This window comes from Phodopus roborovskii, unplaced genomic scaffold (genome assembly GCF_943737965.1).
Source record: "Phodopus roborovskii unplaced genomic scaffold, PHOROB, whole genome shotgun sequence".
In the NCBI taxonomy this organism is placed as follows: domain Eukaryota; kingdom Metazoa; phylum Chordata; class Mammalia; order Rodentia; family Cricetidae; genus Phodopus; species Phodopus roborovskii.
The window spans coordinates 1,730-145,908 of record NW_026125518.1 but is presented as its reverse complement, the minus strand read 5'-3'; the positions used below and the strand labels follow the sequence as shown (position 1 = coordinate 145,908).

The following is a 144,179-nucleotide window of genomic DNA, read 5'->3' as shown; positions in this document are numbered from 1 at the left end:
AAAACAACTTTGAGATACCATCTTACCCCTGCCAGAATGGCTAAAATTAGAAACACCAGTGATGACTTATGTTGGAGAGGATGTGGAGAAAGTGGAACACTCCTCCACTGCTGGTGGGGAGTGCAAACTCATACAGCCACTTTGGAGATCAGTATGGCGGTTCCTCAGGAAAATGGGAATTAGTTTACCACAGGACCCGGCAATCCCCCTCTTAGGCATATACCCAAAGGATTCACATCAATGCAACAAAGACATCTGTTCAACTATGTTCATAGCAGCACTATTTGTAATAGCAAGAACCTGGAAGCAACCTAGATGCCCTTCAATTGAAGAATGGTTAATGAAGATGTGGCACATCTACACAATGGAATACTACTCTGCAGAAAAAAATAATGGTATCTTGAAATTCGCAGGCAAGTGGATGGCACTTGAAGAAACCATCCTGAATGAGGTAACCCAGTCACAAAAAGAGGAACACAGTATGTACTCACTCATATATGGATTTTAGACCTAGATCAAATGATCACCAGCCTATAATTCACATCACCAGAGGAACTAGGATACAAGTTGTATTCTAAGAGATTCATATAAAGTCCCTCACAGAACTGGGAAGGGACAAGTCCCCCAGACCTCAGGTATAGTGGGGGAGGACAGCTAATGGAGAGAGAAGTAGGAGAAAATGAGAGGGAGGAGAGGAAGGCATGTGTGACTAGGAGGATTGAGCCTGGTTAGGAATGGAAAATAGGAAAGAGAGAGAGAGACAGAGACAGAGAGAGAGAACATAAAAGAGGGAGCCAATATTGGTTTGAAGATAAAGTTGAACACAAAGAAAGTTCGAGGGAACTACAAGACTGCTCCCAACTAACAATCTCAGCTTCCGTGGAAAGGCTATCATAAATGCCCTTCCCGGAGAGTGAGATCAACAACTAACTTCTCCATGGAGTCCTCAACTAATGCTTGTTGAAAACAGGAGCAAACACCCATACATAAACACTGAGTCAAACTAGAACCCAGAAGCAGATGGAGAGGACAAGACCATGCGGTAGAAGTACATAGAGACAGCTTACCTGAACAAGGAGGAGCTAAGGGCCACTAGACTGATAGCTGGGAAGCCAACAGGGGTCTGACTCGGACTCCCCCTGAATATGGGTCTCAGCCAGAAGGTCTGAGCAGTCTAAGAGACCTCAGACAGTGGAGCCAGGATGTATCCCTGGTGCACAAAAGGACTTTGCAAACATATCCCCCATGGAGGGATAACTGCCTTATTCTAGAGATAGGAGAGAAGCCCTAGTCCCTACTTCACAGGACCTGTCAGATCTACATGACCCCAACTGGATGGCATTCCCCTACATATTGTATTGTGGTGGGGGGGTTGGGAGGGGAGGGTGTTTAGAGTGCATGGGAGAGGGTAGAGAGGGCAAAAGGGAGGGAAGGAGGGAGGGAAGGCTTGGGGGGAGGGAGGGAGGGAGGGAGAGGGAACTGGGATCGACATGTAAAATAATAATAAAAAAAATAAATAAATAAAAAACGCTTTGACTCCAAAATTTAAGTTGAAGGACAAGTTACTGGGGAAAAGTATTTCTATTTTTGTTTCCACAGAAAATGAAAAGATGTGGATTCCTTCCAGACTAATGTGGTTTGATCACACCAGACCGCCTGAAACAGAGTACAAGCTGATCCTACATTCCAAACAGCTGGACAAAACAGCCCTACAGACTACAGCTAGGATATCTGAATCTTCTTCGAATCCCCCAAGACAGCGCCCCTTACCAGCAGGAAGTAGTTTGGAAAGAACGACGCCCAAATTCCCAAATATTGTGTATAAATGTTTGTTTTCATTTAATTGGACTTTGTTATATAAAATTAAATAAAAAATACTCTATATGCAAAAAAAAAAAAAAAAAAAAAAAAAGCATCTTTGATGGGGAAGGGTAAAGGCTGCACTTGAAAGAACAAGTATCTAGAAAAATGTAAGAAATTATATTGATCTATAAGCTATCTAGCCATGTGTAGTTGGCTAAGTTCTCAGTATTAGACTTTTCCTCCATCCTATTAAGCAGGCCCTAAGTTTAGTTGGTAGCTGGCTAAACCCAAAGATGAAAGTACTATTGTTGCATCACTGGGTATTGGGGTGCCATCTAAGAGTGGTCATTGTGTTACATAGGCTTTACAGGCGATTGATGATTGCTAAAGAATATATATATATATATATATATATGTATATACATATATATATATATATATATATAGAGAGAGAGAGAGAGAGAGAGAGAGAAAAGAATTTGGATGGGTAATAGGGAAAGTAGAAATTATGTAAATATAATTCTCATGTGAAGGGAACTGATTGTCATTCCCATGAAGCCTTTTCATTGTATGTGATTTCAGTATCTCTTGAAAATATGCTATGTAATGGAATCACAAGGACGAACAGAAATGACTTGGCCCCTCCTCTGCTCTGCTCCAGAGGTGTTCAGAACTGTGGCCTGTTTCTTTTCTAGATCTGAGATTCCATGTTCCTCTTTGGATTCTTTTGGACCTTCTCTCTATCTCTCATACTTTCTTTGTAGTCCTGCTCAAATAGAAATCTATTTCAAGCTGACACCTTTTAAAGTGAGGATCTGATTTAGAGGGAATTTGGAAGTGGTTAGTTTGAAAGCCCTGATATCCTGACAGCTTAAGACACTTAGTACAACAGTTACTTTTATAGTTTTTTTTTAAGTTTTTGTGTTTTCTAGTTTTAATGTATAGAACTGACAAAAATGTATGGCTATGAAAACATTTTTATAATTTCCTAGGTGCCTATACTGTGAAATGCTTCCACACAGTGACTGTGTGATGGGTCTTGTAGCAAGCATTCAAAAACTGCTGAGAATAGATCTTAGCTGTCTTCACTTTGCAGCAATTCTTGCCCTGGAGATTTAGCTGGGATTTTCAGCCCAATATTGTACATATTCTAAATACCTAGTGCCTGTTGGTAGGGTTGTCTACTCTCTCCATGCTTTTCTCTGGTTCTTCCTGCATAGTGGTAGCTGTCACACAGGTCCTTTAGAAAACATGGATACCACACAGGTCTTTTAAAAGTCATGGTTTGTTCACACCTGCTCATATTTGAAATTGTGGTGTCACAGATGCTATTTCACTTCTTTCTCATTGATAGTGTCTATAGGTTTTATTTTCTATTCTAGTTGCTTTCTGTCTTTCCATGGGGGACTTGGGGAGAGTCAAGAACTCTGTCACCACTGTCATCATCTCAGAATTTAAAACATGTATTTTTGAACTTGTCTGGACAAGTACTGAATCTCTTGGAAAGGAGTAAAGCTAAGATTTATATACATGCCAGAAGTTATGACTAACCGCACAGCTGGTGTGCACATAGGACTGGAAACTGTGAGCCTGGCAGTTGTTTATCACTATCAGGGTGTTTCCGGATGTTTTTATTCTTGAAAAGCTTTCTTTCAGGCTGTTAAATCTATATTCACATACACTCCATGAAAGCACACACAGATAACACACACACACACACACACACACACAACTCACACTTAATGAATACACACACACACACATACACACAGAGAGAGAGAGAGGGAGAGAGAGAAAGAGAGAGAGAGAGAGAAAATTTTGAATTTTGGAACTTAGAATAAAAAAGAATGGCTGCATTCATTACCATTTTTATCTAGTTAAATATTTATGATAATTTAGCATAATTAAAAATTAATCAACCAATTAGCATAGACTAAGACTTTCTATGTGAGTTGTATACTTCAATGTTTTCTTATTGAATATTTGTACTTTAATTTGATGTTAACAATATAATAAATATGAATAATGAAGGTTCAATATTCACGTTTTAGTATCATTTTCAACTGCATTATTTTGAAGAAAAAGAGAATCAACCATTTACAAAGAAAACACCAAGCTATACACTCCAATATATTGAGTCACATACATTCAATACTAGCTTCAATTGCTTTTTGAGATCTGAAACAATGTGTTGCTTACTTGATAAGTCTGTTATGGAAGTAGGAGTCAGGGTTCACATCTCTTTTAAAGGCCTACCCCATATATTAGGAAGTACTTGTTATTTTTATGGTTATCATTTCCTCCCAGTTTCTTTGCCATCATGCCGGCAACAAATCTATCAAAATAGTTACATACAATAGTATGACTCTAAGCTCTAGGTTTGGCAGTTCAAATCAAATTTACCTAACCTGGAGATATCCTACAGAGGTATGGAATCAGGTGTTAGTTATTTATTATTTATTTTAATCACTATAACTTCATAAATATAGCAGGATATGATCTATAATATAGACCTACAGTGAAGAAAATTATTCTACTATGAATTATAATTGTGACCAAGTCTTGAGAAATGGCAGATATGAGACATGAGGATATACTCTCTGACTCTCTTCTGCTTGCCTTCTATTTCTGAGTCCTCAGGCCTTTATAACACATGTCTAGATTTAAACATGTTTCTCCTTCCCTGACATTATCTAATTTAGTGAGTCTTGTTGTTTGTAATCAACATAGAACTCAAGGAAGCACTAATAATAAGCTATTAAATAAATATCTGACCACACCTCTTAGGCATCTATACTCTTGTGACTTTCAGTTGATGACCTTTGTAGCCATGGGGATATAAGAAGAAGGTGCATGGTCATAAATATCACTTCATAATGTTGTACGTGAACCATTTAGCCAAATCTTCAGAATATTCCAGATGCATCACCTTCTTCAGTGTAAGCCACCTTCTTTAGTGTAATGCAACAACTGCAGCCCAGCTGAAACAATCATATTAATGTTATTGGAACTACTGAAACAGTCTCTCAATAATGATTATAGCTCTATTACTTTCATGACTTAGAGATGGATGTATCATGAAAGAATTGGGACTGAATATCAAACACTTGCACCTGCATCTGGCCATAGGAACTAACTGGGTCAAGAGATAAACAAAACTACAACTCCAAGGAAGTCTTTTTTCTCTTGCTGTTTTCATAGAAGCCTCCCTGTGGATATTTTCTCAAGTCAAGATCATTGATACAAAAGTTGAGGCTGTCTGTGCTGTTGAATCAATGCCCTCAAATTTGCTAAGGCTAGTTTTCTTACACCATGCCTGGAACCTAATAAATCTTAGGCAAAAATAGGACAATCAGCAAACCAAAGTGTGCTATATGAAACTGAGGAATTATTTTCCCTAGTGGTTCACTTTCAGTGAAATCAGGGTGAGAAATAAAGACAAAGTTAGTGTCTTCATAGGTTGTATCTCCTAAGGCAACTGAGAACAGACCAATGGGGTGGTAGATAATTCTGCTTTTTAAAGTGAGGAAAAAGGTATGAAGGAAACAGGTATTTTTTAAATGTAATTTGCACCTATCTTTTTGTGCTGATCCAAGTCAATTCGCAAATTCCCAGAACCGATTTAACACTTTCAACTTGACTTGCTTGATTCCATTGCATATCTGTGTTACTATGACATCAATACTAAATGGAATAAAGACAATACTTTGGCTTAAAGCTCATTAACTGACTAGTTTTAAAAAATGACTAGAGATTCCTATATTGACCCACTCCTGATTTTCAAAGCTTTGGGTTTGAATGTTCAAATGTATGAAATAGTAAATGCCATTAAACTAGTATGTCAATTGCTTGAAATAATTTTTATTTTTACATTGTACACATTTTATATGTTGTATATGTTCTGTACTTTTCTGGTTCTATTTAGAGTTACTGAGATATTATCCAGTTTCATCCCAATTTCCTATTACCATGGCTATCAGTGCCATGGAAACAACAATCATACAGTAAAGAAAAAACTAGAAATTTTACCAGAATAGAACAGCTTAAAATAGGGCTAAAAGACTCATGTAAAATAAGTTCATCCTCCTCCCTAACCCTGGAGATAAAATTTCCCCATGAAGACATTGTTGGTTTGTGACTTTCTCCATTAGATCATAATTGGTATTGCCTGGCTTTCAGCATATTCTGGGAGCATTTGGTGACTTTCCCATAATGAAATAACATCTCATCCTATAAGACTTTATCTGAGCTTGGAAATAATGAAGCTGAAATCATCATACTCTCCCCTGCTCCAGAAATTAAATGTTTTTATTGATTTTTGCAAAGAATAAAGTCAGCACTTTATTATAATTTCTTATGGATTTTTCTCTATTTGTGGAAATAAAGCTATTAACTCTTGTTTTGAGATTTAGCATATGCTTTGACTTGGATGAATTAGTATTATACTTAGGGTATAATTGCTGTTGTCTCAATTGTTCTAGTCACCAACTTTAAGTCTGTTTAAATACTTCAGGACTCTTACTAATTTAGGTTAACTCCTCTAAGGGTAAGATTAGAATTGTCATGAAATGTGCAGAATTTAAAAGCTTTATTTTAGAGAGCTTTGTTTTAGTGTGAGGCTGGGGAAAACATTATAACTATGCTGTTTAGCACATGGAATGTAGTTTTATATTATAAAATCTGTTTCTTCAGCTCACCTTGTTGTAAACATTTGAGTATAAAAGAGTAACTCTTTTGGACTTCTGCTTATCAATGTAGGCTCTTTATGTAATAAAAATCCCTGGAAACACCTATTTCTCAAAGGATATGATGAGAAAGTAGAATGTTTCATACTTTATTAGTTATATAAAATTAAACAGAAGTCAGTGACTATTACCATTTTAAAATAATCAACGATGAAATATTACCTGCTTGCTTAACTTCAATTTTATAAATCCCTCTCTCGCTCCCTCCCCTCTTTTCCCCTCCCTCCCTCCTTCCTGTCCTCCTACCTTCTCTCCCTTCCTCTTTCTCTTCAGTACAAGTGGTTTATCACTCTATTCATATGAAAGTACCAATTTAGAACTATAACTCAGGCTTCACAGAAATGAGAGTTTCCAAAATACATGGTTCTTATGGTTACTTAAGGAATAAAGACATTTCACAGCGAGTTGGGTTTCTCTCTCTCTCTCTCTCTCTCTCTCTCTCTGTGTGTGTGTGTGTGAGAGAGAGAGAGAGAGAGAGAGAGAGAGAGAGAGAGAGAGAGAGAGTATATGTACATGCTGATGTGGGTGTGTGCATACAAGTACTCAAGTACTTGTGGACATTTTCCATACCTATAGAGGCTAGAGGCAGACATAGGGTGTCATCTGCTTTCCACCAAATTTTTCAAGACAGGGTTCTCATTATACCTGGAACTCACTAGATATAATTGGCTAGATTAGCTGACTATCATGTCTCAGGAATCCTTTTGTCTCTGCATCTTTAGCACTGGAATTACTGGAATTACACAACCAAGCCCAACATTTTACATGGGTGCTAGGCAGGAACTCAGGTTCCTATGCTTGCCTGCATAACACTTAACCATATGATACCTCTCCCCACCTACAAAGGTGACCATTTTAGATGTTGTGGGATATTTGTACACTGTTTGAAGATGTATTTGCTGTGATTGGTATAAAAAAAAAAAAAAAAAAAAAAAAAAAACCTGAATGGCCAATATCTTGGCAGGTGGTATAGGCTGGATTTCTGGGGAAAGAAAGGAAGAAAAGAAGAAGTCTAGCTGTGTGTGAGGTGCCGGGGGACAAGGAGAGGAAGCAGTACATACAAGACAGAGGAAAGGTAATGCCACATGATAGAATTTAGATTAATACAAACTGGTTGATATAAGTTATAAGTGCAAGTTGGAAAGAAGCCTAAGTTATAGGATGAGCTTTGGTAAATAAAAAGTCTTGTGTAGTTATTTGGGAGCTGGCTAGTAGGACAGAAAACCACTCACTAAACGTGTATAACAATTTGTTACTAGCCTTGGAAATAATGACTACTCAAGGTTATAACATTGTTATAGAAACAGTTTAAATACTTCAATAGCATTAGTAAAGATAAAACAGTAATAAAAAAGCAGTTCTTATAAATAAATCATAATAAGTAGTCATATGTTCTCCCATTCAAAACTTTGAATTTCTGTAATTCTATAATATAAACTAACAAACAATGGTTTGTAACCAATAAAGTTGGTAAGACCAGAATTTGTATTATCTAGCAACTCACTTTGTTAAACTATAAGGCCCCATGTAGATCCACATTATATGCTGAAATAAAGCTGCCTGAAATTTTGCTGTTTTACAGGTGACTTCGTATTTCTCATCTGATTCTAAAAATATAATGTCTAAGTCCAAGTTATAGTTCAAGCACATGTATCTGGTACATGAAACCTTTTGAACAAGATGTATTCAATCCTTTGGATGTCATGATGTTAAATAGAAGACAAAGACAGACTTTATTGTTTTTCTAGAGATATAGATTAAAGCTGTGTACATAGATAGGAGCAGTTTCCTGGTAAATAACAGTAATTCCATTGGGTTTTATCTTTGTGTGTGTGTGTGTTTTTTTGTTTTTGTTTTCTAATTTAATTTTAACAGATCTTGATAACTTTTGCATCAGTGCAGTTTTCCTTTGAGAAACAACACATCTTAGGCTGAATACTTTGTAAATATAAGAGGATTAATTGTTCTACAATTCTAGGCTTTCAAAGGCATAGCATGGGCATCTGCTCTATTTTGTTGAAGGCTCCTTTGCCTGTGCCGTTGATAAACGGAATCATGGCAGGAAAAGATGTATAAGTGAAAGGTGACTTGACAAGACAGAAAGCTAGAGGAAAAGATGGGCCCGCTTACACTTTGATAACATCTCATTCACTTAAAACTTAACTCTGGATCACACACATAAGATCAAGTGCCGTGAAACTCCAGGAACCTACCTCTAGATGAGTTCATGAAAGTCCTTCAACACTGTCATGTGGGCACCAAGCTTTCTACACTTTAAGCTTTGGGGAAAAGACCACATACAAGCCATTCAGCCATAAAAATAAAAAACTCTAATCATGATGATATTGAACACAGTCAATGATACTGTGAAATACTTTTTTAAAAGGAATTTCTCTGCCATCCAAAAGTTTATATCAATGCTTACAATGGTGTCTAAATAAAGACATAAATTTATGTCAGTATTTGGGTACATTTTGTATATGAGTCTTTGGAATGGAAATTCTGTTATTTCTCAGCCATCAGTGAATATGTTTTAATCCTGCATGTAATAGTACTGGTTATATGTATTCTGACCTTAGAAGCACAGCACATTTTAGGATACCATATAGCTGTGTTTGATAATTTAAACTTCATTGAACACTTAAATAAACTCTTTTATTTATCTATCTATCTATCTATCTATCTATCTATCTATCTATCTATCTATCTATCTATTTATTTATTTGGATTTATGTATTACGTGCACAGTATTCTGCTCCCATCTATGTCTGCAGGCCAGATGAGGGTGGCAGATCTCATTCTAGATGGTTGTAAACCACCATGTGATTGCTGGAATTGAACTCTGGACTTCTTGAAGAGCAATAAGTGTTATAAATGTTCTTAACCTCTGAGCCTTCTCTCCAACCCCAGCGTGAAGTTTTAAAAAAATTATTTTTGTTCTTTTGTTTTATGTATATGAGTTCTTTGTGCTCTGGTGTCCATGGAAACATGAAGAGGGCACATGATCCTCTGAACTGTTGTGAGCTGCCATTTGTGTGATGAAAATTGTATCTGGGTTCTCTGAAAGAGTAGCCATTTTCTTATACCAACCCATTGCTCAAAAACTTAGTTGAGATTTTTGTTTCTAAATACTGTTTATTAACTACGTACACAGAAAAAGGTTCTCTTGCAATCTGACCTAATTTCTAGATAGAATTCTTAATTTTGTTTAATATATATATATATATATATATATATATATATATATTCTTTTTATTTTACATAATGATCCTGGTTCCCTCTTACTCCTTCCCTCCCCTAACTCAATCTTCCTATTCCCACGTTCTTTCCTCTCCTTCCATACTCTTTCTCCTAGTTCCCTCTCCACTCTCTCACTCCCATCCCCGATATGCTCAGTAGATCTTGTCCCTTTTCCCTTCTGTGAGGGACCTTATATGAAACTCTTAGAATCCTCTTTGTATCCTAGTTTCTCTGGTGGTGTGAATTACAGGTTGGCAATTCTTTCCTCTATGTCTAAAATCCATATATGAGTGAGTACATACCATGTTCCTCTTTTTGTGACTGTGTTAACTCATTCGGGATGGTTTCTTCAAGTTCCATCCATTTCCCTGTGAAATTCAGGATTCCATTTTTTTTTTTTTTCTGCAGAGTAGTATTCCATTGTGTAAATGTGCCACATCTTCTTTATCCATTCTTCAGTTGAGGAGCATCTTGGTTGCTTCCAGGTTCTTGCTATTACAAATAATGCTGCTATGAACATAGTTGAGCATATGTCTTTGTTGCACGAATACGGATTATTTGGGTATATGTCTAAGAATGGGTTGCCGGGTCCTGTGGTAGACTGATTCCTATTTTCCTGAGGGACCACCATACTGATCTCCAAAATGGCTGTACAAGTTTGCACTCCCACCAGCAGTGGAGGAGTGTTCCCCTTTTCCACATCCTCTCCAGCATAAGTTGTCATTGGTGTTTCTAATTATAGCCATTCTGGCAGGAGTAAGATGATATCTCAAAGTAGTTTTGATTTGTGTTTCCCTGATAGCTAAGGATGTTGAGCACTTTCTTAAGTGTCTTTCAGCCTTCTTGATTTCCTCTATTGAGAGCTCTCTATTCAGTTCTGCCTCCCCACCCCATTTTTTAATAGGGTTATTTGGTGTTTTGTTGACTAGTTTCTTGAGTTCTTTGTATATTTTGGAGATCAGTCCTCTGTCAAATGTAAGATTGGTGAAGATCTTTTCCCAATCTGTAGTCTGCCAATCGGTCTCATCAACTGTGTCCTTTGCCTTACAGAAGCTTCTCAGTTTGAGGAGGTCCCATTTATTAATTATGGATTTCAGTGTCTGTGCTACTGGAATAATGTTCAGGAAGCAGTCTTCTATACCATTTTTTCAAGGGCACCTCCAACTTTCTCTTCTAAGAGGTTCAGTGTGGCTGGATTTATGTTGAGGTCTTTTATCGTTTTGGACTTGAGTTTTGTGCATGGCGATAGACATGGGTCTGTGTGCAGTCTTCACACACCATCATCCAGTTGTGCCAGCACGATTTGTTGAAGATGCTGTCCTTGCCCCATTGTATACTTTTAGCTGTTTTGTCAAAAATCAGGTGTTTGTAGGTGTGTGGGTTAAAGTCAGTATTTTCGATTCAATCCCATTGGTCTACCTGTCTGTTTTTGTACCAATACCAGGCTGTTTTCAGGACTATAGTTCTGTAGTAGAGCTTTAAGTCAGGGATGGTGATGCCTCCTGATGTTCCTTTATTGTCCAGTGTTGTCTTGGCTATCCTGGGTCTTTTGTTTTTCCATATAAAGGTCAGTGAAAGTTTTTCCTTTCAAGGTTAGTGAAGAATTGTGCTAGGATTTTAATGGGGATTGCATTGAAACTGCAGATTGCTTTTGGCAAGATTGCCAGTTTTATTATGTTTATCCTACCTATTGAAGAGCATGGGAAATCTTTCCATTTTCTGGTATCATCTTTAATTTCTTTCTTTAAAAACACAAAGTTCTTCTTGCTCTATAGTTCTTTCACTTGTTTGGTAAGTGTTACCCTAAGATATTTTATGTTGTTTGTGGCTATGTGGCTATGTGGCTATTGTAAAGGGTAATGTTTCTCTGCTTTTTTCTCAGTCCCTTTGTGGTCTATCTATAGTAGGGCTACTGATTTTTTTTTTTTTTTTTTGCATTTATCTTGTATCCTGCTAGTTTGCTGAAGGTGTTTATCAGCTGTGGTTGTTCCCTGGTAGAGTTTTTTTTTTTTTTTGTTTGTTTGTTTTGTCATATCATATGCAAATAGAGAAAGCTTGACTTCTTACTTTCCTATTTGTATCCCTTTGATCTCCTTTTGTTGTCTTACTGCTTTAGCTAGAACTTCAAGTGCAATATTGAAGAGATATGGAGAGAGAGGGAAGCCTTGTTTTTTTTTCCCTGATTTTAGAGTAATTTCCTTAAGCTTCTTTTCATTCAGTTTGATGTTGGCTGTTGGTTTATTGTATATTGCTTATGTATCAGCATGCCAAGAGTGTTCTTGCTGGGGACAGGGCACAGTGGGGAGTGAGATTCAGGGCCAATCCAGGTAGTTCCCAGGGGAGGGTGTTGGGGGTGATTCAACCCAAACTGGTCCCAGACTCACCTTCAGCAGAAGCCTGGTGATGGGGGTCAAAGATCCTGCATGCAGGTAGTCAAGATTGTCCAGCAGGTATAGGCAGATCTTTGGCTGGAGCTCCTGCAGAGGACTGGTGTTGGGGTCAATGATCAGGCCAACCCTTACTATTTATTTTAGTGGAAGAAAATACTAGCAATAATAAAACAAGGGATGGTAATGGCTCTAGAAGTTCCTTTATTATACAGGGTTCTTTTGGCTATATTGGATCTTTTGTTTTTCCATATGAAGTTCAGTACAGATCTTTCAATGTATGTGAAGAATTTTACTGAAATTTAGATGGGGATTGCATTGAATCTGTATGTTGCTTTTGATAAGATTGCTGGTTTTGCTATGCTGATCCACCTATCCAAGAGCATGGGAGATATTTATATTTTCTTGTATCTTTAATATCTTTCTTTAAAGACTCAAAGTTCTTATTATATTGGTCTTTCACTTCTTTGGTTGGTATTACACAAGGATATTTTATGTATTTTATGTTGTTCGTGGTTTTTATAAAAGGTGATGTTTCTTTGATTTCTTTCTCAGGCCCTTTATAATCAATATATAGAAGGGCTACTGATTTTTTTGAGTTAATCTTGTATCCTGCCAATTTGCTGAAGGTGTTTTTTAGCTGTATGAGTTTCCTGGTAGAGTTTTTCAGCTCACTTGTTTAATCTGTCATGTCATCTGCAAATAGTGAAAGTTTGACTTCTTCCTTTCCAATTTGTATTCCCTTGATCTCCCTTTGTTTTCTTAATGCTCTAGCTAGAACTTCAAGTACAATATTGAAGAGATATGAAGAGAGTTGAAAGCCTTGTCTTGTTCCTGATTTTAGAGGAATCTCATTGAACTCCTCTCCATTTAGTTTGATGTTGGCTGTTGGTATGCTGTATATTGCTTTTTTTTATATTTAGGTTTGTTCCTGTTATCCCTGATCTCTCCACTACCTTAGTCATGAAGGGGGTGTTGGATTTTGCCAAATGCTTTTCCTCCTGTGATGAGTTAGAAATGACATTCTCCATCAAGTTTGTTTGATTTTAGTTTAAAGTCTAATTTTTTAGATATTAGGTTTGCAAATGGGTCCATTTGATTGGAAAATCTTTTCCCAACTCCTAAATGTGTGATAACATCTATCTTTAAATTTGAGTTTCTAATATGCAGCAGAAAGATGGATTCAGGCTTTGTATCCATTCTGTTAGCCTGTGTCTTTTTGTAGGCAAGTTAAGTCCAATAAATTGAGGTATATTAATGACTATTTATTGTTAATTCTTTGTTTTGTATTATGTGGATTTCTTCCCATTTGTGTGTGTGTGGGGGGTGGGGGAGACTGTTGGTAAAGTTGGATGATCGATTGCCCATGGTTTTGTGGGCGTAGTTGACTTCCTTGGGTTGTAGTTTTCCTTCCAGAACTTTCTGTAGGGCTGGATTAGTTAAATTTGGTTTGTCATGGTATTCTTGGTTTCTCCATTTATAGTAATTGAAAGCATTGCTGGGTATAGTTGTCTGGGCTGGTATCTATGGTCTCAGTGTTGGTAGAATATCTATTCAGGACCTTCTGGCCTTCAATGTTCCCACGGAGAAGTCAGGTGTAATTCTGATAGGTTTGCCTTTATATGTTACTTGGCCTTTTTCCTTTGCTGCTCTTAATATTTTTCCTTCATTCTTTACATGTGGTGTTTTGATTATTATGTGGCTAGGGGCCATTTTTTGTGGCCCACTCTATTTGGTGTTCTGTAAGCTTATTGTACTTTCATTGTCATGACTTTCTTTAGGTTGGGAAACTTCTTTAATTTTGTAAAATATATTTTCTGCATCTTTGAGTTGGGTTTCTCCTCCCTCTTCTATACATACTATTATTCTTAGGTTTGGCCTTTTCAGAATGTCCAATATTTCCTGCATATTTTGTGATAAGGATTTGTTAGACTTAAGATTTTCTTCAGTGCCTGGGATTCTTTCTCCCATCTCTTGTATTCTGTTGTATTCTGTTGGGTATGCTTGCATCTATAGTTCCTGATTGTTTATGCAGCTTTTCTATTTCCAGAATTCCCTCAGTTTGTCTTTACTTTATTGTCTCTATTATTATTTTTTTTTTCTGGTCATGGACTCATGGACTGTTTGAATTGTTTCCTCCATTTGTTGTTTGATTGTCCCCCACCCAGGCTTCCCTAGATTTTTCCTTGATTTCTTTAAAGAGATTTATTTCCTGTATTTTTGGTGTTTTTTCTTCCATTTCTTTAAAGGATTTTCTCATTTCCTCATTTAGGGTTTCTATCATCTTCATGAAGTTGTTTTTAGGGTTATTCTCTTCTGCTTCATCTGTATTAGAATGTTGAAGTTTTTCTGATGTGGAGTACCTAGGATCTGGGAGTGCCATATTGATCTTTCTGTTTTTGACTATGTTCTTATATTTTTGTCTACCCATCTCTTCGTCAGTGCATGTATGTGAGGTCTCTCCCTCTCCTGGTAAGTAGAGGACCGAGGTGCAAGCAGGTCCAAAACTCCCATGGCTCTCCTAACGTAGTGGATAGAGGTGGGACTAGGTAATGGCAAACTCTTGATAGCCAGGTCTGCAGGGTCAGGTTACCCTGTGCATAGTCACCAGTCCTCAGGAGGCTCTGAGCAGGTCACTGGAAGCCAGGTTCCCTTCCTGGATGGAAGCAGGACCAGGACTCTGGGGGACTTTGGGAAAGCCAGTCCGTTTGGACAGGTTCCCCCTTGAGCATGCAGCCCCCAGGCATCAGGAGGCTCAGAGTAGGGCCTGGAACGCAGGCGGGATACATGCCCAAGTTTATCTCCTACCGTGGGTGGAGGTGGTACCATGACACTGGCAAACAGTGGGCAAGCAGGTCTGCCTGGATGTTCTCCCTGTGTGTGTGTGCTGACAATGGTAACTCTTACAAAGGAAAACATTTAATTGGGCTGGTTTACTGTTTCAGAGGTTTAGTTCATTGTCATCATCGCAGGAAGAATGATGGCATATAGGCAGATGTGATGTTGGAGAGGTTATATTTTGATATGCAAGCAGCAGGAAGGTAAAGTCTCACTGGTCCTGGATTGAGTATCTGAGACCTCAAAGCTCACCCCTGGTGACACACTACCTCCAAAAAAGGCCACTTCTATTCCGACAAGGCCCTACCTCCTAATAGTGTCATTTCCTATGAGTCTATGGGAGCCATTTTCTTTCAAACCAATATACCATGAGTCTGTTTACTGTTGCTCATATTTATGTGTGTGTAGGGCTGACCACCTGTGATTGAGTAACCTATCAGCAACCTCAGCCCTGGAGAATACTGATTCTTATTCAGCCATTAATTACTAACAGTTCTCGATCTAGGAGTGGGGCCTTGTGAGTTTTCCTCCATTTGTGCTAGTATGCCCACTAGTTTTGTCATTGTGCAAGTCTGATTTAGGCAACAATACTGTTGAGATTTCATTGGTGCAGATTCCATGTCATGTCAAGAAAATATTGCCTCATAGCAGGTATCCTAGTGCTATGTCTCTTACAATCCATCTGCCCCCTCTTCCAAGATATCATCTGAACCTTGTGTGTAAAGATTGTCCTGTAGATTTATCAGCTGGGGTTCAGCACCTATGGTCAAAGATCCTTTTCAGTTTTACCCATTGTGGATTTCTGTGATGGTCTCTAGCAACTCTGCAAAACGAAGCTTCCTTGATGATGTTGACAGCTATACATATATGTGGTATTTGAAATGCAGGTAAGAATTACACTGGCTTAGGAAATTGGCAGTAGCCCTCCCTTTAGGGTTCTTGGCTTCACCAGTCACAGGTAGTTGGCATGGTTTACAGTGCCAGGCATGGATTTGCTTCAGTTGACCAGACTTTAAGTGTAATTATTTGAAGTTACTTCTCCCCCCCCCCCCAAAAAAAAAAAAACGTCACTATTGAATGTGTAGATATCTTGCCATGATGCCATGCTTGTCATTGTGATTCCTAGGCTTTCCATCTGGGTACAACTGTTGACTGCTTTTCTTCTTTAGTAGTTTCCATGATACTTTTGGATACAGTGAGAACTAGTTCTCAAGTCGGGGATTTCCAGGCAATTTTTACCTCAATTCCTCTAAGTTCATGGTTAGTGTGTAGTTTCTTCAATACTAGGCACTTACCTTCAACTTCAGGGAGGCAACCACAGTTTATGGTAACAGCCTATATTTGGGGTGATTCTCTTAGACTTCTCTAATAAATAAGTCAAAGGACTACAAATGGATTAAAGATCTCAATATAAACCTAAAATGCTGAAATGACTGGGAGAAAAACACAGACATTACCCTACATGATTACAGTGTAGGGAAGGACTTTCTGGATAAGACTCTATGCCCTTATGAATTAAGGCTAGCAATTGACAAATGAAATCTCATAAACTGAAGTTAGCTTCTTTATAGAAAACAAAACAATCAAGTAAAATAAAATCTCAAAAAGTTTGAGAGAATCTTGGCCAATTACCAAGGAACCATTATTCACTGTTGATGGTCCATTCCATCATTCCATTGTGTGTGTGTGTGTGTGTGTGTGTGTGTGTGTTTGTGTGTGTGTGTGTTTGTGTGTGTGTGTGTGTGTGTTTGTGTGTGTGTGTGTGTGTGTGTGTGTGTGTGTTTGGAGACAAGGTTTCTCTGTATTGCTTTTCCTGATTTCTGCAATTACATACAAATACAATGACACAGTACTATAGTGCACAAACATGAAAGAGCAGGCTGTGTTTGTCCTGCTGAGTCTGGGTTACTTCTCTCAGTGTAGTATGTTCCACTTTTATCCATTTATGTGCAAATTTGTTGTTTTCATCTTCTTTACGGTTTCATAAAATCCAATTTTGTATATGGGCCAAATTTCCATAGTAATTATATTAACTGAAGGTTATATATGTTGTTTCCATTCCATAGCCACTGCAAATAAGTTGGCAATGAACACAGCTGAACACATGTATGGAGTAGGAGGTGGTGTCCTTTGTTTATAGGCCCATGAGTGGTATAGGTGAGTAATATGGCAAATCTACCTTTTGTTTTGTTTTGTTTTAAATAATTTTTTTACACTAGTTGCCGAGAGGGAGGAGTGATAAGAAAAGGGGTCAAGACAAGACTGGAGAAACCCACAGAGACAGCTGACCTGAAGAAGGGGGAGCTCATGGACCCCTGAACAGATAGCTGGGAAACTAGCATTCTACCCACCCAGAACCCTTGAACATGGCTCTCAGTTAGAAGACCTGGGCAGTCTAAGGGACCTCTGACAGTGGAACCAGGGTGTATCCCTGGTGCATGAAAGGACTTTGGGAGCACATTCCCCATGGAGGAATACTCCCTTAGCCTAGAGGCAGGAGGGAGGGCCTAGACCCTACTCCAAATGACCTGACAGATTTTGAGGGGCCATCCTGGTAGGCATCACTCTCCCTGTGAAGTGGGGGGGGTGGATGAGAGGAGGAGGTCAGGAGGCATGGGAGGGAGATAGGGAGAGGGAACTTGGATTGATATGTAAAATAATAAAAAATAATAAATATATAAAAATAAAAAATAAAACACAAATGCTCTCTCTCTCAAGTAAGTTATACCACTTGGGATGATAATGTTCTTTCCAATAGCCTTACACTTTAATTTCATTGATTAGCTTACATTGTAACAGGCTTCCTTATGTCTTTAAAATAGTTATTTAGTTTTAGTTGACTTTCCAGCACTCCATGTTCTCTCCTATTCTCCTGTTTAAATCTCTTTATGTCCATAATCAGCAACTCATTTTCATACAACATGTGTGTTATTAATTTCCTGCCTTTCCTTTAAAACCTAATTTTATCTCCTCTCTTGGTTACTTTCTAGTTACCTGGCCTCCATAGGCATTTACTCCTACACACACACACACACACACACACACACACACACACACACACATATATATATATATATATATATTAGAAGCTATGATGTACATATAACAAATAGATATTCATGTTTCTGAGCTTACGATTTTTCAAGAAATACATTTTTTCTAGTTCTATCAAATTTTCTCCTGAAACTTTCATAAGTTATTTGCTTTTATGAATAAGTAAAATTCCATTGTGTACATGTACCAACCCACCCACACACACATATAAAATCATCAACTGATGTATATCTTGGCTGATTATATTTCATTGCTGCTGTGAATAGAGAAATAATTAAAAAGGCTGTTGATATGGTGAATTTGTCAACTTGAAACAAGTATGAGTCACCTTGAAAGGTGACTCAATTGATGTACTGCTTCCATTTGTATGTGGACATGTTACATTGATCAGGTATTTTATTGCTTATGATTTATATGGTAGAGGTCAGCCTTCACCTGGTGCTTCCACTGTGAGACAGTTGGTCTTGAATTGTATGAAAAAGCAAGATGAACAAGCCACGGAGAAAACAAGCCATTTATCAGCATTCCTCTCTGGTCTTTTGATCAGTCCTGTCTTTAGATTTTTGCTTTGAGTTCTTGCCTTGGCTTCTCTTTATGATGAACTGTGATCTTCAAGTTGCTTCTGTCAGTGTTGTATTATAGCAAGAAAAACTAAACTAGCAGAGGTGTTCAAGTATCAGTGTGGCAGGATGTATTCTTTTGGGTATATGGCAAGGAGTCAAAAGATAATTCTACTTTTCAGGGAAAGCTCCAACCTAGCATCCATTGTGGTTACAGTGGTTGATTTCACAACTAGCAGTAAATAGTCTTCTTTCCCTGATCCTTTACAGCACTTGTTGTTGTTATTTATATATTTATTTTTGATAGAAGTCATTCTACTAAGGTGAGAATGAAAATAAAATTAGTTTGTATTCCCCTTATGCTTAGTGGTGGTAAACACTTTTAGAAATGTTTCTTAGCCTTTTGTATTCATTAGGTGAAGAACTTTATATTCAGTTCCTACTCCTACATTTTTTTAAAAATATATTCTTTGTTTTCTTGTGTACCCTTGGTATTATATATTAATTCTCTGCCAGATGTGTATCAGTTGAAGGTTTTCTCCTATTTTGCAGACTGTCTGTTTATTCCATTTAGTATTTCTGTTCATATACAAATACTTTTTAATTTCTTGTAGTCTAGTGTGCTACTGGCTTTTGGCCTCATTTTCTGAGTAGCTAGATCCCTATTTGGAAAGTTCTTACTTTTATACAGATTTGGAAATATTTTCTCTAGTTTTTATTTTAACAGTTTCAGAATTTGAGAGTTTACACTAAGATCTTTGATCCATTGGAGTTGAATTTTGCTTAGGGTAAGAGATAAGCATCTGGTTAATTCTATATATAGCTATCCAGTTTTTTCCAGGCTTGAGAACATGTGTTTTTCTGTAATAGGAATGTTCTAGATATTTGCTTCAAAAATTAGAAGACTGGATATATGGTCATCTTTCTGTGTACTCTGTTCTACCCCACAGATATACATGTCTATTTTGTCCTACTTCGGTGATATATATATATATATATATATATATATATATATATATATATATTTTTTTTTTTTTTTTACTATGTCATTGTAGTATAGCTTGAATTGGATCTAGTGACACTGTTTTATTAGATTTTGGGGGGCATGTATTTTGCTCTCTATTTTTGTTTGTTTGCTTGTTTTTCTCTTCCATATGATTTTTTGGAAGAGATTGATTTTATCTACTCCTGTGAAGAAAGGCATTGAAATTTTCATAGGAATTACACTAGATCTATAAATTGCTTTGTGTAAAACAGTTATTTCAATAACATTGCTTCTTCCAATTCATGAGCTTGTGAGGTATTAGAATTCTCACATGTCTTCTTTATGTTCTCTCATGAGGAGCTTAATGTTTTTGTTACAGAGAACTTTCACTTTCATTTCTTTGTTATTATTACTCCAAGATTTTTTTTTTTGTGGCAGTTGTGAGTGTCGAGATATGTTTTTCTATTCATGGTGCCTTTTGTATTTTTATTATTAAAGGATGTTAGATTTTGTCATATATCTTTTTCATATCTATTGAGATGATTATGTAATTTCTAAAGAAGGTATACCTTTGTTTTCAAACCAATCAACAATTTAATTTTAGCTTAAAATTTGAATTTCACATATCTTTATTGATACATGCAAATTTTGTACTATTTTAGTTGCTGTATGTTCTCTGTTTTGTAAATACATGCATAAGTTGTTTCTGGGTGATTTGATCTTAATATTGCATTATACCTTATTATTAATGATGCCTCCATGAACTGTCTAGAACTTTTGCAGCAATTTAGCTTTGGCATATTGATGGATCTTCCTGGTGTTCTGAGTATATACTGCTACATTTAAAAGCACCTCTTGGAGTAAAGCCAAAACTTGATATAGATTTAGGGAAAAAAATGATGTTTAGTGGCTCTTGGGGATCACTAACATCCTGGTTACTAGAATCAGCAAGAAGCATCTTCACTACTCACATCATGGCAACTGACCTGTAATGACTTGGTAGGACTACTTGAGTAGGACTGCTATCAAGTGCTTCCATACATCCTTTGAACACTGTGCCTTGGGTGTTTTACATTCTGGCCTATGGGTCTCTGAAAAGGACTAGTTTACTGGGGATTTCTAAGTGTCTAAGATTATCAAGGGGATCTAAAAAGAATTGGATGGGGTCAGGGATTTATTTGGAATTAGCAGCTTTGACTTCTCATGAGGAAGAGTGCAGAGATGCCAGTATTGTCTTTCCCCACCCAGTAGAGCTAGATAAGTCTCAGGCCAATTACACTTTATCTCAACCCTTCTCTTTATGGGGGGAGGGGGGAGGAAAGCATGGCCATATTGCAGAAGACTAGATAGGTAATAACTATTATAGAGTTTGTCTTTGTAAAATCCAAACTGACATGTTGGAGTATAATTTCTGGTAGAAAAAGATTTAGGCATATGTGTTATTTACCTCAGTGAACTCTGGGAATGAAACCAATGTTGCTACCCAGAGAAATAAATGGCTTCAATTCTGCTTTATAAGAGAAACAGGCAGGAACTTCATCAGTGCTTACTATTCTAATGTCAGGTGTTTGTGATTTACATTTCTTGTATTTAACCTGGATCCAGACCCCTACTCAATCCAAAGTTCCTGTTTCTCTAATTGTAAAAGCAAATATGCCATGAGGCCGAAGCCTATCATATGCTTTTCTCTCTGAATACTGATAGAATAATATAAATTCCCGATTTACTTGATTAAGTAAGCAATCTCTTTAGTTATTTTCTCTCACATTTGTGCACAGATGCCTATGTCTATTATTTTATCAAACTGTTTATTAGCGTGTTGTTTCTTTTGATAAGTAAATATATTATGAATAAAGGTAAAATTCCTACCATCATAAGGCTTAATGGATTGTGGAGATGAGCAGAGATATCAAAACTGTGAATAACACCATCTATAGTGTGATCAGTACTGTGAAAATCAAATGCAGAGTGATGTGTGGAGAATGACAAGGAACAAGGCAGAAGAAGTGAACCATGTGAGATTGAGGAGACAGCATTTGAAGAGGAAATTTGTGGCTTTTGAATGGAATAAGGGCAGTCTTTGCCTGTACACTAAGAGAAGAAAGCCCTGTAGGATATTATGATTCCATTTCCTGCATAAAGTGAAATTAGTAAATGATCTCAAGAAAGAAGGAACATAATTTACCTTACAATTCAAGAAGAATTTTTGTTTATAGAACAGCCTGAGAGGAGTCAATGGGATTCCATCAGGATCAACTAGAAAACAATTTAGCAATTCCAGTAAGAGACAATTGTGACTATCAGGTCTGCTAAAGAAAATGACTAAGATCTAAAACACAAAACTTTAAGGAAATAACACGTAAATTGTGAGGATTGTATGGAAAAAGAACAGACAGCAATTCCATACTTATTGGCTATGAATTACAAGCAAAGCCATAGAGTGATTAGGGGCACTCTGTGTCAGTCAGGAGGCAGGTGACAAGAAGTGGATTATGAGTTGGCTGCAGTATCTGGAGGAAAGGCTGGTATCTAAATACCTCATTCTTCCAGTTAATTAAGTCTTGCCCAGGCAACAAGGCCATTGCGGTTATAGGAAATCAAGTGTGCGTGGACAGGGAAAGTGGGAAAGTAGATATGAAGAGGCAATGGATACACTTTTAGAAGTTATATTTCACAAGATGGTTTACTATTTCATCATGAATAAGGTGGGGAACATTGGGATTTGGTACAGTAAACAATGTCTTATAAGTACTGATAGAACTTTTAAAAATTCAAATTGCTGGGGGACAGATTAGATACAGGGATATAGATTAAGAGATGAAAGGCAGTAATCACACACTACTAACTTGTGCTGAAATGTTGTAATGTTTGTATTGGAGGCAGGAAGCAGGGCACCATTTCTCTACAATATTTGTAAATAATTTTTTAAAAAAGAAATTGGTCTATAATTGTAATCTCTTCTATTCCTGAAGAAAACAAATTAAAATGAAATTTTGTGTTTTGTTAACATAGATAACATTGGAATTAAAAGGAGCTGTCATACTTTGGGTAACATGAAAAGGAATGGCCTTGAGTTGTAATTGAGAGTACTGAGTTAAGTCCAAGCTTTCCTGTGCCAGTGTTTTGTCTCCTCTGGGTAAATAAATTACTTAAATGGCTTTCATATGGTCCCACAAGGAAACTTACCAAAGGTCATCTTACAGTGAGATAATCATGTGTGATCATCTCAGCATAGGTAGGGGACACATGAAGAAATTCATTATTCTAAAAACTTGGTATTAGTTAAACTCACATAACAATAAATATTAAAAATATCAGGATATTAGCTTAAAATATAGGCCATTTTTATGGTAGTTAAATTTCTTGAATACACCTTTTATGTACATATTACATAGAATCAAGATAGAAGGGTACAGATGTAAAGAGAAGAGAGAAGAGAGGGTACAGCATGTTGCTTTAGGTTTTACCATCTATATTATAATGAGACATGTTCCTTCTCTACTCCTCAGTGAAGGGCTCCATTTCTTGTCTTGGAAGGCTAATCTTCCTCTCCAAAACTGGATTGTGCTGACATATACTAAGGGTCAAGTTGCAAAGACAGTTTTAGTTATATTCTATATTTAAATTATTTGCATAGGCTTGATGCTGGTGGTACATATCCTTAATGCCAACACCTAGGTTGCAATGGCAGGTGAATCTCTGTGGTTCTAGGCTAGCTGGTCCACAAAGCAAGCTTGAGGATAGTAGGACAGCCAGAATGGTTTCAGGCATTTGGGTTGGTTAGAAAGTTTCCTCCCTGAGTTATAGTTTAAGAGTTCCATAACCTTGTGAAGGATTTTTGTTCATCTTGTTAGTTCTAGGAATTTCCTGAGACTTGTGAATTTTGTCTACTTCTAAGTCTTTAGATTTTTCTCTCCTTCCATGGGGAATGTTTATATTCAGAAGTTGCAACACAATATGTAGTTCTCATGCTTTCTATTCATACTCTGCTCTTGTCTAAGAAGACAGATAATGTTTTGCTTGGTAGATCATTTAAAATACTACTGGGAAGAGTATTTAGTTATATTTCTGTTTCTTGCTATGAAAAACTTTCTGCTTTTAAATCTGCTTATATAACTAGATAAGATCCATAAATTCCTTTCTTTAGTCCAGATCAGTTCCCTTATAAATAAATAAATATGTACATATATACATACATACATACATACACACATAGCAATATCAGCACTATTTAAATTTTGTTTTAAATACTAATCTTTTCATTAATTCATTTTTATAAGTTGGAATATTAGCTGTGTGGGATTTTTTTTTCCTGTGGTCACCACTCCCACTATTTCATTTAACATCTAGAGTTTTTAAAATCTGTTTATCTCCTTGAACATGTTACTTAGCTTCATTCTCTTTTCTGGTACCCCTTTCTCCTCAAATTGTACATTTCACAATTTTCCTTTCTTAGATTTCTCCTTATCATTATAGATTTGTATAAGCATGGCCACTAATAACCACAGTTCACAGTTCATACTAGGTGATTTTGAAATCCCTTCTGCAGATGATATTAACCCAAAACTCTTGAATTTAGACCCAGGAAGGTTTTTTGGACACAGTTAGACAGCAGCCTCAATCTTTGTCAAATATCACAAGGACAATCTCTAGGCCACACACTAATATTCTCCTTCTCTGACACCTCTTGATCCAGGCTCCTACAGTTTAAATCATGATCAACACTACTGTTTTTCAAGTTCCTATTAAGATGGCCCATTTATCTCCCGTTAAAGTGGTTAATAGCTAATCCAAAGTCCTCATTTCTCCAGTATTTTCACAGCAATACTCCAGGCCCTGTTACCAATTACTCTCTTAAAGTTTTATTACTGTGAAAAGACACCATGACCATGACAATTCTTATAAAGGAAAATATTTAATTAGTGATGGGTTACAGTTCAAAGGGTTAGTCCATTATCATAATTGTAGGAAGCATGGTGGTATGCAGGCAGACATGGTGCTAGAGAGTTTGACACCTGAATTGGCAGGCATCAGGAAGAACAAGTGAGCTGCTAGGCCAACTGATCTTGAGCTTCTGAGACCCACCCCCAAGCCTATCATGTAGTAACACACCACCTCCAATAAGGCCATGTCTACTCCAACAAGGCCATCCCTCCTAATAGTACCACTCCCTATGGATCTATAGGAGTTATGTCTATTCAAACCACTATAGTAATATACACTTTTCATAAATATTATATAAATGGTTTCCAGAAATAGCAAATCCCATAACTCATAACCAGTGATAACTATTATTAAAATTTTACATGAATTTCTCTGAATGTTTTCCTGTGTACATATTTGTATATTTTAAAACAAGACAGCTTTGGTTTATTTATTGAAATGAATTAATCATCTTAAGAAGAACAATTCAGTGGTACTTAGTTCGTTCACAATTCTGTGAAGGTAGCATTTTTACCTAGTTCCTAAACATTTCTTTCATTCCAAAATAAAATCCCATATGCACCATGCATTAACTCTCTGGTTTTTTTCTTTTACAAGTTACTTGCTGTCACAAAACAGCATTCCATCAGTAAAAAGCTATTATTTCTACATACATAATATAAATGAAATCCTACAATGTTTGATCCTGTGAGTTTAGCTTCCTTCTCTTAGAAAAGCAACTGAAAAAAAAAAGAGAAAAACTGTGAGAACATTATGCTAAAATGTCCATAAATATGAGTCTACTTAAGTAAATTTTGGTCACCCCTGAAAAACATTTGATAAATTTCTGCTTATTAAAGTTCTCCCCTAAATGCAAGGTCCTTTTATTTGAAAATAGGATAAATGTGTTGTACTATTGTCCCAGCTTATACTAAGCCTAACTCTCAGTATCTGAAGGCAGTGTCACCGCTCACCATTTAAGTTGGAGAACTTGCTAATCAAATGGACCAATTTCATTTTATGGCATATTTTGGTTTCCTGAGGGATTGCGCTCTGGTCACCATTTTAAAGAGTTAATTGAGTTGAAACTGTCTTTAGGAATCTGTGCATTTCACTGAGGTCTTTTTGTTGTTGTTGTTGTTCAGCAATATGCTTTCAGCCTTGAGCTATTCAGATATTTTTCTCAGCATTATATAATTTTACTTTTGCATGAATTTTCTAAGAGAACAAGTCAAATTTGAATATATTCAAGAGCTAATAGTGAATTTGACAGTTGGATAACTGATAAGATAAATTAATATTTTACATCCTGAAATACACACCTCATCTGGGCTCTCATAGAAAGTTTTACACCTTATTTTCTCCATTATAACACATTTTCATCATTGTCTTATAAAAGGTCCTTGTCACAGCTTAGACAGTTCATTCTCTTGATTTACTGAGAACTGATGATGTGTACAATGTCTGCCTTTCGCAGAGAAAGTGACACATTTCTCTTGAATGACAGATGCATCTTGTCTGGCAATGCTTCATTTTTTGATCCTTGTTGTGACAGTAAGAGGGAATGTTTATGGAGCCGCTGCTGTTGAATCTTTCTGTTGAACCACCAATTGCATTTCGTCATTTATCTTCTTTACTAGATTATCTTTGCCTCTAGTATGGTTAAGCTTGGTGATTGAGTTGTGTAACTACTACTTAGGTATAAATATGTGGTTCACATTCTAGGCTAGGGGACCTTTTATATGTGTTTTATATCCTCAATGTTTTATGAGATAGAGATTGTATCACATATTTATATTTTCCTTATGACCACAATAATCTTTCATATAAGGAGGAATCATTAATACTTACTTGTTGACAATTTTTGCCTGTAATATACATTATGTACCATGATTCAAGCCTTCTAGAGTGATATGTTATATAGAGAGTTCATCGCTGTATGACTAACTCACAAAACAGTGCAAAGCTATGCTAAGACATGATCATTTTAAAAACTGGACTCTTGGTAAAGGTTAAGCCTGTGAGACTAGGAATGCCAGTAAAGCTAACACATGATGAAGAAATTTAATACCTCAGGTCATCCACTCTGTCCTGTTGCCCATTCCAAGATTAGATAGCAGGCTTTCAACTTCAGTGCTCTGTATTTCTTCTGTTTCAGTCATTTATACCTGGTGACCTTAGAAACATCATTTAACTTATCAGTGCCATGATTTCATCAATAAAATAAAAATATTAAATTGACAAGTTTAAAGATGAAATGAAGTTGTCTGTGTGAAGTATAAGCACAGTACATAATATCTGTCAAACATGCAGTAAATGAGAGTGCCTCCCATCTAAAATACCTGAGTTTCTGTGTTTATTTGGCTTTGTCTCATTAATCCTCAGCACTAACATACATATTTTGGTTCTGAAGTATTCATAAATCTGCACCAGATGATATATATGTTTTGTTTCTTGTATGTGTTATTTCAGAGTGATGAGATTTAGAGAGACATGGACACAAAATAAAGATGATTAAATGTTCTATGGAAATATTTTCAATTGCATGAAGATCTTGTGGAACAGGTATTCTGTATGTAGCAATAGATTTTCACAATATTGTGGTAGCCACATAGATTTTGAATTATTTTTCCTTATGTAAAAATATTTGTTAGGACACTAGAATAACTGCATATGTTATAATAGCTTCATATTTACTTTGTTTTATCTTTTCTATGTCTATGTGGTACAAGATGAATAGCTTCACCAAGTTAGGCTGGGAGTGTTGGCTTTGGGGTTTTATATGGAAGAATGTTCAAGTGTGTATCTATACATTCATAAACTGAAGTTATAGTGTTTAAATTTGAACTCAGTTGTAGATAAATATATTTTACAAATCATGAAATATATAGCACATTCAGTAAAGCATTAAATGAGGGAAACTGAATATTAAATAGGTTTCTTTAAGGCAGAGGGGACTTATGAAAGCTGTAAAAAGTTATTAGATAAACTGACTTTTATACATTTTCATAGCCCATAAGTCATTTTATGCTTTCAAGGATTTCATACATATTCAATGATTATCTGGGCTAAGGAAATGTTATTTTTATTGCTTATTAGTTCAGTTATTATTATTATAAATTTTATTTATAGTGTAAAATATTCAAGAATGTTAGGCATTAAGATATAACATATTTTCAAAATTAAAAATATAGTGAATTAAATAATCAGTTCTGTATTCTGCACATTATATTCTCACATAAAGGATTATAGATGACAAAATCTATGATGTCAACATTTTAAAGTAAGCAATGTATTCTAGAGGACCTAATAATATATCCTGAGACACTCTTGATTTTTATAATTTATTTAATTTTTAAGGTTAATGTAACTGAAGATCTTCTGGAAAAATCACCATATTCTTAGCATATCCACCTCTGTCTTACTGCCTCATTGATTTGTATATGAACTCCAATCAACTTACCACTATTAAACTTTATGTTTACAAGAACATCAGCATGATTATTGGTCTATGACAGTCTCATTATGACCCAAAACTGCCCGTTATCCTATAATAAAATACAAGCCTACTCAATTATTGGTTAATAATGGGGAGGAAATAGCTGAACAGGTTTGGCTTTGCTTTGGATCCTACAGGCAGCTCCAACCACCTGGACTTGATTTTTCTGAGATGGATTCAACTCAGTGACTCATTCCTGCAGGCTGTATCAATATCTGTCATATAGAGCATTATTCTAAGTACATCAAGAAGAAGACAAACACTAAGAAACATGGATCTGAAAAACATCATTGCTTGCACTTGATTTTGTTTTTATCCTATTGGTTAAATCAAGACATATGGCCAAGACTACTAATCATTATGGTAAGAAATCAGTCAAAACTGAGGAATCAGATGTTTGCCATGCATAAGTTTAAAATTATAATAATATACTGACGTGGTTTTATGAGGTTATTTCCTTTATTTTATTAAGAAGAAAAGTAGAAATATCTGCTTACACTTGAATTTTGTTTTATTTATGTCATAGTATTTATTTGCTTGGTAACTATCCCCTGTAGCAATAGGCACTTCCTACTGACAAGTGTGTCACAGTATTGTTTGAAAACTGTTCTGATGATGCTATCCTAGCCTTTGAAAACCATATCCAGTGTGTTTTTCACCAGAAAAAATGAACTTTGTGAAATTACATAAATCTAGATCAGCTTTTCTACATTATCCATTCTACCAATTCTTCATTCATTCACTGAATTCTGATTATTTATTTACCAGATTAATATGATAAACTACACAATTGAAAAGAAAAGAGAAGAACAATACTTAATAATCCAGGAGTAAAACACAGACTCTCATAAAAATAGATTCCATAAACTAAGTACATTTTTAGATCAAATGAATGGGTCAATTACTGTGCAACAAAAGCTCATTCAAAAATTGTCATCCTTAAAACATATATATGCAACATTATGTTGTATCTAAGCATTTAAAAACATTCATATGCTTAAATAAGAGAAGCAGCAAAGCTGCAGTGATTTCAGGCTGGAGAATAAGATTGTTACAGGAAAAATATGTTCCCAGTTCCATGCAGAATACCCAAGAATCTTATGATCTGATTCTTTTACTTTTTATTTTATATTACATCATTTACTTTTGTCCTCCCTTCATACCATCAAACTCCTCCTTGCTCTCTTTCAAATTTATGTCCTATTTTTCATTCATTGCTGTTATACACATATACATATACAATTTATGCATGAATATTTAAGTGGAAGACTAACCCATAAATCTAGTCTAATGACTATAAGAGAACCTTAAAGTATCACATTTTGTTCTTAAAAAATGTATGAACTTTAATCATGAAAATATAGAGAAAAAAAATCAAGAGAAGGGATATTGATTTGGCAAATCAGCTAAGGTGTTATGAAGTGGAATTGTCTGAAGACTCTACATTCTTACTGAGGACCTTCCAAAGTGGTTGCCTAATTATAACTGTGCTTATGAAGAAATGGAATATTACAGTCAGAGAACCAAGTACTCACTGCTACCCGCTGCATTGGACCTATCAGCATTATGACTGTTAGATAAAAGTTTGGTGTATATTCTATACTAGAACACAGCCTTGGCTAACTCTAAAACTAAGAATGTTTGGAGAAAATGTTTAAAATTTATGGATGAAATTTTTCTTACTGTGCTATAACCTAACTACTAAATATTCTCAGTAATGTACTTGATAAATGCATTGACTTATGTTTCTTTTTATTTTTGTGTGACTATAAGTTTAGCATAATTTATCCACAGAAGTGGAGGATTAGGTGTAACCTGACCACATGTTTCTAGGCCATAATTGTTCATAATTAATTTATAGATAATTATTATTCATTCTTAAGCAGGAGCTGTGTTTTCCATTGAGAATATGCAAATAAATTTTGGTACAAAGACATGTGCTGAACTATGTTCATAGCAGCATTATTTGTATTAGCAAGAACCTGGAATCAAATAAATTTTGAATACTGATAATTTTTCCCCAACTGATTTGATTTACTACTCTTTTCATGAACAATGGTACTCATCTCTTTCTCTGAACTACTGAATTAACCCCAACCAAGTTTCCTAATATAAAACCCAGTGTTTCTTACTGATCATAAGAGTAGACTCTACCTTAGTGAACCATTTTGACAATCAGAATCATGTTTGGTCTTGTTATTAGCAATTCTGCATGGAGACTTAGTCTTTGGATACTCTAAATACAAGGGTATAAACAGAAAGAGTTATAACTAAAATTACCTTGGTTTTGGATTTTTACTCAACAGTACAGATAACTAGAAAATACTTGTGAAAAAGAAAAAAGAAAAATAAAATAAATTATTTAAAAATTTCTACTAATCAATTTTCAAACTACAGATTTTACATTATCCAGTTTCCAGTTTCCATACTTCATTTAACCCTGTTTCTATTGATGTTTTCAACATACATACATATATATATATATATATATATATATATATATATATTTAACTAAATTTCATTATTTGTATTGAATTGACCATTTTGCTGTGAAATACACCAAATATATTTGCACGATCATGTTAATTAAATGAAGCACTAATCTTCATCTCTAATAACAACCTCAATAGAACTTACCATTAACCTAGCTCTATTTAATGGCATCTATTTTATTTTAGTTCAAAGATACTGTACTGCTATCACTTAAGTTTTAGGCTTGCACATTAAATACCAAATTTTAATTTCTTTTGACAAATCATTGACCTGGATTACAAGACTTACATATGAGACCCATCTGACATACTTGATAATTCAAAATTAAAAGTTGATATTATTAAGTTATGAAAAATTCTGATGACTTTAACATTTCTTCACTCTTAAAAAGATTTTACATGTATGTATGTATGTATGTATGTATGTATGTATGTATGTATGTATTGTGAGCCTGGCCTTTTAACATTTGAGTCAGATCTTTAGCCCTCAAATAGTTATTTTTAAATATTTGTATTGAATAGAATTGTCAAATAAATTCTAATTATTATTATTTACATTAGTTTCCTCTATCTAGTGTTGTCCTGTCATATCATCCAGTATTTGTGAGGGAGTGCAAATTATGGTTAGGAACATTAACTATGGGATAAACAATTTAGATTTGAGATGTGTTAACTTGGATTAAAATTTATTGCCTGTGCTTATATAATTTATATACCTATGTGTACCAATAATTCCACCATTCTATTATATGTGTGTTGTCCATATACCTGCATTAATATCATCTATCTTTTTCAATATGATTTCTTTATATATTTATCTATGGAGTTCGTGTATCAGTACCTGTCTTATCTAAATAAGTTGATAAAATGACTATGTCAGGTAAGACACAGAAAATACATATTTTTCAGAATTTCACATTATCACATAATTTTTAAAGAATTAAATCCAAGCCCATTTCCTCTCCTTAAAATCCTCCCCTATCCCTAACAACACTTCTCACTTGCAACTCTATGTGCCCTTTTCATTTCTTTTGTTGTTTTATTGCTTTATGATTTTTGGTATTTTGAGATAGTGTTTCTCTGTATAATGGTCCTGATCATCCTGGAACTAACTTTGTAAAACAGGTTGGCCTCAAACTCACCTGCCTCGGCCTCCTGAGTACTGAGATTAAAGGCATGCACCACCACTGTGACTCCTTTTTATTTTTAAAACATACTGAGATGAGATAGTATTGCCTATGTGATGGAAGATGTCACTCTGTAAATATTTTTTTCTTATTTATTAATGAATAAAGCACTGTTGGCCAATAGAAAAACAAGATAGGCAGCACTAGAAGGCAAAGAGGTTTCAGGAAGAGAATAGGGAGAGATTCAACATGTAGGACTTAATAGGACAGAGGTCCAGATCCTCTCTCCAGTAAGATAAGACCACATGGAAATACTTAATATTTAAGACAGAGCTAGCCAAAAAAAACAAAACAAAACAAAACAAAACAAAACAAAACAAAAAAAAAAAAACACACACACACACACACACATTAATAGCAGGTCAACAGCTTTATATCAAAAAAAGAGGGGGTGGAAAAACTGCTTATAACATAATGGTTCCCAATGTGGGTAATAAAAATAATAAAAATTTTCACTTAAAACTTAACAGAAGCTTAAGAAAGGGTTTTAGAAACAAAAGAACGGAGACATTCAAGGCTTCTTAGTAACAACATTTTCTTTGTGGGACTCTGTTTTGCTAGAGAAAAGCAGAAATTTGCATTGCTCCTTTAATGGAGGTTTCCTGACTCAGCATGGCTTTTAAGAAGCACTGCTAACAATTCAGTGGTATATATGAGCAGCAGGAGAGAGTAGGTAGATACACATACCTTTAATTCCAGCACTGGGGAGGCAGAGGCAAACAGATCTCTGTGATTTCAAAGCGAACCTGGTATACATACAGAGTTAATTCCAGAACAGGCAAAAGTTACACAGAAAAACCCTGTCTAAACAAATAAAAAAATGAAAAAATAGAGTAATAAAAAAGCCACGTAAATATGGAAAACTCAAAAAGGGTGTGTATACTGTATGATATTACATTATCTTTAAATTATTTTACTGCTAAGGAGATAGTAACAACTGTTAAAAACAAATGCTGCTAGATTATTCCAATTTATATATTTTAAAAATGCTTTGACTTTCAAAACTTAAGTCTAGGGACAGGTTACTGAGTTCTATTTTTGTTTCCCAAGAAAATGAAAAGCTGCAGATTCCTTCCAGACTAACATGGTTTGATCAAGCAAGACCCCCTGAAGCTTTGTCCCTGGGACAAGGCATCTTTGCAAACAACTACAGCCAGGATTCTCCCAGCTACCAGCAGGAAGTAGTTTGGAAAGACCAATGCACAAATTCCAAAAATATCATTTATGAATGTTTGTTTTAATTTATATTGGGTTGGTTATAAATGGTTAATGACCACAACCAATCTTTTTAAAGTTAAAAAGGGGGTTGTGATATAGTTTGAATACTTTGTTTTGTAATGGATTTTCATTTATGATACCAATTTAAGGTCAATTTTGTGGTATGTATATTTCTCCTCTTGTTTAGTTATTGTGTTTCTGTAGCTCATTTAGAAATGTAGTGTATAATTTAGTACAGACTTTAGATAGTTACCTATAATAGTCAAAACTTTAGTTAGGTTTTACCTATGATAGTCAAGCTTATAGTTAGAGTGGTTATGTTTCCTCGATACACAGAAATATATTTCAATTGGATAGACATACTTCAAACCTTTCAAAGATCCACAGAATATTGCATTTAAAATGGCTTATGGTTTTTCTTGACAGTGAGACATAAATGCTCCTGGCAACACCACCTTCTTCAGAAAGGAAGGTGGACATAGAAGAAACTTGTTATGGAGTTTACTTCCAATATGGCAAAACTAGCCATTTGTGCAAGATATTGCTGTTGTCTGGACTGTTTGACTTTATGCTGTATAAACTGGACATGCAGAACCCACAGGAAAGTGACTGCTGATACAAGATGGACTTTGCTACAGGATTCCTGCCAGACATTCTGCAGGACACAGAGAAAACTGAAAGACTGAAAACCTGCCAATACAGGAGGACAGTTTAAAGTTTCCTGATTTGCTAAGGAGTCTGCCAGACATACTATGGCCTATAGGCTGAAGATGGAACATTACAGAAGAACTTCATATGACTGACAAGGCCAGTTGTCTCTGTCATTTCTAGAGTTTATAAACTATCCTCCTGCGGTCTTTGATGGAGTTGAACACAGATAGTTATGGTTATAATTTTCCTTAGTTAGGATTAAAGATGAGTTACATATAAAACTTTATACTCACAAAGATAGGATAGATGATGGACTATTTTCTTTAAATCTTGCTAAATGTTAATGGACTAAATGTTGTTAACTGTGGTTCTTATTTGATAGCTGTTTTGTTATATTTTTTTACTATGTTAGATTTAAAACCCTTCTTTTTATTTTAGACAGAAAAGAGGAGATGATGGGAGATGCCATTCTATAAATATGTTTTTCTTATTGGTTAATGAATAAAGCACTGTTGGACAATAGGAAAGCAAGATAGGTGGGACTAGGAGACAAGGAGGTTTTTGGGGAGAGAGTAGTGAGGTATTCAATAAAAAATGCTAGTAACAGGTAAACAGCTTTATATCTTATACAGTGTCTCTGTGTGTTATTTAGGGCTGATGTTGCTGTGGGACCAGGCTAGTAGGAAAACATGCTCATAATACCTAAGTGTGTATGGGTGTGTAGCCATACCTTGAACATAGATAGCCACTCAGAGGGCCATATAGCTGATGAATATCATCTCTTCTTTCAGCAGAAGGCATAAAAAGTAAGTTATTTCTTATTTTTTTGTTCTAGATTATTTATCTGTGCCATTCAGTTAATAATATGAAAAATAGAGAAACAAGATATTATAACCAGCTAAATAAAGAACACAACAACAGAAAATGAAAACTGTTTCAGTCAAAATGATGTTTGACTCCAAGCTATGTTGAGAATATATTTCAAGCCTTCAGGTATTTTTTTTTGGATAAATATTAGTACATCTGTTAAAATAGATTAGAAACAATTTTCCAAAATTCAAATTGGAATTGACCATATAAAAAATGAATGAAGGAGTTCCTGTCAGGCAAACTGTATTTGTATTGGAATATGGGTTATGAATCTTATGGTCAGGAAACTTTGCACTATTTCTTTTGAATTTTGATTTTGACTTCCTCCAGATTTAATGTTGAATGAGGCACAGGGACATATTTTAGAGATTGGCTGCAGCTTCTTTCATGCTGGTTGCTTCAGACTGCTTATCTTTGGTTACCTAGCAACTGTTAACAGAGGCTCAATACTAGGTGATGTCATCAAGGCCCTTCCTTGTGCTGAAATGTTGAGTACAATAACCACAATCTTTGATGTTAATTTGGTCACACATTAATGTAAAAGGTAGAAAACCTGTGATTTGGCTAATGAAGCAATCATCCATTATCTGAGTCTCTAGTAATACAGACTGAATTTATTTTAAAAATGTGCTGAGTAATCTTCAGTGATAATTTGAAAAGAAATAATTTGATGGTGCCTTGTTTTGATCTAAAAAGAAGTGCAACTGATTTCTCAACAGACAGCTTCTTTCACAGCAAATTTAAAGGATTAGGACATCAGCAATGACGTAATTGTCTGGTCTCAGTAGACATGCTGCTGTACAATATCTTGGAAACAGCTCTTTTCCTGAAGTTGTGTTTTAATGATGCCTTGTTGCTTTTTGGTATTGAGGCTTATTATGATAGAGGATACAAGTTGTATACTTTATTTTAACAAAAGAAGTGTTATGTCTAAAAAGTTAAGGGTTGTCAAAGTGATTATTCATATTAAAGAATTTTATTCAGAGAGGTAGATTTGTTTTGATACTTTTGTAAATGTCTAATGATAGTTTGTAATACTGACCACTTGCTGAACATCTGTGGTGTGTTTGTCATTTTTATCATCAGAAGTGTTTCATTAGAATATTATTCTATCATTATATTGATGGAAGGCTGAAAGAACCTCTAGTATATGTGATCAGAACTTCTTTGTTAATTGTGGAATGCTTTAAAACTAATTATCCATATATACAAAAGAGAAAAATCAATGTGAACATTTAGTACTTTACTAAGTAACTCAATTTAACTCAGTCTAATAATGTTAACATGACTAAAAAAGATATTTAAGTTTCATGAATAAGATGTAGATTTCATAAACAATTCAGTATTTTTTCTGAGAAATGTAAGAAACATAATAGTAAACACAAAATGAAGAATAATGAAACATCAGGCAGACTGAGTAGTGATCCTATGCACATCCTACAATTTGTGCAAGGGAAAACATGATTTTGACTTCTCTGGAGCAGCAAGTCCATACTTGTTCCATTAGCTAATCAACAGCATCAACATCATTTGAGAACATTAAAAAAAAAAAAAAAACAAATTCTAAATTCTTGTTTCTAAGTCCAACTTATTGTCATAAGCTGAAAAATACTGGGATGAGATTCATTTTTTCACAAATTTACAGGTGATTTCATCTCAAAGTTTGAGAACAACTCACTATGTCAGAGCTGAACTGCCCTATGTGGTAGCCCCATGTTGCTATATAATTTAATCAACATTTGCCAGTAGTGATGAGATGTCTTCTGAGGGTTAGCACACATGGAACATGTGGTCATATTAGTCAGGGAAGTTGTGTAGCATTGCTACTGATAATGGATACCTCAGTGTGAGATTGTTGCACGATGAAAGACTGAGTTCAGACAATACATAATCATAAAAAAGTAGTAAGGTGTATAAGACATAGTCTGTTATTGTTGAATAATAATAAATGAAATAAGACATAGCAACACCTGGAAATTGTTTGTGGAATATCACTTTTCCAGTCAAGTGCTGTGGAGCTCCTAATGGATAACATTGCAAGGAAGACAATATGGATAGATCTTTTCAGATTATGAAAAAGTGGTGTGGGTAAACAAGAAAACTATGCATATAAAACCCTGAAAAAATGAATCTAATAATCTAATAATATATTACTCTAATTTTAATGTGATGAGATGGGAGAAATGGAAAACTTGAATAAGACTGACTCTTTAGAGTGGTTGAAAAAAAAAAAAAAAAAGAATGCCATTACCAATGACAAGAAAATAGAAACTTTAATAGTTAGATTACAGGAAATGTTTTTAGGTTTATAGAAAGTTTTATTAAACTAGTTGCTTTTATATTCTTCTAGAAACTTTACTATAAAGGATTTATCCTGTTACTCTCCTTAAGTATTTACAAATTGTTAAAATAACCATTTTTAATGAAGAGACTGCACAATTTCCTTCTCCTTGTTATAAATGCTTTTCAAAGATTAAAGAAAGGAGAAAAGAAATTTTACCCGTCAATACACCTAGTGGGGTGTGACAACTTTTTTTCTAGTTGGAAGGCTTGCAAAGGAAGAAAGCAGATTGTAGTGTGGTCTTTGAAAATTATAGTTTTCTCACATACAATTTGAACATGAGTTGGATTTTATGATAAAACTGAAATCCATCATTTTTAAGTCAATTGGAAAATAATTTTCAGTTTTTTATAAAATCAAATATTTTTCTGGTAAATAAATCACTTCATAGAGAGTCGAGCATTGGTCTAGATTTTATTATCTTACAGATTTCACAGAGGAGTTATGTATAATTTTATATATTAGGTTGCTCTTATCCTTGTAGATTCATTTTGTTTCTATTAAAATACATTATAAAAACATATTTGAAAGCACATGAGACTGTCATATATTTGAAATTAATCCTTTGCTGGCCATTAATACAGTGTGAGGCATTATAATAAAGAAGTAGCATTTTGTCAGATATATAACACCAGAATTGAATGTTTTAAATACCATTTTCAATGTCATATAAATTTTGTGGGCTAAAAACTTTTACTTATATACTTTGATATAGTTTATTTACCTGTTTTCTTCTAGATTTAGGACAAAGACTAGCACAGAATTACTTAGATATCTTTTTAGTCATTGCTGAACAAATAGCATTTATCATTCATGGCAATGTCAAATAGCATTTAAGTTGTTACAAAGTTTATCTAATTAGCAGTGTTCCACTAGATATTTTCCATGACATCTTGAGACTTTTTTGGGTAATATGTCTGTGAAGAATTGCTGGATTGATACAGACTAGAATTTAACTGAGAGTTGCTGGTATGATGAATACAAAAGTGAATGTTACTCAAATATGATTGTTAGGGAGTAGAGTAGAAGGGAGGTGCCTTAATGAAATGGATGACTAACTTATCCACCATCATAGAGCTCCCATCTAGTAGCTGATGGAAACAGAAGCAGACCCAACTAAACACTGAATTGGACTGGAATCTAGATGCAGAGAAGGAGGACAAGACCAGGCTACAGAAACTCTCAGAAAAAAGCTGACCTGAACAAGGAGGAGCTAATGGGTCTCCAGACTGATTGCTCCCATTTTTGCTATAACTTTTTTTTTCTAGTTGGAAGGCTTGCAAAGGAAGAAAGCAGATTGTAGTGTGGTCCAGCGTTGGACTAACTCAGACCCCCTAGATGTGGTCCTCAGTTAGAAGGCCTGAGCCATCTAAGGGACCTCTGCCAGTGGTAGTGGGATGTATCCCTGGTGCACAAAAAGACTTTGGGAGCATGTTCCCCCATGAAGGAATATTCCCTTAACCTAGAGGCAGGAGGGAGGGCCTAGTCTCTACTCCGAATGACTTGACATATTTAGATGACTCCTCCTGGAAGGTATCACCCTACATGTGGATTGTTGGGGGAATGGGAGGGGAGGGTGGTTGGGGGCAAGGGAGGGTGGGAGAGAGGGAAAGAGGGAGGAAAGGAGAGGGAACAGGGATCAATATATAAAATAATAAAAAGAAAAAGAAGTCCTGCCTATTGTAAACCTATATTGCTCTATCTCTGGCTTCCATTTATGTTACTCACTATATATAGTGAATATACATATTCTATATGTACTGCAGACATAGTCCCCCCCACACACATATACTTAATCTGTACACAGTGAAATTGATTTTGACAGATATAGCCATAGGTGAATACCTAGCAAGGTAACTGGGCACTGAGTAGACTGATCATGAAGACTTAGGAATGGGCTGTTACACTAGCTTATGCCACATTATTCACGAAACTTTATATTGTCAACTACTTCCATGCCAAGCAGTGACCACAGAAACATGATGGCTCCGGGCATTTTCAGCAGTAGAGAGGATAGTGTACGCAGTAAGTTGTTAGTTGCTCTAATTTCCAGCCACTCTGTTTCTGTTCAATGAAATGGGCTGTCTTTTAGGTAAATGTTTTGTGCTAACTGTGGGACCAGTGCCAGACACATGGGCTAGGCATCAGTCAAAGTGCTGATACTATATGCAAACTAGAAGATAAATAATGGATGTTGTGGCAGATGAGTGATAAATAACCTAGAATCAGTTAAATGTCTTATATGTGCTTTGTCAGCATTATCATCAACCTTTACTTTTCTCTTTAGACATTCTGATGGAGTATCCTACCTGTTCTCTCCTGTCTTCCTAATAACCCTGATTTCATTAGAATAACCCTGGTTTCATTAGAACACGGGGAGATTTCCTGTTGAAAATGGGCAGGGTGTCTGTTATAAGGGAGTCACCCTCTGAGTTCTCTCAACCTCTTGCTTCCAAATTATGCAGTCATAATGTATTGACTGTATTCACACATTTTATTTATTTAAGATAATTTTATTATCTCAGGAGAGAATTGGAGAAAAATGTAAAAATAATTTACAAAATTTTCTGTATATTATCTAAGTTCTGTCAATGTGTGTGTTGATATACATGTAGGTACACATATATGTATAGGTTGTGTGCATGTTACCTACATGCATGTGAAGGCCAGAGGACAATCTTATGTGTTATTCCTCAGGCTCTGTCCAATATTTAACTATTATTTGACTGAAGATTAATTTGGTTCATAGAATACATTCTGCTTAATATTCCCTCCCTCAAATCCTATTCCTCTTCCCATTCCTTTTTCATCTCAATCCACATTCCTTTTGTGTCCTTTAAGGAAACAAACAGGCATCTAAAGGATAATAATAAATTAAAATTAAATAAGATAAAACAAAACAAACTAACTAAAATAGTATAAAACAAACAAACAAAAGAAAGAGAACCAAAGAAAAAGTACAAGAAACACACATAAAAACAGAAACACAGGCGGGACTGCTCATGCGCTCTGGGATTGTGGTGCTTGGCGTCTAGGATTGTGCACAGCTAAGATTTCACCCACAATGAGCTTCCTCAAGAGCTTCCCACCACCTGCATCAGAAGACCGGCTCCGGCTGCAGCAGCCAGACACGAGGCTGTGCTGAACAGGAAGGGGCTTGGCTCCGGCACCCTTTACATTGCCGAGAGCTGTCTGTCTTGGTTAAATGGTTCTGGTTTAGGATTCTCACTGTAATACCCCACGATTAGTTTACATGCGGTTTCCAAGGACCCAAATGCTTATCCTCGAGAGCATCTGTATGTTATGGTGAATGCCAAATTTGGAGAAGAATCGAAAGAATCTCTCTCTGATTAAGATGAGGAAGACAGTGATGATGTTGAACCCATTACTGAATGTATATTTGTGCCCAGTGATAAGTCAACATTGGAGGCAATGTTCACTGCGATGTGTGGATGCCAGGCCCTGCATCCAGACCCTGAGGATAAAGACTCTGATGATTATGATGGAGAAGTGTATGATGTGGAAGCAGATGAACAAGGACAGGGGGACATCCCTACATTTTATACCTATGAAGAAGGACTATCCCATTTAGCAGCAGAAGGGCAAGCCACATTGGAGAGATTAGAAGGGATGCTTTCTCAATGTGTGAGGAGCCAATATAACATGGCAGGAGTCAGCACAGAAGATTCAGTAAGAGATTATGAAGATGGCATGGAGGTAGAGCCCACACCAGCTGTTGCTGGGCAGTTTGAGGATGCAGATGTTGATCCCTGAAGATGATTTATGCTGCTAAACAATGATCTCATAATGGTAGGCGAGAACTTGGTGCATCTTCCAGTCCAGAGTGGGGCTAGTGAAAGGCTTTTTCCTTCTCCAAAACTTACTTTGCAAGACAGACTATAATGAGACAGTAAGCTATCATCAGCAGAAGAGACTGAGACAAAGGTGAATTAACAGAGCGGGTATTTTTGTTTCTCATTTACCCCCAAGCTTCCTGGCTCTAGGTGTCTTCCTTAGTAGGCCTCTAATTCCTGCCTTTGCCATATGTACATCTGTCAGCCAGAAGGCCTACAGAGCTCACACTATACAGACTGGTTAAGAAAAACTCCAAGAAGAGAAGTACAGGCCTCAGAGGAGGCAGGCTCTATATAGCCTTTTCCCCAGAGGCATGGGTCCTTTACTTCAGGCTGACTCTAGGTCACCTCTGGGGAACATCTCAGCCACACCTCGCCAGGAGGGCTTCTGCCCTCCTCTTCATTCTCCAGTTGCTCTATTACATTCTCCCAACTTAGATCCTTGACTGTCTGCCCTCTTAACTTTCTGTGACATAGTAAGTAATCTGTAAAGAAGTCTGCAAATACTCTTTGATGTTTTTGTCTTTGTAAGAGTTAATAAATAAATCTAGGTTTTCTATAAAAACAAACAAACAAAAAAGAGAAACACAGGTTTGCACACAGGAATCCCATAAAAACATAAGACTAAAAGCTATAATACATATGCAAACGACTTTTAAGGCTGAAAAAATGCACTGACACATTATGAAATACAGAACCTTCAAAGATACCCTTGAATTCATTTGCTTTTTGTCTTCTACTGCTGAGCATGAGGCCTGCTCTTTTTTCCCCATTTTAATTTAAATTAGCAAAAATCTTATTTTATATATCAATACCAGTTTCCTCTCCCATTCTCCCATGATCCCCCACCAACTCCCATCCCATTCCTCTTCTGCTCCATAGACAGGGTGAGGCCTTGCATAGGGAAAACATCAAAGTCTGTCAAATCATTTGGGGCAGGGCGTGGGCCCTCACCCATATGTCTAGGTTGAGAGAGGATCCCCCTCTGGGCAATGGGTTCCCAATGTCTATTCATACACTTGATATAAATGCTGTTCCATTACCAGGGGCCCCATAGACTGCCCAGCCCTCCTAACTGACACCAACATTCAGGGTGCCTGGTTCTTTCCTATGCTGGTTTCCAAGCTATCAGTCTGAGGTCCATAGGGTACCCCTTGTTCAGGTCAGCTGTTTCTGTGGGTTTTCCCAGCATGATCTTGACCCCTTTGCTCCATCAACCCTCCCTTTTTACAATTGGATTCCAGGACTTTGACTCAGTGCTTAGTTGTGGGTCTCTGCTTCTATTTCCATTAGCTATTGGATGAAGGCTCCAGGGTGCCAAATAAGGTAGTCATCAATCTCATTATAGGGGAAAGGTTTTTAAGATAACTTCTCCCCCTGTTGCTTAGGTTCTTAGTTGCCCATCCTAGTATATCTCTGGATATTTTCTGAGTGCCAGATTTATCCTTGAGCCTATAACAGCTGTCTCTATTAAGGTATCTCTTTTCTTGCTCCATTATCCTCCCAGTTCAACCTTCTTGTTCCCTCGTGTCTTCTTCCCCTTTTCTTTCTGCTCACTCCTTCTTCCCTTCCTCTGTGCTCCCAATTTGCTCAGGAGATCTTGTCCCTTTTCCCTTCTCCGAGGGACCATGTATGTCTCTCTTAGAGTCCTTGTTTCATAGCTTCTCTGGAGTTGTGGATTGTAGGCCCTCTCTCACGTGTCTAGGCTGAGGGAGTACCCCTCTATATGGAACGAAATCCCAAAGTCCATTTGTACACAAGGGATAAATACTGATCCACTACTAGAGACCCAATTGACTGCACAGTCCTCTTAACTGAAAGCCAAGTTCATGGGGTCTGGTTAGGTCCTATGCTGGTCTCCCAGCTACCTGACTGGGGTCCATGAGCTCCCCCTTGTTCAGCTCAGCTCTTTCTGTTGGTTTCCCCAACCTAATATTGACCCCTTTGCTCATCACTCCTCCCTCTCCTCAATTGGGTTCCAGGAGTTGGGTTTAATGTTTAGCTGTGGGTGTCTGCCTCTGCTTCTATCAGCTAGTAGATGAAGGCTCTAGGATAACATTTAAGGCAGTACTCAATCTCCTTATAGGGAAAGGACATTTAAGGTAGCCTCTCCACTATTGTTTAGATTCTTAGCTTGGGTTATCATTGTAGATCTCTGGACATTTCCCTAGTGCCAGATTTCTCTTTTAACCTATAATGTCTCCCTCTGTTATGGTACCTCTTTTCTTGCTCTCCTGTATTTTTACCCCAACTCAATCTTCCTGCTCTCTTAAGTCTTCCTCTCCTCTCTTCTCCCCTTCTCCTTCTCTTAATTCCCTTTCCTTTCACCCAATACTCCCAATTTGCTCAGGAGATCTTGTCCCTTTCTTCTTCTCTGAGGGACCATGTATGTCTCTCTTAGAGCTTCCTAGCATCTCTGGTTGTGTGGATTGTAGGCTGATAATTCTTTGTTCTGTCTAAAATCCATATATGTGTGAGTACATACCATATTTGTTGTTTTGTAACTGGGTTACCTCACTCAGGATGGTTTCTTCTAGTTCCATCAATTTGCCTGTGAATTTCAAGATTCCATTGCTTTTTCCTGCTGAGTAGTACTCCATTGCATAAACATACCACATTTTCTCTTCCATCCATTCTTTAGTTAAAGGGCATTTAGGTTGCTTCCTGGTTCTGGCTATTACAAATCATGCTGCTATGAATGTAGTTGAACAGATGTCCTTGTTGTATGAGTGTGCATCCTTTGGATATATTCCTAAGAGTGGAATTTCTGGGTCTTGAGGTAGACTGATTCCCATTTTCCTTAGCAACTCCCATATTCACTCTAGCAATTTTTGTATAGCTGGATTTATTAATAAATTCTGCTAATTTTTGGTTTTACCATGGAATGTCTAATTTTCCTCATCTATAGTGATCAAAAGTTTTTCTGGGTATAATAATCTGGTCTGGCTTCTGTGTCTCTTAGACTTTGTAGACCATCTGGCCATGCCCTTTTGGCTTTTATATTCTCCACCAACAAGTCATGTATTAATTTAATAGGACTTCCCTTTAAGGTATTGATCTTTATCCTTGTGACTTTTAATATTCTCTCTTTACATTTATTATTTTGATTCATATGTGATGAGAGGACTTTATTTCTGGTTCTGTCAGTCTATCTGGTGTTCTCTAAGCTTCTTGAAACTTGATAGGTACCTCCTTTAGGTTAAGGAAATTTTCCTTTATGATTTTATTGAAAAGATTTTCTGTGCCTTTGACCTAGGTTTCTTCTTTTTGTAATTTTAACTTTCATAGATGTGTTCTTCCCATTGAGTACCAAATTTCATGAATGTCTTTTGCCTGTATATTTTTTGGTTGTTTGTTTTCAATGTAACTTTGAATGTAACATTTCATGGAAGTTTCTGTTTCTTCTATCTTATCAAAAATCTTGTGATTCTCTATTTCAGTTCTTGTATTCTGCTAATGGTATTTGCCTCTGTGGTTCCTGTTCAAGTTCCTAAAATTTTCACACCATGTTTTACTTTTTGTTTATTGAGTTGATTTCCATTTACATGTCTTGAACTGTCTCTTTATTTCATTCCACCTTCTCTGTCCTTCTCTTTCTCTCTCTCTTTGTGTGTATCTTATAGGATTCATTAATGGATTTGTTCATATTTTATTTAAGTACCCCACATATGTACATAATAGCCATTTAGAAGTCCTTACCTTGTACTTCAGCTATGCTACAATAATTAGGATCTACTGTAGTGGAGTTGCTGGGCTCTAGTGGAGACATTGTCTGTTATTGCTTGTGTCTAAACATCTGGGGTTGGAATTATTGTAATTCTAGGTGTTGATATCTGGCATTATCTTTGTTGTGTAAGTGTTCCATATTTGGTTTCCACTGTCCTTTCTGTATTTTAGGAGAATGTGGTCTTTGTGGTTTTCCTGGCAGTGAATGCTTCTGGTGCCCTATCAGATGTGCACACTGGGGGTTCCAGGTAGGGTATGCTCCTGGGTATTAGAAATAGACACTTAAGAATGGTGTTGGGATAGAAAGGGGAGCTAAGTTGATCCATAGGAGATGGGGAAATAGGGTGGAGGCTCTTCATAGACTCCTGGGAAAGGAAATGGTGTGAGAAGCTACAGCAGGTAGTCTGCTTGAGAGCTGTGGCACTGGACCTGGAGGATAGCAGGGAGAATAAAGACACCTAACTCTCTGGCTGGTGTGGACTTCATATTTCCAGAGAATCTATTTATTTTTGAGATATGGTCTTTAATTGCCAAGGAATTCACTAAGTAAGCTGCCTGACCACTAAACCCAGGGATCTGCTCATCTCTGCCTCTCCAAGGTTGAGCTTACGAGGATTTACTACCACATCTGGTCTTTTAAATGTGGTTTCTATGGGATCACTCTCAAGTTCTCATGCTGGCAAAGCAAGCACTACCCAAAGTTATCTGTCTCCTACTTCCTTGAGTTAAAACAAATCAAACTAATTAACATACTTATATGCTTTCCTAAATAAAGTCATTATTTGAATATATAATAAAATACTATATTCCATAGTAGCCCTTCCTTAGTCCTTTCTTCTTCCAGTAATTTAAAATAGAAATGTTTTCATCCAATGATCTACAAAATCTTTACAAGTTCTGAGACAAACCCTGAAAGTTAATGGTAATGGGAGGACTTTCCTGTTTTTCTGAAATTGAAGTCATGAAAATTAGCTACTGTGCTGCTTTTTAAAACACCCAGCAGAGTCAGTGGAGTGAACAGACCATTGCCCTTTTCTTGACATACAATGCAATTCATCTTCTGATGTTTCTCAAATGGCTGCCTCTCATTCTTCCATGCAGAGATTTTGCAGGCACATAGACTTTGAAGCAAGTGGTGTTTTTCTAATTTTAAATAAGGTCAATCAGTTGAGTGAGTATTGATGAACAAGCATTTACTATAACCATGTCTCAGGAAATGCCAATCTGTATTGAGCATGTGTCATGCCTACGAGATTTTGTAATTAACCTGCTGTCACTGTCAATGATAGTTCAATGTTGTATCAAGAAAGTCCCAAAAGCATAAGTACATGGCCTTTTCCCATGTTCTCTGTTTGTGTTCAGGAACATAGTATCTTTTAATCTTTCATCTGTCTTATCGAAATTGTAACTGATTTAAATATTTAGCTTCAATTATTTGAAATGCAAGTACCTATAACGTTTAAATTCTTTGCTACTATTATTTTAAAATATCAGAAGATTAAGGGCAAAAATTAGGGTGGATGACCAGATTTTGCCACTTTATAGTTTGCTGTAACTATACAGCGGTTATCATTCTGAAATGTTTAGCTTACACATATTTTATTTTGTGTTCAATTTGTTTTAATTTATTTGATAAATAACTGTAAATGTAATATATTTTATTTGAAATGATACATTTATTATAAATTGATTCTTTCTTAATGGGACAGTATTTTAAAAAAAATAAGGTATAACAAAGGAACAAAATTCACAAAGTACACTAATATTAAGTAAAGGGCTTACTAAGTTTTACAGATATATTACCCAGAAAAAGACATGGAACATTTCTTAGATTCATGAGTTTTCTTCACACTCCTGGGGTGAGGGGAGGGGTAACCCCAATTCTGATTCCATGACTAATTAATTCTATAGGATTTTAAAACCATCAGACCCAAAAATAAAGTAGAAGTTTCCTTTTCCATACTCTTGGAAAAATGGAGTGAAGAAAAAACATGAAAAAACATAAATAAATTGTCAGCATTCAATGGCAGTTTTTAAGTTCCATACAGCAGTAAGATGAATAACAGTATCCTGAAATTTGTAGTATTTGTTCTTTACTAGTATGAATACACAATCATAATTTCCCCCGAAACTTTGCTCTAAATTAAGTGCCATCATCTTCTTTGTACAAGTTGCTTGAAAAAAGGTCATGATTATTAAGGAATAAGTCTATGTTATGCTAATTTTCTATTAGTGGTAAATAAGTTACCATGAATTCAACAACTTCAACCAACAAATTTACTACTAAACATTTTCAGGAAGCAAGAACATGAAATAAAACAACAAAAGTGCTCTGATCATATTTTTTTCAGATTGAAAACTAGCCTGAGAATTTCTCTAAAGCTAATAATGTCTTTGTGTTTTAGAAGGATTCAAGTCAGAATGCTGGGGATGCTGATCTTTTTGTATCACTCACAATCAACTGATTGGGAATCTTAGGATATCTGAAAAATGTCTTAGACAGTATGATGCAACATTGATGCAGGAGTATTATCTCATTATAGTCAAATTCACCATTACTCAAGAGTTAGAGATTAAACAAAGAGTGTATGCTACAGGATCAAAATGTTGGTGGCTGTTCTCCCATGTCATGTCAAAATCACCAGGCTAGATTGTAAAAGATGAAATAAACATCTCTCCCACACTTTCTTTTCATTTTCTTCATTGTACAAATGAAGATGAAGACTTAATTACTTGAATAGACTGTTTTAGATAACTGAAGCTATTATTTCTTGACTGCTTGTTATGTCCTATTATCCAGTTTAAAAATGATGGCCATTTCATGAGTTGATCTAGTCCAATTTTATTGACACAGAGGCTTTAGCTTGCTGAACTAAAAAATGCAACTTTAGATTAAAAAGGTGAGTATGAACAGGCTTGTCTCAAACTCACAGAGATCCAACTGCCTCTGTGTCCCAAGTGTTGAGATCAGAAGCATGTGCCAACAAGATATAGACTGTTTCACATACCTGAAAGTACATTTGAACTAGATGTCAACAGTAGTACAATCAGAATTACAATAACAAAGAAATCAACAACAAAAGCAGTAACTAACTTGGTGAAGTGTCAGAACTTATTTGGCTTATAGTATTTCCCATAGCCCAGCTCTACCAAGTTAATTTTACCAAGGACAATATTACTGTGGGCTAATAATTTATTTTGCTAGGAAAGATTTATATTTCTAATCACTTTCTATGACCTTATGGAAGTTTGTGTTGTGCCATGTTAGAAATACATGTATTCCCTATACAGGATATTTTCTTCTAGATCTTTGGGGGTAACTGCTTTGCAATTATCAGAAGAAGGAAAGCTGTAAGGCGTATGGTTTTTTCCCTCCCGCCGCCATGCCAGCCCCAAATAATACACAGAGACTCTGTATTTGATACAATACTGTTGGCCCAGTTACTTGTTTCTTATCAGCTAGCTCTGCCTTTAATTATTAACCCATTTCTGCTGATCTATGTATTTTCACATGGCCTTCTCTTACCGGGGAGGCGGCTGGCGTCCAGCTCTCTCCAGACTCTCCATCTTGACTCCTCCTTCCTACTTCCTATTTCCTCCTTGTCTCCTAGTCCCTCCTATCTTCCTTTCCTATTGGCCAACAGTGCTTTATTATTAACCAGTATGAGAAACATATACAGAATGACATCTCCCATCATCTCCTCTTTTCTGTCTAAATAAAAAGAAGGGTTTTAACCTTAGCATAGCAAAATATATAACACAACAGTTATCAAATAAGAATCACAGTTAACAATATTTAGTCCATTAACATTTATCAAGATTTAAGAAACTATTCCATCATCTATTCCATCTTTGTGAGTCTAAAGTCCTATATGTAACTTATCTTTAATCCTGACTAAGGAAAACTATAACCATAACTATCTGTCTTCAACTCCCTCAAAGACCACAGAAGGATAGTATATAAGCTCTAGAAATGACAGAGACAGCTCACTGCCTGGTCACCCAAGGTTCTTTTGTAATCTTCCATCTTCAGCCCATAGGCCATAGTGTGTCTAGCAGACTCTTCAGCAACGCAGGAAACTGTCTTCTTGTATTGGCAGTTTATCAGTCACTTTTCTCTGTTTCCTGCATACTGTCTCGCAGACTCTTCCATGAAGCAGGAACTCTGTAGCAATGTCCATCTTGAATCAGCAGTCACTTTTCTGTGGGTCCTGCATGTCCAGTTTATACAGCATAAAGTCAAACAGTCCAGACAAGAGCAGTATCTTGTCCAAATGGCTAGTCTTGCCATATTGGAAGCAAACTTCATAACGAGTTTCTTCAATGTCCATCTTCCTTTCTGACGCAGGTGATGTTGCCAGGAGCAATTGTGCCTCATTGTCAAGAAAACCCTAAACCATTTTAAATGCCATATTCTGTAGGTCTTTGAAAGGTTTGAAGAATTCCTATCTATCTCAAATACATCTCTGCATATCTAGAAAACCTAACTAATCTAGCTATAAGTTTTGACTATTATAGGTAACTATCTAAAATCTGTACTAAAATATACATTACATTTCTAAATGAGCTATATAAACACAACATCTAAACAAGAGGAGAAATATACTTAATCACAAAATTGACCTTAAATGGTATCAATAAATGAAGTAATCAATAAATGAAAATCCATTCCAAAACAAAGTAGTCACATCTATACCACAATCCCCTTTTTACCTTTAAAAAGAATTGGCTGTGAACATTACCCATTTATAGCCAAGTCCATTTAAATGAAAACAAACATTTATAAACAATATTTGGGAATTTGGGCGTCGTTCTTTCCAAACTACTTCCTGCTGATAGGGGGCGCTGTCGTGGGGATCCTAAGAAGATGCAGAAATCCTGGCTGTAATCTGTAAGTCTGCCTTATTCAAGTTGTTTTGAATGTTGGATCATCAGGAACTCTGTTTCAGGGGGTCTGGCTTGCTCAAACCACATTAGTCTGGAAGGAATCCACAGCTTTTCAATTTCTGTGGAAACAAAAATAGAAATCCTTTTCCCCAGTAACTTGTCCTTGAACTTAAATGTTTGAGTCAAAGCATTTTTAAAATATATAAATTGAATTAATCCAGCAGCATTTCCTTTATCAGTTGTTATTTTCTCAGCAGTCAAACAATGTAGAGACAACACAATAGCATACATTAACCAGATTCTCTCTGAGCTTTTCATCTTTATGTGCCTTTATTATTACTCTGTTTATTTTACTTTTATTTTTTCATTTTTTGACATAGGGTTTCACTGTGTAACTCTTATCTGTCCTGGAATTCACTCTGCATACCAGGTTTACTTTGAAATCACAAGAGATCTGCTTGCCTCTGTCTCCTGAGCACTGGGATTAAAGGCGTGTGCTACAACACCCAGTTCCTCTTTGTCTCTTTAAAAACATTTTTTTTCATGTCTACGTATATTTTAAAACACACTGTAAACCTTTAGAGGTTTTTAATATGAATCTGTCTTTACTGTAAATCTTTATCTTCGTCTGGCCACAAGTCTTTTATCTGGTAAAGAACAACATTGCTAAAATGAAAGTCATAACTGTGTCAGCCGCGGTTTACCAAAGATGGTGGCGGGTATTTTACCGCCAGCATGGAAAGCTGTGCTCACTGCCCTAGTCAACGCTGCCATCCAGCCGCATGCTGCCGGCTTGGAGATGTGGTCACTGCCATTGCCATCTCTCATACACACCAATAAATTGTTAGCAGAGTTATTTAAAAGCTGTGCGGTTTTTTGCCTTTTATGCTGAGTCAGGAATCTTCCCTTAAAGGAGCTGCGCAAATATCTGCTTGTCTCTAGCAAAGCAGAGTTCAACTGAGAAAAATGCTGCTACCAAGAAACCTTGCTTGTCTCTGTTCTTTTGTTTTTAAAACCTGTTTTTAAGCTTTTGTTAAATTTTAAGTGGAAGTACTTATTAACCACGTTGGGCGCCACCTGTAAGGCGTATGGTTTTTTCCTCCCGCCGCCATGCCAGCCCCAAATAATACACAGAGACTCTGTATTTGATACAATACTGTTGGCCCAGTTACTTGTTTCTTATCAGCTAGCTCTGCCTTTAATTATTAACCCATTTCTGCTGATCTATGTATTTTCACATGGCCTTCTCTTACCGGGGAGGCGGCTGGCGTCCAGCTCTCTCCAGACTCTCCATCTTGACTCCTCCTTCCTACTTCCTATTTCCTCCTTGTCTCCTAGTCCCTCCTATCTTCCTTTCCTATTGGCCAACAGTGCTTTATTATTAACCAGTATGAGAAACATATACAGAATGACATCTCCCATCAGAAAGCCAGTTTCACCAGAACACATCACACAATAATTTTATGTCTTTGTCACTTAGAAATCTAAATGTTGAATTTGTGACCCACTGATAACATGTATCTGACTTTATGATTAATGTGGATTTCTTTTGAGTGAGGACTCGCCTTCTTTTACTTCTTTTAATGTATTTTATCTTTGTAATCTGCCTTAAATTCTCTTTGAAACTAGTCAAAGTATGAATAAGCAAAAGTATGTATAAAATGTAGGCAAGCAGTTTTAGAAGACACACTGATAGATGTGCTGATATGCTTGGAGCTGTGAAATATGATTTCTTGATGCTCAGCTATCAGTCTTCCTTAGCCAAAGGGAACTGGCACCCTCAATCATTAGCTTGGCTTTTGCTGTTGTCAATAGATCCCCCAGGCATTACATTATAAATCATCTGATCTGAACCTACTGATATAGATACTGCTCTGCTCTCTCCTATCGTTAACTTGAAAAGCAATTGAATGCAAAAAAAAAAAAAAGGTATAATGGGAGTTTTGAGAAATTAAGATCCTTCAAAAATGACTTCAGAAGCTGTGTCAGCTCAGTGCAGATGAGTGTCACCTGACACAAAATCAGAATATGGTACATTAGCAGAGCAATAATTGTGACAAATATGAGCAGTGAACCTCATATACACTCACAAATGTAAACACTTTAGAAAAAATGATGCTGTACTACTGTGTTAGGAATATAATATGGGAATTTTTGCAATGAGATGTTATTTGAAAAAGTTCACAGCAACAGTTACAAAAATTTAAGACTGTAACTTAGCAAATTCAGTAAATTAAAACATCTAAGACTATTAAAATTCAGGGAAGAAAAAAAAAACAAACAGAAATGCTATAGAAACCAGCTAAAGGATAACCTAATTTTAATAAATTGAAAAACAGAACTCCACACTGAGAATTTGGAAGAAGGGGCAAATGCTTTAGGAAGTAGTACTCACTCTAACAGAAAAGAAAGAAGTTGTCAGTTGTATGCATATCAGATGCAGACAGAGGTAAAAGTCAAGACAGTAAAAAGGCATTAATCTGGAGGCACAAGGTTTGCTGAGCTGTGCCAATCATATGCGCATTTGATGTACATGATGGTAAGATGAATTTTAGTGTGGCAGAATATTGAATTAGAACAGTAATAAGATGGTTATTGTCAGTACATTATTTTGCAAAATCAAAGAAACTCATTAAACTAATAGTTTCTAGTTCATACAGATTTAAAATTATTTATTGGTTATAAGGAAGAAACCAGACCACTTACTCAATAATCTTTATGAGGCTGATCATTCTGGGTACCATCTATATTTCAGGGAGTGCTTATGTCAGTTATGTCTGAGAGCACTAAGAAATTGATACAACTTGAGTGGATTTAGACAGAAAAAAAATGCTTTTTCATATGTTGGACAATCACAATCCCAATTTGTTATAATTAGTTGAAATCAAATGTTGTCTTCCTTGCCTACTCACCCCTTTTACATTTTAGCATTTTTCTGCATGACCCCACATATTTCTAATACTCAGGCCAGATCTTTCAAAGCTCTCTCTTCTCAGAACTTCATATTACATTTCTGTGCATGAGTGGATCTCTGACTCGTATGTATGTATATATGTATGTATGTATTTAGGGGAACATATAGAATGGCTGGCTGTGTTCAACCTGTGACTTGTGGATACATATATCCTAAGAAAGTTCTGAATGTGACCCAATACGTTTGAGATATAAAACAGGAAGGGATTGGGGATATTAAAAATTAAAGTTCACTGCCAGTGGGATACTTGTTCCAGCAAGATTTCATGTCCTCATGGTTTGAAAATCTCATCAAATAGTATTAACTAGGGAACAAGTGTTCAAATACATGAGCCTGTAGGGGTAATTTCTAATCAAACCAACCACTTCACCTGTCTTCCTGTCTATAAATAAGGAGAGAAAGTATACTGGAGGTAAACTTGCACACATATCTTTAAAGGCCCTTTCTCTGCATAGGAAATAGCACCCTGTCTTTTTGCCACAAAGTGTCTTATGTATCTGAATAGAAGATCAGAAATAAAAGCAGTTCTGGATCCTGATTCCTGCTTGATCTTAATCTAGCCTCTGCATCTTTACCAAGAAATTGGAACTGAAAGACTTACATTTTATTTCTGATTTGTCCTCATCACAATTCCCCATGTTAAAGCAAGAAGGGTCTCATAATTAATTGAAAGTATGTTTTATTTATAAGCTAAGTTTATTTAATTAATTCAGTAACCTATAAGATGTTTTGTAGATGATTTTTATGGTAAAATGATCAAAAACATGTTTATAACCACAACAGTTTGACAAGCAGTTTTGTCATTTAGAAATAGAGCCCTGATCATCATAGATAGACAGTATTTAAATTTCTTTCAATGACATTAGCAGTTTACTTCATAAGAGCAGTCTTGTAGCCCTACAAAAATTTCCATGCAAAATAAATGGAAACACTTATCATGCCTACACAGAATTTTTGGCACATTTTCATAACTGTGACTTCAATAGGAAGTTCTTAGAAGTAATTACCATCTCCAATTTAAGACCCATAACTATTAGACCAATTAATTAGCAATTCTATGATTACTAATACTCTAAGTCAAGAGAAGAATATTCAGTTATTTAAAATGCAAGCAGAAAATAAATGTATTTTGAGTATCTTTCAAGTAGAAAATATTAGTGATCTGCCTAATCATGGTGTTTTAGAACAGTTTACAGTATTACTTTTGAAATCACAAATTTGTTACCAAGCTCCATCTTTATAAATAACAAGTTCACTTTAACTTTTTCTTTATATTTTGAAAAATGACAGGTTTTAAAAATGGTCAAAATCTGTCTTGATATTTTATAGAGTATTTATGTTTTGTTAAAAACAAATGTCAGTGTCAACTTCAGAGACATACAGTAGTCAAATTTGGGATACAACCATCTTTTATCAGAGACTAAATTATAGAACAAAGCCTATAATCATCCACTTTATAGATTACTTCAAACTAGTAAGGGTGAATACATTGCAAAGTAGCAACTAATTATAAGGACGAGTTGCTCATTGTTAATCAGAACAAAGTTCTTTCAAGTTAAGCATCCTAAAACACATGGAATTACAGTTTGTTTTAAAATGTGATTAAAAATCAGTTATTCTCTCCTTTATGTATGATTTATATGCTTCTTGGGTTAGGTGGCAGAATGAAATGCAAGTCAGTCATTGCAGCATGCCTAGCTAGTATGTTTTTTGAGAAAGTATAGAAACAGAGGTTCTCAACCTTCCTAATGTTGTGACACTGTAATATGGTTCTTCATGTTATAATGACCCCGACCTTAAAATTATTTTCATTGCTACTTGGTAAGTGAAATTTGGCTACTGTTATAAAAAGTAATATACATGACAGTGTTTTCTGATGGTCTTAGGCAACCTCTATGAAAGAGTCATTTGGTCGTGACTCACAGGTTGAGGAATGCTCGTTCGTCTAGAGGAAGGAATTTGTTTTAGAAGTATTGGTTTTAAAATCTTCAAATAATCTCAGTTTTGCTTTTTCAAAATCCTCAATGCTTTCAACTATATTTCCAAAGCAAGGGATGAAATAAGATATGGTGTTTACAAAGACAAATCAACTTTACTTTAAATATACATATTGTATTCTTGAGTAGGAAGTAAGAAAACAATAGCTGCATCATTGATTCACAGAATATTTTATGGCATTAGTTGGTAGAAACAAAGCCATGATTTTTACTCTGAATGATGTGTATTATTCTCTTTTATTTTAATTGCAACAGAGTGAAGTGTATCATATAGTATACAGGTTAAATATCACAGTGTCTTATGACTTCCTAGCATGTTACTTATTATACAACCAAAACAGTTATTTATTTTGAATATTTGTGATATTTATGCATTTGAAATACAATTTTGATGGGAAATTCTTAATATTTAAAAGATATTTTGGACAAATAGAAAAGTTCAGCAACTTTCAGAGCTTTTGAAGCATGCTAAAACACTCATAGTCTGTAATCTAAAGCAATGGAAATGCTACCCATCAAAAGCATGTGACAAAAATGCCATTCAGCAGCATTGTGTGAACTCTAAAATATCATATTCACCCAACACTACAGTGACAGTACATAAATTGGAAGTGAAACTCCTGAAGTCAGACAATTCACTGAGAATAATAGCATTTATAGAAGGAACTTGAAGATAATATAACATCAAGTTGCATATTAATGAGGGAAATACTGCAGACTGTGGGCAGGGCATGCTAAAGTGAACAGATTGGAATAATAAAATTCAGTTGGATTAGTCCTGGACATTTAAAATGAGAGTAGCTAATAGCCCATTGTTATGGACAGTATTGAATATAATATAATATAAATATAAATGCAATTATACTTTATCTCACCTGTTAATAGGAGATTGGGAGTACATTAAACTCTTTTCCATTTCTTAAAATCTTTGTTAAAAATGAAATGCTAAAGGTAATTTTTATAGATTTTATAACTGTAGAAGGAATGAATGAACTGTATGATTTCTTAAAACCTCTTCTCTCAGCTTTATAGTAACCACATGTAGGAGATTATGCTGTTACTCTTTATAGTGGGATGCCTGAGACCCAAACCAAGTCCATTTGTATGGATGGGATGGATGTCCTACTGCATAGCATTGATCAGTATGACACTCTGTCAGCCCTCAGTTTTGGGTTCTAAATGTGCTTGGTGCTTTATGATTTCATAGGCTAATGAGATTGACATTCAGGCTTTAGGGATTTTGGTCTATTGGGAGAGTCAGACTTGAAAGTAAATTAAATTAATATGGTGTAATAAAATTTGGATGAGAGCTAAAACAGCATCTAGTAGCCAAATCTTACCGTTCAGTTTGAGTGAGTACAGGGAACCTTTTCTTAAATTTCTGTGCTACAAGTTGTAAATGTCTTGAAATTCTTTGCTTTTTAAATTTTGTTTTAATGAGATTATAATATAATTAAATCATACACAATGTGTGGTAGTTTAAATGTAATTGGTCACCATATGCTAATAGGGAGTGGTATTATTAGGAGGTGGGCTTTGTAGAGTAGGAATGGCCTTGTTTGAGGAAGTATGTCATGGTGGGAGGTGGGTTTTACGGTGTTTTATTTGCTCAAGCCATGTTCAGAATCTCAGACCATTTCTTGTTATCTGCCAAGATATTGGGCTCCTGGCTCCTTCTCCTAGCTCTTTCTTCATGTCTGCTGCCATGTCCTACCATGGTGATAATTAACACAACCTCTGAACTATAAGCCATCCCAATTAATTGATTTCCTTTGTGAGAGTTGCTTTGGTCATGGTTTCTCTTCACAGCAATAGAAACCCTAAGACATAGTTATTTATCCCTCTTAAACCCTATTATGTACCACCTCTCAACTATCTTTCAAATTCATGAGCTCTTTTTCTTTAATTCTTGAGATACACATGTGTACATGTACAAGTGTATGTGTGCATGAGCAAGCATACACACACCCAAAGGTGCACAGAAAAACCCTGCCTCAACTCCCTACCCTCAAGTACATGAATAGAAATAATTGCATTTTTTTGGGTTGGTTTGTTTTTTTATTTAAATTTGAAACAACGTTGGATTTACATGTCAATCCCAGTTTCCCTCACCCTCCTGCTCTCCCCTATCATCTACACCAAAGCCCAACCCAGTCCCTGGGGTGTCTTCAAAGACTGTCATATCATTAGGGGCAGGGCCTAGGCCTTCTCCCATGTGTCTAGGCTGTGAGAGTATCCCTCTGTTTGGGATGGGGTCCCAAGGTTCATTCAAATACTAGGGATAAATATTGATCAACTACTAGAGGCACCATAGATTTCCTAGTCCTCCTAACTAACATCTACATTCAGGGGGTCTGGGTAGGTCCTATGCTGGTTTCCCTGCTATCAGACTGGGGTACATTTACTCACCCTTGTTCAGGACAGCTGATTTCGTGGGTTTCTCCAGCCTTGTCTTGACCCCTTTCCTCATCACTCCTACATATCTGTAACTGGATTCCATGAGTACAGCTACTGTATGCTGTGGGTGTCTCCTTCTACTTCCATCAGCTACTAGATAAAGGTACTAGGATGACATATAAGGTAATCGTCAATCTCATTATCGTGGAAGGGCATTAAAGGTAGCCTCTCCACTACAGCTTAGATTGTAAGTTGGCTTCATCCTTGTAAATCACTGAACATTTCCCTAGTGCCAGATTTCTCTTTAAACCTACAATGGCTCCCTCTATTATGGTATCTCTTTTCTTACTCTCTTTTATTTTTTCCCTGACTCAATCATCCTGATCTCTCATACCTACTTATCCCATCCTCTTCTTCCCTTCTCTTTCTCTTAACTCCCTTTCCCCTCACTCCATGCTCCCAATTTGCTCAGGAGATTTTGTCACTTTCCTTTTCTCCAGGGGACCATGCATGTCTCTCTTAGGGTCCTCCTTGTTTCCTAGTTTTTCTGGTGGTGTGAACTGTAGACTGGTAATCCTTTGCACTATGTCTAAAATCCATATATGAGTGAGTACATACATTGTTTGTCTTTTTATGACTGGATTACCTCACTCAGGATGATTTATTCCAGTTCCACTCATTTCCTTGCAAATTCAAGATTTCATTGTGTTTTTCCACTGATTAGTGTTCCACTGTGTAAATGTACCACATTTTCTCCATCCATTTTTCAGTTTAGGGGCATCTATGTTGCTTTCAGGTTCTGAATATTACAAATAATGCTATTTCATCATAGTTGAACAGGTGTATATTTTGGGTATAGGCATAAGAGTAGAATTACTGGATATTGAGGTAAACTCATTCCCATTTTCCTGAAGAACCTGAGGAAATCCTGAGGATTTCCAAAGTTGCTGTATAGGTTTGCACTTCCACCAGCCATGGAGGAGTGTTCCCTTCTCTCCACATCCTCTCCAGCATAAACTGTCTTTGGTGTTTATGATTTTAGCTATTCTGACAGGAGTAAGATGGTATCTCAGAGTTGTTTTGGTTTCCATTTCCCTGATGGCTAAGGACGTTGAGCACTTTCTTAAGTGCCTTTCAGACATTTTGGATTCCTCCATTGAGAATTCTCTATTTAGTTGTGTACCCAACTTTTTAATTGGATTATTTGGTGTTTTGGTAATTAACTTCTTGAGTTCTTTGAATATTTTGGAAATCAGCCCTCTGTCAGATGTGGGGATTGGTGAAGATTTTTTTTCCTACTCTGTAGCCTGCAGTTTTGTCTTGTTTACTGTGTTCTCTGTCTTACAGAAGCTTCTCAGTTTTAGGAGGTCCCAATTATTAGTTCTTGATCTCAGTGTCTGTGCTACTGGTGTTATGTTCAGGAAGTGTTCTTCTGTACTAATTAGTTCAAGGGTACTTCCCACTTTCTCTTCTAAGAGTTTCAGTGTGGCTAGGTTTATGTTGAGGTCTTTCATCCATTTGGACTTCATTTTTGTGCATGGTGATAGATGTAGATCTTTCTGCAGTCTTTTACACACCATCATCCAATTATGCCAGCACCATTTGTTGAAGATGCTTTCTTTTTTCTATTGTATAAATTTATCTTCTTTGTCAAAAATCAGTTGTTCATAGGTGTTTGGGTTAACATCAGGGATTTCAATTTTATTCCATTGGTCTACCTGTCTATTTTGGTGCCAATACCAAGCTGTTGTCAGTACTACAGCTCAATAATAGAGTTTGAAATCAGAAATGGTAATGCCCCCCAGAAGTTTCTTTATTGAACATGTTGTTTTGGCTATCCTGGGCCTGCCTTCTGGTGCTCTGCTTGGAGTGACTAGAAGACTGAAAACTGAGGACTGTATGCAGGGGAGCCCACCCTAGTGGATTGACCCACATAGAATCTGCCAGTGTCCTGATCCCACCTCCAACCATGAGAGATGTCCTGCCACCACCCACTGGAGTATGAAAGCCATAGGAGTATTGGACCTGCTTGCACCCACTGGAAGAGAGCCTTTGTTTCATACCCACCAGGAGAGGAAGAGACCCTACCAGTAAACACTTGAAGAAGAGATGGGTAGACAATAGTATAAGAATACATTTAACAACAAAAAGATCAATACAATGCCACCAGAGTCTAGCGACTCCATACCAGGAACACCTGAACATCCCAACACAGATGAAGTAGAAGATAATAACCCTGAAAATAACTTTATGACAGTGATAGCGACCCTCAAAGAGGTAAAGGAATGGGAGAAAAAAGTTAAAGTTCAAGAAATGAAGGAAAAGACAAACCAAATATTGCAAGGAATAATTCAAACAGTACAAGGTTCGAAAGCTGAAATATTGACAATAAAAAACAAAACATACATGCACACACACACACAGAACACAGTCTGTGAAAATTCTGAGAATAGAAAAGTTAGGCAAACAATCAGGAACCACAGATGCAAGCATAAGCAACTGAATATAAGAAATGGAAGAGAGATTCTCAAGCATTGAAGGTTCACTAGAAATACATTCACTTACCAAAGAAAATATCCAGGAAATATGGGACACCATGAAAAGGCCAAACCTAAGGTGAAGAAACCCAACTCAAAGGTGCAGAAATTATATTCAACAAAATCATAGAAGAAAACTTTCCCAACCTAAAGAAAGACATGACAATGAAAGTACAAGAAACTTAAGGAACACCAAATACAGTGGACCATATCTTGCCACATGATAATCAAAACACCAAATGTAGAGAAAAGGAGTAATTTCTATGTTGACATATCTACCATATGATAATGAAATGGGGCATAGGTTGAATTTGTATTTCCTTTCAGTTTATTTATTCTGAAAATAGCCAAAAGTAATTTGAGAAATCAGAATTTAAATCTAATAGTGCACTGTAAATGTGGGATGGGAAACATCACAAGTAAGGAAGGGGGAAATTTAGTGCATGCTGTCTTGTGCATGAAATGATACCTGTCTAATTTAGTGCAGGAGGTGAGTAGGTGGACCTGACAGCAAGTAATTTAATGCTAGTGAGAAAAAATGTAAAGTCATTAGGATAAAGTATCTTTTTTTTATTGTGGCCTTCAATAAAATTTTATTTTATATGCATGGGTATATTGCTTGCACATTTTTCTGGGCACCGTTGTCTGCTTGATAATCTCTGGGGCCAGAAAAGGCTTTGGGTTCCCTGGAACTAGAGTTAGAGACAGGTGTAATTGACCATGTTATATTTGGAATGTAATCTGGTTTGTCTAGAAGAACAGCCAGTGCTCTTAAACACAGCCTTTTCTCCAGCCAAACATCAGTAAAAAATTAAAGCAGTTTACAGGGATATAAATGTAACATTATATCTCTCAGGATGTCCCTCATCACCAGGCCTTGTCTAGAGGTGAGTCTGGCACCAATTTGAGTGGACTCTCCCCTACACCCTTCCCAGGGAACTCCATGGGTTGGCCCTGGATCTCACTGCCCCTGTGTCCTGTCCCAACTGAGAGTGTTCTTGGAGCTCTAATACACGCCCACACATCCCCACCAAGAGCCTGCTCTCCCCCAACCCTGTGCCCTACCCTGCACACTGCCCCACCTCTCTGGTTGAGCAATGGAACAGAAGGTAGAGTCAACAATCCAGCCACCTTTGGGGAACTTCCTGGAGCTTCTCTGAGAACATTAGACCTGCCTATGTACGCAGACCACCCGTAATTCCCACCTGCCTGGATTCTGACCCCCACTGCCAGTCCTCTACTGGAGTTCCGGGCCTCTCCCAGATATCAAACTATCTCTGCAGGGCCACTCTGAGTTCCTGAGGGATGGATCCTTGACCACGCCCCCATCACCGGGCCTCAGCCAAAGAGACCTCAGCTGGAGAGTGCCTGGCCCAGGCTAGATCTGTCTATCAGCTTAAGGAACATCCTGAGGCCCAGCCTTCGGGATTTTTGATTCCCATCACCAGTCTTCTGCTGCAGCCTGATCTTTGACCCCCATCACCTGGCCCCTGCTTGTGGAGAGACCTCTTAGAGAGTTTCGGCCACCCAGAGCTACAGATATCGAATGTCTGACCCACCTAAGCCCACTGAGAAGTACCCTAGAGAGAAGGAGAGAACACACCAACACTTACTGGAAGAAGCTATGGGAAGACGGCAATACAAGAAAACACCTAACAACAGAAAGACAAGCATAACACCACCAGAATCAAGGAACACTATACCAACTAGACCTGAACACCCCAAAGCAGATGAAGCAGAAGAGAACGACTTAAAAATCATCATTATAAAAATGATAGAAGCCCTCAAAGATAATATTAGAAAATCCCTTAAAGAAATAGAAGAAAAAACAAAGGAAAAATTGGAAGAAATGAACAAATTTCTTAAAGAAAGTAAAGTACAGAAAACCAAGAAAAAACAATTAAACAGATAAATGAAATGATCAAGACTTGAAAACTGAAATAAAGACAATAAAGAAAACACAAACTGAAGGAATGCTAGAAATAGAAAAACTGGGCCAAACCATCAGGAACTACAGACACAAGCATAACCAACAGAATTCAAGAGATGGAAGAGAGAATCTCAGATGTGGAAGATAAATTAGAGGAAATAGATTCACCAGTCAAAGAAAATAGTAAATCCAACAAATCCTTTATTAAAAAATCCAGGAGATGTGGGACACCATGAAAAAGCCAAACCTAAGAATAATAGGCATAGAGGAAGGAGAAGAAGCCCAGCTCAGAGGTGCAGAAAACATATTTAAAAAAAAAAATCATTGAACAAAACTTTCCCAACTGAAGTTGGACATGCCCATGAAAGTACAAGAAACATACCGAACAGCAAATAGACTGGACCAAAGAAAAATGACCCCTTGACACATAATAATCAAAACACCTAACATACAGAATAAAGAAAGAATATTAAGAGCAGCGACGGAAAAAGGACAGGTAACATATAAAGGAAGACTTATCAAAATTACACCTGATTTCTCCAAGGAAACCCTCAAGGACAGAAGGTGCTAAATAGGTCTTCTGCAAGAAATAAGAGTCCACAGATGCCAGCCCAGGCTACTGTACCCAGCAAAACTCTCATCACTATAGAGGGAGAAAACAAGATATTTAATGCACAATATGTATCTAGAAATCCAGCCCTACAGAAAGTTTTGGAAGGAAAACTCCAACCAATGAAAGTTAACTACACTCACAAAGACTTAGGCAACAGATGATCCCACTTCACCAGAAACTAAGGTTAAAGCACGACAAATATTTTCCCAATACCACTGCCAACAACAAATCTAAAACAAACAAGCATTAACTATCAATGGTCCTTACTCTCCCTCAACATTAATGGTGTTAACCTGCCTATACAATGACACAGGCTAACAGAATGGATATGAAGACAGAATCCATCCTTCTGCTGCATACAAGAAACACATATAAGCTTCAAAGACAGACATTACCTAAGGGTAAAGGGCTGGGAAAAGATCTTCCAATCAAATGGACCCAAGAAGCAAGCAGATGTGGCTATCTTATTATCTAACCAGTTAGACTTCAAAGCAAAATTAATCAAAAGAGATGAAGACGGACATTTCATATTCATCACAGGAGAAATCCATCGATACAAAGTCTCAATTCTGAACATCTACATTCATAAAGGAAACGCTACTAAAACTCAAACCTCACATAAAACCTCACAAACTTATACTGGGAGACTTCAACACACCACTGTTACCACTAGAAAGGATCGCCAATCAGAAACTCAACAAAGAAACAAATGAACTAACAGAAGTAATGTCTCAACTGGGATTAACAGACATCTATAGAACATTTCATCCAAATACAACAGAATATACCTACTTCCCAGCTCCACATGGCACCTTCCCAACTTCTCTAAAATCAACAACATGCTAGGTGCATAACAAACCTCAAAAGACACAAAAGAATTGGATTAGTTCCCTGTATCTTTTCAGACCACCATGCTTTAAAATTGGAATTCAACAAGAACACAAATCGTAGAAACTCTACAGACTCATGAAATGGAACAAGAGACTCATAAAAGTTCCCTCCCAAAAGGGGGAAGGAACAAGTCCTCCAGAGCACATGGGAAGTTGGGGCAGGAGTAAATGGAGTAGATTAGGACAAAAAAGAGGAGGAGAGGAAATCAAGTTGACTAGGAAGATTGAGTCAGGGTAGGAATAGAAGCCGAGAGAGAGAGAGAGAGAGAGAGAGAGAGAGAGAGAGAGAGAGAGAGAGAGAGAACATAAAATAGGGACCCGTTATTGGTTTGTAGAGAAAACTGAACCTAAAGAAAGGTCTAGAGATCTACAAGACTGACTCCAACTAACAGTCTGTGCAACCATGGAAAGGATACCATAAATGCCCTTCCCTGAAATGTGAGATCAACACTTATCTACCATCATGGAGCCTTGATCTAATACCTGCTGGAAACAGAAGCAAACACCATAACACTGAGTCAAACTAGAATCCAGATGCAGAGAGAGAGGATAAGACCAGGTTGCAGAAACACAGAGACAGCTGAATTGAACAAGGAGGAGCTAATGGGCCTCCCAGACTGATAGCCGGAATCCAGCATGGGACTGACTCAGACTCCCTGAATATGGGTCTCAGCTAGAAGGACTGAGCAGTCTAAGGAACCTCAGACAGTGGATGTATTCCTGGTTCACAAAAGAACCTTGCAGACACATGTCCCTGTAGAGAGCCACCAGTGCCATTCCCGAAAATGGCACCGGTTTCCTGTCCAAAAGCCAGCAAGGTGCGGATGTGTAATCCATGTCATGGGGTGACCGTTAAGACCGTTGCAGGCTGCAACTGTCAGTAACGGACACAGCTCCTCTGCAACTGTCAGTAACGGACACAGCTCCTCTATATAAGCAGAGCCTTTTTTCCTCCTCGGGGTCTTCCCTCAACTTGCTGTAATGAGCCGCAGACATAGATCTGAGAAATAAGAAAGTATACTTGTATTTACAATCTGCAAGAACATGTGCATATTTAATCTGAGGAAATCCATAGCTACTGAAGTTTCTCAGCTCCTCTTTCTATCTGCTATCAACATGCTACTGAACAAATGTAAGCCAGCAAGTATAATACCATCAGAGCACATGGATCTTGATAATGATTCAACAAAAAATGGACATGACTTTGTAAAGGATAAGAAAATATAGATGTTAACTACATCAGTTATGTCAGTATGGTAGATACTTCTATTAACCTTAATTTATCAATAAACTGGAGAATATTTATTTAAAATGCTACATGACTTCATATGTGTGTGTGTGTGTGCATGTATATATTTTCTTATTTTACATATTGAGCCCAGTTCCCTCTCCCTCCCATCCGATCCCCCCTGCTCCACAGGGAGTGTGATACCTTCCAGGAGGGATCATCAAAATCTGTCAAGTTATTTGGAGTAAGATCTAGGTCCTCCCTCCTACCTCTAAGCTAAGGGACTATCCCTCCATGGGGAATATGCTCCCAAAGTCCTTTTGTGCACCAGGGATATATCCTGGTTCCACTGTCAGAGGTCCCTTAGACTGCCTAGGACTTTTAACTGAGACCCATATTCAGGAGGTCTGAGTTGGTCCAATCCTGGTTTCCCAGTTACCTTTCTGGGGACCCATGAGTTCCCCCTTGTTCAGGTCAGCTGTCTCTGTGGGTTTCTGTAGCCTGGTCTTAACCACATTTTCTTATTACTTCTCTGTAGAAAGTTCCTGGCAAATGTTAATCTGTCTTAAAATATAAATGATCAAACAATCCCATAAAGGAGAAAACAGCAAGATATCAAACAATCTGATTTTATAATCTAGTTTCATATTTCTATAAGGCTCAATCAATTATTCTACATAATCAGAAATAAACCTGTCTACTAAATTTATTTTTGTTATTATTTTATTCTTTATTTCCTTATATTTATACAACATATTCTGATTACTCTTTCCTCATACATATCTCATCTGTCATCTCTACCAAGCTTCCCTCCTCCCTACCTGATACAGAAGCTGCTTTGACTCATAAGAATGGACTTAGTACAATCAGAAATGGATGGAAGAGCGGCTCACTCATCAGATCTGATCTGAACTTCTGATAGATTTAGAGATAGTGGGAATCTTACCTTTAATTTGGTACCTATTGGTGACCCTATCAGGCTCCAATAGTGTAATGGTCAGATAGATGGCCTGGTTAAACTAAATGGGGAAGTAAATAAATTAATTTATTTTTTAAGTTAAAAGGCCAACATAAATTGAGTCAGGGTAAGAATAGGGGAGAGCAAGAAAAGTGATTACTTAATGGAGGGAGCCATTATAGTTTTAAAGAGAAATCTGGTAGTAGGGAAATGTCCAGAGATATACTAGGATGACCCCAACTAAGAATATAAGCAATAGGAGAGAGGCTATGTTAAAGGTCCTTCCCTTTTGATGAGATTGATGTCTACCTTATATGTCATCATAGAGCCTTCATCTAGTAGCTGACAAAAACAGAAGCAGAGACTCACAGCTAAGTACTGAGTCAAATTCTTGGAATCCAGTTGTAGAGAGGGGGGAGTGACAAGAAAAGAGGGCAAGGCCATGTTGGAGAAACCCACAGAAACAGCTAACCTGAATAAGGGGGAGCTCATGGACCTGAGACTGACACTTTGGAAACCAGCATAGGATGGAAGCAGGCCTCCTGAATGTTGTTGACAGTTAGGAGGCCTAGGCACTCTATGGAGCCCCTGATAGCGGAACAGCATTTATACCTAGTGTACAAATGAACACTGGGAGCCTATTGCCCATAGAGGATTCTCTCTTAGCCTAGACACACGGGGAAGGGCCTAGGCCCTGCCCAAAATGATGGGACAGACTTTGATGATCCGCCATACAAGGCCCCACCCTTTCTATGGAGCAGAAGAGGGATGGACTGTTGGTCGGTGGGGGCATGGGACAATGGGAGGGAGAGGGAACTAGGATTGATATATAAAATGAGATGGTTTCTAATGTAAATAAGAAAGGGGAAAAAAGGCCAACATAATTCCATGTACACCAACAGTACTTTCATGAAACAACTCTGAAACATGAATCATATGAGCAATAATATGAGTATATGAATCAAATGAGTGCAGATCATGAAAAAATGTTAAATACCAAGAGTTTGACTTTTAATCCTTTTAATTATTTAACAACTGCTAGCAAAATAAAAAGCACAGGTAACATAAATTTGTGATCCTCTTTCTCTGTGTATGTTTATGTATGTATATGCTTGTGTGTTCACATGTAGTACATGTATAAAGCAGATTTGTGGTATATAAACATGCCTTAAGCTTGATAGAATAAAGATAAGTTAATAGAAAGAATTGATAAATGAGTTGAATACAATTGTCATAAAATATATGTAATATAATAAGCACATTAGTCAATATTTAGCATCATTGTCCATAAGCATTCCAAGTTATAACAGTATGGAGATGCTGTTTTACAACAAGCACAATAGCTGAAAATAAGATTAACAAAGTGTCAACCAATATCAGTTTTGTGTAATTGCTCAACAGGAAGTTTTTGTCTATTTCAGAAATCATCTTGACACTTTTTTTTTGTGCTTTCCTTTTTTTAGTCATTTTTTTTAACTTTAAGACATATTCTCATTTTACAGTTCCTATTCCCTACCCTCCTTATGCTGACCTTTCTACCACCCAACCCCATCCACTACTCAGAGAAGATAAGGATTCCCATGAGGAATCCATGAAGTCTGGCACATCTTTGATGCAACCAAGGCACTTCTTATATCTATCTAGGCTTGCAAAGTATCCTTCAAAGAAAATGGGCTACAAAAAGCCAGATTAATCACTAGGGATCACTAGGGACCACTGCCAGTGGTCCCACAGACTGCCCAAGCCACACAACTGTCAGCCACATTCAGATGGTCTAGTTTGGTCCTGTGCAGGTTCTCCTGCTCTCAGTCCAGTGTCACTTAGTTCCCACTAACTTGGGTCAGCTGTGTCCCTAAAATGACCCCTTTGTTCATATTGTCTATCCTCCCTCTCTTCAACTTGATTCTGGGAGTTTGGCCCAGTGCTTAGCTGGGGATTCCTGTATGTGCTTCCACCAGTTGCTAGATGAAGTTTTTATGATAATTCAGTTAGTCATCAATCTGATTACAGGGCAAGGCCAGTTCAGGTACTCTCTCCACTAATGCTTAGGATCATCATTGTGAATTTCCCTAGGGTTTCTCCCTAGCCCCATAAAGACTCCTTCAATCAAGATAACTCTTTCCTTGTTCTCCCTTTCTGTTCCCTCATCTTGACCATCTCATTCCCTTATCCCCTGCCCTCACATTCTCTCCTTCCTCTTCCTTCTCCCTTCCACTCATGCTCCCAATTTTCTCAGGAGATCTTGCCTATTTTCCCTTCCCAGGAAGAACCATATATGTGTCTCTTAGGATTATCCTTGTTACCTAGTATCTCTGTGGCCATGGATTATATGCTGGTTATCCTCTGTTTTACATCTAATAGCTACTTATGAGTGAGTACATACAATATTCATACAACATTTTTCTTTCTGGGCCTGGGTTACCTCACTCAGGAAGATTGTTTTTTCTAGTTCCATCCATTTGCCTGCAAATTTCATGATCCCATTGTTTTCCATTGTTTTTTTTTTTTTTTTTTTTTTTTTTTTTAACCACTGAGTATTACCATTGTGAAAATGTACCATTTTTTTTTCAGATGGACCAATGGAATGGAATCAAAGACTCTAATATTAATCCACATACCTATGAACACCTGATTTTTGAACAAAGTCGCTAAAATTATACAATGGATAAAGAAAGCTTATTTATCCCTATGTACAAAACTCAAGTCCAAATGGATCAAAGACGACAACATAAATCCAACCATACTGAACCTCATAGAAGAGGAAGTGGAACACATGGGCACAGGAGAACACTTCCTATGTATAATGCCAGTAGAACAGACATTGAGATCAACATTTAATAAATGGGACCTCCTGTAAGGTTAATTACACAGTCAGCGAGATCAAAGGGTAGCCTACAGAATGGGTAAAGATCTTCACCAGTCCAACATCTGACAGAGGACTGATCTCTACAATACATAAAGTACTCAAGAAACTAAACATCAAAATACCAAATAATCCAATTAATAATGGGGTATAGATCTAAACAGAATTCTCAACAGAAGAATCATGAATGGCCAAAAATAAATAAAGAATTTATCCACTTCCTTAGACATCATGGAAATACAAATACTCTGAAATATCATCTTAGGTCAGTCATAATAGAGAGGATGTGGAACCAGGGGCGCACTCCTCCACTGCTGGTGGGAATACAAACTTGTACAGGCACTTTGGAGGTTTCTCAGAAAATTGGGAATCAAACTATTTCAAAACCCAGAAATTCCACTCTTGGGCATATACTTAAAGGATGTACCCTCATACCACAAGGGCATTAGCTCAACTGTGTTCATAGCAGCATTATTCATAATAATCAGAGCCTGGAAACAACCTAGATCCTACTCAACCAAAGAGTAGACAAACACACTTTCTTATAAAGTTAAAAACACATGCAGAAAATTGAGATAACAAATTTTTGAAAATGAATACTTGCTAATAAAGTTGATGAATAAAATGTGAAATCAACCAAAATGTCCAATTACTGATGAATGTGCAAACAACATTTTATATTCACATATACTACTATTAACACATAAAATATAGCTGTGTCTTAAAGAGCTTTTAAGCAAAAGACAGGTTATGTAATTATATAAAACTACAGCATAAACATATGTTTATAGTAATTAGATTAAATAATGCTTGGAAAGTGAATGATACAGACATTGGAAAGTAGGTTAATAATACTCTATAACTGAGAAAAATGTCTGACATCATTCTATAAACCTTCTGGTTATACACGTAAAACAGGTTCATTGATTCTGTATAAATTATATATTACTGGAGTTAGAATTCACTTTTTTGAACAGAGATAAAAGGCAAACTATATCATTGGAAAATGTTTAGTTTGTGTTCCAGAAGAAATACTGATATATGTTTATAATATAAGGAAGACTATTAAGAAAAATATAAAATGTTCTAATATGTAGAAAAATTAAAAATTTCTTTTTTTAGGTTATGGTAGCAAAGTGTATTTTTCCAAGAATTCTGAGATTGGAGATGCACCCCTATTTTAGAATAATTTATAATTTCAATTGTAGTTTATTTCAAAACTCAATACTTGATAATCATTTCTTAGATATGCATGCATATCAGAAGAAGCACATGCAAATAAGCATATTGTTATCCTACCAGAATCCATTACAGAACACGGAACAACCATCTCCCCACAGGTATTGTGATTATAGATATACTTTTAGGGTCCAGGATTTGCCTTGCACACTACCTTATGCTAATTATTTGCAATTAATTCCAGCCAACAAAATTTTTTTCATCATTATTAAGTAGTCTGTTTAGCTGATGTCTGCTGTATAGATAGACCTTCAAATTTACCTCTGATAGAAGCTTCGGTAATGCCAGAGAAGGTAATGCCCTGCTAACTCCTGACTTCTTGGAGTAATAGCCTAATTTTTGTGTTGCATTTGCATAAGCAATTTGCTTGTATTGCAAATCTGAAAAATAATTGTATATTCTTTCTCCTTAGTATTTGAAGTGATGTTTTTAGTCTAAGAAGGTTAGGAAAGTTTCAGAAACGAAAAGGAGGGGAATAAATGTGAAGAAATTAAAACAATACTAGTGAGACCTACTTTTGTCTTTTAATTATTTCTGTGATTAAAAAGTTCTACCATAAATTAATAGATACATTTCAAGGAAGGGTCACAAAAGCAACAGAAGTGACAAAATTTCCAAGACCAACTATTATCATAAGATTTTATTATTCCAAGGTACATTTCACTAATTATAAATGGTAATAGAGCATTTTCAACTCTTAGCTACTACTTTATTGTGGCAGTGGAAAGCAAAGGCAAATTGGATATTTTTAAAGAAATTAAAATGAACATTTTTAACCATTTTGATTTTTCAATGACACAAAAGGAATTATTATTATAAAAGTACTATATTTAATAATCTCCTGAACTTTTTAATATAGTTTCTTAATGAGGTCAATAGATACAGTAAGAACGAAGAAGAAAATAATTAATTTGGCGTTAACACATGTATATGGGGAGCTCAAGTTGCCTAAGACAGGCAAAGACAAACTAAACAGTCAGGGAAAACCTCTGAAGCATACTACTAGAACTAAGAAGAATGAATGGAGGCAAGTAGATAAGTGGAGGTCAGGGAAGACAGGGAGAGATCATTATTACACAGACACTTTAGAGGCTGCAAAGTGTTAGTTAAATTACTCTTGTCCACAGCTTCCCTGAGGGTGTGACTTCTGGGAGTCATTACTTCTTACTGCTGTTGTTCCTGTAGAAGCTGTAAAAATGTGTTTGCTCTTTATCTCAAGCTTCTCTAGGTAAAATGTTTCCTCCTCTTCTGGGGTTTGAGGGATGGCTGGATCCGACCTCTAGGCCGAGCCTTCTGTTTCTGCTGTTATTTTATGTGTGATTTTTGTTTGTTTGTTTTATTTTCTTTTGTCTTTCCATACACAATAAACCAGTTTTAGAAGGGACATTTGGATTTTGATAGAGAAAGATTGATGTTTTATTGCCCAAGATCTTTTGAGGTCAGTGGAAAAAATCCTTTTTTACAGATTATATTTTTATTTTTATAAAAACATAGTTGAGGGGGAACATATTAGTAAGATGTTGATATTAGAATGTAGTCAGGTATACCACCTTCTTACTATGGATAAGCTTTTAAAATGTCGTATATTAAAATATAATATAATTTAAATGAGTTAATCAATTGAGGTTTGCTCCAGGTGATAAATCTTCAGGGCATCCTGCAGCAAGTAAGAACATTTTTGCTTCCTGTGAATTCTTGCACTGGGAGGACTATCATGGCCTCCATCCTGCTTCTACTGCTTAGACCCACCTACACTGCCAGGAACCATGTCCCACACACCAGTCCTTCCTTCATTTCCCAGGGATTTTCCTTCGGGAAACAAAAATCTATGTAGTTATCACAGCAAGTAGGAACCACTGGCTTTCCCTTGCTTAGTCCAGCCAACGCCACTGTGTAACTTCCTGCACCATCTCCAGAGAGATAAACAAGGACTTGAAACCTGTTAAGACTTACACATTTGATGATAATAATGATGATTACAACAGTAGAAACCCTAAAACATCTGGTTTAGGTATCAGTGCAATGCTGACTTTGCTTTAAAAAGAAAAAAAGGATGTTTTTAGTATTCCATTTTCTGAAATAATTTTAGAAATGTTGATTTTGTTCTTCCTAAAAGGTCTGTAGTGCACCCAGCCCGAGCCTTGATTTGTTTTAAGAGACTTCTTATGACGTTCTTTCTACTTATGATGAAAATCTTTATTTTAACTCGTATTGGTTTAACCTTGATATGTCACATGCTTTAAGAAATTCATCTATTTCTTTTAGATTTTCTGGTTTGATGGAATAATGGTTTTAGAGGTGCATCTTTATAATAACAAACCCTCTGGAATTTACTGGTGTCATTTGTATCATTCATTTTTAATATTGTTAATTTAGGTCTTCTTTGTTTCTTGGTTAATTTGATCAAATAGTTTTCAATCTTGCTAATTTTCAAAGAAGTAACTTTTTATAATTGACTTTTTGTTTTCTGGTTTCTATTTCATCAATTTCTGCCCTGGTGTTATTTCTACTCCTCTATTGTTTGATGGTGTTGTTTGCTCTTTTTTCTTTTTCAAGACTTTCAGATTCATTAAGTCATTAATTGATTAATTTGCAACCCCTCAAATTATTTTATTTGGAACTGTAAACTTCATGCTTAGTGGTACCTTCATTGTGTCCCATTGTGTTTTCACTTTCATTTCATTCTAGAATTTCCAAGTTTTTCTTTTCTATTTCTCCATTGGTTCAGTTGTAGTAGGGTGTTGTTACTATCCATGATTTGGTATGTTTCTTGTAGTTTCTATTACAGTTGATAGCCACCTTTATTATAAGGGGATCAGATAAAATACAGTATTCTATATTTTCCTATATTTCGTGCGCATGTGTGTGTGTGTGTGTGTGTGTGTGTGTGTGTGTGTGCCCTGCATATTCATGTGTACACACATGCTTGTAAGGGTCAGAAGTCAATGTCATATGTTCATTACTCACTCCATACCTTATTTTTTTTAGAAAAGGACAATCACTGAAACTGAAAGGTCCCTACTTTAGCTATAGTATCTGGTCAGTGAATTCTTGTTATCCTCATGTCTTTGTCTCCATAATTATGGGATTATAGGTGTGTACCACTTTGCCCTGATGGATTTTATGTAGGTTCTTGGGAACTGAACTCAGGTTGTCACACTTGTGTGGCTAACATTTTATCAAGTAAGCCATCTCCCCAGCCTATGAGGCTGTATTCTTTCTGAAAGTTACCAAAGAAATATTTCTCCTTGTTCTTTTCAGCTTTCCAGAGGCCCAAATTCTGGATCCAGAATAATATTTCTTTACTCCAATTTGGATCACTTTTGATACCTTGGCCTATCTACATTGTAGGAGATAATTTGTGCATTTCATGTCCTTTAACATAATTACATCTGTGGCAATCATTTTACTATTTCAGGCCATGGGTTGCCATGGTCAGGTTACTACAGTTCTACAAATGATGTTGTCAGTTCTAGGCTCTGGCTCAATGATGATTGAATGGTTCTATTTTCTCAGCAAAGGGAAGATATGATAAAGTGTTGTATGTGCTAAATAGGAGACAAAAGGCTTCAAGGTTTCTCTATACTTTTTCTACTTAGTTGCACTAAAGTACCAGTACATGACTTAAGGGAATGCAAGAAACTTTGAGAGCCTGCATGTGCAGCACATGCAGAGAGCCAAAGGAGCTCCAATGCCCTTCTTCCTCAAAAGGGAGTCTGTCTCTCTGCAGAGAGTCTCTTTGAAGCTTCTACAGTTATCGGTTGCTGAGTGCAGGGACTTCTGAAAGAAACCCCTGCTCTTTTCTTTTCCTGTCTATGAAGAGTTCTAGTTCAAAAGAAGGTTCTGTCTGCTGTTGCAGCTAGTGTTTTAATAGGACATTGCCATTCTTCTACATGTAGTTTAGTAGAGATGAAGGGAGCTAATGCAAAAGAGAATTGGCTTACTGACCTTTATAACTCATTTGTGCAGTTATCAAGGAACACAATGGGTGTGTGATGAACCCATGCCATTTTAGTAGGCTGTGATGCTTGGGGTCATCAAAAACTTTTGAAAGCATCTAGTCTCAATCACCAAACTTGGATTCATTTACAAAATAAAGACATTATTTTGTACATGTTACTAAACCAATTCCTGAAGAGTTTGTTATTTTTTAATTTTATTTTAGATGAGTAATCATTTAGTATTTGTAGTGGTTTGAATAAGAATGGTTCCATAGACCATTTGAATACTTAATTACTGGAGGGCAGAAGCTGAAAGTTAGTACTGAGAGTTTAGGTTCATTAACCAAAACATGGAGTTATTGGATTAAAGGCAAAATTTTAGGAATAGTGATATCCTCGACTGTGCAGTACAGGCATTTTCTTTAATTTCTTGATAAACAGGGTTGGCTTTGGATTGCCCGTTAATGACCAATAATAGGAAGCTGAGAATATTTCTTAGTTTTATTATGGGGTTTGCATTTGATTATCAAATTCTTACTACTTATAGCTCATTGCATTTTTCCTATTTGTTTTAATGTTTGCTTTTCTTGCAACTTTTGATAATTTTTGTCAATGTCTGCACATAAAGAGTTCAATGAACTAACTTTGTTACTTTAAAGAGGTACCTATTGGTTTAAACTTGCCACCTTCTAAGTAGCTCATATCTTCCAATTAAGTTAGTGCCCTTAGTCCATTTGCATTTCTATGTGAATCTACCAGTCCACAGAACTATGGTCTAGTAGACACCTACAGCCTCCAAACCCAAGCTGTGACTCAGGCAGAGGAGTCTCTTATCCTAAATTCCAGTCTCTTTGCAGGGCAGTGGCAGCATATGCCTTTAATCCCAGCATTGGGGAAGCAGAAGCAGGTGGATCTATGTGAGTTTGAAGCCAGCATGGTACAGCGTGCAAAGCCACAGAGAAACCCTGTCTCGAAAAACAAAAGCAAAATAAAAAAAAGTAAAGAAAAGAAAAAAAGCCAAACAACAAAACAAACAGACAAAAAAGAAAGAAAAAGAAAAACCTAAAAACCAAACATCTCTAAATATTTGAATAATAGAAAAAGATATTTTGATTGAATATGTTTATTTTATTTCAAGATGTTGAAAATATGGCCAAAGAAACATCAAGTACAAAAATTACACTACTGATTTATGAAAGCCAGCTATATATTTTAGTGCTGAAAATTACATTTCAGTACTTCTCATTAAAATATTATTAAATATATCGACATTAAAACTAAAATCACTTTTCATAAAAATATATGAGAATAGTAAAAATGAAAGTTAGACAATAATATGGACTATTTGCATTGTGAATTTATAAAGAGCTGCTAGGAATCGTTGTGTAAATTCAGGGGACTTTGAACAGAACATTTGAACATTATTTCCTGAAACAAACTACTATCCAACTAGCCAACCAACCCTACTGAAAATACTCAACTTCTTAATTATGGATTACAAATGAGCCCCTCAATGGGATACAGCCACTAAAGAGTTGGTAAGAATCTAGAATAAAACCAGACTTCTGGTAGGAATGTATATATTTTAAATGTATCAAAACTACAGAGAATTTTAGCAGTAATGTGAACTTACATATTCTATATTTTGTTCTATTCTTGCATCTATACCTAACAATGGCATGCATAGACACACCCAAATAAATATACGCAGAATATTTATGGCAATATAATATATAAAATAAAGATACTAGAAATAACATAAATGTTCATGAGCGATAAAACAGACAAATGGAATAAAATGATGTTATGGGGTACCTACAAAGAAAAATTCCTGAGATGCCTGGAAAAAAATCACATGAAGTGCTAGTTATTTATTACCACCAATGCTACTGTCCAAGCAGAGTAGTGGCAAGCAGCCTCAACCTCCAGTTTGTTTGTGTTTTTAAAAGTAAAACCTAAAGGTGTGACATATACAGAAAGGCAAGTATAGACATCTACAGCAAGCAAGCAAGCAATCATGGCTTACAGAAGTGGAGAGAGAACAATGAAATGATTAGGAAGTTCTCATAACCTTCAGGTCAGGTTCATTTTGTGAAGAAATTTATGTCTGCTTCAGAGACTAGTTTTCCTTAGGAGTTTATGGCTGGTCTAAGTGAGCAGCGACCAACTAATTTTAGGAGTACTTTCATGAGATGGCATAACTGTAGTTCAGTAGGCTATTGCAATGTTACTCAGTATTCAAGAATTGTGTCTTGTGTCCAGTAACATAAAAAACTTTGCAAATAGGCAATACTTTTAAAATAAATTTTATTATAGAAAATAGATTTGTTTTATATAATGTAAACTGATTACAGTTGCCCCTCCCTCTACTCCTCCCACTTCCTTCCCAACTGCCCTCCAATCTGTATCTACCACAGGCTTCTAAAAAGATAAGAAAACAAAAAAGATAACAAGAAAAACAAAAAACATTGAAACAGGACAAAACTAGTAAGGATGTGGTATATGCTCACTTCTCCTTCCAATTCTAGGACTTCATCTGATGCAGACAGTGCAGGCCATGTACATGCTGCCTCAGTTTCTGTGAGTTCATATATGCATAGGTCCTCTTGTGTTTATAAGGCCTTGTTTCCTTGGAGTCCTCCATTCACTCCAGCTCTTACACTCTTTTCACCCCATCTTACCCAATGTTCCCTAAGCCCTGAGGGGAGGGATAAGAGACATACTTCAATGGAGTAAAGGCAGTTTACAGAAAGCACATAGACAACATCAACTTAAATCAAGAAAACTCAAAAAAATTCCACTAAAATCAGTAACAAGACGAGGTTGTTCACTCTCTCCATATCCACTCAATATATTACTTGAATTCTGAGCTAGAGTAATAAAATAACTCAGGAACATCAAGGGAATGCAAATTAGGAAGGAAGAAGTCAAAGCATATTTGCAGGTGATAGATTATTATTTGTGACTCTAAAACATCTACTGTAAAACTGCTTCACCTGGTAAACACTTTGATCAATAGGCAATGTTAACTAAAATGTTCTGACAGACACTAAGATATATACCTCACAATTCTACACCAGAGAAGAAAAAAGAAGTGAAATGTGTGCAATAATGTTTACAGTTACATACTTAGTAGATAAAGTTATAGAACAGGGGTAGCTATAATGAATGTTACATTTAGAAGAGAGAATAAAGTTTATTGGTGCTTTTTGGTCTGAGTTAGTATTTGTTTTTCAATATATATATATATATATGTATATATATATATATATATGTCTTATTTATCTTTACATATGTGCTATTTCATAATAAGACTGTGGAATGCAACTTTTTAATGAAAAATGACTTAGAGGTGAGTCTTTGCATATATTTGTTTATTCACTTGGTTTTTATTTCACTGAACATTATATTTATTATGTTATTAGGTCCAATTTTCTGTATATGGCCTTTTATTGACTACTGTAAGAGAATAAGGTAAAATGATTGAAAGGATGAATGTAACTAAAAGACAGCTACAAATATTCCTATTTATGAGCAATCATGTTCAATTTTATGAATGCTTATTTACTTTATGTGTATGAGTGATTTCTCTTCATGTATATTTGTACATAATTTGTGTTTGATGTCTGAGAGGGTAAGAAGTGGATGTCAGATCTAGAACTGAGTTACAATGTTTGAAAGCCACCACAAATTGTTAGGAACTGAACCCAGGTTTCTGCAAAGGTAACTAGTGCTCTTAACCACTGAGAATCAGTCCATCCTTTTATGTGCAACTGTATCCATTTTTAAAGCTGCTTTTCATAACTAGCCAGATTTCTATCATTATGTGTCCTTTTGGATAAGAGAAAGATGGAATCTGGGATTTGATTTTAAAGTCTAATTCCCACTTTTAATCAAATATTAATGTACACAATTCTATATTTTATGCTGATTTTTGATATATTGCATGAATATAGCAGATTTATTATAATGAGATCTGCACAGAATGGGTTGTCTGTTCAAAAAGACCAGCTGTGTCTTATAGCTGTTGTGAATTCAAGAGTGCAGATATATGACTGACATGCAAAAAGGTTAGGTTAATGTGTGTTTTCAGCATACTATTTCTCATAAGTTAAAAATCTGTCTATCTATGTATCTATCCATCTATCATCATCATCTATATATCTTTCTTTCTATTATTTGCCTGATTTGAATTGATTTCCATATGTAGTTCCTTGAGCAATCAGAACTCCTGAAAGTCTTATCGATGTTGTGTTAAAGGTATAGTCTAATTGTATTGCTTTCTTATAATTTATAACCTTGAAGGTAAAAATAGTGTCTGAAGTGTTGCTATCTTGTTTAAAAGATGAATTAAACATTTTCATCTTTTGGTATCTTTGCTTCAATCCTAATTTTACTTGAGTGAATAGACACTAAATGAGAAAGGTAGGAGCAAGGTCTTCTGGGCAACTCAGTTTGGAGGTGCAGTGTTCTGCTCCTTGTAAGTCTATGGATGTATACATTGGAATTACTCTCCCTTTGGTCATTGTCATAGAGCAAAATTATGTCAATCTGAGTTTGCCTTCAGAGTGTTATCAAAATGGCTTCAGGACAGTTACTTGCTTTTTCTACAAGGAAGGAAATGATAGTATAAATGAAGTATTAATTTAAAACTGGCATAATCATTGAAAGAAAAGGACAAAAAATAAGTTTTATATTTGTTAAAAATAGTGAATGGGGGATCAGGGGTAGGTGAGGTGAGGGAATGGGAGGGTAAAACTGCAATCAGGATGTAAAATAAATGGATAAATTTAATTAGTAATAATAATAAAATAGGTCAAAGGATATGAAATGAAATCTTACACTTGATTTCATTTGTTGGGTAGTTTGTTTTTTGAGAAAATATTTCAATCTTAGCATAGGCTGGTCACTAATTCACTGTCGCCTTGCTTATTGTCAAACTCAAGGCAATCTTTTGGTCTTAGCTTCTGAAATTCTGAAGTCATAGGTATGAGACGTCATCTCTAGCTCTAGCCTTAGTGAATACTTTATGTCTCTAAAGTTTGTACTTGGTTTTTAATTTTTACATGAGCTTTTTACATCCAAATATCTGGGAAAATTTGATTTATAAACTTTGAAAATATTATAAATCAGCAAAGGGTCAAATTACAAGGACTGTGTAAGGAAGAACAGATCCAGAATATATTCTTGAATACCCAAAAGTTTAAAAAACAAGTCTGTAATTTATAGTTACCCTGAGGCAACAATAATTAATCCGCTGAAAATTTGCCGATTTTATGCATCTATTTTGCTTGTTTTACTACTTTGCTTTTCATAAAAAACACATTTATTTCAGCAACTGTCATTTCTCCTGGCATTTATGTGATCTTTGAGCTATGTGAGAAAATACACATATATTTCTGCTTTACAATTTTTATTGAAAAATGATTTCTTTAAAAAAATTTATATCATTTTTGTTCCATACTAGAATCATTTTCTTTCTTCTTCCCTGTTCCCATCAGTCACTTCAGAAAATGAGCAAGAGATTATTTAGTTTAGCATCTGCCTTAAATCTCCAATTGTGGGTTGAATGACATTTTATTATTAACTGCAAAGGGAAACAAGGGGAAGATTTCAGAATACAGGCCACACCAACAATTATTCAATGATAATAACCTGTTTAATTATATTTAAATGCCATTCCTTTCATCAATACTCCACATGATTCATGGTTGGGACCTAATCAGCTCTTGTATTGTTCCTAGGAGTCAGTTGAGCAGCATGATATCTTCAGATATTTGGTAGTAGTGCAAACATGTGCAGAGAAATTCAAGGTGAATAACATTTAGGATCTTATTAGAAAAGAGAATCAGAGCAAATATCCTGTCTCATAAGGGAATCTTTATAGACTACAGCAATAGACAATAATGCCAATGGGGGTTAGTGGACACCTCTTTCTCTGGGTGGCTTGGCTTTAGTTACAGTGTCTTTTTGCCAGAGTTTAAGTATTTTAACTCAGCTTAGAAGCATGTGTTTCTGAGATGGCTTCAGGATCCCAAGTGTCAGAGATAATTCTTATGGAAGCCTACAGCTTCAGGAGCTGAGTGCAATAAGTAACCCAATGACTAACAAACAACCTATTCTTTCCCATCTTCACCTGCGGTGGAGGATTCCCCTATTAGAAACTCTTGGACAAGTTGTTGGGAACAGTTACCCAAGGAAATATGTTGATGGAGCAAGGGGGTTTAATAACCTGTGACATAGCATTCTGCTTTCTACTTAGACACAAACATGGGTAATATGAATCCCTGATTAGGAAGTTGACAGAGTGTGGCTTGTCAAGAAAATTAAAGACTGCTGTTGAAAATGCAATCTCTGGGCCTAGGTGTAGATGTTAGAGTTGTGCCTCAAGAGCTGCTGAACAATGGGGCAATTTATATCAACAAGGAAATAGAGTTTCTTAAGCAGTGACTTTTCACCTCCCTTGACTATCCCTTCCTGAACATCAGAATCAGGGACATAATAGTTAGCATAACTAGGCTTTAGAACAATATTTTAGTTGGAGGGATGCTTCCTAAGTACTGCAGAACATGCCTAGCTACCCAAGTTGGAAGGCTTTCATTCTCCTATAGGCTAATGGAATGTAATGTGCTCCAGACAACACCAACACCCTGAGCCTAGATTTGTATTCAACTGTGGGCATGACATTTATGGTTTTAAGTTTGGGAAGAGAAGTGACCATACCATTAGTATAGCACATACACATCACAAACATTCTACAAATATATGCTAATTAAGGCCCAGCTAATTACAAGTGTGTTATTGAAGTGTGTGACATCACAGAAAAGTTGTGAAGATAATAGAAATACTGCCATATCTACCTTCTCTAGGTGGGCATGTCAGAGGAGCACCAAGAAGCTTTGGAACTCTTGGAATACTACCTAGAACAAGCATGCTATGTGAGCTTGGAGAAGCAGAGCCCAGAGGGAAGACTACATGTCCTGAGGACCTCATGCTGTTGTTGAGCATAGCTCTGCTTATTGTCCCTGAGGTCACAATGTTCCTCATAATCTATGAGTCATATGAAAACTCTCAGAGGGCGGTGTCACCTGTACTTAAAATAATAGTGACTGACTTTTACTAAGCATTGTTGCTGGAGAAATTAGACATGTAAATTGTTAGTAAAATTAGGTTAAGATATTTTTGTTAATGATTTAGTGTAGAAAATCTTGGGAAACATTTTAAAGTTTATGAAGACACATTTTTAATAGTTGGCTAAGGGACATGTTGGGGTCAGGGAACAGAAACAATGCCACCTGAGCTATTGCTGGCTGATGTACATTTCTTGCTAGGATGGGTTACTGATCAAAGGTAATGATTAGTTCCTTGTATCCTTTTCTGCCCTCAACTGTCTGATATGATTTAATAAAAATTGTTGACAAGTGGGTATACTATACACCCTGAGGATTTAAAATAGAGATAGCTATTTGTCTTTCACATATGAAAGTTTAGATTTTTAATTCTTGTAAGATTAATTTATAAGACTATATTTTGAAATAGATAATAAAAATATTGATCCTTCATTTGCAACTGCAAAATGCAGCCTTCCAGTAAAAGAACTGACTGAGAAAAAATATCTTGTTTGCTTATTCGTTGTTAATGTATAAGAGGTTGCTTAGACATTAATGTATTTGGGTCCTTGGGAATAAGTTTTTTTCACCTGTAATATGTAAAGTGTTTACTCATGTAAGAAAATTATGCTGTTTCACTTGTACTCATTGTAATCACTCACTTGAAAAATAGAATGTAACCATATTTTAAATTTACACTTCTTGAAAGGTTTTGCTGGGATATGCAAGCTTTAAGAAAAAAATAAATAGAAGAGTCAGGAGAGAAACTGGAGGGATATACCTGGAAAGAGGCAAGGAAAGAAATAAAGATGATAGAGAGACTAAAGGTGTGTGTGTGTGTGTGTGTGTGTGTGTGTGTGAGTGTGTTCTGTATGTTTCTCCTTTTTGCCTGCTCAAGAGAATTAAGTTTTACTCCCTCAGATAAAAAAGTTAATTGAGTGTTTATTTCTCCATCTTCATACCTTCCTTTCAGTTCCTGAGATGCTGAAGGGTGGTCTTTACAGCAGCAACTTCCCTTACTAATCATACCTTACATCAGTATGGCATATTTTTCCCAAATAATTAATCCAAATTTGGACATTTATGTAAGAAAAAAGCCTTGCTACTTTTCTGTGATTCTGTCTAGTATAACACACTATATAACTCCCGAGGCTTTACTTGAGTCGCACATTTTCTCAGACTTACTCTGGTTTTGATGACCTTAACAGTTTGATGAGGGCTGGTCTCATATGCAGATTATCTCATAGTTCAGATTTGTCTGATTTTGTAATCATGATTATTCTTGGGTAGTGTGTTTGGGGACGGATTGTAGAGGTTAAGTACCTTTTTCACTATATCACAGCAAAGATACAGATCATAATCAAGATTTGTGACTACTGACACTAAACTTTCAGCCAAGGTGAGGTAGAATGTTTCAGTCTTCTCCACTGCATTCCTGATTCTCCCACTTCCCCATACTTTGGAAAAATCACTCTTTGTAGTAAAAACTTAAGACATGGACAGCTGCCACTCATATCCTTAATAATATTGAACTTCCTTAAACTATATGTCAATCTTCTTCAAGAGATAATTGTTCATTTTCCATTTACAGGTTATTCAATTAATTAATTGATGAAACTGTGTATATTACATAAGTATATATTTTACACATTGCCTTATAGTCTGTTGCTGCTTTACTTAGTTTCTCAGATTGTTCCAGCTTTTGCCATTGTGAGTCTTTTGGATTAGCTATATGACTATGACAAATACTCATAATTAGTCTTTTTAGTGATCACATCTTTCCTTTCTTACATGACAAGATATTCTATGCTTATATGTGTGCTTCTCCCCAAACATGAGAGTCAGGCGCTCCTACAACCAGATCTACTTCTGATGGGAGATGTCATTCTGTAAATGTTTCTCATAGTGGTTAATGAATAAAAGCACTGTTGGCCAATAGGAAAGGAAAATAGGTGGGACTAGGAGACGAGGAGGAAAGAGGAAGTAGTAAGGAGGAGTCAAAATGGAGAGTCTGGAGAGAACAGAATCGCTGGCCCCGTACTCCTCTCCGGTAAGATGATGTGGAAATACCTAGAAATGGGTTAATACTTAAGACAGAGCTAGCCGGTAAGAAACAAGTAACAGGCCAATAGAATTATATCAAATACAGAGTCTCAGTGTGTTAATTGTGGCTGGCATGGCGGCTAGACAGGACCAGCAGCAGGAGGAAAAACCTTACTCCTTACATACTTCATTTATTTAAAGAATTATATTAGGAAAATTATGGAAAACACGTGTTCCTTTATTAGGATGGAGTTATTCCTATGACCTCTCAGCTGACAGAGCCCAGGAAATGTTTGTACACAGTAATCTATGCGCAAATATATGCACATATTTTGACAGGTTGTACCTATATGTATATTGAACACCATGATTCAGTATCAAAACCTCCAATTGTAGACTGTTAACATATGGTTCATTCTAGCTTTCTTCATTTTTGTGTAATTTGAACTCAGACAATAAGCACCCAGATTGTGTTACACATGATTAATTTTGAAACTTGCTCTTTCCAGATAAAATATATGTGTTTCATACTTATTAATTTATATAACTGTGGGAAACCACTTTTTATCAACTGGAGTAGAATGCTTTTGTCCAGTTATTTTTGTCTTGCTTCTTACAGAATCCATGCATTTTTAAGGAAACTTAGATCACCAACTCCTTTTGTGTAGCTTGTTTTTTTTTCTTTGGGGGGGGTTTACTGGGATATTTTGTCTTTGATACCTCAAATTCCTAGTAATTTATCTTTAAGAGTAATTCTTTATGCTAGATCATTCAGTAGCTTAACAGCTCACCATATCCTTCATTGAGTTTCCATACAGAATCGTTTAGCCATCCCTTCTTCTGAAACATCACATTTAACATTCAGCTTTCCATACTATACTATTTCTGAACCTTTTATAAGTAGTGATGTATTATCTTACAACTAAAAATGTAACTTTCAAAATAACACATAGAGTCATTGTAACAGGTATATTATAGTTTCTCAAGTTATTTGTAGTTAGTGATTCTAAAAACTTTCCACAATTATTTGTCATTTCTGTTAGTACATCTTCTATTACTAGGAACTGTGTCCTGTCCCATCAGTCGGTGTTTATATTTCTCAGTCAGTGCCAATCTGTGTTGTTATTATTTTCTTAAAGTAGCCCTCATATTTATGCTCAGTTCTTTACTAAGCAGTGTGAATCCTCTTCTATCCTACTTCAAATAAAAGAGCTCCCAGCTTAATGAGTTCCAACATAACTTTTTAAATATGTTTATTCTCTCTCTCTCTCTCTCTCTCTCTCTCTCTCTCTCTCTCTGCATGTGTGTTTGTGTTTGTGTGTGTGTGTGTGTGTGTGTATGTGCGTGTGCATTTGTGTGTGTTCTGTGAGTTTATGTGCACTGAGGTTAGAAAAGACTGATCTTTTAGAGCTGGATTTGTTAGGTGTTTGCACAATAATTCATTTTATTGATTCTATTGTGAATAATGCTATTCTCAAAGAGATGTTTAAAATTCTTAAAATTCTTATTTGATGCTGTGGGAGGAAAGCAATCACATTATGTACATTACCCATGCATCTTATCCCCTTGCTATACTAACTTATTAACACGATTTAGTCTTATTGAATTCTCTGGAATTTGCTGTCTTATAAAAATGCCACCTATGAATAAATATTGGACTTTTCATTTTCAATATTTATAATTCTATTACATTAAATATTCTTATGGCAATAGCTAATAATTCTGGTACATGTTGAGTATAACATGTAAAAGAGAAGTCACCCTTGCTTTTATTTCTACCTTCAGGGAGAAAACATAGTTCTTTATATCATTAGGTATATATTAGCTCAAGACATTGATGGGATATGTCATTCTGAAAATATGTTTCTCATATTGGTTAATGATTAAAACACTGTTGGCCAATAGGAAAGCAAGATAGATAGTTACCTATAATAGCCAAATTTGTAGTTATATTTTCTAGATATACAGAGATATACTTGAGATTAATAGGCATTCTTCAAACCTTTCAAAGACCTACAGAATATGGCATTTAAAATGGTTTAGGGTTTTTCTTGACAGTGAGGCAAAACTGCTCCTGGCAACACCATTTGCATCAGAAAGGAAGATGGATATCGAAGAAACTCATTATGGAGTTTGCTTTCAATATGACAAGACTTGGAGAAGATACTGCTCTTGTCTGGACTGTTTGCTTTTATGATATATAAAGTAGACATGCAGAACCCACATCAAAATGAGTGCTGATACAAGATGGACATTGCTACAGCATGGAAGAATCTGCCAGACCGTCTACAGGACACAGAGAAAAGTGACTGACAAACTGCCAAAACAGGTAGACAGTTTAAAGTTTCCTGCTTTGCTGAGGAGTCTGCCAGACACACAGTGGCCTATAGGATGTAGATGGAACATTACAAAAGAACTTCAGGTGACCGGCCATGCAGTGAGTTGTCTCTGCCATTTCTAGAGTTTATATATTATCCTTCTGTGGTCTTTGATGGAGTTGAAAACAGGTAGTAACATATTTAGTTTTCCTTAGTTAAGATTAGAGGTAAGTTACATATAGGACTTCAGACTCACAAAGATAGGATAGATGACAGAATATTTTCCTTAAATTTTGCTAAGTGTTTATGGACTAAATATTGTTAACTGTGGTTTTTGTTTGATAACTGTTTTGTCATATATAATTTGCTATGTTAAGGTTAAAATCTTTCTTTTATTTTAGACAGAAAAGAGGAGATGATGGAAGATGTCATTCTGTAAATGTTTCTCATATTAGTTAATGATTGATTAAAGCACTATTGGCCAATAGAAAATCAAGATAGGAGGGACTAGGAGACTAGGAGAAGAGAGGAAGAAGTAGAGAGGAGTCAACATTTAGAGACTTAAGAGAACAGAGGTCCAGGCCCTCTCTCTGGTAAGATCAGACCATGTGGAAATACTTAGATTAATAGAAATGGGTTAATATTTAAGACAGGTCTAGCCAATAAGAAACACTAGTAACTGGCCTACAGCCTTATATCAAATACAGCATCTCTGTGTGTTATTTGGGGCTGTTTTGGTGGTGGTGGGACCAGACTGGCAGGGAAAAACTACTCTTCACAAGATATTCTGCTATGTTCTGTTTTTTTGCACAATGAGTAATATTTATTTATTTTAATTAAAAAATTACTTTTTTCTCACACAATACAATCTGACTACAGACCCCCTTCTGACCCTTCCTCCCAGGCACCCCTATTTCTCCTTTCCTCCAGATCCACTGCTCTTTTCTTTACCCTCAAAAAAGGGCTGCCCTCCCAGGGATATCACCTGAACACAGCATAAAAGGACACAAGACAAGGCACAAGCCCTCATATCAAGGCTGAATGAAGCAATCCAGTAGGAGCAAAAGGGTTCCATGAGCAGGCAAACAAGTCAGAGACACACCCACTTCTATTGTTAGGAGTCCCATAAAGACCCAGGCTAAACAACCACAGCATGTATGCTGAGGATCTGGCACAGACCCATGCAGGCTCCATGCTTACTATTTCAGTCTCTGTGATCCCTTCTGAGTCCTGCATCGTTGATTCTGCAATCCTGTGTTCACCTGGTGTCCTCAAGGTTTATTGCTCCCACAGTTCTTCCTTGACTCCTCTCAGCAGGGTTTCTTGAGTTCTGAGGGGTGGCACCCAGTTGAGATCCCCAATTTGGACTCTGGGTCTCTGCATCTGCTCACATCAGCTGCTGAAGGAAACCTCTCTGATGATGATTGGGTTAGGCACTGATCTATGAATATAGCAGATGAGATTCATTTCACTGACTCTACCCAATCCTCCCTCCCATTCCACCCCAGCCCAGACATTCAGCTTCCGGATCTTGACTAGCCAGGCAGTGTCCAGCATGGAGTTCTTACAGTGGCTTGGGCCTTAGATAGTCCCGTTATTGTTGGGCCCCTCCCACAAGCTCTGAACTACTGTTGCCCCCAGATGAGCTTTCAGGCAGGACAGCTGTGTGTTATAGTTTTTGGTGTTGGCTGGGTTGGTGTCCCAGTCCTACCACTGGGAGCCTAGCCTGGTTACAGAAGATGTCTTCATGTCCTCCATTACTAAGGGTGTCCTTATGGTCAACCTCTTAAGTTCCAGGAAGTTGCCACTACAATATGTTTACATATCACCCCTCCAATGACCACCTATTCTAGTTCTCTCTCTCCATACTCTCTCCCTCCTCCACTTGATTGCTCTTGTTCCAATCTCTACCTGCTCCTAGTTGACCCTAAAATCTATTAGCTGTTGAGTAAAGGATATCCACACAACAAGAGAAGTTAAAGAGGATAGGTGAGTGAAGGGAGCAGTACAGGGGGAAGGGGACAGACAAACACAGCATGGATCTCTTTGAAAGGGAGAAATAGAGTAGTCTCCAATAGGGAATGTAAATTTTTAACTGAGTTGAAGTAGTTGTCTTTTATTACTACTTTTATGAGATCATTTACAATACTAGTTTGAGTATTGCAGTTCGTCAAATGCTTTTGTGTTACAGGAAGTTTCCATCCAGGCTGGTCCCAAAGCCGTGTCAGTCCCAAAATAATACACAGAGACACTGTATTAATTATGAAACTGTTGACCTGTTATTAGCATTTCTTATTGGCTAGCTGTGTCTTAAATATTAAACCATAATCACTAACATATGTATTTCTACATGGTCTTCTCTTACCAAGAAGGCCAGACTTAAATCCTCTCTTCCTGAGATCACATTGTGACTCTCCTACGTTTCCCAGAATCCTCCACCTCCCCTAATCCCACCCATATTGCTTTCCTATTGGTCATCAGGGCTTTATTAATTAACCAAGAAGAGGAACATATTTACAGAATGACATCTTCCATCACTTTTTTTCTGGTTTAACTGAGACACTTTAAAAGACAAGGAACTTTAAAAGTCAAGCAAGTTTAAAAGTCAAGCAACTTTTTTGTTTATCTTGTTGCTGTGGTAGGTTATGTTGTTTGAATGTGAAGACAGCCATTTATAAACAAAATTACTTTTGACTTCTCATGACATACAATTTAATTGATAACTTATCAGATTTGATGTGTTAATTTGTTGTGGAAAATTTTACAAGTATGCTTATAAAATATAATATTTTAAAAAGCATTTAAATTATGTGTTATTTAATTGAATTGTGTGTGTGTATGTGTGTGTGTGTGTGTGTGTGTGTGTGTGTGTGTTATGACTTCAGAAGAAGCTTCAAAACCCCTTCAGCTGGAGTTACAGGTGGTGTGAGCATCCTGATGTGGGGTGAGCAAACTGAAATTTTGCATTTTATATATTATTATTTTTCTGAAGTGCTCTGTTCCTTGTAATTTCTGAGACAGATCATGGTTTTAATAGCATGCACAAGGGTGTCATCTGAGCATGGTTCTTTTTTGTTTAGGAATTCTTCTATTTGATGTTTTTTGGTAAGTATACAACAATTCACTTCTTTTATTTTGTTGTATGTCTTGATACTTTGTATTTTCAGAAATTGGTGCATTTTTTTTGTTTGGTTTATCAAGTTTGATGGCACAAATTTGTTCACATATTGCTTTATTATGATTTTAATGTCGGTCGAATCAGCACTGACTTGTCTTTCATTTCAGATATTTGCCTTTTGTATCTTTCCTTAGGCAGATGTTTATACCTCTGTTGTTTTCTTTCTATGCAGAATACCAGGTTGATATTTCTTTATCTCTAATAGTTTTTCATTTTTATTTTCTTTTGATGCTCTAGGCACATAGTTGTTCTAAATCTAGTTTATTTAGTGTGATGTTATACTTTTATGCTGCACATTTTTGCTGTCCTATGGATAAAGCTTCATGGATACCAGACAAGAGCACTACCACTGAAATATATATATATATATATATATATATATATATATATATATATATATTTACAAGTCCTTAATATTATAATTCTTTTTATAAACACTGCTTTCATTGCATCTTACAAATGATATAGAAGTATTGTGTATAACTTATTAAATATATATTTGGTCTAGACTTTAAGGACTGAGCTATCTCTCAAGCCCAAATTTAATTAAATATAAAATGATGCCTTGAGGCTCTGTCAAGCAACTTTGTTGCTATTGTCTTTCCTTTGTTCTTCCTTCTTCTGTATGACCTCCCTCCCTAGTTACATCCATCTTTCATTAATTCCATTTCCTGATTCATATCATTTATGTCTTGCTATTCCCCCTCTATCCCACCTTACTTATGGTCTTTTTATATGTTCCTGTTTTGTTATGGTTACTCCACATAATATTCTCATATCTACAATATTGAAGCTAGGAACTATAGATGAGAGAGAACATGCAGTATTTGTATTTCTGGGTTAGGTTACCTCACTCAACATGATCTTTTATAGATACACCAATTTACCTGAAAATTCCACAATTTCATTTTTCTTTACACATGAATAATATCCCATTGTGTACAGCATTCCAAATACTATCTTTATACTCACAGACATGTGTAGCTACCTTCCCTCATCAAGGAAGCCTCTCTTATAGCAAATTGAGATCATCATAGAAAACCACAACTGGAAACAATGTAGAAATAAACAAATCATGGGAAGTCCAGTCCAAATGGATACATCTACATGGCAGCACCTGAATCTATGGCTTCGGGAACATAAGATAAGAAGAGGTGGTGTCTTAATATTTCTGTTCCTGTGAAGAGGCAATGAAAAGGAAAATATTAACTGGAGTTAGATTATAGTTCCAGTGGTTTAGTTTATTATCATCATGGTTGGACATGGTGGCATTTGAACAGGCATTGTGCTAAGAGAAGGAGCTTAGTGTCCTACATCTTGATCTGCAGGTAGAAGACGGAAAACCTATGTACTGGGTATAGCTTCAGCATATATGGGACCTCAAAGTCCACTCACACAGTGACATACTTCCTCCAACAAGAACACACCTACTCTCAACAAGGCCACATCTCCTAATAGTCACTCCTTACAGGCCAAACATTCAAACACATGAGTCTATAGGAACTGCTCTTATTCAAATCACCATATTCCACTGTCTACCCCTCATAGGCTTATACCCTTAACATAATGCAAAATACACTTAGTCCAACTTCAAAAGTCACCAAAGTCTATCACTATCTCAATAATGTTTAAAAGTAAAAAGTTTAAAGACTCTTCTGAGATTCATGCAATCCTTTAAATGCCATCCCCTATAAAAAAACAGACAAACAAACAAAAATACAGAGCACATACTTCCAACATGTAACAACATGGGATATATATTACTATTGGATGAAAGGGACTATACTGAGGAAATACTGGAACAAAGCAAGACTGAATACCACCTGTGCAAACCTCAATCTCTGCATCTCGATATTTGATATCAAAATGCTCTTCAGATCTCCAATCCTTTCAGCTCTGCTTATTGAAACACAGTTTTGTTTTGTTTTGTTTTTCCCTCTTGGGCTGGTTCCACTCTCTCTTATCACCTTTCTTCAGCAGGTATCCCACAAGTCTGACACTTCTTACATCTTGGGTTCTCCAAGGCAATCTAGGTTTCAACTTCATAGTTGCATGCAGTGGTCTTTCTGGGCCTCCATGCAGGGATATCCCCCCCAACACACACCTGGTATCAGAGGCTTTCCTTAGTTGCAGAGGGAAATTTAATAATCCTTTGCTTATATCCTTGACTCAAAAGCCACAACAACAATGCCAGTGCTGCCAATTTCTACTGTTTACTTGGGCTGGTACATGGCCCTTTCATTCAATTATATCTTTTCATTTTCTATGTTTTTCTTCACTGCCTCAGCTTGGCTTTCCTGAGACTTGATATATAGACCAGGCTAGCTTCACTCGCTGCAATCTGCCAACTTCTGTCTTCCAAGTGTTGGATCAAAAGTGTGCACACCATCCTCAGACCTAAACTATTCTTTAATTCCTTTTCATAAGTTGGAAGCTTAGCTGGGGTAGGGTCTTGCCTTGAAGTCACCACCTTGCCTTGAAGTCCCTTTATTCCAATTATGAATTTGTTTATCTTCTTGAACACAAAACTTAGCCTCATTCCACTTCCTGGTGACCCCTTTCACCTCAATCTATACTTTTTATATTTTTACTTAGCTTGTTCCTTTTCTCTTTTCATTATAACTCTTCAGTAAAGTTACAGGAGTCAATGATATTATATATATAAAATCATATATTTCCTTCACCAATGGAATTAATGCAAATATCTTCACTTTAGTGCCAGGTATACTCCTCAGACAAGGGTAAAAAGTAGCAACATTCTTCAACAAGATATCACAAGACTGGTCTCCAGGACACATACTAACAGTCTTCACTTGTGAAACCTCTTGGGCTAGCCCCCCACAATTTAATCACCCTGGACACACTGGCTTCCATGCTTATATTAGTGTGCCCATTAAGCCCACTTAAAACATTCAACTACTTTGCTAACTCAAACAACCAAAGTCCAAATTCCTTCAAAAAATATGTGATCCAGCCTATCACAGCCAGACTGAAGTCTCTGGTGTTTGGCCTTAATTAGGACTTCTATTGCTCTGATGAGACACCATGACCATGGAAACTCTTGTAAAGGAAACATTTAATTATATTGACTTGAAGTTTCAGAGGTATAGTCCATTATCATCATGGCAGAACATGATGGTATGCAAACGTGATTCTGGAAAAAGAGCTGAAAATTATACCTCTTGATCAGCAGACAGAAGAAGGAAAACTGTGCACTAGGCATCACTTAAGCATATATGAGACCACAAAGCCCACCCATACAGTTCCACTCCTAGACAAAGAAAAATAGGTATGTTATCATTGTTTCTTGGTGGGGTGAGACTTTTAGCCTCAGCCTGCATCATGGAGATGGAAATAGGTTATTAATGTGTCTGAAATGAAAGGCATGTTTCTCTGTTTAGTTTTGAAAGATCCCAATATTATGTACCTTCCTAACAAATATTAACTAGAGATATAGAAAGTAGGATTTATAGATGACACTGTTTTGTTGAGAAAATACTACTTATTTGTAAGGCATACGGGTTTTTCTGCCTGCCGCTGCTGGTCTTGTCCTGCTGCCGCGCCAGCCCCAAATAACACACATAGACTCTGTATTTGATATATGCTGTTGGCCCATAATTTGTTTCTTAAAGGCTAGCTCTGTCTTAAATATTAACCCATTTCTATGTGTTTCCACATGGTCTCCTTACCAGGGAGTGAGGCAGGCATCTGGTCTCCCTGGTCTCTCCATGCTCACTCCTCCTTCCTACTTCCTATTTCCTCCTTGTCTCCTAGTCCCTCCTATCTTCCTTTCCTATTGGCCAACAGTGCTTTATTTATTAACCAGTATGAGAAACATATACAGAATGATATCTCCCATCATCTCCTCTTTTCTGTCTAAAATAAAAAGAAGGGTTTTAACCTTAACATAGCAAAATATATCACACAACAATATAAAATAAGAATCACAGTTAACAATGTTTAGTCCATTAACATTTAGCAAGATTAAAAGAAACATTTCTATCATCCATCCTATATTTGTGAGTCTAAAGTCCTATATGTAACTTATCTTTAAGCTTAACTAAGGAAAAATATAACCATAACTATCTGTCTTTAACTCCTTCAAAGACCACAGAAGGATAATATATAAGCTCTAGAAATGACAGAGACAACTCACTGCCTGGTCACCTGAAGTTCTTTTGTAATCTTCCATCTTCAGCCCATAGGCCATAGTGTGTATGGCAGACTCTTCAGCAAAGCAGGAAACTTTAAACTGTCTTCTTGTATTGGCAGTTTGTTGGTCACTTTTCTCTGTGTATTGCAGACTGTCTGGCAGACTCTTCCATGAAGCAGAACTCTGTAGCAATGTCCATCTTGAATCAGCAATCACTTTTCTGTGGGTCCTGCATGTCCAGTTTATATAGCATAAAGTCAAACAGTCCAGACAAGAGCAGTATCTTGTCCAAATGGCTAGTCTTGCCATATTGGAAGTAAACTCCATAATGAGTTTCTTCAATGTCCATCTTCCTTTCTGACGCAGGTGGTATTGCCAGGAACAATTATGTCTCACTGTCAAGAAAAACCCTAAGCCATTTTAAATGCCATATTCTGTAGGTCTTTGAAAGGTTTGAAGAATGCCTATTTATCTCAAATACATCTCTGTGTATGTTGAAAACCTAACTAACTTAACTCTAAGCTTTGACTATCATAGGTAATTATCTATAATCTGTACTACATTATACATTACATTTCTAAATGAGCTGTATAAACACAATACCTAAACAAGAGGAGAAATATACATCTCACAAAATTGACATTAAATTGTATCAATAAATGAAAATCCATTCCAAAACAAAGTATTCATATCTATATCATAATCCCCTTTTTACTTTTAAAAAGAGATTGGTTATAGTCATTAACCATTTATAACCAAGTCCATTTAAATGAAAACAAACATTTATAAACAATATTTGGGAATTTGGGCGTCGTTCTTTCCAAACTACTTCCTGCTGGTAAGGGGCGCTGTAATGGGGAATCCTAAGAAGACGCAGAAATCCGGGGCTGTAGGTTGCAAGTCTGCCTTGTTCAAGCTGTTTTGAATGTTGGATCACCAGCGACTCTGTTTCAGGGGGTCTGGCTTGATCAAACCACATTAGACTGCAAGGAATCCACAGCTTTTCATTTTCTGTGGAAACAAAATTAGAAATCCTTTTCCCAAGTAACTTGTCCTTAGACTTAAAATTTGAAGTCAAAGCAATTTTAAAATATATAAATTGGATTAATCCAGCAGCATTTCCTTTAACAGTTGTTGTTTCCTCAACAGTCAAACACAATATAATACCGTGCAGTATCCAGATTCTCTCCATCTGTGGCTTTTTTATTATTCTGTTTATTTTACTTTTATTTTTTTCATTTTTTGACATGGGTTTCACTGTGTAACTCTTATTTGTCCTGGAATTTACTCTGCATACCAGGTTTACTTTGCAAATCACAGAAATCTGCTTGCCTCTGTCTCTTGAGTGCTGGGATTAAAGGCGTGTGCCACCACACCCAGCTCCTTTCTGTCTTTTTAAAACCATTTTTTTTTTCTCCCAAGCCTACGTATTTTTTTAAAACACACTGTAAACTTTTAGCACCTTTTCTTAATGTGCATCTGTCTTTACTGTAAATCTTTATCTTTTTCTGGCCATGAGTCTTTATCTGTTAAACAACAACATTGTTAAAATGAAGGTCTTTGTTTCTGCCGCAGCTATCAAAGATGGTGGCAGGTACTTTTACCACCAGCAATGAAAGCTGTGGTCACTGCCCTGGTCAATGCTGCCATCCAGCAGGCATGCTGCTGGCTTGAAGATGTGGTCACTGCCATTGCCATCTCTCATGCACACCAATAAATTGTTAGCAGTGTTTTTTAAAGCTGTGCAGTTTTTTGCCGCTTATGCTGAGTCAGGAATCTTCCCTTAAAGGAGCCACAGAAATTTTTGCTTGTCTCACACAAAACAGAGTGCAACCCAGAAAATGTTGTTACCAAGAAACCTTGCTTGTCTCTGTTCTTTTGTTTCTAAAACCCTTTTTTAAGCTTTTGTTAAATTTTAAGTGGAAGTTCTTATTAGCCACGTGGGCGCCATTTATAACGAGTACTGTTTTTCTGCCCACCGCCTGGTCTTGTCCTGCCGCTGCACCAGCCCCAAATAACACACTGAGACTCTGTATTAGATATAACTCTGTTGGCCCATTATTTGTTTCTTATAGGCTAGCTCTGTCTTAAGTATTAACCCATTTCTATGTATTTCCACGTGGTCTCCTTACCAGGGAGTGAGGCAGGCATCTGGTTTCCCTGGTCTCTCCATGCTGACTCCTCCTTCCTACTTCCTATTTCCTCCTTGTCTCCTAGTCCCTCCTATCTTCCTTTCCTATTGGCCAACAGAACTTTATTTATTAACCAGTATGAGAAACATATACAGAATGACATCTCCCATCACTTATTATTTTAGGTAGATTATTACTGCTGAGATCAAAAGCAACTTTAGAGGAAAGTTTATTTGGCTTATATATCCTCAATTACCATCCATTAAGAGATGCCAGGACAGGAACTCTATTGGTTCAGGAACTGGAGACAAAAGCTGATGAACCGGCCATGAGAGGGAGTTGAGTTCTATCTTGCTTTTCATGTCACACTCAGCCTACTTTGTTATAGAAATCAGGACTACTAGCCCAGCAACGAAACCACAAACTATGCCATGTCTCATAAATCACTAATTAAGAAAATGCCCTTCAGGTTTACCTACAGCTGATTTTATGGAGGCTTTTGCTCAGTTGAGGTCCAAAATCCTTTAAGATGACTCTGGCTTGTACTGAGTTGACATACAATCTATCTTGCACATTAGCTGAAGAGAGGAAGTGACTGAGACTAGTTAGACTCTCTGTAGAAAGTAAAAAGTTAAAAAAGTAGAAGTTAAGTTACTGAACAAATGAGATCTTAAGAGGCAGAAGTTTCTAAGGTTTTGCGTTTTTTTTTTTTTTTTTTTTTTTTTTTGTTTTGTTTTGTTTTGTTTTTGTAAAGTCTTTAGGGGAGTGTGAAAAATTTACTAGATGACAAAGTTAAGGAGAAGTTTTCATTAAAGTTTATTTTTAAGACATATGAAAAATTATAAAATAAAAATACTTATGGGCACATACTTACTCCATGCATAGTCTCTGAGATTAAGCAAGAAAGGAGAAAACATTTCTTTCCCATGGTTTTAAGGATACTGTTTTAAGAATCCCAAAACTTGGGAAGCAGAGGCAGGCCAGCTTGTTCATGCCCATGTGAACAAAGTTGGCTTTATTGTGCTGCCCAGGTGAGGTGTAGAAACTTTGCTCCTGAGTGTTTCAGTATGTGATGAGCCAGACAAGTTCTCTCAAGTGTTGCAGACAGAGAGGGGTAGGGCCAACTGTATACAGTTCTATCCTCTAGGCCTTTCAACCTTGGACATCTAAACAGACCTAGGCTGCATCAGAGCCATGAACCCAAACATGGACCCCAGCAGCAGCCCAGACCCAAACCTTACCATGGCCCTGGGGGATGGGGGGTGGGGGAAATCAAGCCACTCACCTCAGCAGCATCTCACTGCTTTCATCTCTTCAGATATGTCTCTATCCACAGGACATGAGCCATTCTATTTCTCTCTCCAATACCATACCACACATTTACTCACCATAATAGTGCCTACCTGCCTGGTGCCTTGTGGTAAAGGGTAGCCTGTGTTTTCTCCTTGATGCCTGGACAGAATTCCTGGGGCCTGCTTGTGTGTCTCTTTGGCCTGCTCAGCCTCCTCAGAGCATGGGTGGGTCCACCCTGGGCCTATATGTGGCATATATACTGATAATCTGGAGGCATTACTTAATTGAGGCTCTTTAAGATTATTTCAAACTGTGTCACATTGATATAAAAACCATCTTGCATAATATCTGAAGAGAGTAAGTGACTGAGATAAGGTAGAATAACATGTAGAAAATGAAGGGTTCAAGAAAATACGATACATATATGAGAATTTATTAGAATGTTTACAGTCTGTAATTCAGCTAGTTAAATAATGGCTGTCTACCAATGGAAGGTCCAAGGTCTAGTAATTGTTCAGCTTATGAGGCTGAATGCCTTAACTGGTCTTTTGCATATACCCGAATCCCAAAGAAGTGGGTACCAGTAAAGAGTGCATCTGCCAGTGAGAACAAGGAGGCAAAAAGAGAAATCTTCCTTATTCAGGTCTTTTCTATAGGCTGCTAGCGGAAGGTGTAGCCCAGATTAAAGCTGGATATTTTTTTTTAATCTCAAAATATGTGGATTAGAGGTGTATCTTATCCCCCAAAAAATCCAGATTGAAAGTGAGTCTTCCAACTTCAAATGATTTAAGTAAGAAAAAAAAAATCTCTTAGAGACAAGCCTAGCCACTTGGGTTTTTAGTTAATTCCACATGTAGTTAAATTGATTACCAAGAATAGCCATTGCAAGCCCACCCCTTGTGAATGTGACACACAATAATATTTCCCTGAATCATGTTTAATTTCCAAAATGAGCAATAACCAGGTCATAATTATGCTAAAATGATACAACTATCCCATATACATTCTCAAATGTGTTATATAATTTAACTAGGTTATTATATAATGATCCCTCTTACATCTGCAAACACATCATAAATTTGAGGATAGGTGGCAGTTTTCCATAAGGGACATTCTTTAGTTATCTCAAATTTCAATATGTGAAATAATGCTATTTTCTTAATAATGTTATATTATACAATAAAGACATTAAGGAAAAGAAATACAAATATTCTGAAAGAAACACACTGATTGTTATTCTCATTTCTGCAAGCGGTCATGTGGCCTTAGCTGATATTTATAACTACCTTTCTGTACTACCCATTCTGCCTTTCCTCCACGCTAAGCATCAAGCACCTAAACAACACTTTTCTCTCTTTTTTCCTAGAGGAATGACTCATACCTTCATTTCTGGAGGGTCTGTGCCCTTTACCATCCTGCTGTATTAGACTTTTGTAGTTTCCCATTGGCTTTAGTTAGATGACATGTTAGAAACAATCAGTAGCCCTACTATATACATACTATAAAGAGGCTTAGAAAGAAGTCATATAAATATAATGTTTTACAATAGCCACAAACAACATAAAATATCTTTGGTTAATGCTAACCAAACAAGTGAAAGACCTATATAATAAGAACTTTGAGTCATTAAAGAAAGAAATTCAAGAATATACCAGAAAATTGAAATACCTCCCATGTTCTCGATTAGGTAGTATCAAATTAGTAAAATTGGCAATCTTTCCAAAAGCAATCTACAGATTCAATGCAATCCTGATCAAAATCCCAGTACAATTCTTGACAGAACTTGAAAGTACAATACTCAACTTTATATGGAAAAACAAAGACCCAGGAGAGCCAAAACAACCCTGTACAATAAAGGAACTTCCAGAGGCATACCATTCCTGATTTCAAGATTTACTACAGAGCTTTAGTTCTGAAAACAGCTTGGTATTGGCACAACAATAGACAGACCAATGGAATCAAATTGAAAATCCTTATATTAACCCACACACCCACGAACATCTAATTTTTTTTTTTTTTACAAAATAGCTAAAATTATACAATGGAAAGAGAAAAGCATCTTCAACAAATGCTGCTGGAATAACTTGATGCTGGTGTGTAGAAGACATTATATAGATCTAAGTCTACCATTGTGCACAAAATATAAGTCCAGATGAATCAAATACCTCAACAGAAATCCAGCTACACTGAACCTCTTTGAAGAGAAAGCAGGGGTACCCTTGAACAAATTGGTGCAGGAGACCACTTCCTGAACATAACACCAATAGCACAGAGAGTGAGATCAACAATTAATAAATGGGACCTCCTGAACCTGAGAAGCTTCTGTAAGACAAAGAACACAGTCAACAAGACAAAACTGCAGGCCATAGAGTAGGAAAAATCCTTCACCAACCCCACATCTGACAGAGATATACAAAGAACTCAAGAGGCTAGTCACCAAAACACCAAATAAACCAATTAAAAAATTGGGGTACAGAACTGAATAGATAATTGTCCATAGACGAATCCAAAATGGCTGAAAGACACTTAAGTAAGTGCTCAACATCCTTAGCCATCAGGGAAATGCAAATCAAGGAAATTCTGAGATACCCCCTTACTCTTGTCAGAATAGGTAACACCAGTGACAGTTTGTGCTGGAGAGGATGTGGAGAGAGAGGAACACTCTTGTTTACTCTTGTGGGAATGCAAACTTGTACAGCCACTTTAGAGATCAGTATGGCAATTCCACAGGAAAATGGGAATCAGTCTACCACAGGTTCCAGCAATTCCACTCTTAGGCATATACCCAAATGATGTACAACAATGCAACAAAGACATCTGTCCAACTTTGTTCATAGCAGCATTATTTGTAATAGCCAGAACATGTAATCAACCTAGATGCCGCTCAACTGACGAAAAGAAAACATGGCACATTTACACAATGAAGTACTACTCATTGGATTAAAACAAAATAAAACAAATGAAAGCAAAACAAAAAAAAACCCAAAACAAAACAAACAAAAAACAAACAAATAATCAAGCAAAAACAAACAAACAAACAAAAAACAATGGAATCCAGAAATCCTCCAGCAAATATTTGGAACTAGAAGGAACCATACTGAGTGAGGTAACCCAGTCACAAAAAGAGGAACATGGTGTGTACTCACTCATATATATGGATTTTAGCATAGAGCAAAGGATCAGCAGTCTACAATTCGTATCACCAGAGAGGCTAGAAAACATGGAGGGGCCTAAGAGGAAACCATACATGGTCCTCCACAAAAGGGGAAAAGGACAAGATCTCCTTAGAAAATTGTGAGCATGGGAGAGGGGAAAGGGAATTAACAGAAAGAGAAGGGGATAAGAGGAGGGGAGAGGAGAACATGAGGGAGCAAGAAGATTGAGTCAGGGGAGGAATAGAAGAGATCAAGAAAAGAGATACCATAATAAAGGGAGCCATATGGCACTAGGGAAATGTCCAGAGACCTACAGGGGTGACCCCAACTAATAATCTGAGAAAAGTGGAGGGCTACCTTACATACCCTTCCCTGATAATGAGACTGATAACTACCTTATATGCCATCCTAGAGCCTTCATCCAGTAGCTGATGAAAACATATGCAGACACCCACAGCTAAATACTGAGCTGACAACTGGGGTTAACAGACATCTATAGAACATTCCATCCAAAGACAAAAGAATATACCTTCTTCTCTGCTCCACATGGAACCTTCTCTAAAATCGACCACATACTAGGTGACATAACAAACCTCAACAGATACAAGAGAATAGGAATAGTCCCCTGTATCTTATCGGACCACCATGCTTTAAAATTGGAATTCAACAACAACACAAATAGCAGAAAACCTGCAAACTCATGGAAACTGAACAATGTGCAATTGCACCACACCTGGGTCAAAGAAGAAATAAAGGAAGAAATTAAAGACTTTCTAATATTCAACGAGAATGAGGATACAACATACCCGAACTTATGGGACACCTTGATAGCAGTGCTACGAGGGAAGTTCATTGCACTAAGTGCCCATATGAAGAAAACAGAGGATAGTCACATAAGAGAATTAACAGCCCAACTGAAAACCTTAGAACAGAGAGAAGCCAATTCACCCCGCAGGAGTAGACACCAGGAAATAATCAACTTGAGGGCTGAAATCAACAAAATAGAAACCAGGAAAACAATACAAAAAATCAATGCAATAAATACTGAGCTGAACTTCTGGAATACAGTTGCAGAGAGGGAGAAGTGATGAGTAAAAGTGTCAAGACCAAGCTAGAAAAATCCATAGAAACATCTGACCTGAACAAACGGGAGCTCGCGAACCCAAGACTAATAGCTGGGAAACCAGCATAGGAATTACCCAAACCCTCTGAAGCTGGGTCTCATTTAGAAGGCCTGGGCAGTCTATGGGACCTCTGACAGTGGAACCAGGATGTATCCCTGGCACATGAGAAACTTTGGGAACACATTCCCTATGGAGGGATAATCCCTTAGCATAGAGACAAGAAGGAAGGCCTAGGCCCTAACTCAAATGACTTGACAGATTTTGATGATTCCTCATGGAAGGCCTCACCCTCCCTGGGGAGTGGATGGGAAATGGGATAGGGGTCATAAGGGAGGCATGGGAGGATGGGAGGGAGAGGTAACTGGGGTTGATATGTCAAATACATATATGACACCCTAAAGGATCCCCTGATTTTCATACATAATCATTCCTACTTCCACTGTGGAGAAACAATCCAATTTCTTCTTTGTAATCTGGATTAATCATCAATCCTATCACTGTAACCTATTGCGGTAAATAAGGATCAGGATAAACAAATAGGCCGAATAGATGTTTATTCAGGGAGAAATAACTTACAACCTAGACAGATGAACACCAGGAAATTCAACCCGATCCTCTCCTGTCCGAGTCATGCCAGAAAGAGAGAGCACCTTCCTGGCCCCCTCCGACCTCCTTCCTCAGGTCCCTTCACTTCGCCCGCCCACCCCCCCCAATGGGCGTGGTCAGTGCTACAGAAGGACTATCTCACTACAATTCCCCTTTTAGTCTAAAGAAAAAATTTAGGCTTAATACAAAACTATATACAAAACAGTGAATAACAAGTGTGCTCTAAGAAAAAGAAAATCGAGAACAAAATGACCTACATATCTAGTCCTAGGGTGAGGGCATAATGGAGTTTACAATAGAGTTGTCCTAAGCTGGAAAATGTAAGTCTAGTACCTAATATATCTAACTAGGAAGAGAGAATAATAGTTGTGATAGTTTAATCTTCAACCTCATCAAGACCTGAGAAGGAAATTAACAATACTAGAGTAGACAGGAAATGCGGATGGACAACTTCCAAAAGGTGCAGCAAGGACAGAAACAGCAAGCCACCTGAACAGTCACCCTAGGTCTCACAGCGACGTTGGTACACCCAGATTTGGCTAAGGCCAAGAGAACTTGACAGACCACAACAACAGCAGGGAAATAGAATGGCTGTCTTACCCTGACCTTTCTCAGCCTGTTGCCTCAAGACCACCAGAATCCACAAGTGGCCAAGATGAAGTCTGAGTTTCCAGTTCAATGAAATGTTTGTTATAGCTCCTGGCAGAAGTGCCTTCACTCTAGAACCCAAACTTCTAGGTCAGAAGTACTTAAGATCTCAGCAACAGGAAGCAAATATTTTCCTAGTAGGAAACTATCACTAGGGGTGATAGTGAATATAACTTTTCCCTTTTCTAGCCCTTACTTCCTGGCTATGTGAGAAACTACCATGTATGGATGCCAACTGAAAGTATATACCACATTCTAAAGAACCTTGACTTGATCTCCTGACTGCTGTCTTATATTTGGAGCTGTAAATGTGGCTTCAGAAGGCCGTTCAACTTTTCTATAAGGCTAGTTGTTTCAGGATAATTGGAGACATGATAAGACCAGTGGATTCCATGCCCATGGGCCAATATTCACACTTCTCTGATTGTGAAGTGAGTTCCTTGATCAGAAGCATTATTGTGTATAATACTATGACAGTGGATAAGACATTCTGTAAATCCATAGATGGTTGTTTTTGAAGGAGCATTACATTCAGGAATGGCAAATCCTAACCTAGAATAAGTACCTACTCCAGAAAGGACAGAGCATTATCTTTTCCATGACGGAAGTAGTTCAATGTTATTAACTTGCTCAGGTTTCTGGCTTACCACCCTGGATCATATCTGGGGCTCAGTGTTGGTCTTAGTTTGGGCAGATCTGAAACTCAGCAGCATCTATAGTCAGTTAAGCCTTAATGAGAAGAAGTCCATATTATTGAGGGTATGCACAATCCTCATCTCTGCCACCATGGCACCTTTATTTGTGGGCTCACTGAGCAGTGATAGGGATGGCTGAGGGAAGAGCCTGGTTATCCAGAAAACAGTGCATACCTTTTACTGGATTCCTGAACTCCTCTGCTGAAATCACCATTTAGTGACTACAGAGTACACAAGTATCTTCATATCTTCCTATTTGGAGAGATCTATCTACATACTTCTTCCCAAGATGCCTTTCTTAGCAATTTTCCAATAATGCTCTTTCCAAGTCCCTGACCCTTTAGCCAATCCATTGGCTACAGCACATGAATCAGTGAAGAATCCCATATCTGTCCATTTCTCCTTCCAAACAAAATGTATGACCATGTGTTCTGCCTGAAGTTCTGCCCACTATGAAGATTTCCCTCCTCTGGTGTCTTTCAGAGTTGTCCCATAAAGGGGTTGAAATGCTGCAGCTGTCCACTTCTGGTGCCCGAATTATGTGCAGAACTATCAGTGGACTGGACCCTACTCTTGTCTTCCTAAGTCAACATGTCATAGTGCTACTCTCTGAGACTATAAATGCATATTCAGAAACAGACAGAATAGGAATCTTCATTTGGGCAACTTCTTCATATAATTTAATGGTCTTCAGAATATATGGGATCTCAAAGAAGTAGGTGTGGTGATATATTTTTTGTGATTTATTAAAGCCACTGGAGATCAAAATAGCAAAACAGCCACAGTAGTTAATAAAAGCTAGGCAGTTGTGTTGCACACCTCTAATCACACTATTTTGGCAGTAGAGGTAGGCAGATCTCTGTTAGTTCAATGCCAAACTGAGCTACATGAAATATATCAGTTCCTATAGAGAAAGTGTTCACACAAATATGATCTCAGTACTTATGATCACACACCTTTAATCCCAGGACTCATGAGAGTTAATTATTGCAGGAAAAGCATCTCAGAGCTGACATTCATTCTCTAGCCACTTTGAGGATAGGAAGACATATAGATTCTAGCCATAGTGAGGAGAGCATAGCAGTCTAAGTGAATGTGATGAACAGTGAAGTTGTGAGCAGTTTGAGAATCACCCTTTTGGTCTGAGCTGAGGCAGAGGTAAGGGCTAATGGCTGGATGCTTTGCTTTTCTGATCTTCAGGTTGAAGCTTGAACCCTAATATCTGTCTCTGTCTCTGGGTTTTTATTTAACATGCTACTAGTGAAAGAATGGACTTGCCAGTGAGTGGCAGAGCAAGCAGGCAAGAACAAGCTTCCTTCTTCCACATTCTTAGAAGCATGTGTGGTACAGAATAAAGGTGGATTTTCTCACCTAAAATAATTCACATTGAAAGTTTATCTTCTCACTTAAATGATTTGATAAGAAAAACATCTCTCACAGGCAAACATAGCCATTTTAGTTTTAGTTAACTCCAGATGTGGCCAAGTTCACAACTAAAAGTAGCCATCACACACAGCTTGAATAACAGCATAAAGAGAAATCAAGTTAGTGTTGACCAGAAAGTTTACTCTAGTTTTCAAAGCACTGGAATGTGCAACACAGGTCACTTGTGCTAAAAAATCTTTAAAGGCCCAATCCAACTGTGAATCCTATGGATTGATTTTATAATTATGTGCATGAAAAGATTTCTCCATGAGAATGACCAACCATTTTTTGATTGGATTTGAAGCTATACAAGAAGAACCACATGCCTGGTAATTTAAATGTGGTCAAGAACCAATGACAGGGATGTTCATGGGTTATAGGTATGAAGTTATTATTTCAAAGTTGCTAAATGAACTTAGCATCTAACTTCTCTATACATTTTAATTTATACACATATGTTATTACTAATTTCATATCTTATTAGAGAAGATTCTTCTTTCAATGGATAGAAATTACTGTGAAATTCACAACTTGCAAGATATGTTTCAGTCAAAATTAGGATAGAACTTATCAAAAATATCTCAAGTAATTTAAAATTTTATAGTTGAAAATACTGCTAACAATATATGTTATGGAGCAAGAGTTACATATAAATAAAAGGGCAAAGTAAGCATGCTTTACAAGCTTTACAAACATTTGTAGTGTCCTTAGACTATGGTGTAATAGTCTTAGTTGCAGTCTTAAAGTAAGCTCTTCTAATAAATGCCAATGTAATGTTAATTTTAATGATTTTAGAATCAAACATTTTGGTCAGAATCAAGAGGAGAGATGCTGTGAAATTAGAAAATAGAAGAGTTATGACATGAGACAAACTATAAATGCAATTCATTTGTGGTTATCAATCTACTACTATTTTCCTGTTTTTGGTTAGGGCTTCAATAGTGCTCAATCTACCCTGCTTTGACAGTCTAGTTACATAATTTGACAGAGGGAGTTTCTGTCAAATTATGCAAGCAGTGGATAATTTGACTCCAAACATGGGTGTAAGGAATACTGGGGTTTCTTTATATATAACGTTATAAAGGGCATGGTGCTATTATTCTTTCATTCCAGCATTACTGGCCTGTTTCCAGTAGCTTAGCATTTCTCTAGTGTAGTGTACCACCCTGGTACTCACCTTTCTCCACCTTAGGTATATCTGATGTTGCTGCATATTTGAGGGAAATGCATTTGTCTTAAAGAAAGATTTCAATTTAGCAAATTCTTGTGCATTTTTAGTGATGTGTGTCTGGTTCTTTGAAGGACTTTGGGGAGCAGGGCTGCTTATCTCTAACAGAGCACGATTATTTGAATGTGGCTAACTTTAATAATCTCCATAAGCAATTTCATAGATCACCTTCTATATAAATGGCAGATACAATATTTATTCTCCTTATGTTCTATGTACACACCTCACAATGGACTAGAAAAAATCATTGTTATTTTTATTTTCTTATATTAATAGTGTGATGTAAGTTAATATTTTATAATAACTTACTCTTCATACATTCAATGTATACTTAGGAACGCTTATTTTCATTATGTAGAGATCTTTCTATCACTCATTACGTTTGTTATTTCCATGCTTCATCTCTCTCTCTCTCTCTCTCTCTCTCTCTCTCTCTCTCTCTCTCTGTGTGTGTGTGTGTGTGTGTGTGATGTATTTGTGTTCATTTGGATCTATGCATGTATATTTACAGGTGTCTTATTACATCACTGTGTACATTTTTATTTGAGGCAAGGTTCTTCCTGAAGCTCACAGATTCATCTGGGTTGACTAAGTAATGAGATCCAGAAAACTGCTGTCTTTTTCTTCTTCCCAGCACCAGGATTACATGTGAACAGCTAATGAATCTTGCTTCTTGTTTTTAAAATTTTTAAGGGAACTGAGCATTCAAATTCAGGTCTCAGCTTCTTTGATAAGTACTTGACTAACTGGACCATATCATTATTCCATGTGCTACTCTTTGCATTTCCAGCATTTAGAGCAGCTTATGTTTCCTAGCTGTTGTGCAAGCATTCATTCTGTCATAGCTAGTTATAGCTCTGTGTCAGGAATCTTCCAAGTAAAAAGAAACCATATCATCTTCTCCCTCTGCTTTGGGAAAACTTTAGGTGCTGACCTCTGGGGGGGGGGAACCTCAGCAAAATCTCAAAAGTATATTTTAACTTGTAAAGCAATCAGGAGGATTCATCTTACATTTACATAATTGTTTTATGTGTGTCTAGGAGGTGCGTACTTTACTCTCTGAGAGATGGCTCTGCTTGTCTGGTGAGTAATAGCTAATTGTTTATGGGTGTAGTTACACCAAACCTTTCAAGAAAGCACTTCTCATTATTTTCAGCTTTGGCATTTCCAAGAACATTATTATACAATATTCATTGGAAGTAGTTTAATTTATTCTAGGATTCCTTGCCAGGACTCAATATCAAAATAGATAAGGGAGGAAATGAAAGCTGAGGTTTCTGCCATGCATGACTTATTGAAAATAGAGGATGTGCACTGGAGACATCCCATGTGAACACAATGACTATTTAAATTTGGAAATGTTTGATACCACGTTTGTAAGCCACCACTGTGCAATATAACCTGAAATAAGTTAATTTGTTTTAAACTTTATACCTCTCCAATTAATTTATTATTATTAATTATTAATTCATGGCCCTATAAGGCAAGTTATTATGACCAAATCCTTTTCACCTGACATTTACTTAGAAAAAATATGTAATGCAAAAATGTCATAGCATCTTAGGCAATTGTCTTTAAGAAACAGTGGATTCTTTCTCAAGATTCCTAATTTATATAGTTAAACAATATAGCCAATACTTTGTTTTGTAATAACTATTAAGCTTTCTGGCTGAATATTGTCTTAATGTATTCTGTCTTGTTGTTCTGCTTGCATAATTGCTTGCTTGTTCTCTTCTAATATTTCAACCCTTTTGTTTTTTTACTGGATTGAGAGATATAGTTTTTAAAATGAATTATTATTTTACAATCACTTAGGCTTTTCTAGAAAGAGGACCTGAGGTAAGACGTACGAACTAATTTTACTCAATGCATATGGGAATATTAGAAGTGAAGTCTATAGACCACTAAGTGAGTGTGATAGAAGAAACAGGCAGAGAGGCAATGGAATAGGATCATTACAGAACTGCCAGGAGATAGCTGGCTACAAGAGTGATGTGAGCCATGGAAGAGAAAAAATATTAAGTATTTGTGGTCTCCCATTTCCTATTGCATGAAGTTAACACCAAAGGGCATTGGCATCTTTATGTGATAACTGACCATTAAATGCTGCCTTTGGGATGGCCAGATTTCATATCTTGAAGCCAGCAGATGCAAACTGGTAACCTTCCTTTTGCCTGTAGCATGGTTGTCTAGAATCTGACAAGTCTCTTTCATCACAAGAGGGCTTGGTTTGGAAGTTGAGTGGTGTGAAGTTTAAATAGACTAACAACAGGCTGCCATATGAAGGCCTGGGAAGTCTGAGGCTGTCAGAATACTTTGGGTCTGTTTCCGGTCACTGAATCTTCCTCCTTTCTCTAAGTTCCAAGACTCTCTTTTCCTGATAATTTTATCCACACCAACTTTGAGGGGGTGGTATTAACATCTAGCATTCATTTTGCGTTTGATAGTGTGGAATAGCAAAAGTACCTACTGGGCCGAGGTGGTGTGGGTGGTGGCATTTTCTAGAAGTATCTCAAGGCCTTTCACTGATTGTCTTGATAATCATGTATTAGTCTAAATTCTTTGGCATACCTTTCTCCTCTTGTAAGAATCTTTTTACATTGCAAAGTTTAGGCAGAGTTTCTAGCAAGGTCAAATGGACACAAAGCAACATCTTTGAGCTAACTGATATCTTTCCCTTTATAATACTGAAAATGGGCAAAATCACCCTGAATGACAGAAAGGTTAGTAAAACCACAGAGTCTGCATAGAGTCTCAAATGCATATTTTGGTTAAAATAACTTTTACTTTATTCAAAAGGTAAAAGAAATGTATTTCTATAATAGCAAGTTAAATAATAAGACAAAGTATCTACCTCTTTCTTTCACTTCACATCTCCCTTACATGGGATCAATTCACAACATTTAGGCTTTTCTTAAATCTTGTCTAAAGGCTAATGAAAGTTTACTTGTGGTTTTGCATGCAGTAGACTGGAAAATAGATTCATAATCTAACCACTGGTACTTTAGGATTTTCAGAACACAAAATGTATGAAGCTAATGATCCTCGATGCCTTTATGATGTCTGTTTCCAGGCAGTGAGTTTAGCTCTTGCTTTCCTTACTGCCTTGTCACTTGCACTGTCCCCCTTGGCATGATCATTTGACAGTTCTGCTGACAGACGTGCCAACTGCAGCACACACACTGTTCCACCTCATGAGACTGCCCAGATCTTTCAGTCTTGCTGAACAGGCCACTTTCAGTGTCAAAGGAAGGAGGTGTCTCTCCCCATTGAGCAAGCTCAATTTCAAGTCTTGTGGGGGGGAGTTTCACAGCAGGCAAGTGAAGCAGTTTTATTGCCTCTATTCTCAGAATCTCTTTTTAAATTACAATAATATACCCATGAAGTATAGAAGGAAAGACAATCTTTGTGAAATAAAATGGAGCTTTTATCCTTTATACCAAAAATACAGGTAAAGGAGACAATTTGTTCTTGAGGTCCATTTTGCAATTCTAAATTCTACGCTTTAGGAAAAGTTGCATTCTTCTGGAATAGAAAGAAGTGCTTATATAAAATAACTATATAAATATTAGACTCATTCAGGTCTATAGTCCCCTATGATTCTATGATTTGTAATTTTTTTTTTCTAACCAGGTAATGAATATTTCACTTCCCCAATTTAAAGATATTAGTGAGAGAAATGACTGTTTTCTATGCAATAAAATTTCTTTGATTGTGAATTTATTATGTTCTTCTCATTGTTTATCAAGCACAATAAGTGTCTTAGTTAAGGTTTCTATTGTTGTGAAGTGAAACCATGGTCACAGTAACTTTTCCATAAGAAAATAATTTCTTTGATTTGGCTTACACTTTTAGAAGTTAGTTCATTGTCATTATAGTGTGATGTGGCAGCGTGCAGGCTGATGTGGTGCTGAAGAAGTAGCTGGAAGTCTTATATTTTGACTTGCAGGCAACAGGAAGTTGTCTGTTTCATTGGGGGCGATTTAAACATAAATTAGACCTCAAAATCTGCCTCCACCTATGATATTTTCTCTGACAAGACCATACCTATGCCACCAAGACCACATTTCCTAACAGTGCCACTATCTTTGGGGCCGCGATTTAAACATAAATTAGACCTCAAAATCTGCCTCCACCTATGATATTTTCTCTGACAAGACCATACCTATGCCACCAAGACCACATTTTCTAACAGTGCCACTATCTTTGGGGCCATCTTCTTTCAAACACTGTATTCCACACTATGGCTCCAAAGGTTTACAGGCATATAATAATGCAAAAAATGCATTCAGTCCAAACTTCAAAAGTATCTATAGTCCATAACAGTCTCAAACTTATTGAAAAGTTCATAGTCTCTTCTGAGAGTCATGCAATCTCTTAACTGTAAACCCCTATGCAATCAAAATCAGGAAGCATATCACAAACTTCAGGAGATTGGAGAGATGGCTCAGTGGTTAAGAACACTGGTTGTTCTGGAAATCCTGAGATAATTCCTGTCAACCACATGGTAACTCACAGTCATCTATAATAGGACCTGATACCTTCTTCTGGCTTATAGGCAGAGCCTTCATACATATAAATAAATAAAGTAAAAAATAAAATAAATAGTTACTTTTTAATAATAACATTTGTAATTATACTAATGTGTTATTATATTATTTAAGCTTGTGGGGAATAGAACCTGATCACAGTTTTGAGTTTGAACGAATTAATCAGTAATTAGACTTACATATCTCAATAAGACCTATTGATTTATGTCCCTGTTTCCCATGAGTTCAAATGAAAATGGAAAGCCCTATGGATATTCAGGATTTCTGTCTTGCTCAGATCTCTTTTTTCTTTCTTTCTTCAGTCCTTCAGCAGGAGTTTCTATTCTAGAAAGTTTTCATTTCATTGCATTCCTGATTTCAAACTAAAATCAATCACTATCAATTGCAACTATCAATTCCAATGTTATAGAGTGATATTATTTATAGTCACATGGATTCAAGCAAAACCATAGGAATAATTCAAATACATATAACATCTCTCTGACAGGTATGGCTGATCCTCTTCTCACTCAGCTCACACTAGTTGGGTATTTCTCCTTAATACAACTTTCCAGCCCTGTTTATTTGTGTCTCATGGATGTTAGTAACATAACCTTCACAATTGTGTTGTAATGTTTGTGTTATAGGAATTTCATACCCAATATTTCAATGCTGGTGAACTAAATATCAGACAAAAAGTAAAACCTTATATTTGAAAAACAGTACTGTTAAGACTAAACAAGTTTGCCTTTTAATTGCATCTCTGAATCATAAGCTAAAACATCTCCTAAAGTGTTTGCTTCTCTCTGTGGGGCTGCCTGTCCCAAATAGAATAGCATCAAGGTAAATAGATTGAATGAGCTTAGGACATGTTTGGAAATGATGCCTAGAATTTTTTTCATATTTTCTTAGGCAGAGCTTAGTTACATATTCACTTAAGTTCAAAAGTGGTTGAGAAACTCCCCTCCCATCAAAGCATCTGCCATACTATTTAAAACATTATTTGTTTTTCCCTAAAATCTCTTCATTCTCCTGTAGATCCAATTACTTTAAAGGCACAATCCCTTGCCTCGCTCTCCAAAGTTAAAGTCACAGTCTTCTGAAGTCAAAGACCCTGGGAAAGCCATTTCAGTTCTGTTATCTATGGATAATCCTTCTTTCTTCCTTCCCTTGGTTACTTTTTATTTTTCTTCAGTTGTAAACTACTGTTTTGCACGAGATAATAAATATTTTCATACAATTATTTTTTGCACAAAACAATTTCATAGTTTGAAAACCAAATAACTTAATTAAGGACCATATATTTCTTCTTCAGTGTATATTTTATAGTTCTAGCAGTAAGATTTTAACATTCAGGATTTGGCCATTAACATTCTCCTAATTGGCTCCTCATTATTTGAGTCCTATTTATATGGGTCCCCATTTCCTAGGGACTAAAATTAAAACCCCATTAGAGCATTCAAAGCCTCTAATAATACAATCTATGACCTCCCACAGCTCTCTTTTTCTCTTTTCCCCTCAAGTCTCTACATATAGGCTGCTATTTCCAATCTTTGAATAAAACATGCAATTTTAGGTTTTAGATTCTTCCCTTCCTCTGCCAAAAATAACTTTTTTCCTCACTCTCCTTTTATTTTCTTTCTCTGGCTTCTGGATGTAACTGTCCTCCAAAGCATAACCTAAATGTCACGTCCTTTGGAAAGCTTTCCTGCATAATATCTCTCATCTCAATTAATCAAGTAACTTTTCTTTTTTTGTTGCCACCAAGATGCTCATAGTTCTTTTTCTCAGCCTTTGTCAGTAGACATATGTATCGTAGTTATTTAGGTATGTTTCTCTGTCTTTTGATCCAGAACAGACTTTGAGCTCCCTGATAAGAAGCTTTAGCATCTTATATAACTTCCTGTTTCCAGTGCATGCACACAAATCCTGTAGCTATGGGACTGAATTTTATTAGCCCAGAGACCTGCTTGTCAATGTTCTAGAGAAAAACAAAACAAAGCCTTTGTGTGTTTCTCTTTGATTCTTAGGGAATTGAGATTGGAGAGCATTCTCAGGGGGCTAGAGAAATGGCTCAGCAGTCAAGTGCCTGCTGCTTTCACGAAGGATCTGGGTTCAGGTACTATACTTCTGGAGGCTTACCATAACCTCTAGCCCCATCTTTAGGGGTCCAATGCCTGTGACCCATCAACATTGGTAAACATATGTGCATAACAGCACACACATATACTCATAATTTTAAAAAATAAAAAAAAAACTTTGTCATTAAGTGACTCACAAGAGAAAGACAGGGAAGGCAGCTTATCAGTGGCTAATCAGTGTTAAGGAAATAGAGGAATCTTCTGGATGACAGAATTGGGGGTCTTGTTTCATAGAAAATACCCCGTTGGCTTTTCCCACACCATTTTGTCTTTCACAAGAGAAGCCAACTTAGCTAGGCCCTGTCTTCATCAAAGAATATATCTCAGTTCAAAGTCTCTCAGCTATTCAGAACAAGGTACATTCTACTGCTTCATGTTTATGCTGTGGATCTAGCAGTCACTTGCTCTCTGAGGGGCAGAACCTTGACTATTACAACTGAGCTTTGCCTTAGTCATTGCACCTTAGTCTTCTTGGCATTGCACCTTTTTACCATGGCTAAAGACTTACCTAGAACATAAACTCTTCTTTGCAAATATGAAGCTCTTGGCAGCTACCAAAGCCCTGGATCCTGGGCATTGAAGCCCTTCTTATGCTAATTTCTATATTACAGTAGTTAGCATATTTTGGTAATAAGTTTGCCTTATCAAACCTAATTTTGCCTCTATCTGTGCTTGTGTTGTAGAAGACTGCTTGAATCCTAGACGAAGTGAGCACATCAGAGAAGCAAAATTTCTTTGCTCATTGAACATTGGATTGACTGGTTCTCCTGCCAGTTTCTTAAAAGAGTTTTTCTGTAGATAGGCCTCTCTCTCTCTCTCTCTCTCTCTCTCTCTCTCTCTCTCTCTCTCTCTCTCTCTCTCTCTCTCTCTCTCTCTCTCTCTCTGGGTTGGTATAGATGCCTATAGACTCCCAAAGCAGAAGAGTTTGCCCTTCCCCATATCCCAAGTGTACTCTGGTTTCTGCTTTCAGCTTTCAGCTTCTGCCTTTGTTTTCAAGGTTGTAGGAATTTTGAGCCTTAGGGGTCATTCTAGCTTCTTGCCTTTGCTTTGCCCACTGGGTCACTGGAACTAGGGATGTCCATTCCAGCTTCCACATTCCCCATTTTCCTGACCATTTCTAGTTCTAAGAGAGGACAGACCACCAGAAATGAGCACTACCCTTACATTTCCCAAAGTGGAATCTGAGATAGCAATTCCTGCATACCTTAGTCTTGTCTTATAACACCCTCAAAGTGTTAGTGTACCTGTTTACTGAGGACTGAAACCTAAATAATTTGAACAACACTTTTGCCATTTTTAAATATTTTATTTATTCTTTTAAATTTCATTTTACCTTTCCACTACAGTTTTCCTTCCTACCCCTCTTCCTGGCCCCCTCACCTCCACTCAACCCACCCTAGGCCTACTTCTCCTTACAGAAAATGGCTCTCATGAGGAGTCAACAAATTCTGGCCAAGAGTTTTGGGCAGGACCAAGACCCACTCCCATACATTAAGGTTGAGCATGGTATCCCACCATAGGGAATGTGGTCATGTATCCACAAGAAAGCTAGCTTACATACCAGGTTTGTATCATGTTCCTGCTGCCAGGGACCCTTTCAGATAGTCAAAGCTTCACAACTGTCTCACACATATTCAGGGCCTAGTTTAGTTCCCTAGAATCACTACTGCTGTCAGTCTAGAACTCGTGAGTTTCCATGACCTTGGTTCAGTTGTCTCTATATATTTCTTCATGATGATCTGACCATCCTTATCGTGCATTCCCCACTCCCTCTCTTTGACTGGATTCTTGGAGATAGTCCCAGTACTTGGTTGTAGATCTCTATATCTAGTTTCATAAATACTGGATGAAGGCTTTATGATGATAGTTGTAGTATTTACCAATCTGATTACAGGGGTAGGCATCATCTCCACTATTGCTAGGAGTCTTAGCTGGTGTCACCCTCATAGATTCTTGGGAGTGACCCTAGCAATAGGTTTCTCCCTAATTCCATAGTGGCTGTCTCTATTAACACATCTCTTTTATTGTTCTTCTGCTCCCTCACTTCCCCTGCTACCATCCTGTCCCCTCATGTTCTCATCCCTCCATCCATATCCTTTATCCTTACCCAGTTGACCCAGTAGATCTCTTCTATTTTTTCCTTCCCAGAGTGATCCCTGTGTCCTTCTTGATGTCCTCCTTGTTACCTAATTTTTCTGGAGCTATAGATTGCAGTCTGGTTATCCTTTGCTTTACATCTAATATCCACTTATCAGTGAATTCAGACTGGGTTTGTCTTTCTGAGACTGAATTACCTCACTCTAGTTCTACCCATTTGCCTGAAAATTATGAGGTCATCTCATCTCCCTCTCTCTCTCTCTCTTTTTTTTTAAATAGCTGAGTAGTACTACATTGTGTAAATGTACCACATTTTCTTTATCCATTCTGTTGAGGGATACCTTGTCTTTTTTCCATGTTCTGGCTACTAATAATAATGCTGCTATGAACATGGTTGAGCATATGTCTTTGTATGATTGGTTGAGTTTCCACTGGGAATATGCCCAAGATTGATATTGATGGGTATTGAGGTAGATTGATTCCAATGTTTTCTTAGAAACTGCTATACTGATTTCCAAAGCACCTGTAAAAATTTACACTCCCAGCAGAAGTGGATGAATGTTCCCCTAACCCCACATGCTCTCCAACATAAGCTGTCCTCAGCATGTTTGGTTCTTAGTCATTATGGCAGATATAAGACGATATGTCAGAATCATTTTGATTTGCATTTCCATGATGACTAAGGATGTTAAGCGCTTCCTTAAATGTCTTTTGGCCATTTGGGATTCTTCCAGTGAGAATTCTGTTTAGCTCTGTGCCCTATTTTTCAATTGACTTAGTTTTTATTTCAATATCTAGTTTCTTGAGTCCTTTATATGTTTTGGAGATCAGTTCTCTGTCAGATGTGGGGTTGGTGAAGATCTTTTCCCATTCTGTACTCTGACACTTTGACTTATTTACAGTGTCCTTTGCCTGACAGAAGCTTTTCAGTTTCAGAAGGTCCCATTTATTGATTGTTGCTTTCCGTCTCTGTACTACTGCTGTTATATTTATGAAGTGGTCTTCTGTGCCAATGCATTAAAGGATACTTCCCACTTTCTAGTCTATCAGTTTTAATGTAGGTTGATTTTTGTTGAGGTCCTTGATCTACTAAGATTTGAGTTTTATGCATGGTGATAGATACAGATCTATTTGCAGTTATCTACATATTGACATCTAGTTATATAAGCACCATTTATTAAAAATGTTTTCCTTTTTCTATTGTGTCTTTTTGGCCTCTTTGTCAAAAATCAAGTGGTCACAGTTATACAGAATTGTATCAGGGTCTTTGATTGATTCCATTGGCCCACCTGTATGTTTTCATGCCAACACCAAACTGTTTTTATTATGCTAGCTCTATAATTGAGTTTTAAGTTAGGGATGGTGATGTTTCTGGAAGGTTCTTTATTGTACAGGATTGTTTTAGTTATTTTTTTTGAGGGGGATTTATTTGTTTTGTTTTGTATTTCCATATGAAGCTGGATATTGAGAGATCAGGGATACAAGGAACATATCTAAATAAAATAACAGCAATACTTTGACTTTTAAAGCCTTGAAGACTCACCTTCACAACACAGAATGGCTAATAGTCTAGATCTCCCTACCACCAAGTCACCTGTCTGTGTGTATTTCCTTTTACTCCTTCAGGTCTATAGACCTGTTTCCAATAATCTCTCTTTGTGAGTTCAGTAGGAAGCTGGCTATAGAGATGAGTTTTGGCCTTCCAACTCCAAACTCAAGCATGGTTTTTCTCCTAATGTCCTCCAAATCACTGACTCTGTGACAGGGCAAAGGAGAAAATCTAATCTAAGAAGTGAAGATATTGTGTGCTTAGGGGAAACTAATTGGTAAATTATTTCTGGCATGAATTGTGCTGGTAATCTTCCTTAGAGAAATGTGAAATGTTACTCTCAAACTGGAAACAAATACACATTGGAGCTTTCAAAAACATCCTTATCTCTTTTTCTATCCCTTGTCTCTTTTGCATATCTGAGAGAGACCTCATGTTATCATTCATTAGCATTCCTTCTTTGTTTCTTTATTTTGCTATCTTGAGACTACCTATCTAGACCATAGCTACCATTTCATCCTGTATCTATGGTAACCTAACTAAGGTCTCTTTTCTATAAAAAAAAAGATGTAATAATATACATTTTCTTATGAGATATATGGCTCCCACAGGTACTTGTGCCCCAAGAAACTGAGCTCAACCAAAATGGAGACATCCATGAAATCAGTGTCATTGAGCCCCCATGGAACCACTCTACTCTTTATCGTAAAATTTGATTAAGGAGGTCACATATGACCTCAAGTTGTTTATTTTGCAATTTAAATCCATGTGTTTGTGTGTTTTTAATTTTGATATACTTTCTATATGACACAGTTACTGGCATCTAAAGAAGACTTGAAAATTTTCCCATTAATGTATCTCTGACAGTAAGATACTAACAAGGGGGCTAATACTTTGAAATTCACAGTTCCCCACAGAGACTTAAAGTATGAACTATCAAATGCTAGCCATACTGCTCCCAGTGAGCATTTACAACATTAGTCTCTTCTGGGTCTTAATGATGGAGATTTCTGCCTGGTTTCTTCAGGCCCAATTTTTGCTGAGATAAAATGTTCTTTCCTTTCTGAATACACTTTTGTTCCAACTTGTCTTTTTTCTTTTTTCTTTCTTTTTTCTTTTTTCTTTTTTTTTTTTTGCTTCCTAATGTAACAATATGTTGACTAAAGATTTCTATGTTAACTTTCCCTTTCACATTAAAGATTATCAAAAAAATCACAACAAACAATAACATTCAAAATATTGATTTGCAGAAATATATGTGATCAGTATCACTAAACTAACTAGGTTTTTGTTTTTTTTTTAAACATGTACTTAGTTATATATTACATGTACTTAGTAACAAATTGACTCATAAACAAGTGCTTATGCAGACTAAAGATTTTGACTTAGTCCAAGTACATTTACATCATAGTAAAACTAAAATTAGGACAATTTAAAATAATGAAGATATACAAAAATATATTTAAACACTGTGACCATATAAATGAATAGAGATGGCTAATGGTACTAAATTTTTCTTTGGGATAAATAACATGAGCTTCTAAATTAAATATTTTAAATTGAATTTTAAGGACAAGGCATACATAATCATAGAATTTTGATCAAATTGATTCTCTTTGATTCTCAGCCCATTCTGCTTCTACAACATGGTTCTGATTGCTCAAAAAAGACAAAGTAACTTTAAAAGATGATTGCTCTTAGTCCAGGATACAATTTTATTTCTATTGGACAATTTCCCTACCTTCATATAAAAATAACTTATGTCTGTACCCTTGAATGTATTTCACATATAACTCTTTAATAATTTTAAAGATTATTTTACCACCACAGCTGCTTTAAAAATGAACAAATGAATAAATGGGGTTTATGTGGTTTTCAATACCTTTACTTTAGCCAAGTATTACAAAAGAAAAACAAAACAAACAAAAAACCAAACAAAACCAACCTAATCTCTGAGAATAGAGAGATTTTGTCATTCCTTGTTAGTTGAACAATTAAAATCTTTACCCCCTCAGCTCTACTGGTCTAAAATGTTACAGTGGTACTGTTAGCTTTTAATACATTTTCACAGAAGAGGTGATGAGCAGGACATCACAAACAATTTTATATTAAACTTTTTAAGAGGGCTAACGAAGGGGAAATCTACCTAGTGAGTTATAAAAACACCCTCATAAATACTAAGTAAAGATTTCTCAGTGTGGTTTAGAAATTTCTCAGTGTAGAGTTTGGGTCACTCACTCTCCAGGTAAAGCCTTACTATCCTCTGTAAGCACAGTGAACTTGTTGGTTCTTCAGGTTGAACATTATTACACTGAACTTTATTTAGGATTTGAGACCTTATGAGAAAGAGCTAGACATTGTGCAATCTCCATCTCTTCCAGGGAGAAAATTCTCATAAAAGAGAGTAAATTCAGTTGTCAATGCAGTCATTTCTCATAATATTAAAAAATTAAAAACAATGGTATGAGAATTTAAAGATTAAGTTTTTTTAGTAATGTAGGATTTACAATGATTACAATAGATGGATGGCCCAGAACCAAAAAAGAAACCAAAAGTCTTTTGTTAGTTATGAATGTCTGATTTAGTTATTTAAAGTAACTAAAGGATAGGACTTAGTGATGATATGTATGATATTAAATGTTCTAAAGTCAAATATTAATAATTACAAATAACTGCTCAAAATGTATGTCCAATCAAATTCTACTTAGACATATAATGCTATTGAAATTTTATACACTAGTTACAATGATCTGACTGGTATAACTAACATTCTGGGTGTTTACTAACTATACTTGGAGGCTGTCTTAATGTAGTCAGAGAAATTAAATAAAGAATGCTCCCCATGGTCTCCAAGATCAATGAGATTTCCAGGCACTGTAACCCATCTCTATATACATTCTGTAACTATGGATAGTCACAGAGGTCATGGAGACCTCGATTATAATCGCTAAACAATCAAGAAAGGGAGGGTCTACACAGAGGAGAGTTTCCTTCAGGGGAAGCCACAGCCAAGATAACCAAGGCCTTGAATTATCCTTACATAGATAGATTATTGGGAGAATAAAGGCTAAAATATCCTGAGGTTCCTCAGACGCGCAAATGACACTTGACTACTAAATCTTCAATTGGCATTGACAGTAAGAAAGCAAAAATTAATTTTATCTACTGACTTAGACATAAATCCTCACCAGAAATGTATAGCCAAGACTGAAATGATCAATATGTTTCTATAACAGCGACTACAGTTACCAGACATTATACTTAATAATATGAAATTATTAGGACAACTCTTCCTCACTTTTGACTTCTTTTCCTTATATGCATATTTTACCCAGATAGAGGATGAAACCTTGGCTCATGTCATGACTACAATGCCTATACTTAGTTGAAAAAAAACAGGATTATCTTATTAAATACTAAGGCCAAACCTAAATGCTGTGCTTATTAACTGTGGAATACTATATCTTATTGAAAGAACACGTCTCAAAGCTGTAATGGGCTTTGCTGCACCCTCACTACCCATGTTTCCTGATTAAAGGAGGCTGCCAGATACTCTGTCATTAAACCACAGGCTAGGGAAATTATTCAGGATACCCAAGTGGTATTTTTGTGATGTTGCTAGGCAATCCTATAAAAGGACCCTCTAGATTCTATTTCTCTTTTAAATTGTCAGTTAGGTGCTGACTTTAACTGACTTTTCTTACAAAGCTTGCAAATAGTTTTTCTTTATGAAGGAGCATGATGTAGCAAACAAATGACTACAGTTACTGTCTACAGAGCTCTGGTACATGGTATAGCCAGGTATATGATTACAGTTTACCTTAATAAGCAACATTTACATTAATGATGACATTAAAATATTTACCTTATTAATTTTGTGCCTTAATGGTTCCCATGAGGTCCTAATAAAGGGTACCCAATGGCAAATTTTGAGCTTTTGGTGAACAATGCCTCAAGCTCTATACCAAATCAATGGCCTTACATCTTGTAATGGACAACACTGAAAAACAATAGGAGATGTTAGGATCTTTGTTTAGTAAATATAACTATGAAAATTTTTAATTCTGATTTTAATCAGTTGGCTGCTTCTATCTTGGGGGTGTTACTATTTTGCTACACAGAGTGGGCATACATACCAGCAGTATGAGGCTTGTTTTAATTTAGATTTCAAGTCACATGCCAGGTCTCAAGAACTCCAAGTAGTTTGTATGCACATTAAATTTAGAGAATTATTTATCAAACTCAATTTACTCAAGTGGTTATGTTATTTCATGTCCCAGATACTTTTAAGTATTTAGGAAAGTGAAATATACCCCTTTAGACATACATGTGAAATATAAACAAAGTATGGAACAGGGTGTTTTTCTTTCAAACACAGAATCAAATTGGAGTTGATAATAAAATGCTTAAGAAGCTCAACAATTATCTAATTTTATTATGTAGTCAATTGTAAGAATAAATTCATAATTTAACTATTCCAAGAGCATTTCAACAAGGCACTTCCCAACCTTTCTTCCTGCTGGGTGAGTACTGGGTAGATAACATTTCAATCAATACAAAAGAAGCATGTGATGTGTGATGTGGGTAATGTCCTGTATTACTTCCTTAGAGATAAATTGCTTTATTCCAACATTCTTTATTTACCTCTTACTGAAGAAATAGATTGTACACATGCTGTTGAAGTCAATTTGATCTTGTTTCCTGGTTCTAAAACAGAGTTCTGATTGCTTGAAAGTATAAACTAACTTGAAGGGAAATGAGAAACTATTTGAGTTCTTGGATTTCTCCACAAAGTTCTTTTACTTGTATTATACACAGTGTTCACAAGAGGAAAAAAAATCATTTATTTGTGGATGAACGTTTGTGTTCTGCCCATTATCACTGGCATTTGTCCCCAAAAGGGTTATATTAATTATAAACTATTTGGCTCATGGCTCAGGCTTCTTATTGGGTAGCTCTCTCTTAATTATTAACCCATTTCTATTCATCTATTTATCTACATGTGATCTTGACTTACAAGAGAAAGCCAGGAACACTTTCATCCTCAGAAGCTACATGGTATCTCTCTCATGATTCACTTTCTACATTGCTCTTCCTAGAATTTTCCCACCTATACTTACTGCCTGACTACATCTTGCCTGTTCATTGGACAAAAGAGCTTCATTCACCAACAAATAAGAGAAACTTATTCACAGTATAAAAGGACATCCTGCATCATATCCTCTTCCCTGTCTAAATAAAAGAGAAGGTTTTAACTGTAACATAGCAAAATTATATATAACAAAGCAATTATCAATCAAGAACTATAGTTAGCAATATTTAGTTCACTAACATTTGGAAAATTTAAGGAAAATATTCTATCTATTCTGTCATCTATCTTTGTGGGTCTAAAATATTATGTGTAACTTATCTTTTATTGTAAATAAGGAAACCATAACTTTAACTGTCTTCAATTCCATCAAAGCCCCTAGAAGGATAATATATAAACTCTAGGATTGACAGAGACATCTCATGCAGTCACCAAAAGTCCCTCTGTAACTATGGGGCATTCTTCTTGAGCCTATAGGCCAAGAATATCTGGCAGACTTATTGATGAAGAAGGAACCTTGTAACATCATCCTGTCTATTGACAAGTTCAGCAATTACTTTTGTATGTGACCTGCTTGTGCAGTTTGGACAGCATACTGTTAAGCAGTCTGGGCAACAGCAGTTTCTTGTCCAAATGGCTATTTCTGACATGTTGAAGGCAAACTGCATAATGAGATTCTTTGAGATAATTGGTGTCGCCAGGAGCAGTTGTGTCTCATTGCCATGAAAAACTCCAGAAAACCACTTTAAATGCCTTATTCTGTAGGTCTTTGAAGTGAAAAACAATTTGAGTTCTTGGATTGTTCAACTACCTTTCTGTTTACCTGGATTATATGCAGTTTTCAAAAAAGCTATGAACATCATATATTGTTTCCTGTGCTATGAGTTTTTTTTCCTCCTGGGTCCTCTGCCATCTCTTTGCCTGCTTTCCCCCAACTCTCTCCCATTCTCTATCTCTTTCTCTCTCTCTCTCTCTCTCTCTCTCTCTCTCTCTCTCTCTCTCTCTCTCTCTCTCTCTCTCTCTCTCTCTATATATATATATATATATATATATATATTCTCTAGTGGAGTATAGAAAATGGACAGCTGGACACAGTGAACATGCCTCAGGTCTGTGACTATATAACTAAAAGTTTAAATATGAAAACAAACAGATTCTAAAATTAACACAAAATGGATGTTCTGTTGCTGATAAGGAGTTATTGCTGCATGATAAAAGATACTAATTTATATGCTGCTAAACTTTGCTAAAAAAGGCTGTAAAGTTTTCAATTTGTAACATTTTTATCAGTTATGTGGAGTTAAAGGATATCTTTATATCCAGTAAATAACCTTCTTTTCCTAGTCATGTTCAGATAACATGCATGAGCTATTTTACTAAAAATAAAAAAAAAACCATTAAATCTGACTATAACCTCATTAGAAGTTTTAATTTCATGTTGGATTCCAGCCATCCATTCTCAAAATAGTCTTTTTTGTCTGTCTTTATGCTTTGCTACATTTTAATATCTTATTAACAAATAAATCAGTTAAATAACATATCTGTGTTCTGATAATCTGTAAACATTAAAAGGGATTATATAGTCTGTTGAAAATAATATTCTCAGGATGATTACTGAGCCCCATTATAACATTTTATTTCTAAGTATATTTGATGTAGTCCAAGAATTGCTTTTTCAGAAGGTTATAATTGCTTCACTAAAATTGTGTATTTTCTCAAAATTTCTTTTTTTAAACTGATGCACTTAAGGTTGCTGTAAACTTACAAAAATATAATGAATATCTTATGTTTGTTCTCTTTAACTCTTATACACAGAAACATTTTACTTATTTTTGGAAATACAACTTCATTTCCTGTTTTACAAGAGTAGTGGTTTGATATTTAGATTTTATCAATAATATTGAAAATACTTAATATCACACACACACACACATCTAGTTGTTGACATTTCTCTAAATTTTTCTTAGTTTCTGTCATAGTTTGATTGTAATTGGCCCCCATGAGCACATGAGGAGTGGCACTAGTAAGATGTGTGGCTTTCTTGGAGTGGGTATGGTTGTTGGAGGAAGTGCGTCATTGAGGTTTCCTATGCTCAAAATACTACCCAGTGTTTTTTCATGTTTCTGGCAAGATGCAGGGCTATCAGCTCTGGCACCACATCTGACTACATGCCACCATGTTCCCCACCATGATATGATGATAATGGTCTGAGCCTCTGAAATATAAGTGAGCCACCCTCGATTAAATGCTTCCCTTTATAGGAATCTCTGTGGTCTGGTATATCTTCACAGCAATTTCTTTCCTCTATATTTAACAAGAGAATATATAATTTCTACATTTTATTCATAGTTCACTGGAAGTTTGCAACCTCATGTACCTGTGATTCTTCTTAAACTTACCAATTAGCAGTGAATTTTAATTAGATTAAAATTGCAATTATGATATGTTACTCATCTGCAATAAATATATTTTAATATCAAGAATATAGTTTGAATTTTTATTGTGTTTCTTATGAAGTAAGCAACATTCTATTGTGTATTTATATGTTTTAAATGTTTAGAGACATAAGATAATTTCTTTCTATGATGTTCTGTGAAAGGAGAGCTGCTTTTCCTTTTCTCCACAGAATGTAAACTTAGCCCATTCAGAGAGAAACAATGGAAGTAGGCACAAGCTTGATAAAAATCTGTTAGATATAACTTTCAAGAAAACATGGTTTAATGACATGTTCTAGCAAATCATGTTGTGTCATTTGCTCTGTACCTTTAATATCTCGGTAACAATTAGTTGTTTTAAAATTATTCATTCGTGAATGTGTATGAACAGAAGTAACACTACCCTCCTTTCAAACACATACACACTTGAGTAGTAATATGTCCTAAAGGTCTGTCTGTCCTAGAGTGATTGTGCTCATGTATGAAAACAAGAAAAAGTACCCATAATATAACAACATAGTGAAATAAATGAGAACATATGGAAACACAGTTGTGGGTTTCTTGATTGGGCCATACAACACAACATAATAATTGTGAAATAAAACTTGGTACTATATCAAAAACACAGAACTAAAGCTTATATTCAGTGGCTCTACCTCTTTATCTTTTAACATTATCTTCACTGCAAATTTAGTATTTAATGAACTATTATGTGGATTCATTGCACAGAAAAATAACTTTAGGAGATATGAATAGAATAAATGCATACCGCTGTCACAAAACCAGTGGATCATGTAGGGTTGAGGTCACAGTTCTTTTCCACTTTTCTATAGAGTAATGCATGGTAATTCTACCAAGATATGAAATAAAAGAAAAGACATAGAATTTTATCAGGATGGATTTCCTTCAGTCATTAGAAATCTTCCCTTGACAAAAGGAATTTTACTCTTAAGAAAAAGTTTTTAAGAAAGTAGAAATTCTGTAAAGCCTTTAAATTCATCATTGGTGAAACCTTTCCTGCATTTTATTTAGTTTTCCATATGTATGTTTTGTTCTGAATTACTTGAGAATACTTTATGATATAATACAAATTACAAATATTTCTTAGTAAATATGAATAACTTTTAGAATGAACATCTTTGTGCAGTCAATGATTTTATGTTTCTCGAGACAATCAACCTCACCTACAGCATGGTCAGAAGCAGGAAATTAGCATTACATAGTATCAGAGTAGTTTATTAAGTTATTGCTATCATCTCTAGAGATTTGCAATTCAAGATTTGTGAAACACTTACTGTTCTGTTCCATGGCTTCCTTTAACTAAAACATTTCTTCAGTTTCTTCTTTGGTGTCTCATAATTATGTTAACTTTGAAGTGTTTAGATATTTCATGAAAAGTCCACTGTGTTGGAGAGTGTACTCTTTCTCTAATTCATCAGATTCAGATGACTCACATTTCGTAGCATTGCTACAGAAATCCTATTGTTGGGAATATGATATATCCAATGCACCATCTTTCAATCCTACTCATGACAGTTTTGATCAGGTTAAAGTGGCCTGTGAATTGTTAGAATATTTGCTTCTATGGCTTGGAAATATTTATTTGAAGCTACATACATTCTTTTTATTTAATCCTCACCAATTTAACCCAATGGGTTTGTTATTAATTTGTGATCCTTTCTTCAAACACAAAGTATAAATAAATATTTGTTTAGTTTCAGGAAAGTTAAAGGACTGGCTTCCAAATAAACTTGCTAAAAAGCCCTTCTTTTCCTTAGAATGCACAGATCTGCAAACAATGACAAACAATCATATGTTAAGTATGAACTTTAACAAATATTAGAACAGTCAGTGAGGTGCAGTGAGATAAATCTCAGGGAAATAAGACTTTTGGAGGAGAAACCGCAAGGAAACTTTGCCTGCAATAGACAGCTCACAAGACGAGAGTGATAGGGGCAAAAATAAATAGGAGCAGAAAATGCTATAAATTCTTAAAGGGTAGAATGAGCTTTCCCTATAATGAAGAGTCATGGCATGCCTCTGACAAAGAGGAGTCAGAACATATTGCACAAGAATTGGGGGATGGAGAGGAATCATGTGGAGGGTTAGGAAGGAAAACAAACAAGTAGCATATGTTTGTGACTCTATTGTAGAAAGGTTGGGTGCCATTTGTGATAAGGTAAGACTCATTCATCTGGAAGGTTACACTTTTTCTCACATAAAGTATACTTGTTGTTTAAAGGGTGTTAGTAACCCCCCTTTCTTCATCCTAATTATGTATCTTACAGCTTCAGGGTAGATCTAAGCCAAGGGCTTGACACTGTAAGAAACCATGATCTACCTTCTTTTCCTGCAAGAATCTCTGGGAATATAATTCAGAATCTACCTATCTCTGAATGAAAGGAAGGAAACATGTCCCTATCACTAGGGCTTACATGTCCAGGATATAAGGAAGCATGGGCTTATTACAAGAATCAAAGAGATGTGTTCTTTCCCTAGATTAAGATGGTTTATGACTTTCTAGAACAACAGGTAGTTTGGGAAAAAGAATCTAATTTCATCTTGAATATTTCTAGCTTTAGTTTGAATAAGGAATACAAGTTTCCAATACTTTTGTTCTTCAAATCTCTGTAACTTTCCAATGAAGACTAGAGGAGAGAAATTGTGGTAAGTATGGGATGACTGCAGAGTTAGAGAAACATCAGAGGTATAGGAAGGGTCAACTCTGCTTCTCTGGAGAAACTATTTCTGAATTATTCTAGATAGTTATGAGGATATAAGGAGACATGACTATCAGAGCCAAGATAGATAGAGAAACATTACATTATTAAGACTAAAGTCAGAGATTGCTCACTTTTTTCTTGGGGAAAAATATATGGATATACTGATATCTTATTACCAATCAATATATTCATGTATTTATATAACTTATCATGTAAATGCTTTATAAATTTCTATATAACTTTCACAAACTTTTTATAACAAGCAGTTGTTTAATTATGGCATAGCTCCAGTATTCAGAATCTTAAATGATCATGGCAATGTGATTCACACACATGATGATTTTGAACTTTCCCTTTTTAGAGCTTGAATTGTCTAAGGATCTAAGAAAAGACCAACTGCTAGAGATTCCAGGTATAGCTACTGCCTTTTTAACTTCCAAAATCTCTTGAGCTTCTTGTCTCCTTCATTTTGGAAGCATGAGTAAAGAAACCCAAAACTGGCAGGCAGTTTTCTCAGGTTGTTTCCTCCTTAGTATTTGAATTAGCATGTTTCTTACAACAGTCTTTGCAATAAAGGTATGTGTGTGGAAAAACTCAACTGTTAAGCAAAGGCATGAAATTAGTCATATAGATGTAGCAGAATGGTCTTGCCCAATATTTTGCTCAACGACTTTTTTATTGTCCCATAGTCAGTCTTTTAGCCTCTTCATTCTTCCAGTATAACTGATCAAGCCTTATGCTCTCTAATAGGTAAAACTCTTTTGCACTCCACCCAAGAGCCAAGACAATTGTTTTGGAAATCATCACTAAAATGATAAATTATATGAACATGAATTTATCTATGGTGATTGTTTTGCAAGAGAATTTCTATAATAAATTTGTTTCATTTGATTATAAAAATGTATACTAGGTTCACATAACTTAATCTAATGATTCTAGATGATTATTTCAACATATGATTAACATAAAATTGTTACTTTAATATGAATGTGATGATTAGTTTTGTCAAGCTGGTACAAAGCTAGACATATCTGGGGAGAGTAAATCTCAATTGTAAAATTCACTTTATAAAATTATCCTGTGTTATATTGTACTATGGTAGTTTGAATGTAATTGCCCCCATATGCTCATTAGGAGTGGCACTATTAGGAAGTGTGGCTTTATTTGAGAAGGTATGGTCTTGTTGGAGGAAGTGTATCACTGTGGGGGTAGGTTTTGAGGTCTTCTTTACTCAAGCTTCACTTAATATGATGTTCAGTGCATGCACTCTTGCCTTTGGGTCAAGAAATAGGTCCCTCTCCAATCTTAGCTCTTTTTTCCATCACCATATCTTGCAGCATGTCATCATTTCCTGCCATGATGATAATGAACTAATGCTCTGAGAGTGTAAGCCAAGCAATTAAATATTTTACTTTATAAGAGGTGCCTTGTTCATGGTGTCTTTTCAAGCAACATAAATCCTAAATCAGAGGTTGGTACTGTTGTATTACTCATAGAATCTTGACCATGAAAAAAAAAAAAAAAGCCTGAACATGGACTATAGACCTTGGGATTGGGATTATGGATTGGAGAAGCAGTTGAGAGTTCTTTCTGTCTGCCTGTAGCTCTGTCTCTGTTTCTCTTTGGCTCCTTCTCTCTTTCCTTCCCCTTATTTTCTTTTCTCTCCCTCAAGAAAAACTTTCCATATAAGCCAAAAAAAGAAAGAAAGGAAGACAGAAGCACTGCTTAACAGATCATACAAGTATACTAGTAGGAACAGGAAAAACAATGGTGTTGAGAATTATTTGAATTGTGGAATATGGCTCAAAGCTTTTCAGAAGAGAAGAATTTTAGTATGTTTTCCTATAGATCTGTCTTGTGATATATTGTTGAGAAAGTGGCTGTTTCTTCCCTTTATCTGTAGTGTCTGCACGGGGTTAAAGTGAAGAGCTCTCTATTAATTCCATTGGCAGAGGAAATCTCAAAATAGCATTGTATAGACTCACTTTTGTGGTTACCAGTGCTCATATCTACAAATATTTTAGACAGAGCAAAGGATCACTAGCCTATAATTCAGACCGCCAGAGAAACTAGAATACAAGGAGGATTCTAAGAGATTCATATAAGATCCCTCATGGGAGGGGAAAGGAACAAGATTTAGTGAGGATATTGGCTATGGGGGGAGCAGTGAGTGGAGAGGGAGCTAAGAGAAAGAGAAGGGGAACAGAGGAAAGCTTTTGGAACTAGGAAGATGAGTCAAGGGAGGAATAGAAAAGGAGAGAGAGAGAGAGAATAAAAATGGGAGCCATTATAGGTTTGAAGAAAAAACTGACTCTAGAGAAATGTCCAGAGTCCTGCAAGACTGACCCCAACTAACAATCTGAGCAACAGTGGAAAGACTGCCATAAATGCCCATTTCTGTTAATGAAATTGATGACTAACTTATCCACCATCATGGAGCTCTCATCTGGTAGCTGATGGAAACAGAAGCAGACAACCACAACTAAACACAGGCCAAATTTTATACAGATGCAGAGAGGGAGGACAAGTCCAGGCTACAGAAACATGTAGACAGCTGACCTGAACCAGGAGGAGCTAATGGGCTCCCCCAGACTGAAAGCTGGTAATCCAGAATTGGACTGACTCAGACCCCCTGTACATGGGTCTCAGAAGGCCTGGGCAGTATAAGGGATCTCATGCTGTGGAACTTGGATATATCCCTGGTGCACAAAAGTACTTCGGGAGCATGTTCTCCATGGAGGGATACTCCCTTAACCTAGAGGCATGAGGGAGGGTATAGTCTCTACTCCAAATTACTTGACAGATTTAGATGACCCCTCCTGGAAAGTATAATGCTACATGTAGAGGGGTGGGGGGATGAAAGGGGAAGGTTGTCATGGGGCATGGGAGGGTGGGAGACAGGGGAAGAGGAAGGGAGAATAAGAGGGAGTGAGAGGGTATTGCGGTTAAATAAGGATCAGGATAAAGAAAAGGCCAAATAGATGTTTATTCAGGGAGAAATAACTTACAACCTAGACAGATGAACACCACCAAGTTCCACCAGATGCTCTCCTGTCCAAGTCCCACCAGCAAGAGAGCATTCCCTGGCTCTTCCTCAGCCCTCCTTCCACAGGTCACTTCCGCCCATGGCTCCAACCCCCAATGGGCATGGTCAGTGCCACAGAAGGAGACAAAGTAAATATCTCACTACAATTCCCCTTTTAGTCTAAAGAAAAGATTTAGGCTTGATACAAAACTATATACAAAACAGTGAATAACAAGTGTGCTCTAAGAAAAGGAAAATTGAGAACAAAATGACCTACATATCTAGTCCTAGGGTGAAGGCATAACAGAGTTTACAATAGAGTTGTCCTAAGCTAGAAAATGTAAGTCTAGTGCCTAATATATCTAACTACGAAGAGAGAATAATAGTTGTGATAGTTTAATCTTCAACCTCATCAAGACCTGAGAAGGAAAATAACGATACTAGGGTAGACAGGAAGTGTGGATGGGCAACTTCCAAAAGGTGCAGCAAGGACAAAAACAGCAAGCTACCTGGACAGTCACCCTAGGTCTCACAGCAATGTTGGTACACCCAGTTTTGGCTAAGGCCTAGAGAACTTGACAGACCACAACAACAACAGGGAGGTAGAATGGCTGTCTTACCCTAACTTGGCAAGGTCCAGCAGTCTTCTATATTTGTCTCCTGAAAGCACATAGGACTGCATGTCTAAATCAGTGGTCAAGGTGGGGGCAGTTCGTTGCCCAACAGGCCATTAGCTGAGGTGAGAATGAACTCCAGCAAGAGCAACAACAGTGTCCAACATATTTTCGGGAAAGTGCACGGTGCTGTCAGGAGCAACAGTGTCTCATGTTAACGGAGTACTAATATTAAAATATTTACATGCTATGTTCTGCATGTCTATGAAATGATTGAAGATTAAGCGTCTATATCTGACTAATCTCATAGGTACAGGAAACATGAGAGAAGATAATCTGTAATACTCAGGAACTTAGCTAAAAAACTGATTGAAACTTCCCTGAGTAAAGCAGGAACAAATACTTAAACAATATAACTATGTACATATACATACATATAAATCCCTAAAATAGAGGTAAAGTAGAAATGTCAAGACAAGAGGGAGAACTATAAAGGGCAGCATGATAAATATCCCAAATTGTATCAATATACAAAATGTCTTGAATACAAGAAAATTATACATATATAGAATATGGCAAGAATAAATGTGCATAAATTGTATCAATATACACAATGTTTTGAACATAAGTAAAAGTATACATACATAGAATATGGTAAAATTAATGTGCATAAAACATCATAAGTGAAAAGATTTCACACAATATAACAAAATATGAACTTAATTTTTCATAGCTTTCCACATATAAGAATATATAACAATATAAGCTGTAAAATACTAACATCTCACTCTTACTCAAGAAAATTCACAAGAAAATAGGCTAATCTACCTATATCCCATCTAAACCATACCTTTCCCAACCATACCCTCTTCCTGTCTAAAAGATAAACCCGAGTGTAAGCATCACCTTCCATATGCAACCCTAAATAACTAAAACCAACCCAAAGAAGATGACTATTATCCCAAAATTCCAAGGGCAGGAAAAGGGGGTGTCATTATCTTAAGGTTACTTCCTGCTAAAATGGGATGATGATTGCTCCATGGGATCCTTTAGAAAGAAAATTTTTAGCAACCAAATTTCTCAACAGAACTGGCTGTGACATGTAGCTAGGCACTGTGTAGCAGGAAATGCTTGACTTTAGTTCTATTTGAAACTCTGGCCAGGGTGTAATAAGAAGGTGCACCATTACAGCTAACTAGTCATGAGTTGTCTCAAGCAAATCAGTCTCAAACCGGATTTAGAGTGATGATTTTACTCCAGATGCATCAGGTTGAGTCAAGTGGGAACGATGATGTGGGACCCTTTCTTCTTTCTGGAGAGTTCAAAGATTGCTGTTAGGAATCGTTATTATTCCTTGTGGAAAACTTAAACATCAATATTAAAGTAAAATTTTCAAATTTTAAGGTATGCATAAGGGAAAGGCAAAAATAAGCATTAAAATGTATGTGAGAAAATTAGGATTTCAGAGAGAAAATTGCGTATAAGAAATGAGTCCCCAGATTTTGTTTTCTTCTGCCTTACACCAATTGGCTTCTTGAGTTAAGGCAGAAACCATGAATTTAATCTTAACAACATGTTTGAATTTAGAGACGGAAAGCCGAATCCAGCTCCAAAGCCAGCATTGGTTTACTTGAATTGGGACTTCAGGAATACTAGATAGTAGAGAGAAATAGATTTCTGTATAGAAATAGTTTACTAGAATTAAATATATTTACCATATATCAGATTCTTCTCAACTACTGCTTGTCCAGTAGGATTGTGAGGTATACCAGTTATGTGCTTTATGTTATAATACTCAAACAACTCTTTCAATTTGCTGGAGACATATGCTGGAGCATTGTCAGTTTTTATTTGTGCAGGTATGCCCATAATCACCTCTAATAGGTGTGTGATAACAGAATAACAGAATCAGCCTTTCAGAGCCCAGAGCAGTGGCCCATTGAAACCCTGAAAATGTATCTATAGTATGAAGTACATATTTTAATTTTCTAAATTCTCCAAAATGAAACACATCCATTTGCCATATTTCATTCCTATTTATACCTTTAGGGTTACTGTCTGGTGGTAAAGGAGTTTTGTTATAGAATGAGCAAGTAGGACATTTCCTTACTATTTCCTTGGCTTATTGCCAAGTGATAGAAAAATCCTTTTTTAAACCTTTGCTGTTTACATGGTGTTTCATATGAAACTCTGAGGCTTCTAGCACACTTCCTAGCAATAAACGATCATTTTCGTCATTGCCTTGTGCTAGAGGACCTGGCAGTCCTGTATGGGATCTGATGTGTGTTTTATATATAGGATGAGTCCTCTTTCTGATAGTATCTTGTAACTGTATAAACAATGAAGTTAATTCTCTATTGTCAGGAATAAATTCTGCAGTCTCAATGTGTAAGACGAGTCTCTCTCCATATTAAGAGTCAGTAACTATATTGAAGGGTTATGTAAAATCCAAAAGTACCACGAGAATGTGTAAGGTGTAGGTTTTTTTGCCTGCTGTCTGGTCTTGTCCCGCCGCCGCGCCAGTCCCAATTAACACAATGAGACTCGTATTTGATATTATACTGTTGGCCAGTTACTACTTTCTTATCAGCTAGCTTTGTCTTATCTGCTGATCTATGTATTTCTCTTACCTGGGAGCCGGCCGGCATAATGCTTTCTCCAGACTCTCCATCTTTGCTCTCCTTTCTACTTCCTATTTCCTCCTTGTCTCCTAGTCCCTCCTATCTTCCTGTCCTATTGGCCAACAGTGTTTTATTCATTAACTAGTATGAGAAACATATACAGAATGACATTTCCCATCTTTTCTGTCTAAATAAAAGAAGGGTTTTAACATAGCAAAATATAGTCATCAAATAAGAATCACAGTTAACAAAATTTAGTCCATTAACATTTAGAAAGATTAAAAGAAACTATTCTATCATCTATCCTATATTTGTGAGTCTAAAGTCCTATATATAATTTATCTTTAATCCTAACTAAGGAAAACTGTAACTATCTGTCTTCAACTCCTTTAAAGACTACAAAAGGATAGTATATAAACTCTAGAAATGACAGAGACAACTTATTGCCTGGTTAGTCAACCGAAGTTCTTCTGTAATCTTCCATAGGCCATAGTGTGTCTAGTAGTAGACTCTTCAGCAAAGCAGGAAACTTTAAACTGTTTTCTTGTATTGGCAGTTTGTCAGTCACTTTTCTCTGCATCCCCGTAGACTGTCTGGCAGACTCTTCCATGAAGCAGGAACTCTGTAGCAATGTCTATCTTGAATCAGCTGTCACTTCTCTGTGGGTCCTGCATGTCCAGTTTATGCATCACAAAGTCAAACAGTCCAGACAAGAGCAGTATCTTGTCCAAATGGCTAGTCTTGCCATATTGGAAGCAAACTCTATAACGAGTTTCTTCAATGTCCATCTTTATCTTCCTTTCTGACTTAGGTTGTGTTGCCAGGAGCATTTATGTCTCACTGTCAAGAAAAACCCTAAACCATTTTAAATGCCATATTCTGTAGGTCTTTGAAAGGTTTGAAGAATGCCTATCTATCTGAAATACATCTCTGTGAATCTTGAAAAACCTAACTAACTTAACTCTAAGCTTTGACTATCATAGGTAACTACCTATAATCTGTACTGCATTATACATTACATTTCTAAATGAGTTATATAAACACAATAACTAAACAAGAGGAGAAATATACATATCACAAAATTGACCTTAAATTGTATCAATAAATGAAAATCCATTCCAAAACAAAGTATTCATATCTATACCAAATCTCCTTTTTACCTTTAAAAGATATTGGTTGTGGTCATTAACCATTTATAACCAAGTCCGTTTAAATGAAAACAAACATTTATAAACGATATTTGGGAATTTGGGTGTTGTTTTTTCCAAACTACTTCCTGCTGGTAAAGGGTGCTGTATTGGGGGAATCCTAATAAGACGCAGAAATCCTGGTTGTAGTCTGTGAGGCTGCTTTGTCCAAGCTGTTTTGAATGTTGGATCACCAGCGACTCTGTTTTAGGGGGCCTGGCTTGATCAAACCACATTAGTCTGGAAGGAATCCACAGCTTTTTATTTTCTGTGGAAACAAAAATAGAAATCCTTTTCCCCAGTAACTTGTCCTTGAACTTAAATTTTTGAGTCAAAGAATTTTTAAAATATATAATTTGAATTAATTTAGTAGCTTTTGTTTTAACAGTTGTTTGTTTATTCAGCAGTCAAACAATACAAAGACAATATAATACAGTACAGTATCCAGATTCTCTCCATCTGTGGCTTTTTTATTATTTTATTTCTTTTTTATTTTTTTGAGACAGGGTTTCTCTGCGTATCTCTTATCTGTCCTAGAATTTACTCTACATACTGGGTTTACTTTGAAATCACAAGATCTGCTTGCCTCTATCTCTCAAGTGCTGGGATTAAAGGCATGTGCCACCACACCCAGTTCCTCTTTGTCTTTATAAAACCATTTTATTCCTTTTCTCTCCCAAACCTACATATATTTTAGAACATACTGTAAACCTTTAGAGGTTTTTCTTAATATGAATCTGTCTTTATTGTAAATCTTTATCTTTTTCTGGCCATGAGTCTTTATCTGTTAAACAACAACATTGTAAAATGAAAGTCTTTGTTGTTTCTGCCGCGGTTATCAAAGATGACGGCGGGTATATTTACCGCCATCAATGAAAGCTGTGGTCACTGCCCTGGTCAATGCTGCCATCCAGCAGGAATGCTGCCAGCTTGGAGATGTGGTCACCCATATCTTCTGATCTATATATTTCTCTTACCGGGGAGCCAGCCAGTCTGCTTTTCCAGACTCTCCATCTTGGCTCTCCTTTCTACTTCCTATTTCCTCCTTGTCTCCTAGTCCCTCCTACCTTCCTTTCCCTATTGGCCAACAGTGTTTTATTTATTAACTAGTATGAGAAACATATACAGAATGACATCTCCCATCAAGAATGGCATACAATTCTGACTTTTGTACAGAATTGTAAGGGCTTTGAACCACTTTTCTAATTTTTCCTGATTTATATCCTGCCTAACCTGAATTGTTTGCATCAGTGTAGAATGTATGAACTCCAGAAATAGGTGTTTTTCTTACAATACGTGGAAGGATCCAAATGGTTTTCTTTATGGATTTGATTCTCTTAGTTTTGGGATAATTGTTGCTAATCATTCCCAAAAAATTACTGCATGCTCTCTGCCAATATTCATTATCTTTCCATAAGGAAGAAATTTCCTCATTAGTTAAATGTACTATAATTTCTGCTGGGTCCCTTTCTGTTAGCTGACGAAGTCTTAATTTACCTTTTATAATAAAGTCAGAGATACTTTCTATATATTTTTTTAGTTTTTTATTACATTTATGTGGTAGGAATATCAATTCCAATATGTTATCTTCTCTCTGCATCAAAATCCCTGAAGGATATTCTCTAGATGGTAATATAATCAGAATACAGTCTAGGTTTGGATCCACACGGTCCACATGTGCTTCTACTATCCTCTTTTCTACCCATTCTAATTCCTTTTCAGCTTCAGCTGATAGTATTCGTGGACTATTCAAGTCCTTGTCTCTTTTTAGGGCCATTTTCAAGTTTTTCAAACCATGCCCTTCTACTCCAATAATGGTTTGCAGTTGAGAAATGTCACCTAGTAATTTTTGAAAATCATTAAGAGTCTGGTAGCGATCTCTCCTGATCTGTACTTTTTCTGATCTAATTTTCTGTAGACCTATTTTATATCCTAAGTAGTTGATAGACTCTCCTTTTTGTATTTTTTTTCAGGTGCAATTTGTAATCCCCAGCGAGGTAAAACTTCCTTTACTTTCTCAAACATTTTTTCTAATAATTCTCCTTTAGAGTCAGCTAACAATATATCATCCATGTAAAGATAGATTATGGATTGTGGAAACTGTTTACAAATTTTTTCTAGCGGTTTTTGTACAAAATATTGGCACAGGGTGGGGCTATTTAGCATTCCCTGTGGCAAAACCTTCCATTGAAATCTCTTCACCGGTTGAGAATTATTGTAATTAGGTACCATGAAGGCAAATTTCTCTTTATCTTGTTCTTGTAATGGTATAGTGAAGAAGCAATCCTTTAAATCAATAACTATAATAGGCCATTCCTTGGGTATCAAAGAAGGCAAGGGCATTCCAGGCTGTAGAGAGCCTATTGGCTGGATAACTTTATTGATGGCTCTCAGGTATGTAAGCATTCTCCATTTACCAGATTTCTTTTTGATAATGAATACAGGAGAATTCCAAGGGCTGGTTGATTCCTCGATAGGTCCATTATTTAGTTGTTCCCTGAACCAGGATTTCTAAAGCTTCTAACTTCTCAGAGGTCATAGGCCATTGTCTTACCCAGACAGGTTCCTCTGTTAGCCATTTTAAAGGTAGGGCTTTTGGTTCCTCTGTTTGTTCAGCACTTGTATTCTGTTTTTGTACAGTCTGGGTATTTGGTATCTGTCTTGTATAGTACTTTATAATATTTTTTCCACAATCATGAGGTCGTTTATGGTTCCTATCTAATACTGGAGGAATGTTAATCTGTGTATTCCATTGCTGTAATAGATCACTACCCCATAAATTTATCACTACATCAGCCACATATGGTCTCAAACTTCCTCTCTGTCCTTCTGGTCCTATACATTCAATCCATCTCATGCTCTGTTTTACCTGAGACAGGGTCCCAATCCCTAAGAATTGAACATTTACCTCATGCAGGGGCCATCTTCGAGGCCAAGATTTATTAGTATGATAGTTACATCCACCCCTGTGTCCAGTATCCAGTCAAACAGTCTGTTATTCATCTTAACTATCAATCTAGGCCTTTGACTATTTATAGATGTTTGCCAAAATATATGTTTTTTTATTTCCTTCTGTCATGTTTGATTCAACTTCCATCACTAGTTTGTCATCCAGAGGGTATGAGTTTTTATTATAGGCACAGAATTTTCTAATTGTCCTGTGAGAGATTGTCTTCCACTGTGACTGGGAATGTTCGTACCACCTGTGACGTGGGGGCCTTCGAGAGGCCCCCCCAAGGAGTTTCCCAATGGTAAAGGGTTTCCTCGCTTGTCTCTGGTCGATCTACACTCATTTGTCCAGTGTCTGCCTTTGCCACACCTTTTATATAAACCAGGAGGCTGAGGCAGGCGTTCTGTTTGATTCATTCCTGGGAGCGTTATTTTCTAGGGAAGCTTTGCCTACTATTTCCTTTTAGATGTCCTGTCTTACCACAGTTATAACATCTGACATGTTGATATCTCTTCCAACCTTTGGAGATGGCTTCTCCTACCCAAGCTTCTAAGTCACCATAGTTAAGAACTCTGTTATTTTGATGTCTTCTCAAACCTTTAGATATGGCTTCTCCTACCCATGGTTCAGTCTTATCAGCATTATACTCAATGTTGGCTGTATATAGGACCCATTCATCCAAGGGTGCTGATTGCATTTTTAAAGGCCAAACACCTGTTTGCATCGAGGATTCACATTCTCATAAGCTAAAGATTCTGTGACTCTTCTCCTAGAATCTATGTCTGCTACTTCTAATTGTACTGCCCTAGATAATCTTTCTAGAAACACACTAAAGTGTTCTCTAGGTCCTTGCCTTATCTTGGTATAGGATTCTATCCTCTCTCCTAATTCATGAAACTTATCCCAAGCATTCAGAGCTGCTGTACTGTATAGAGACAAGATATGTTCATCATAGGCAGCTTGGGTTTCTGGGTAAGCATAAAGACCCACACCAAGAATTTTATCTTGAGGAGTTTTATAACCTTTCTTTAAGCCCTGAAGTTCAAGAGCTTTTGCTTCCTGTCTCCATAAAGCCCTCCATTCTAATTGAGAGGAGCTGATATTAATTGATCCAATCCTTAGGGGTTACGTTGTTATTCCTTGCCCAGGATTCTACTAATTGCTTCACATATGGTGAGTGCATGCCATAAGAGACTACCACTTCCTTTATACCTTTTAAATCTTTCATATGTATTGGTTCCCACTGATATGCAACGCCACATTTTGGGTGTTTATTCGTTGCTGGTTTTTCATTAATAGGTAAAGGGAAAGCTCCCCTGACCCTAATTGGTGTGGAAAATTTTAAGTCTTTTCCATGCCCTGTTACCTGTAGTTCTTCTTCTGATGTTTTTAATATTCTCATCCTTAGATATTATCTGAATGGCATGTAAACTGCCTTCCAGAAACAATGTTCTATCTACTAGCTTGCCATTATTCTCAGACATGGAAGAGATTCTATCATCTAGTCTTTCTATCTGATGTTCCAGTTTTTTAAACTTATTAGTAGCTCTGAGCAGGAACGAGCTGTTTCTGCTAGCGTGTTAGCATTGCATTGTTTCTGTTCTGGTTATTGAGGCATCCGACATGGAACAAATTCTGTTTTCTACTTGGTCATTTTTATGTTCCACGGTTTGTATTCTACCTGTCAGCTCTCCAATGCCATCTTCAATATTCTGAACTTTTTTTCTAAGCATTCTATGCTTTGAATTCTATCATTTTCAATGTTTTAAATCCTTGTTCCTAAGTCTCCTATGATTTGTACAAGTTCCTTATTGTTTGCTATAATCTCAAATCATTTCTTTAAGAATATCATGTTAATGATGAAACCCATTGCTATTACAAAATAAAAGTACATATTGGTCCAGTCATAATTTTCTACTGCTAAAATTCCTTCTATATATGAAGTAAAATAATTCCTAAAGTCCTGCATTGTAAAATAATCTGCCATAGGTATGGAACAATTGATCTCAGATATTATATCAGCTTAAATTGCAAAGGATGTTATGATTAACTTAGGTGTAATTCTGCTGTCCTGGAACTTTGATGCTTTTAGTTGTAGATCTCAGCTTGTGGTAGTTACGCCTGGAGGTGTACCACCATATAGCGTCCAGCCGCAGATGATCCTTCTGATCCCGGTCCATATAGAATAGCTCTTAACAAACTATGGCAGGTGAAATTTTGTTAGACAAATGAGTAAAGGAGCCTTGTGGAATTGCTGGGACCGCGGGGCTAACCGCAGGAAATGCACAAGCGGGGCAGGCGCCAGTGGCTCTGTCCGAATGCAAAGTGCGTAAACAGTGAGTGCATTCTCAGGCCTGCTGTGGAGGCAAAGGAGTTATAAGGCATAGGCAAATGTCCCAAAGCTGTGGTGAGTCCTCCTGGTTAGGCAAGGGACCCTGCCCATTGGGGATGGTGGGGTGTAGGGAGCCGTCCCTATATTCTCCATTACAAGATGGCACTGGCATCCGGCTGACAGTTGGCATAAATAAGCCTGTGCGTGCGTGCAAGGGGATTTCTCCCGCGCCTCTCCCGTGGCGTCATTCGGCCTGATGAGCGAGCAACCAGTCAGGGAGTGACACGTCCTAAGCGAGGCTGAGTTTCTATATAAGGGTGTGGGTTTTGCTCTCGGGGTCTTCGCTCTACAGTTTGTGTAAGCTTATGCTCTGCCTCTCAAGAAGCATTAAAGCTATTATCGCAGAGATCCTATCTGTGTGCCGTATCGTTCTTGCTGGCGAGACGGTAGCGTGGGACAACTGGTGCCGAAACCCGGGAACTCGACCAATCCATCGTCAGCACCATCGAAGACCCCCAGCTTTCGAGTTGGGAGGATTCAGAACTGTGAGGAGGTAAGTTCAGTAAGGTATGACTGATCCTCATAACATCTTTGCTTTAGTATCGCTTTCATTCTCTTTCTGTTGATCCTCTTTTGTTACCATCGGGGCCGCTGCTAAGGAGATTTCTGTACTTAAGTCGGACGTAGATAAGCTACGGTACACTGCGCCTCTTAAGTCTTTTTAAATAAAAAGCGAGGAGCTCCAGATCCACTTTTGGTTTCGCGTGGTGCCAACGCTTGTAAGACGGACGTAGATAAGCCGCGGGCGTCCGTTGCACAGCCATGGGCTCTTCCCATTCCACTGTTACAGCACTGCAATCAATCCTTACACAGCGGGATCTGAGGCTATCTCACCGACTCCTACAGCGATTTGTCAAGGATGTAGACAGTGTAGCTCCCTGGTTCGCGCGGTCTTGGGCTCTCTCTCATTGGCCTCATGGAGGGAAGTTAGGAAGGAATCTTGAGGCGTGCTCGGGCCAATGGAGAACTTGGGCCCTGGCGTTATGGCCATCTGGACAATGATAGAAAATTGTTTAGAGGATGAGGATTGTAAGTCTGCTATTGCGGAGGGACAAGGGATTTTAACCGAGTTTCAGGATAGTCTATCAGAAGCTGAACAAAGCGAGAGGATGGGTGCGTGCAAAAAGGAAACTAAAAGTGAAAAGGACCCTCTGGAAAAGATAGTCAGGAGGAGAAACCAAGAAATCCCATGGGAGGTCTAAAAAGAAAGACCTAAAGAAAAGGGAGAGCTCAAGTGGCCTCTATCCTAAGTTATATCTGGAGGCCCCAGGTATTGAAGGCCCCTCTGAGTCCGAAGAGTCTGATGTCTTGGACATGGAAGAGGAGGCGGACTTGGAGGAAGAGGCCGCCAGATATGAAGGGGAAAGGTACCATCCCGATAATGATTTTGGCTTTCCTATTACTATTAAGAAAGGGGACGAAGCCTTCTGCTTTATTGCCTTCTGCTCCTCCACCTCCATATGAGCTTGATAACCGAGGGACCCGGGATCCCGTAGAGAGGCTTCTCCTTAATCCCGTCAGGGGTCAGGAAGGCTGGCTGCCTTACACCTCACATTTCAGTTTTCGAGAATGCGGACAGAGGGAGAGTGGCCGCCCCAGTGGATTATAATCAAATAAAGGAATTGGCGGAGTCAGTCAGAAAATATGGAGTTACAGCAAATTTTACCATAGTTCAACTAGAAAGATTGGCCCTTATCATTTGACTCCAGCAGATTGGGAGACGATTGCAAAAGCAGCTTTGGTCAGCATGGGCCAATATATGGAATGGAGGGCCCTCTGGCATGAGGCGGCCCAAACACAGGCAAGAGCTAATGCTGCTGCAATAACTCTGATCAGCAAGCCTGGACTTTTGAATTACTCACTGGGCAGGGCCCTCATGTTAATAATCAAATGAATTATCATTGGGGAGCTTATGCACAAATTTCAGCTACAGCCATTAAGGCCTGGAAGTCACTCTCCCGTAAAGGGAGGGTAGTGGTCAGCTTACTAAGATCAAGCAGGGCCCCCGGGAAACTTTCTCAGACTTTGTAGCCAGGATGACAGAAGCAGCAGAACGCATTTTCGGGGATACTGAACAAGTCATGCCCTGGTAGAACAATTGATTTTTTGAACAAGCTACCCAAGAATGCTGCACCGCTATAGCACCTCGAAAAAATAAGGGGCTACAGGATTGGCTCAGGGTATGTAGGGAGATAGGGGGGCCTCTGGGCAATACAGGTTTAGTGGCGACAATTATCCAGGCGCAAAGGCAGAACAAAAAACCTCCCGGTAAGACATGTTTTGGATGTGGAAAACCAGGGCACATAAAAAGGACTGTAAAATGCCAACGCCCTAGGGGCGAGCCTCTGCACCCGATGTGGCAAGCCTACCATCGGCGTGAGCAATGCAGATCTGTTAGAGACATTAAAGGAGACTCCTCCTCCCTCCCGACAGAGGCTCCGACCCTTGGAGGTGTCAAAATCGGAGCAGATGGGCCCCTGGTCCCGGGCCCTCGAAGATATGGGAACCGATTTGTCAAATCTCTAGAAGGGAACCAGGAGAGCGGCCAAGCAGACCCATCAGAATGGACCTGCGTGCCGCCTCCTCAATCTTACTAATGCCCCAAACGGGTATTCAGCCCATGCCTTTAGAATCAATTATTCTGCCTTCAGGCACTATGGGATTGATCCTTGGGCGAGGCTCCCTTATAGCACAGGGGCTCATAGTACATCCAGGAATTGTGGATGATGCCCACACCCCCGAGATACAGGCACTATGCTCAAGCCCTACTGGGGTTTTCTCCCATCAGTCAGGGAGACAGGATTGCACAATTACTGCTCCTACCTCATGATAACCAACATGGGCCCATTGATGGTGTCCCAAAACAAATGGGATCCTCAGGAACAGACTCTGCCTATTTGGTCATGTCTTTAAATAGTAGGCCAAAAACTACACTTTGGATAAATGAAAGAAATTTGAAGGCGTTTTGGACACGGGGGCTGATAAGAGCATTATCTCCACCTACTGGTGGCCGAAAACATGGCCAATGGTGGAATCGTCACACTCTTTACAGGGTCTTGGCTGTAAGTCCTGCCCCACTATCAGTGCCGCCCCCCCTTAGCTGGAGAACCCGGGAGGGTCAAAAAGGGCAATTTACTCCTTATGTATTACCGATGCCTGTGAATCTATGGGGACGAGATGTCATGCAAGACATGGGACTGATGCTGACAAGCAAATATTTACCACAGACTCAGGGGATCATGGGCAAGATGTGATATCGGCAGGGCAATGGTTTTGGGCCGCTATGAACAGGGGCGCCTTGAGCCCGTTGCTCCCTAACTCCCAATAGAAATAGACAGGGTCTGGGTTTTCCTAGGTGCCACTGAGGCAGCACGACCCATACCTTGGAAAACGGAGGATCCGGTATGGGTTCCTCAGTGGCCGCTTACCCCCAAAAATTACAAGCAGTGAATCAGCTTATAGAGGAGCAATTAAAATTAGGCCATATTGAGGCCTCCACCTCACCATGGAATACTCCAATTTTTGTAATAAAAAGAAATCTGGAAAATGGCGCTTGCTTCATGATTTACGCGCTATTAATGAGCAAATGCAGCTTTTTGCCCCATACAACGCGGTCTACCGGTGCTTACCACACTTCCCAAATTTTGGCACTATTGATTGTGGATATTAAGGATTGTTTTTTTTCCATACCTTTACATGAGCATGACAGACCCAGATTTGCCTTTACTTTACCATCATGCTGAACCGGACAAGAGGTTTCAGTGGAAGGTCTTACCACAAGGCATGGCAAACAGTCCAACCATCTGTCAGCTGTATGAGTATGAAGCCTTGGCCCCAGTTAAAAGACAATTCCCTTCTCTGATGCTGTTGCATTATATGGATGACATCTTGCTATGTCATAAAGATTTTGATCTTTTAAAACTGGCATATCCTGTATTGTTGCAAGCATTGGAGAAGAGAGGCCTATATATAGCCACAGATAAAGTACAAATCTCGGATACTGGACATTTTTTAGGCTCCAAGATCTTTCCAGATAAGATTGTGCCGCAGAGATTAGAAATCAGAAAGGATTATCTACATACTCTAATGATTTTCAAAAGTTATTGGGGGACATAAATTGGCTCAGACCTTTTCTAAAAATTCCCTCCGCCGAGCTTAAGCCTTTGTTTTGATGTGTTGGAGGGAGATAGCCACATTGCATCCCCAAGAGAATTGACTCCCGCCGCAAGACAGGCTTTACTAAAGGTGGAAGCAGCCATACAGATGGCTCAATTGTCACGCATAGAGGAAAATAAACCGATTACTCTATGCATGTTCAGGACAAAAGGGCTTCCGACCACAGTATTATGGCAACAAGGTCCTTTATTATGGATACACCCTAATGCTTCTCCCATGAAAGTTATTGATTGGTACCCCGACACGGTGGCCCAACTGGCCATGAGAGGATTAAAGGCCTCCCTCATGCACTCGGCATTGAACCTAATTTGCTGATTGTACCCTATAATGCTATACAGGTTGCCACCCTTGCCGCTACTTCAAATGATTGGGCTATTTTGGTCACAACCTTTGTTGGAAAGATAGACAATCATTATCCTAAACATCCACTTTTACAATTTTCCCTTAACCAGCCTATGATTTTCCAAAAATTACCTCAAGTCATCCGTATTAAAAATGGACTGGTGGTGTATACTGATGAGTCTAAGACAGGATTGGGAGCTTTGTGTGGTGGAGGGCAAAATATACTCCAAACAATTTCAGGAAACATCGCCCCTCAAGTGGTGGAATGCATGGTAGTTTTGGTAGTACGCATGGGTTTCAGGGTCATGAACATTGTGTCAGATTCATCTTATGTAGTTAACGCTGTAAAATTGTTAGAAACTGGCTGGCATTATAAAAATGACCAGCAAGGTTGCAATCATTTTTCTGGACATCCAAAATTGTCTGCTTGCTAGAGGGCAGCCCTTCTTTATTACTCACATAGGGCACATTCCGGGCTACCAGGACCCATGGCCTTAGGGTACAACTAGATTAGTTGCCATGGTTCTAGCCTCGCCACTAGAGGGCTGCCAGAATTTCACAAGAATTTTCATGTGACTTCTGAAACCCTGCGACGCCTATTTTTCCATCACTAGGAAGGAGGCTCGTGAGATTGTTCTCAGTTGTCAACATTGTTGTCAGCTTCTGCCTGCACCCCATTTTGGAATTAATCCTCGAGGCATTCAGCCCTTACAGGTTTGGCAGATGGATGTGACCCATGTCTCATCCTTTGGAAAGTTACAATATGTGCATGTATCAATAGACACCTGCTCTGGCGTTCTCCATGCCACACCACTCACTGGGGAGAAAACCTCCCACGTGATTCAACACTGTCTTGAGGCATGGAGTGCCTGTGGTAAGCCTAAATGTTTAAAAACTGACAATGGGCATGCCCCCCTATACTTCTCAAAATTCAGAGAGTTTTGTGTTCACAAATGCAAGTCACAATATCACGGGCTTGCCATATAATCCTCAAGGACAAGGCATTATTGAGCGTGCACATCGCACACTCAAATCATATCTCCTTAGCAAAAGGGGAATAATGATGGGTTTGCCCCCCGTGCCACGGTGGCTATAGCAATGGCACTTTTCACCATGAATTTTTTAAACATGGATGAACATGGTCGGTCTGCAGCAGAGCGACATTGCTCAGACCCATGTCGACCTAAGGAACTGGTAAAATGGAAAGATGTGTTAACCAATGAATGGAAAGGCCCCGGATCCTATTCTAATAAGATCCAGGGAGCTGTTTGTGTTTTCCCACAGAATGAAGAAAATCCTTTCTGGGTCCCAGAAAGACTCACTCGGATGGTCCTGGAGCAGAAAGATGTGGAGACCCGAGGACAAGAAAAGGGAGCCCACTGCTCCCCCTGATGTCACTGATGATACTCAGCATCCCAGCTGTCCAAGGGGGAGCCTCGTTGGGGAATCATGTGAACGTTCCCACTTCCATTACCGGTGATGTATAATGCTCAGGTCTTTCCCCCGATTCTTTGCCACCAATAGGGGAGCTGGGTCTAGCCTTTGCCTAAGGACAGTTTAGGAGGGCTCTGGATAAACAGACTTCAGCCAATACTCAAATTCAGGGGGGCTTGATGTTGGTGAACCAACGTATAGATTTAGTATGGACTGTGAGCAGAAGCTCCCTGGTTTATGTGTCACCTCCATTCAATATGAAAATTTTACCAAAGCAGCTAATTTGTCTAAGAGTCTTTCTCAGTTCATGTTACAGAATTGGACCGCAGAATTTGAACAGACCCTCCGAGTGAGGACCGCTATTATCCAGATTAATTCCACCCGCCTCGATCTGTCCCTGACGGAGGGCCTATCATCTTGGATTGCCTCGGCTGTTTCCTATTTTAAGAAATGGGTGGGGTGGGGTTATTCTTTGCAGCCATCTGCTGTGGTCTGCTGTTGCTTCTTTGGCTGGTTTGCAAAACTCAGGAACCAGGCAAAAAGAGATAAGGTGGTTATCGCCCAGGCACCCGCCGCACTTGATAGTGGAACGTCAGCTGATGTTTGGCTGTCTATGCTTAAGCATTAGGCCGCCCGGCGGATAGCTCTTGCACACCTGGAGCCTAGGCTCATTGCACAGGGTAGAGTGTCTGGCTTGAGCAGCCCATGAGGGATGTTGAGCAAGGCATCACACAGAGAGTTGCTCAATAGGCAGGCCTCTCTGGGAGGCACGTTGTCCTGCATAAGGGTTGCCTGCCCTAGTTCCCCTTTCCCAGAAAAAAACAGCAGAGGACAGGTCGAGAGTGCCTCGGGTCAAGCTAACAGCCTGATGGCGACTCTTGTACACGGTCTTAATGTTTATTTGGGAAGGTACGACCCCTCTGCCTCTATCCCCTCAACAA

General features: G+C 37.0%; 2 pseudogenes; both read left to right on the top strand.

Annotated features, from left to right (window-relative positions):
- The first annotated feature begins 39,851 nt into the window (after positions 1-39,851).
- On the top strand, positions 39,852-40,729 carry LOC127216123 (methylosome subunit pICln-like; annotated as a pseudogene).
- Positions 40,730-58,788: 18,059 nt separating this feature from the next.
- On the top strand, positions 58,789-139,883 carry LOC127216121 (endogenous retrovirus group K member 5 Gag polyprotein-like; annotated as a pseudogene).
- Positions 139,884-144,179: the final 4,296 nt, after the last annotated feature.